Source organism: Polyodon spathula, chromosome 4 (assembly GCF_017654505.1).
Source record: "Polyodon spathula isolate WHYD16114869_AA chromosome 4, ASM1765450v1, whole genome shotgun sequence".
Taxonomy (NCBI): Eukaryota; Metazoa; Chordata; class Actinopteri; order Acipenseriformes; family Polyodontidae; genus Polyodon; species Polyodon spathula.
The window spans coordinates 79,753,475-79,878,188 of NC_054537.1; the positions used below are offsets into that span (position 1 = coordinate 79,753,475).

Below are 124,714 nucleotides of genomic sequence, written 5' to 3' on the forward strand. Positions count from 1 at the left end.
TCCTAATGAGATTTCAGAAAATATGTTGATTTATAAAATAATATTAATAACTTAACGAGCAGTACTTCTTGTGACTATTTTGTTTGCGTGGGAATTTAAAAGCAAATCCGTGTTGATTGTCATAATTTATCAAGAGTTAATTTGCACTTGGAAAAGGAGGGTTTTAATTAATGAAACAGTATATAACTCACCTTGGAACAGAAATGTCATCAGAAGAACCAATATACATAGATGGGCTATTGTGTTTTCTTCTTTTTAACCAAAAAAAGATTGCAAAATGCACATTAAAAGAGTTGTATATAGTAAGTTATCAAACTATCCCCCTGTGACAGGTGGTAAATCTCCCTCCTGACCTGTGAGGGCGCTAAGTAATGGGAACAGAGTACTCTGGACTAATTGGCTTGACACTTCGTTCCGAGGGTTAAAAGGAAGTCAGTCATGTAGAAAAGGGGCAGAGCTTCGGTACACTAACTCATTGACCTGGAATTATTTTATAACTCACCACTGCCTTCCTCGAGAAGATTACGAGAAAGGAAGTGACAGTTCACATGATGGCCTTTCTGTTAGCTATCACCTCCACTAAGCGGGTCAGTCTGCTACAGGCACAGTTCTTGTATGTGTGTTTGGGACGAACGGACGGACCCGAGGTCAAGCCCTCTCTAAGCAGCAACTATCCCATTGGATTGTTAACACAGTGTCGATTGCGTATACAAATATCGACCTACCCCACCTGGGAAGGTGGCCGTACGCTCAACCAGAGGTGTGGCTACACCACGGGCCCTCTTCAGAGGTGCCTCGTTGACCGATATATGTACTGTGGCTAGCTAGACTACCCCACATACGTTTACCAGGTTCTACCGACTTAATGTTGTAGATCCCTCTATGCCTTTAATAGGAACTAGGGTCCTTGAGGTTGCACGCTTACAACACCAACACTAGATGGTGGTAGAAAGATGTCTTTCAGATGCTGTCCGCTCATTTTCCCTCATGAGCTCTGATATACTTTCCCAAAAGTATTTAATTTGGCGGTCATCTTTGAATTGAAAGGGAACAATATATAATATATAATACGGCTGTAACCCCAGTTCCCTGAAAGAGAAGATGAACGCCAACCTTGTGAGGTTTTTAATTAGTAAAATTTTTTTATTTTTTATTACCTTGTTACAGTTTTAACCCCTATTTATAATCTGGACATTGCCTGAGAAATGAATGCAGCAATTACTGAACAGTCTGTGTACGAAAGAGTTTGATAACTGCGTTATTGGAGAGTCATTTGAGCTGACAGGGAGTGGATTGTCTAGTGCGGTAGTAACAGCTTGACTGCTTGATTGGTTGGTTTTGAATCTTGTTTGGAGGATCCAGCAGAGGATAGTTTTTTTAGCCAATTGTGTTTTTGCTGAACATTTGCTGTCCAATAGCTTTCATTACGGTGCCCTGTTACATTACAGACATGATTTCTCTTGTCTCCAGACCAGCATCAGTTTCAAATTCAGTATCAAAATACTTTTCAGCTTACCAATTCTTACTGACCATTTGATTTGTTGTCTTGTTCTTAATTAATTTCTTTGCAGCTCTAGGTTTTCAAGCTCATTCTCCGATACGTTTATATGCCTTTCTGTATTATTATTTGTAGCAGATTTTCAACAGCAGTAAAAAGTTAGCTGGAGTGGGTGTTGTAGGTGAGGATGGTAAATGTACCCACTCTGGTATTGACACGATAAATCAAAATGTACATAGCGTTTAGGTAGTTTGTCATGTTGTCAGTTTAGCTGTAAGCAGGAATGTAATTCAAAAAAGCCGGTATACACACGGATTGGTTTTGAATTTGATTCACAGTTGGTGGCTCCGACGTTCTGGTGGGCATCTACCTTTACTAGAGCCCGCTAGAACTTGAAGCTGATTGGATGACGGTACTGAATCGTTTTCTAATTAAGAGTTTTAAGGAGAAATGCATTCATTAACAACCTCATTGACTCAATTTCAAAACATTAACAGATTGATTTAATTAACACATTTTGTTTGAAAATAACTTGCACGAAAGCTCTCGTTACTATACCACGAGTTCAAAACGATAAAGGGGTGTTCACACCGGATGCAGTGCACATGTCGCCTCCTTGCACGTCAACGCAGACCACACCGAACGTTGCAGGGGAAAGACAGTTTTTAAGAAAAAGGTACGGCAAATATCATGTGCTGATACAAGAGTTCCGGTCTGATGATGGCACATTTTAAACCTACTTAAGGGGCGTTCACACTGGATGTGGCGCGGCAAAATTGTTTTCAATGAAGGCGGCGTGCAGGAGATAAAATATTTTCAACTTTCGTCATGCCGACGTAAACTACAAAAAAAAACAATCAGGGGAAAGTAGGACATTCCTTTGCGAGGTAAAAAAAAACAATCTTGTGGTTCTGATTTCTGATTTTCCAGTTTTGTATAGTACAACATTATGTAGGTTTGAAATCTGCCATCATCAAACTGGAACTCTTGTATCAGCACATGATATTCACCATACCTTTTTCTTTTCTTGAGAATGTCATGGACCCACAGCGATCTTACATGTTTTTCTTTCTCCGGTAGAGCAGGGCGATCGCAATTATCTTTTTTTGTTTGCTGTTCATTGTTCCAGGTATTGTGTTGTCAGGTGCACAGTACCACTGATTGTTGTTGCGTTTACAGATCCCCACCCCCCAAAAAAGTATGATATAATTGGGTGACAGTAGTTGCATTTTTTTAATCATGTGTATAATGCTCAACAATAATACCTTTAACTCGCACTGTCTTTGCCTATACTCAGCAAACCAGACAAAACTCACAAAGAAATAAAATATCTAAATTTTTCAAAGCAACATGTTTTTTTTTTTTTTTAAACAACACAATTGTTTTTGGATATTGTGAGAGTGTGTGTGTGGCCGGGGGCGGGGCGGCGGCGACGGCGCCAGGTGTACGAAGGTGTTTAGTGAGGTTAAAATTAGGTGTTATAAAAATATATATATATATTTATATTTCAAGTAAGATTTGCGTCTTCTCTATAAAAACAGTTTTCCCTTCCCGCTGGCATTTACTGTTTGTTGCTTGTACATGAAGCCGTAACTTAACAATAGCCCGGTCACAGACTTTCCCCTGCCGCGTCCGGTGTGAACCGTGGTCTGAGGCGACTGCAGAGCGACACGCAAGGAGGCGGCATGCGCGCAGGAGATAAAATATTTTCCATTTTCGCTGCGCCGTGACGTAAACTATCAGCAGCCAATCAGGGGAAAGTAGGAGGCTCCTTTGCGAGGAAGAAATAAAAATAAATAAATCAATAAAATGGGAGAAGAGCTCGTGGTTCTGATTTCAGATTTTCTCCGCCTTCATTTAAAACAATTGCTTTTGTCGAGCGCCACGTCCCGTATAAACGCCTCCTTTTTGCTCGCATGAATTTAACCAAATCTCGCCCGTTTCCATCATAGTTGTAGAGCTTTTTTATATGCACGAGTTTTAGCGCATTAAAAAAAAAAAAAAAAGTTTAATAAAACATGTCTTGTGAGTACAGTTTCCCGCGCTTCCCAAGATTGTATATTTTCTCCTGGTTGAAGCGTTTTCTGAAATTGGCACGTGATATTTAACATCACAACAACCATGTTTGTAGGGTTTGAACTTATCATGAACTTGAGGATTTCTAAATCTTAAAAAAATCCCTTTACAATCCTTATTTACCTTTTAAAAATCTTTGTTAAACTCTTGCCTCCTGAAATCTCTAAGGAACAAAAATCTCTGATCTGGCAACACTGGTGTCCATATTCAGCAGCCTGCTTCCTGAAGCAATACATTGTTAATAAAGTTGTCTGGTGTTTGAATCCTTTCCTTTCCTGTGAAGATGGCCGAGTACGACCTGACCACGAAGATAGCGCATTTCTTGGATCGGCACTTGGTATTCCCTTTGCTAGAGTTCCTGTCTGTCAAAGAGGTAAGACACGTTGTGTAAATATCAGAAGTATTGGTTTTTATTTTTTTTCTGTGAGGTTTTAGGCAGCCATAGACACAGTTTAACAAGCACGTGTCGGGTCTGCAGCTCAGTGTGAAAGCGGTCTGTATCTAGGCCTCATCCAACTGTGTATATTTAGTGATTATGGCATGTGTGGTGTAAGAAAGTTACTTACATTGATAAAACAATGTCAAACACAGTGCAACTAGAAAGTACGTAAGGCATCTCGCAGTCGGTTACTTTTGTTTCCGTATTCAGACTTGTTTGTGTTTTGCTGTTCTCATCACACAGAGGCCTATCTTGCTTGGTCTTTCTTAACAATTTTACTTAAATTACTTGGCAAGTGAAAAAAAAAAAATAAGGCTACACTTGTAACTATTATTTATATTGCAACAATAGTAATGTAGAGTCTTGTCCGAGAAGACATAATATGAACAGGCGTACGCTTTAATGTTATCCAATTTGTATGTGCATTGAACTATACAGTTTCATCAGTACCTGTAACAGCAACATTCAGAAACATGATTCGGACACGGCGTTTTTAGCAGTGTTTGATTGGTACTTCTGGTTCCACAGTTACAGTAACACAGGCTGGGGTGTAAATCGTTTTACTAAATCATGGTGCATTTGCAAACTACAAAGGGAGTGTGTTTGTATTCCTTATTCTTTGACCAAAAAATACTGCACTTGTTGAGAGAAATAGCGAGACTGCTTGTGGTGCCAATTAAGACATGAATACGCTTTGAATTGTGGCTGTGTGATGATGGAAGAAATTGTACGTAAATATTTCCTCAACCAAAAGACCGCATTGACGCATATTATTTGTATGACGCAAGCCCTGTGTTTTGTGTGTCTGAAAAGAGCAGATGGACACAAGACTAACATTAGTTTAGTTAACACAATGAGTCATCTTAATATGTGGACAGTACAGGACAATTTAACAGTGCATTGTATGTGGGGTGCACTATTTGCTCTGCAGCAGTGTAACTGTCATATTGTCTTAAAGTAGGTTTGAGTTTAACTATCTTAAGTTTGCAGACATATTGCATAACTGTAACAAAAATAAATATTCAAATGCTAATCAGTAGTAGCATGCATTGACAACAGTTGACAAATGTGATGGCAATTATGCGTACACTTACAGCAGTCATGGTTTTATCAAGTACAGATGGCATTTGGCATGAACATTCCACATTGGTATATCAGAATGAAAGATTATGGCATTTAATTTGTTGGGCTACTAAAGTCTATATATGGATATATTTCTTTTTTGCCTTACTAAAACAATGTTTTGTTGCAGATCTACAATGAAAAGGAACTCCTGCAAGGAAAGTTGGATCTTCTCAGTGACACCAACATGGTGGACTTTGCCATGGATGTGTACAAAAACTTGTACGCAGACAAGGAAATCCCTCACAGTGAGCAGTTTATGGTTATCCAATCCCAGACTATAGGACATGCATTTACATTTTAGAATACCTCGCATGTTTTGCAGTTTAAATACATTCAGAAGACCATAAAACATGTCCATAATTAATAAAACAAATGTCACACTATAAACTCTTTTGATCAAGACCAAAAAGCTATGTATACTTGAATTGGAATTTGTTTAATTTTCTGTTGTAAGATATTTTTACCAAGCATGTCATTCTTTTGTACTAATGTACAAAATATAGGGGCCTGTTTTGATGCAAAGGTATTATAGTTTAAAACTAGCCGTTTAAATTATTGTTCCGAGCTGTGGGTTTAATATGCTGTACACGTCCTCATATTTAACACTAAATTAAGAAAACAGTACTGTTAAATATAAATATTATATACATTATAATGTGGATTATTGCATTGTTCACTAAAATTAATTGGTTCATAGTGAATAGTGTATATATTCCACAGTATTCAAAATAGTAGTATTTACAATAAAAGCCTGTATTTGTTGCTCAGAATATTAAACATGTGTTTCTCTATTGTAGCATTGAGAGAAAAGAGAACTACAGTTGTGGCACAGCTGAAGCAGCTGCAGTCAGAAACAGAACCCATTGTGAAGATGTTTGAAGATCCAGAAACTACAAGACAGATGCAGTCCACCAGGTAGCCCTCACTGTCTTTCATGGGTGCATGTGGGGTCTGCCCCTTCTTTTACACGGCATATGCAGCAGGGTTGTGCAATTTTCTGAAAAAGGTACAAAATGCTTTAAAATTTTTTAAAAAAAAATCTACTTGTCCCCTTGCTGTCCCACAAAGCACAGTAGTAGGGGGCACCTATCTCACCGAGACCCGTACCGCCAAGGGTGTTTGGTAAGGGTAAAGTATTTGAAAAAAGGGATTAAAATAGTGCATTCTGCCGAATTTTTGCATGGTTTAAGCATGTGCTAGACTACAGTAGCAGTGGTCTGCTTGTAGTGGCTAACAAAGTACTCCATTAGTGCAATGAACAAGCTTTATTTCGGCACTACTCACAGCAAGACAAGATCAACAAGAAGAAAAATAGGCCTGCAACACAAGACTGGCTGAAAATGTGTGGGGAATTGGTGACCACACCTTTTAATTGTGTCCATTTGTAATATGAGAAACGGCATGCTTCAGCTCCCACGCTCAGTATTTAGTGAAGTCCTGATTTGAGAGCATGTAACACAGATGGCTTTTGTGATTACATGTTACTGTTTATTTTTCAGTAAAAACAAGTTTAAATTGCACTTTTTTTCATTTGCATGTGTAAGACCTCCACAGTTTAGAGTTTTCAGGACCTTGCGTGACTCTAGAAATCTACAGTCTTTTTTAACAACAGAACATTGTAACAAAAGAAGAAAAAAGTACTTGTCTGACGGGCAAAGTATAATGGTAAAACTTGTTGTCCTGGGCGTCAGGCGATATACATTGCAGTAAAACAGGGCTTTGTGACTTTCACAGTACCAATGACGTGTGAGGATCAGTGTCTTTTCTGCATATGTGATTTAGTAGCTATCTTCAAGTGGGTCCACTGTTTGCTTGGTATTCGATTTATTGATTGGTGCATCCCTAGATTAGCTGGGTTTGTGCTGTATGTTGTCACCAAAATAATAATTGGATTGGTAAGGCGCAAGAGGTATGTTGCTGTGTATATTGCAGCATTCACTGGTTCCCAGCTTCTTTATGATATTTAGCTACTGTACAACTCCACAGATACCGGCACACACTAATGCAGGTAGTGTCAGCTTTCTTGCAGAATATTTCATAAAATTGTTAAAATATATTTATGAAGCACTTGTCCTGCTGACTGAGTACGTTGGAACCACTTGTCTGTTTTGAACTTGACTGTCCTGGGCAAATGGACAAGCCTTAAAACCAAAGCCTGACAATGAAGTTAACTGTATAAAAATGTTTTACAGCTGTACAGTAAAGTGGGAATATACACTTACAATATTACACTTAAATAGGGTTGTCAGCTTATTAATTATTTTTCTTCGTTACAGATAGACATAAAAAAATGATTTCCATTACATGAGAGTTGAACTTCATGCTGATTTGAACTCTGTTCTCGCCAAGATAAGCACCAACTAAGACGTAGTTTTGCAGTAAACTAATGTGATCCTTGTGCATCTCCATCCATTTGCGTTGTTTTTCATCTGATCATGTAGATATCCTTCTGTGTGGTGTTGATTGCTGAAGTGTAATGCTGGCTCCAGGGATCAGCTCATTTTGCCTCCCCACCGCATTAGTGCACACAACGGCTGCGGTGCTAGCTCCGGGGATCAACCCAGTGCGGTCTCCCCAGCACATCAGCATGACAACCGTCTGGATTGAGCTAAGCAGGGTACATCTCTGGGGTCTTCAGGTGGACACCTTTCATCCTCTGTGTTTTGTTGTCTAGCCTACAACACCTCAAGAGGGCTCCGGGTTGTAGAGTATGCCACAAATCCTCGACAACCCACCTCCACTGGGTAAACTCGGACTCTCCATCCTCACTGTTCAGCTTCAGCAGCTAGTTGAGCATACCGAAGTTTCTTCCTCTCATACACCTCATCCACAGCATCTTCCCATGGCACTGTTAACTCTACCAGATGAACAAGGCGTGCTGATCTAGACCACAAGACAATGTCTGGTCGAAGGTCAGTGGTGGCAATCTCGGGTGGAAAAATAAGCCGTTGACCAACATCTGCCAGCATCTTCCAGTCTCTAGCAGCTTTCAGTTGTCCTGGGCGAGGCTTGATTTTTACACCTTTTCTTGGTGGTTGATCTCCTGGACGGAATAATATTGTCGTTTGTGTGTAATGCCTTGATGGAACTGGTGGCAACTTATTGGTCAGGTTACGCTTGTCTTCCAATGCTAAGGCCAAACATCTCAGCACCTGGTCATGACGCCAAGTAAACCGTCCTTGGCTAAGACCCACCTTACATCCTGTCAAAATGTGCCTTAATGTTGCGGGTGATGAACACAAAGGACATGAGGGATTCTCACCCACCCAGAGGTTTAGGTTCTGTGGTGATGGGAGAACATCATATGCTGATCTGATGAGGAAACTGATCCTGCTCTGTTCCGTTGTCCACAGGTCTTGCCAGCCGATCTTGCGTTGTTCCACACTCTTCCATCTCATCCATTTTCCCTGCTTGGCCTGGGAAATGGCCTTTACACACCCGATCCTCTCCTCCTGCTTTTGCACCTCATTGACTACCAGCTTCCTCCATTGAGCTGGGGTTGCTTTATGCCATGTAGGAGGAGCTGAACTGAGCCCAAAACCTCCTTTTCCATGCTGAACTTGTCCCATAATATCTCTGATTCGAAGGACAGCCTTAGCATCTTCCACAGCTTGCTTTGCCGTCCATTTCCTTCCAGTTTGCAACACAGGTGCTGCCTCCCTTACGCATTTGTCGTGTGAATCTACTAATGTAATTTCCAGTCGGACTTTGGCGCATTTAAACTCCTCGGTTAGAGCAGAGATTAGTAGCTGCAGTATTCCTTTACCATAAAGTCCCACTCTGCTGAGGCAGCGTGGAACTCCCAACCATTTCCTGACGTATGAACTGATTAAAGCTTCCAGCTTCTCAACTTCGTACACAGTCAGTGGCCACAGCAGTCTTGGCAGTAGACCAAACTGAAAGCACCAGTGTCTGTTTGCCTGGTAAAGCGCTGCTGTCTATGCTTTTCAACCCTTCCACTGCTTGTTGTCTAACTTCTCCCACAAAAAACTGTGTCCTTTAGATCACTGTCGTACCATCTCCCTATACTTTTCACTGGCTTCTCGGACACTGTTGGTATTCCCTCACCATTAATGTAGAACCTTTTATCTACTACTTTACCTTTAATTATAGAGATGCTCCTTGATTTAGTGGGCTTGAATTGCATTTATGCCCATTCAATGTTATTGGTCAATTTGCCCAATAACCGATTAGTGTAGGATACGGTTGTAGTCATTGTTGTCATGTCCATGTATGCTCAAATTGGTGGTGGTCACATTCCAGAAGCCAAGCGCTCTGCTCCCACTACCTGTTTTGATGCCCTAATAATTACTTCCATTGCAACGGTAAAAGCCATTGGAGAAATGGTACATCCTGACAATATTCCAACTTCTAGACATTGCCATGTAGTACTGAATTCTGAAGTTTAAAAACTAAATTGCACATCTCCAAAGCAGGCTTTCACTAAATTTGTTATTGTCATCGATACGCTGAAAAAATCAAATGCTGCCCAAAGAAGTTCATGTGGCACTGAACCATATGCATTAGCCAAATCCAGGAATGTCACATGGAACTCATTCCTCTCCTGGTATACATACACACACAGACTTCATTATTTCAGTGTAGAAATGTCTTCAATATTGCTTACGATGCAATCAAAATCATACAGATTTTTAGACCTAAATTCAGTCAGTGTTAATGTGTGTTGCTGACAGAGTAAACTATATCCAATATAGCTTCACGGTTGATGGTGTTCTGTAAAGAACATTATTAAAAAGACAGAAAGTATCACATTATTAAAAATATAAAGTATTATTTCTATTCAGGTGTATGCTATTGCAGTATTGAGTTAGAGTTTGGTACATTTTAATTTGGATACTTGCAAGTGAGTCTGGTTTTACTTAGGGAACTCTTTGAACTACTATATCTACATTCTTAATATTAACAATTTTGTGACTTGGTTACTAAGGCACATGTACTGTTTAGGAAAAATGTACACTTGCAACAGGTGAAGGACAAAAAAACAACTTGGCATTTTCTCATCTTCTTGAGAGATCACTTTTTAAACAAAACTGAAATATTCCTGTTGGATTATTCAATTAACTGATGTTCCTTTTTATAAGATCGCAATTGGTAAATTTGTTGTCCTGTCTCCTCCACCGCGCCCCCCACCCGTGGTGTAAGTGAAATAAGAATGTTGTTTATTTAATTATTAAAAAAAGATCTTTGAGTCTGCAGAATATTGCACCTTGATCCCTCTCTAGTTTGACGCAGGCAGTTAGGAGGCAATATAAAAGTGAAACAGCAGTTTATTTTAAAATGTTTTTTTGTTTTTTTTTATTTATAAATGGGGGGGATTGATATAGCTGGAAATAGAAACTTCTGTCAGAATGTAGTAAATGATATGTAGTAAATCAGGTTTATAAAAATACTTTGAACATACCACAAGTAAACTAAACTTATTTCCTCCTACTGAATTTTGCTAGTAGAGAATTCTTCCTTTTCATTAGGAGCCAGCCACATTTGAAAGAAATCGCCATGTGGCGAGCATGGTTACTAACCAAAATATATTCATCAATTGTAACTCGAGAGGCAGCACTACTGTCACATGTTGAACAGTTGGTACTTATTTCCAATTTCATGTCTGGAAGATTTTATAAATCAATGTGCAAAGACAAACTGCCTTTTAGACACATTTCAAGTACTGGTAATAAGTGTTTCTTTAAGTTCATAGCATCTTGTCCACATGAATGCTGGTCAAACAATCAATATGCTTTGCGATACAAATCTTAATTGCATTTTTTTAATATCTCGAAACACTTGCTTTCCTCCTGCTCTTAACAGTACAAGACATTTAGTCGCAAATGTTTTTCTAATGAAATGTGTTAATTAAATCAATCCGTTAATGCTTTGAAATTGAGTCAATGAGGTCGACAGTGAACTAGTTTCTTGTTAAAAAGCTTAATTGTCGCAAGTCAGCTACATCACTTCCTGTCCCAATGACTAGATAAGGGAAACTCCTTAAACAAAATGCATGGAAGCATAATTCGCTGTTATGGAAACTAGTAGTAGTAGTACTAGCGTACAGGGAGGTGGCCCTCCCACCAGCGAGCAGCAGCCACATGGAATTAAAAAATAATGGGAATATCTATGTTGTGTATAATTTGTAAACATAATTTAAAATTGTGGATAATTTGTCATGCAGAATGTACATTTATTTAGAACACCACAAAAATCTGATGGCACGGATTTAAAAAAAAAAAAAAAAAACTAGTTATTTATCCTCTTTTGGGGGGATGTTTTGCCACAGCATACTATATACAAATCTTTTCACGTGCATTTTGCAGTGTTTTTTTGGTTAAAGAAGAAAAAAAAATACCGTAAGCCATCTTTGTGTATTTGGAATTTATTTTCTTATGATTACATCTACCTTAGTATATATGATTGTAAGCTATATATAAAGTGTTTGTAGTTATTATACATTGTACCATGTATGAAACACTTCATTAAATATTTAAATTTAAATTGATAGAACTCCCTAACCGAATACAATTTTGCTTATAATTATTTGTTCTGTGAATTGCTCTGATCATGCCTTTTCTCATTACTCTGCTCCCCTCCATGATAAATAAATTCAAAATGATTAGAAGTAGCCACCAAACACTTGTAGTAGTATAAAAACATTTTATATGTATACGAAAGAGTGAAGGTTATGAAAGTGTACATTGTACATGGCGTGGGGGGAGACTTACAACATTATGAAATATGTTTAGGTTACAAATGGTTAAAATAAGTGAATAAATCTAATTCATAACCATATAGAAAAGGCAAAAATATTTTGAGGTAGTCAGTACTTTTTCCAAGTGCAGATTGTCACTAGTGACCCTAAAACCCGTCTTCCCTTGTGCAAAGTGCAAGCACCTTTTTTGAGTGAAAGGTGTATGTGGCAGAGGTGGATGGCTCTTTGATAGAAACAGCTTAATTTATTTGAAGTTTTCCCACCGACGATGGGAATGAGAATGTAGAGATTTCAGTTTTTGCAGGTATCAGGCTTTTAACCCTTTGTAGTCCATTTATTCAGTGTGCGTCAGGTCCAATTTGTTTTACATGCGCTGTTTAAAAAAATTATTTTTTCAGAGTAAAACATGTTCAAAAGGCATTGAATCGCAAAAAAACACTCATTACTCTATCTACACCCAAGCCCCACTCTTGTTTGTTGTATTTTTCACATACCTCTTTATAGACGTGCATACTGATCCTCTCCTGATCACTCATGTTATCACCAAACTCCTCAATAATGCGATCCAAGTCATTATTTTATTACTATAACATCTCAAAAAGCTCTGCAAATGTCTGATGTTCTTTGAGCTCTGGATGCAGAAGCAGCTACCTCCTTTGTTATCTCTGTAATGCATGGGGCTATGAGATACAACCTTTTTTTTCGGTTTTGTTCAGCCACTGAAAGGCTTTCTTTGGCTCCCCCCCCCCCCCCCCCCCCCCGCCCCCCCGAGAAAAAGTGACTAGAGACCTGTGCTTTACGTCTTTTTGATGATGTTGGACAGGGCCCGACATTGGACTGGAAAGGGAAAATTGTAATGTCAGGAGAAATATTAAACGAATTGTTAAAACACATTATTCAGAAAGTGTTATAATGTACTCTGTCTTAGTCTGTGAGAATATTGTAGGATTCTAGATTCGTGTTTATTCTAGTATAGAAAAATATTACTAGTGAATGTATAAGGTCAGGCTGACCTGCTGAAAGTTCCAAACCTCCCATATCAGGCAAAATCTTTTTTTTTTTTTTTTTTTTTTTAATTACTCAGAACCTCAAAGATTCCAATCCAGCGAGAACAGAATGGCAAACTCTATGAATAACAACTGAACTAAAATAGGTTTGTGGTTCTACTATAGTAAGAAAAAAAGTATTTAAATAAATAAAAAAACGAGATCTTAAAATAAGAAACTTAACCCTTTGAGTAGTGCGAAAGTACCGGTATGTTTGCTGCTCTATGGTCACCAGAGAGTACAAACGTACTGATACGTTCTGCAACTTTAACCCTTAACGGTCCATTTATTCAGCGCTTGTCAGATGCGTCCGGTCCAATTTATTTCCACATATGCTGTTTAAATTTTTGCACCTTCTGTGAGAGATTGATTGAATGTGTTTGTAAACTGGCGAAAATCGCTCAGTGAGAAAAGTATTAGTAATAATACTGAATTCAGATTCCGGTTTAAATTCAAATACATACAATAAATTGGATGTCGATGAGTGTGTCAGTGAAGACATAAGCGAAGAATATTTACCATCAACATCAAGTGACAGTGAAGAAGCGGCACCAAGCTCTGTGCTTTGCTCCATGCTTCAAGGAGTATCTCATATGCTGAAGCATTAGACACTCTCACTCCTTCCGCCACTACAACCTGTTTACCTAGATATGATTTATTCATATCTCTCCACCCTTTTTTTTTTTTTTTTTTTTGTTAAGGACGTTGTTGTGGTTGTTCCACCCCGTTGTTAGTTTATTGCCTACATGTTATTTTTTAGTAAAAACCTTTCCCTATGACTAAATAACATTTATTTGTTTTATTTATGGTCAAAATGATTTGTCTGTATTTCGTCAGTATTCATTACATACATACAAACATATAGCTTTCAGCTTGTTTGTACGCTGTACTCATAATAATCAAGTGCATGCATAAAAAAAAAAAAAAAACAAAAAACTCACTACCGTAGGACCGGCAGTGCATTTTAGAACTCATTACTTAAAGGGTTAATATAATAATCAATGGATAAGATATTAGTTTTATATCAAAGTATAGCAGTCCTAAGTTTTAATATTCGAGGTTGCATTTGTTGCCAAGCAGGTGCCTAATTAAAATTAATTTCTTGTCTTCTGTGTATACTACTAACTTACAATGTAAAAATATTGTAATAACTAGGGGTGCAACAATTAATCTATGCATCGAGTCGCCAAAATGTAATCAATGCATCGAATTAGTACCCAGTTTTAAGTCGCGTATTGCCAGTTTGCATTAAAGACTTGTGTGAATGCGCTGCTTCTAGTGATAGTATTTTTTATTACAATGTTAATCTGATGTGGACGCATGCATATTCTTCACTTAAACATAAGTCCTTTGTATTTATTTATTTTTTATATTTGGAAGTGTTCTAATTTGAATGAAAGTCGTGCCTTTTTGTTTAATTATTATGCACAACTGTGTTTTTAAGTTTTGATGATCTGTTTAAAAAAAAAAAAAAAAAAAATTGTTTTGAAAAATAAAACAAATGCATCGATTTATTGATGATAAATGTCTACAATAATCAAATACGAAATTAGGGTGCCTATTGCACCTCTAGTAATAACTGTACTGTGTTTTACAGAATATACAACTAGTAGAAATACTATTGTAGCAAACTGAGCAGAATAACAATTTGAACTCAGAAAACTGAACAAGTGTTAATGTTAGAAACAAAGCTTATCTGTGTGCCTTTGTTATTAGAGTGCATGTAAACTCTTGGAAGCTAGTCAGACTTAATTGGTCTTCCCCTATCTTTTAAATTAATGAAGACTACTGCGCATGGAAGCCTGTGTTAACCTTGGCAGAAGCAGGCATCTGGTTTAGTTAGCTTGAAAATTAAGTTGTGGTTTTTAGGGAACTAAATACAGAGGCTAGGTATTGCAAATTAACAGAAAAAGTAACCCTTTCTAGACAGAGCAATGTTTAAAACTAAAAAAAGCTATGTTATACTGTGACCGGGTCTTATTCGGGTCATGTGTGTGGGTAGCCGCTGTTCAAGCATACAGAGACAGACATGGTGTTGATGTTGAAAACACCGGCACAGGCGCGCAGGTTTTATTCACAAACAAAAAGAAAACGAAAGTAAAATATAGGTGGTAATGTGATGTTACCAGCGATGGTAAGGCACAGAGGACTAGTACTTCACGCTGTACAAAAAGTGCAAAGTAAAACATAGTACAACAAACTATAAATCAAAAGGTGCTGTGAAAACGGCAGGCCTTACAGCAGCCCTGATCACACCGATCGCCATGCTTTTATACTGACGCTCCGCTGAGACACTCGCACCCCCCTGCTGGAACAGCTGATTGCTTTCAGCTGCTGCTCCACGCAGACGGGTAATCGTCCCCGGCGGAGCGCCACAGCAACTAAACAATTTTAAATATTATCAATTAACACAAAAACATGCAATAAACTACATATTTCCATGTGCAAGGCTTACACTTTGCCACATACCTATTTGATTTTATTGCAACTAAGCACTTAGGTTTTAAATTATTTTGATCTAAAAAACAACAGAGTGAAAAACTCTGAAGAGAAATAATGTTTTGAAGTAAATGGAAACTTTAGTATAATAAAAATAGTAATAACAGAAGTCTTAATGCTGCTATATTTTTCATTGTTAACAAGCCTATAGTTTAATGAATTGAGTCAAGTTTCTTATTTAGAAAAGAAGTAAGCTTGATCGGAAAGTATTCTGTAAACTAAACACAGGTATTCTAGAGTGTCGATTCAATAACTATAGTATACAGCAGTCTTACTAGAGAAATATAATTAAATTGGTGACCTCGCCTTTACCTGCTTGTAGCAGAGCGGTGCAGGGCATAGAAAGTGCTTTTTGGCAGTCAAAGCAAGACTGGCTGGTCATCAGCATTTTTTAATCCAATGCCTTTCTATAAAATTAACTAACAAAGTAACATTTGGTAACAGAATAAGGGAGTATACAGTGTAATGTCCGATCTCTTCATTATATTATAGAAATTAATGAAGTCTTGGCAGCCGAAGCGAGCATTTCATTTAAATTAGGAAAGTTGTCTACAGTATCAGTTCTTATCAGGAAGGTAGCGACTTTAATTGGGATGATGTTTGTGAGCCAAAAATATGGAGGCTACATATATATATGCATACATACATACTTGTACAAGCTGGTGTTATGTATTAAACAAACATATCTCTCATATATACACATCTGTACTTGATAGAGAAAGGAGGGGTGGAAGATAGTAAACCATGAGCTCACGTTCAATTAATTCTTAAAAAGGAAGTTGCCGAAATATAATATTCACACAAAGATTAGAGCTTTCAAAACAGAGCACATAATTTAACTGGGTCTTCAGATGTGTTAAATGTAGAAAAAACTTTAAAAGCCGAGGTAAAACCCCAGTCAAGTATCACTCGACTTGCTAAATACAAGTTGTGAAAAAGCTGGTTGCTGTTTGGTCGTATTCAGAAGTCTGCCTAAAGACAGCTCTTGTTTTTATGTTGTATTCTACAACTACATTTCCATATAGTGGAAGGTAAGAACACTTTTGAATTTATCTCTTTTATATTGATGCATTGCTGTAAGGTATAGGAATTAGGTTTTAGCTTTGGAGGGTGATATATTGGATGTTTTAGGATTTAGCGGTGGCCAGTTTAGCGGTTTGCATGTGCAGCCTGGGTAAGTGATGACCATACTTGTATTACTGTGTTGAAGTGTTAATTATGTTAAACCTGTAAAGGCACTGGAATCACCCAGACTGCCTGTTGCTTGTGATTTGCTGTGGCCTACAACCACCCAATCCATTTTTGAGCATTTAATAAACATTTAATAAACGGCTCTGATTCATTAAAACTTAAAATTAAATTAGTCTGTGTGATTTTCTTGATTTATTAAAAGTTATCTGGATACGCTGCAACCCCAGTGCACGAACAAAACCACTTACAGGAGTTTAAAACATCTCTGTCCTTCGTAAACGTCTCCCCTGAGTTTAAGAGTGTGTTCAGAGCAATAAAAGAAGTGTGCAAATCTGACAGTTTAAACTTCTGATAAATGATGACAATTACCACGGATTTGCTTTTAAATTCCCACGCAAACAAAGGATATTGTCGCAAGAAGCACTGATTGTTAAAATATTAACATCATTTTGGAAATCGCATTAGGACAGTTTATTTAATAACGAAATAGGCACAGTGACCGCTTGAAAATGCCAAAGTCAATGCTACATACAGATTTCTTGATTAACACTGAGTTAATTGAGTTATCGTTTACGACTTTTTGAAAATCCTGCCCATTGTAATTTAGTTACTAGTGTCGAGTGTATCCTTTGTATTATCCTGATAATTTAGTGTAATTATTCTGTCAAATAGTGTTGCAGTTTCCTGATCATATGAGGCCTATTTAGCGGTAATCTATAATGTTGCTTAATTCAAGCTTGTAAGTCTCAATAGATAGCATTTCCTTTTATTTACAGATATTTATGCCTGCAAGAAAAAAATAATCATATTTTTTTTTGTTTTTTTTTTTAAAGGGATGGACGAATGCTGTTTGACTACTTGGCTGAGAAGCATGCTGTAAGTACACCTGTATAAACAACGTTGAGAGATTTCATTATAGTAATTTACAGTATGAATTGGATTTCGTCTAGTATATATACTGTAAATCTATGAAAAATGCAAACCTATTTGGCATGACTATCAAATTCTAGTAACAATATATACTTTGTGTATTGCATCAGGTCTCCTACATTGTGGATATATATTTGTGCTGTGAAAATATTTGCCCCTGTCTGATTTTCTGCTTTTTTTGCATATTTTTGACACTGAATGTTATCAGGTCTTCAACCAAAATCTAATATTGGATAAAAGGGATCCTGAGTGAACAAATAACACAAAATTGATACTTACTTCATCCATTTATTTATTAAAGAAAGTTATGCAACACCCAATGCCCCCGTGTGAAAAGTAATTGCCCACTTAGACTCAGTAACTGGTTACGTCACCTTTAGCAGCAATAACTGCAACCAAACGCTTCCTGTAGTTATTGATCAGTCTCTCACAGCGCCTTGGAGGAATTTTGGCCCACTCCTTCATGCAGAACTGCTTAAACTTAGTGACATTGGTTTCAAGCAGAAACTGCGCATTTCAGGTCCTGCCACAACATCTCAATGGGGTTTTGGTCTGGACTTTGACTAGGCCATTCCAGAACTTTACATTTCTTGTTCTTCGATCATTCTGATGTAGACTTGCTTGTGTGTTTTGGATCATTGTCTGCATGACCCTACTGCACTTAAGCTTCAGCTTACGGACGAATGGCCTGACATTCTCCTGTAGAATTCACTGATACAGAGCACAATTCATAGTTCCTTCAATGATGGCAAGTTGTCCAGGTCCTGATGCAGTAGAGCATCCCCAAATCATGACACTACCACCACCATTCTTGACCATATGAGGGTTTTACTGTGGAATGCAGTGTTTGGTTTTTGCCAGACATAATGGCGCTCATGTTTGCCAAAAAGTTCCACTTTTGACTCATCTGTCCATAGAACATTGTTCCAGAAACCTTGAGGATCATCCAGGTGTTTTTTGGCAAACTTGAGACGAGCATTAATGTTGTTCTTAGTGAGCAGTGGTTTCCACCTTGCTACTCTGCCATGAATCCCATTTTTGCCCAGTGTCTTTCTGATGGTGGAGTCATGAACACTGACCTTGCTAAGGTGAGAGAGGCTCACAGATCCCTGGATGTTGTTCTAGGGTTCTTTGTGACTTCCTGGACGATTTTACGCCTTGCTCTTGGAGAGATTTTGGCAGAATAGCCACTTCTGGGAAGATTCACTACTGTCCCAAACTTTCTCCGTTTGGACAGTATGGCTCTGACTGTGGTTTGGTGGAGCCCCAAAGCCTTAGAAATAGCTTTGTAACTCTTTCCAGACCAATAGGCATCAACAACTGGTTTTTCCAGAGGTTTTCAGGAATTTCTTTTGATTGTGGCATGATGTGCCTCTAGAACCAGTGTGCTGACAACTTCACGCTGATGGTAAGGGGCAAATTTAGTCAGATTTATATTGGGCAGGGCTGGCCCAAATCAGGCCTGATTGTTAACCAAAGTATTCAAACAGCTGAGTCTAACTATCCCTTTAATTGATTTGAGTTAACTAGGAGGGCAATAACTTTTTCACACCTGAAGATTGCATGTTTGAGTACGTTGTACACCAAACAAATGAAAGAAGCACCACACTTTGGTGTCATTTTTTTCTTCGACTCCCACAAAAAGATCTGACCAAATTCAATGTGAAAAATGTGCAAAAATTGAGAAAATCAGACGGGGGGGAATACTTTTTCACAGCACTAATAAATATATATATATATACACACACACACACATACATATACATACATTATGTACTGTTCAATCCTACGTTGCACCATTTGAAGGCAGTTTATGAAATACCGTCCTGCAGGCTGGAGAACAACCTTGAAGCAGTATAATACTTGGGATGATGAGTTTATCATAGCATTTTATTAAATCAGCAAATCGGTGCATGACTTTTATAGTTAAAGTAATTGTACCTTACAAAATAGTTCCATAAAATTGCATTGTCATGCAAATCTAGGCCTTGATTCATTTTGTAGGTCTCCAACATGCAGGTTTGAAAGAAACATGGTACACCTAACATGTATTTTCATTTCTAAACCCGATATATGGTGTAACACCATGTTAAAGAAAACTGTTCACAAGTCATGCTACTAAACTGTCTTTCACCTGGAGGAAAATTGTCCCTGTTGCTCTTTTTTATTATTATTATTTTTTTTTTGTTCTTGTCAATGGCCAATCAGCTGCTTCCTCTATTAACTGACATGTTTTCAGCCAATAACATGCTAAGACACATAATACACTTCTGAGGTGAAGTGATCCAGGAAGTGCAAGTGCAAACCAAGAATAAGGCACAGAAACCGATAGCTTCCTGTAACCAAAAGTATTACCAGAAACCATGATTTAAAGTTAAAATACATCAGAGATACATATGAGACTTATGTAGCCACTGGAAGTGCAAAATAGCTTGAGATTTATGACATTATTTTGTTGGGTACAATGACTTTAATACCTTGCATTCTTTATTTAGTATTAAAACATGCATCCCATTGTTACCTGGTATTCCCTTTTTATTCCTTTTTAAAATGCAATGGTGATCTTTTATATTACAGTATTTTTGTATTTATTCAGAAAGAAAATGGTTAATTGAGTCCATAAGAAATTTAAACATTTGCTTAAGCTAACCACTATAACGAACCCATGTTTAACGATACCTGGTCTTCCCTTTGTCATACATCATACTGTTTTCTGTGTTTATCTTGTGCTTACCATCATTTTCCATGTGAAGTGCTATTCTAAATACTATGCACTTTAAATTAATCATGTCAAACTGCTTTCCTTTCTAGTTCCGACAAGAATATTTGGATACTCTGTACAGATATGCCAAGTTCCAGTATGAGTGCGGCAACTACTCAGGAGCTGCTGAATACCTTTATTTCTTCCGCGTTTTGGTGAGTTTTATATAGTAGGGATGTGCTTTTGGTACATTTGTATGAGCGTTTAAATGCTGTGCAGGTGCCAGTGTTAAAACCATACGTACACACACACTCTTTATATTACATTCTGATGTATACTGACAGCCCTGGATAGTATTTTAGAACCCCTAAATAAGACAACAATGAAGCAAGAACTTAAGTACAAAGTAAATTTATGGGCATTAGGCCTAGTTGATTAACCAGTAGATTCATCCGTTCATTTTTAATAAAGGTAATGATCTTAAGCGGCTGTCCTACATGTAATTAGTAAAAAATCTATAGAATCTAAAAAAATTAATTAAAAATAATCCCAATGGGAATTTGGTCCTTTTTAAAAACATTTTTATTTTTATCTTTAAATGTCTCTTTGTATTTGTACTGCGCTATTTTGAGATGAAGCTGTGACAACTCTGTGGGCACAAAGTGAATAAACTTTTTTTTTTTGTACATTATACTATATTCAAGGAACAAAAAACAAAACACTATTCTTCAAGGATTGGTGCAACAAATGGGGAAATAGTCATTTTTAAATTATTATTATTTTTTTTAATAAATATCCCCCTCTGTTGATAAATTACATGCAAGTGCAGTCATTATGAATTCCCTAGAGAGCGTGATTCTGTGCATTTTACTGTACGTTGTAGGCCTGTTCTAGACAGATTCACAGTTGTGCCATATTCTCTCCATTTCTTAATAATGGACTTTACTGTGCTCCGGGGGATAGTCACTGCCTTGGAAATGTTCTTATATCCTACCCCTGATTGATGCTTTTGAGGAACCTTATTCTGGATTTGCTTTGAATGATCCTTTGTCTTCATGATGTAGTTTTTGTTAGGAAATGTACTAACCAACTGTGGGACCTCCCAGAGACAGGTGTATTTAACCTGAAATCATGTGAAACACCTTAATTGCGCACAGGTGGACTCCATTCAACTAATTATGTGACTTCTAAAGACAATTGGTTGCACTAGAGCTTATTTAGGTGTGTCATAGCAAAGGGGGTGAATACGTATGCAATCAGTTATTTTCTGTTTTATGTTTGTAATTAATTTAGAACAATTTGTAGATTTTATTTTTCACTTTGACATTATCGACTTTTTTTGTGTTGATCAGCGGCAAAACCTCTTAATTAAATTCATTCTTATTCCATGTTGTAACACAATAAAATGTGGAAAAGTCCAAGGGGGTGAATACTTTTGAGAGCCACTGTACACAAAAAGCCTATTCCTTTTGTTGAGATTTCGTAACAATATGTACCCAGGTGTTTGTGAGAGATACTGGGGGTTCACTTATAGAGGCTGTACACCTTTAAGACATAATACTTAAGTGGAGAGGTGCTGGATATTACACTGCGGTTTCATGCAACAGTTATGGTGACCAAATGTGTGTGAGTGCTGTTGTGTTAAAAAAAACAGTTAAAATGAACAGTTGCATTAAAAAAAAATGTAGAATGGTGAAAAACAAAAAGATGTGCATTAACAAAATGCTCTTAACATAAAGAAAACAATTTAAATGAAGCAATAAACTCAATAATTAATCTAAGAAGAGAGTGAAAAGATTACCATTTTTTGTGTGAACTCCAATAATCCTGCGTTATCTTTCCCCAGTGAAATCGTAGCATGCCTAAATAAGCGTGGTAATTTACCTTAATAAAAAAGTCATGCAAAAGAAAATGTAGAACATAAAAAAGAGCAACCAGATGCAGTCAACGAAAAACAACACATTATTTAAATTATTTGTCGTATTATATATTTAATGTAAGGTAAGTTTATTTTTCAGTTAGGTTCTCCCAGCTAATGTTCTGCCGCTCGGCTGTATGGAATTTTTGGGGAGAACCCTGTATGTGTTATTTATAATTGGATCTCAGATTTATTTAAAGTAATTTTAAATCAGCTATTTGCAGCTGACAGCTTGATAAAATGCCTGGTCATTTTCAGTAGTTTCCAGTAAAATACAGTAAATAAAAACATTTGATGTTAAATAGTTAATAATGCGTAATCACATTTTGTTCAAGTACAGTAAACTATATGTTTTTAAAATACATACTACTTATTTACTTTGTTGCTTTACTTTCTTTTCTTATTTCTTTTTTACTTTTTCTGATGGTTAAGCCCTAACAGCATGTGTACTTTATATTAAAGGAAGCTTACTGAATGGGAGCTGACACCTCCCAGCCATGTGGAAAAACTGTTTTTTGTTCCTGCATTAGATTTAAGCTTACTGTCGTCTTATCCTTCTGTGAGAGAACTTGTAGAAAATTGTTTTTGTTTAAATAAAATTTTGAAGGAGGTTAAAAAACAGTGAAAGTAATTTTGAAGTTTATCTGTTTTACATATAATTTTGGCAGAAGCCAGATTAAAATGTATACAACTATTTGTAATCTAATGCTTCAGTTTACTCTTACAATGTTAAATTACTTTCATGTAAATGTAAAGTTAGTATGTTGTAAATCCCATACTGAATACCTGACCCCATCTGTATCTAGGACGTCTATCTACAAACTTTAGCACATTATAAGGGAATCGTGATACTGCAAGTCATTTACTTTGAAATAAACAGTTTAAAACAGGACTGTAAAACCAGAACTAAGATACCATTACAACTGTTTGAGAAGAGTTGGTTATTCATATCATTTGTTAATGCTGGGAGTAAAGGTTGAGAATAAAGATTTAGTGTCCTGTTAGATTTCCAGCACAGTAAATTTATTGTTGCTGGCCAGTCAGTGAGTGTGCCATTTTGCTAACAAATGGAAACTTAAGGGAACTGCTGGAAAATCTAGATATTGAAACTATTCTAGCATAGCACCACTGAGAGCAAGTCGGTATGCTGAGCCAACCATAATGACATGGCGTTATCCAATGAGAAAAATAAACACATTTTAAAATGTAATGGTGATCTATATATTACAGTATTTTTGTATTTATTCACAAAGAAAATTGTTAATTGAGTTAGAAGTCATTTTACACGTGTGCTTAAGCTAACTTCACTATGACAAACTCGCTGTTGGGATCATTAAAACAGAAGAACCTTTTTTTTTTCTTTTTTCCATGGAAATAACCCTATTAGAACGATCACTTACCAGGATCGACCCGGATTCAACGATCCCAGTACGGACTGACACTGAACTTCTCCAGTGTGAATGGGTTATTCTCTGTCAAAACAAAGACCATTATTGGCTAATTCAAAGATAAACTATTGTAGTGCGAATCATGCATGGCGTATGCAATCGTTACACAAACTGTAACCAGGCAACGGTGGTGCGGCAGTACGTCAGGCAACAGCAAACCATTGGTTGTATGACCGAAGGAACGTTCGTTTGCTTGGTTCTTTGTTTCCCGCGGCGGGAGTTGTAGGACTGCCGTCTTTTGAAGCTCAGCTGAGCTGCGGCGGTTGAGGAGGCAACATGTTCTGTACGAAGTGATGGAATTGCTTACCTTGGCCCGGATTATGTATAAAGGCGTATTTTTTATTGTGTTGTAGTTGCATGCCTCACTGTGATCGTTACATATGCTGTCTGCATTCGGAGCTGTATGGTTTGCCGGTTTTTTTTTTTTTTTTTTTTTTTCATTAGTTTAATGTCATTCGCAAATTTTAGGCTTATTTTTATTTATTTATTTTTAATTACAGTACTTACTACAGTATGGAATGAGTATTAAAGGCCACACACAATGTTTGTTATTATGTGTCTCCACCCCCCCTTTTGAATAGTCTCTCATTAATGGTGTGTACATGCTCTTAGTGATTTGCTGTTAATGGTACCTGGAAAAGGTAAAACTACTTCTGTCTTTAAATGCTGTGCACTTAGTTTTATTTATTACTGTTTTTGTTTTTACAGGTTCCGTCTACAGACAGAAATGCTTTGAGTTCTTTGTGGGGTAAGCTGGCGTCTGAAATACTGATGCAGAACTGGGAAGCTGCTATGGAAGATCTCACCAGATTGAAGGAGACGATTGATAACAATGTAAATGTGATTTTTATGGCTTAATGAGTGGTACAGTCTTCAAAAACATCTTGATATTACACAGAATGTTATGCATTGAAATAGCACAATTCGGATTCACGTAGTAATGTGCCCTTTATGCACAATACATTATATGAAAAAAACAAAACACACACAATAGGTGCTGAATACAATCTTGGTCATTTTTGTCGAATACATTTTAATAATTGCTTGCACATTTGAATATTCTTGTCACTAGTAATGGTTTCATTTACTGTTCGTTGGTATGTTTTAAAATTAACATATCTCAGAACTAATGTAAAGATTGAAGGATATTCTTACACATGATTACATTTAATGGCTTACCTTTGTTTTGATACCAAGAATGTCCTTGTCTGACTTGGAAAATAGGAGTAATTCTTCCTTAATTCCTTATTTACTTCCTTAATCACACTGTTACTTGCAGAATAGTGCAGAGAGTTACAGGGGAGCTGGGATAGATCTACAAAAGATTGGTAATCTTATTTTTAGAGAGACTGAGTATCTTTCTTTTTTTGGTATGTACGCAAATTCTCTTTTTTTTTGCTACACTGAAGCTGTTTTTTTTATTTTTTACATATGAAGTATGGTTATGCACCAAGGTTGCAAGAACAGTGTAATATTTTTTATAGTTTGTGCCATTTTTAAAGGCATTTACTATTAGCACAATTTTATTATCAATAAAATATTTATATTCATTTAAATAGTTTATTAAATACAATCTATTTTAAATAATATAAACCAGTTTTGTTGTCCTTTTGCTTTAAATTATGTTAAGTTAACTGCGTTGCTTAAAATTCTTTTGTTGCAGTCTGTCAGCTCTCCACTCCAGTCTCTTCAGCAAAGGACCTGGCTGATCCATTGGTCACTTTTTGTTTTCTTCAACCATCCCAAGGGCAGAGACAACATCATTGAACTCTTCCTTTACCAGCCACAGTAAGTGACTTCATTTTCAGAGATGCATAATTCATATATTTTGTATCGTTTGTGCAAATCAAACAATACCAGCATAATACTGGTATGCAGATAGAAAAGTAAAACACATGCTTTTGTTTTAAATGCAAAAAAAAAAAATCCAAACGTTATTCGTATTCAAGTTTTTTTTCTTTCTCTCACTGGATTCCTTGCAAAGAAGAAAATTGGGATGCAGCAAGTGGTTCTATTGACATGCCAATAAGCGAAAAGAAATTGTCCAATGTCTGCTTTTTGCAATGTACCACCTTCTGCTGTAAATCCATCTCAAATGTTGCGTGCAGCTTCGTAGTCAGTTTCAAAGCCACGATTCTGCCAGTGTCAGTGTGTTCTAAAAGCTGCATGAAGTATGCTCAGAAATCATGCAAGTGCACTCTGTAGCACTGGCAACTAGTAATAAAGTTGACAATAAGTGTGCAGTTGTTAATTCCATTAACATTAAAGTATATGGGCCGGGATTGGTTCCTGGAAAAATGCTGTTCATAACCGGAAGTTGTCTTTATCAGGGTTTCTAATAACGTGAGTGATGGAGTCTCGATCACATTTTCAGATCTTGGTCTTGCTCTCGGTCTCGGCACGTCTGGTCTTGAGCTCGGTCTCGGCACGTCGATCTTCACGAAACGCTTGATTTTCTGATAACCTAATTTTCATCCAAAATCACACACACTCATAGACATAAACAGTTATTGGTGACAAAAGATATGGTTACTTACAAAAAATGTAAAATAAACTCTAGTAGAATTTAACGTCCTCTCAACATAGACCAAACACTTACCATGACTAAAAACAATTGTAATGATCCACTGATTGGCTAGAGAAATGAAAGAGATGTGCCGATCCCGTACTAGCAAAAGAGAATGTGAGCAGGACATTTCCCTTTTTGTTTGTTTCAGTTATATTTTGCTACAAAATTAACAATTTGACTCACTGCAGTCGCATTAAATATTGCAGCAAACGTCAGCCCAATATGAAATTATTATTACTTTTTTAAATGTCACTAAAGCTATGTTTGCTGTGAAGTTTTTAACCCTTAGCGGTCCGTTTATTCCACACTCATCAGACACATGAGGTTTATTTTATTTTCACACGTGCTGTTTATTTTACATGCGCTGTTTTAATTTTTTTTTTTTTTTAGTAAGTTTCAAAAGGCATTAAATTGCAAAAAAGCACTCAGTACTGTATCTACAGCCACTCCACACCCCTTGTTCGCTGTATTTTTCACATACCTCTTTATAGACTTGCATACTAATTTAAATCCTCTCCTGATCACTCGTTTTATCGCCAAACTCCTCAATAATGCAATCCAAGTCATTATTTTATTACTGTATCATCTCAAACTCTGCAAATGTCCATGATCATCTTTGAGTGCTGGATGCAGAAGCCGCTACCTCCTTTGTTATGTCCGTGTTATCTCTGTAATGTAATGTAACGTAACACAGTTTTTCTTTTTTTTTTTTTTTTTTTCAGTTTCATTTGGCTCCTATCGGTATCACTTGGTCATTGAAAGGTTTTCTGTGATTTTTGTGGAGAAAAAACAACTAGAGACCTGAGCTTTACGTCTTTTTGATTATATCTGACTCGAAAGAGAAAATTGTAATGTCGAACCTGGCTAGAACCACCTGGAGCCTGGGTGGAAAAATATTTACCGTATGACGTTGAATTAACGTGGCAGCGTTTTTCAGATTGCTAAAAACCCCTGCAGCACCTGCTCAAGGACAGCGGTAATTAGAAGTACTTTGGTTTTCTATAGGCAGTGTTACACGGATATGGTGTGTTTCTTTCTCTTCAAACAGCAAGACAAGTAAACAGCAAGGCATTGATGAGGAAGATAAGTTGATCCCATGGCTATCCCCTAAACAGCAACACCACAGCGAGAGCTACACTAGCTTCTGCTCCCCATTGACACTCGGTCCAAAACGCTGCACCCCCACTCTCTTAACTTCCTGTCTGGATCAGGATTTTTCAGTGTTTCATTAGCAAAAATATTGTGCATATCCCATACAGCACCTGCATTACAACTAAACTGTATTACTTTTCTTGCTAATTTCTAAATATATATAAAATTTATTTTAGTGCTGCTGTATTTACTCCTACACCAATATTGGTACATAGTGCTGTGTACCTGTGGTATTCTTTTTTTGTTTGTGTTCCATAACCTTTACTTTAACGTAGTGCTTAATTAGTACAGAGAGGTGCCGGGGTACAAGCAGTGACATAATACAGTTTTTAAAAACTGCACATTCAAAATAATGTTTATTTATTTGAAAGGGAACTGTACTAGTGATAAAAAGCAATCACAGGACAAAAGAGAAATAATACAGTAATTTCACAGACCTCATTTTTTATTTTTTCTCTGGATATATTCTCCAGATACAGACCTTGCCTCTGTTGAGAGATGTGTCTTTTGTTATTACAGCCTGCAGTACAAGCAGCCACAGAGCAACACACCACCACTTCCACATCAATCAGCTGCCTAGTACTAAAAACGGTACATGAACGTCCCTGGCAGCAGACTGTCTATCTTTAGTGCACACAGTAATTTGTTGGTGAATTATATTATGCCTGACTGAAAATGCTAAATTCTTAGATAGCATACACGTGCCCAGAGGTAACGGGGCTGTGTCCTGTCAAGCCCCAGGACAAATGAAGCACTGAAATACCGGTATGCTCCAGCGTGTAATTGTATTATTTTTAAATACATTTTATTCAAGTTTTATTCAATTAATTTTGTTTGTTTGTTGTGTTTTGCCATGCTGTGTTTTGTGTGAGTTTCTTTACTAAGTGCTGCATTAATTTGAGCTGGGGCAGGGACAAAAAAAATTTACATGTTTTGATTACTGAGAGCAGCGTTTATTACAAATCTGTTATCTGGAGTGTGGCAAATATTCAAAGTAGTACGCTACTTTTAAGTGCATCCTCCCTAGACGAGGTTTATAGTGTTACTGATATTTGACAGAAGAACAACATAGTTAGAAGCCTTGTGGTTGTCGCAGTAATTGGGGGCATTGAAATCTACTTTTTTTAACCTTGTTTTTTATATCGATAAAGGTATTTTATGTATAATTTCTGTTTGATGGGGGGGTGGGAATAGAAATGCAAAAAAAAAATCTAAAATGTGTAAACTGAGATTAGGCAAGCACTTCTATGCATTCAGTTTAGAAAAGGGTTAAAACTGCAATTATTTTATTATTATTTATTAATTTGCAAAACAAGATCATCACAAGTGTCTCTTATTGGATTCATCTCAAGACTGTAGTGTATCAAATGCTTGTCCTTGAATATAGAACATGGCAGTGATATTCCCATACTAAAAAAAGTGAATTACATCATATGTTATGACATCAGCTTCACCTGATTTTATACTCTACCAGAGATTGTTTATGAACTGAAACAAAAAAAGGTTTAAAAGAAAAGCAATACCAAAGATTAGATATCAGCTAGTGAGCTCTAACCAGGTTCAAGGGCAATTGGAGAAAGATATTGCCATCAGATGACCTATGATGTAGGTGCTGATAGGAAACTTAATACTTTTGTAATATTATACAGGTGCTAGAAGAGTGGATAGATACATAGTTCCACTTGTTTTGCTACTCATATTTTTAGATGCGTCATGAAATTGGAACTGTGCACTTTGCTGTAGTATTACAAATGTTTTGGAGAAAAAATAAATCCTTCGAAGTTGCTAGACCTTTGTTGCTGCATTCTTCCAACTTTTAGTCAAACTTTTGATTACATCTCAGTGGTCCTCTCACACACTACACTTTTATGTGCATGAATCAGAGTTGAACTGTTGTGATTCATCCAAAATCACACTAATTTCAGGACAGGTTTTGGCATAAGTTGGTGAGTTAATTTAAAGCAAAAGAAACATGAGACATCATGTAGCAATTAGGTCTGCAGTGTAAATATTCAGTAGATCTCTACAAAGTAAATGTAGACTTGTGATGATGCACTGTTCTATTTTAGACAAATGCATTCACTTTGGTGATTTTCTGTTACTCAAGTCCAAGCTTCTAAATTGAAATCCATTAAAGAAGCACTCGTATAAAATATCAGTTATCAGTCTTAACTAATGTATTGTTCTTGTTTAGGTTTACTTTGTACTGTAATGTATGTTTTAGTCGTCCCTTTTGGTGAGTTTTTAAAACTTTGTTTAAAGAAGCCCTGTGGTCTTAGTAGAGCTCTCAAACATCCCCACCCAACAGTCTGCACCAAGTTTATGTAAGAAATTGATTGGTATGAAATACTACTTGGAACACACATTGTATATCTTGCATCCACTGGAGCTGGATGTGATGACAGAAATGCACAATTATACATAGTGGTTCTTTACAACATAAGGAACACTAGTTGAAACAATGTCATACCTGTACTAAGTTAAAGTTGAACTTAGTTTGCTGTATTTGAACACTTATCCAAACATTGAAAATAAGAAAATCTTCTTCATAACCTGACGGACCCATTTGGGTTATCGTGTGATGCAGCGTTTTATATTTTCACCCAAATCCTTTCACTGTGACTGGGTCCTACAGTAATTGTAACACTGATCTTGGGTGTGTTATTTTCTTCACAGGCCTCCTACATCTTGCCTTACTGTGTTCAGTTATGGACTTTTCCATTTACCCACCACACATTCTGCTGACAAACCGGCTTGGCTATCCTATGAAGTGAATTGACTCCTTCCACAGCTTGGCCAGTTTTGCAGACACTGGCAGTGTTTTGCTGTCATAACGTGCACACTAAGCTATCTGTTTTTCACTTTTTATTATATTGTGTCTTAAATGATCCAGGAAACATTGAGACCAAGTATATACAGCTTAACATTGTATTATACCAACTAGAACTGTCTGTTGGCCTATAGAAGAGACACATATAATTTACTATTTGTTTGTTGCGATTTAAGAACTGATGGTATTGCTAAGGCATTTTTATTCTCCAATCAAAGTTGAAGCACTTGCAGCAAACCTAGCAGATCAATGTACTGTCACATTCAAGGTAAAGCATCAAACTTAGTTAATTGTTAGAAAAACAAACATTTCTAAACGTTGCTTTGTGTGCAATTTTATAGGTACCTAAATGCCATCCAGACAATGTGCCCTCACATCCTTCGGTACTTGACAACAGCTGTCATCACGAACAAGGATGTACGAAAACGCAGACAAGTCCTGAAAGATTTGGTTAAAGTTATTCAGCAGGTAAGACAATTACTATTGAGGTTTTGATGTATTAACGTCTAAACGGGAGTGTGATATGACTATTAGCATATCACTTTAATTCCTAATCCTATCCCTGTCTCTTTTTTTCCATCCCTGTGCTAAAGCTCATATTGAACATATAGCCAGCAGATTTGTGTGGCTTGTGTTCTGTAATTGACTGATACTTTAGAACATTTTATTTGATTTATATTTAAATTTAACAAAGTCATTTTTCAGTATGCCAATAAAACTAGCCATTTGGGGGTTTCAGGTCTAAAATGTGGTTTATTTTTGTTTTGTCTTTACCAGCAACAGTAGCTTATATAGGCAAAAAAAAAAGATGGATTTATGACCATGGTGTAAATCACTTATATATGTTCTTATCCATGGGGTCTTCTAGGGACATATGCCTTGAATAGTTAGTTTTCTAATATACAAATTGCTTACATTTGGGTAGCCGTTCTTCACATTTTGTTCTAACCAGAAGTAATGTGGTATTTTGGCCATTGGTGGAGGTTGGGTTGATTTGGAACCATGCTGCTACATTTAGACAGTGAACTGTGCAGAATATTGACTTTACTATCTGTCTGTGCTTTAAAGTTCAGATATGCTAAAAGAAAATTAGTTATTTTGAAATTTTATTTTAAGCAAAATATTGAATGTTTTTAAATACAATGGGGAATATTTTAAAATACAAGATGGAAATAAAGTTGTGGGAAGACATGATTTTATGTTAGAACTGTGTTGAATGTGTAGAGCATTTCGGAAACATTTTTTTTTTTTTATTTCATTAAAAGGAGTCCTATACTTACAAGGATCCCATTACTGAGTTTGTGGAATGCCTCTATGTGAACTTTGACTTTGACAGTGCCCAGAAGAAACTCAGGGAGTGCGAATCGGTAAGTTACTTTCTTGAAGCTTGGCTGTTTTCTTTTCATAACCTTTAAATGGAATAGTGTACATTTTGAAGTTGGTAACTAACCCATATATAGATTTCACAGACTAAATGTTTTGAAGACATTGCAATCCACAAAGCTTATATTTGTGTTGCTAAATATAAACCATCTTATTACATTGACTGCCATTATAGTCAATGTTTGGGACTTCATGGTAACACAATCCGTAAATGTTTTTGGATTTGATGGACATTCTCAGATTTGAGCTGGGAGGCTTGTTAAATCCATTAAATGTGACTAAGTATTTTGAAAAATAGATTTTTAAATCAGTGTTTTGTTTTGTGTATTAATTTTATTTAGTAGTTACTTTATTATTTTATGTATTTTCTCCCAGTTTAAAATATACAATTATTTTTAGGCTCGACTCACCGCTACCACCCCCTCCCCCCAAGTATAATTGTGCATTTCAGTATGCCATTGACATTTTAGCTTGATGGTTTTCTGACCACAAACCATTGAAAAACAATCTATGCCCCACCTTTGTCACACAGAATTCTGTATATTTTCCTTTTGGTTCTTTCTCCCTCGATTTAAGAGGCTCAACATTAGTGGCCTGTTGACCAGTCATTGTTTAAATAATATGTAATTCGTCACCATGTGAATTAGTTTGGACATCGTGCCCTTTTACTCTTTGAGTCATTACATGTTTTGCTTGTTCTTATCTGATATTTTAAATTAGGATTGGGGAGATGTGAGTTATGAATCATAATTGATCGTGAGTGTATCCTCTTTACTTTTCATGACTCATTACCAGTTTATATTGCCACAAATTGCCCATCTGGTTGATGTGTAAGAGTACTGTCTGCCTTATTTTCACAAAAATATTAAAATGTCCATGTTTCAAGTCATCCACCATTAAATTGTAATAGTCTTGCACAGTGTTACGTTAAATACCCAGTCCTTTTAATGTAATTTTAGGAAAATATACCAGTTGCAGTTAAATAAAAAGTTAAATCTGCATCCTCCAGGTGCTCAACTCTCAACACTGAAGGTCTAATACCCCTTTCACACACACATGGTGCTACTGAGCAGTCTCGAAGATGTTTCAATTTGTTTTTTAAATACCCATTCACACAGCACGGAATTGCACAATCTATGCCTGTATAATGCCATCATAACCTTTTCACACAGCCAAAGGCATCATGCGAGTACAAGTTCCAAATCTGTCAGTCAACAGATTGTTTTCATGGCAACAGAAACCAAACAAAACAAAAGCATTACATTTGGCTGCATTTTGTTTGCTTTTAATTTTCAGTTATGTTATGCAATGTACAACCTGTTGAGTGTCAGGATGTAGGCTCCTCAGGCACAATGTAGGTTGCTTATTTTATTACAAAGAAGGTGATACAATCAGGGTTCAACATTAACCATGGCCCGACAGCCCTGGCCTGGTAGAGATCGCGGTTTGGCCGGTAGTGATGAAGCACCACAGGCCCAGCTGGGCAGGTAACATTTTTTAACTGTATAATGTATGTAGTTTAGTGCACATTGCTTCTGTTTCATGAACACAGGAAAATGGGTCTGTGCCAAAAAGCTGAAAAAAAAAACAAATTTTACAAATCCAATTTTAAAAACATCCTCACCCCCCTCCCCGGATAACGGCGTAATTTGAACTCATCCGGACTTTCCTGCCACACCTCGTTTTTGTTGTACAGTCAGCATCTGAGACTACATACTGAAGTGCTGTTGGAATACTCTAACTCGACATGGCAATTTTTTTTATACAACTAAGCAACCAACTGCACCATAAGCCAAAAGTAAAATGTTTAAGTCAATAATGATAAAGAAAAAAAAAATTGCAAAAATAAAGTGTATTGGAAGAAAGACAATCTGACTTCATGATGACTGTGAAAACAAATGGCAGTTACTCAGACTTTACTCGGCGAAAAAAGATGCACCGATGGATACCCAGGTATGCCACATGGAAGCTGGACAACGGGATCAAATTATCCAATGTTTAGATTTGGGATACAATGTGTTGAGGTCAGAAATGCCATTCACAATCTTTACTGGACTCTTTCGTATCAGCGGTAGGATTGGTGCTGACTTGAGAGAGACTACAAGCAACAACGATCTGAGAACCATTATTTTTATTATGATTATTGTTTGAATAGTGTTTATTGGGATTGGTATAAGTCCATTAACCTTTTAGCGAATCTGTTACAATATGGTAATAGCATGGTTGCGGGTTTGCTTGTAAAAAAGTCATTTGTACACATACATTTTCAAATCTTGAATAAGGTTTTTCATTTTCTGACAAGCATGCCAATGTATGCATGCATGTTAAATCGCTGAAATAATACTATTGCATATATCTGAAGGCTTTGCTTAACCGCTTTTTTATTTGAGATGTGGGCTCTGTTTGCATACCATACAAATTACACATTTTATTCCCCTTTCATTTTTTTTTCAAGGCTGAGTTTTTGTATTCAGTGTAGTTTGTAAGTGCACTCTGCTCGTTTATATGTTGTGTGAAACTGAAGTACAATATCCTGCAAGACATATTGAAAGATGACAGCTATTGATGTATTGCTCCGATTTTTAATATCATGTTTTCGATTCTTACATATTGCTGTGGTATAAAGCTCTGGGGAGCACTTCACTAATTTAATGATTATATTTTTTGAATGCCTACAGTAGGAGAGTGCAGTTTACACAGTTATGCACGGTTCTCCTAATGTCGGCATTAAATAAAGTAACTTGAGAAGAGATTGAATATATTTTACTATTTTGTGAGTTTTGTCGAGTTCTGCAAGATTTTGGCGTCTGACCAAAATTTCTACCAGAACCTCAGTTTCTCGCACTGCCCATGTAGTTTAGGATTACCAGATTTCCACGGTGAAAAACAGGGAGTTTTTTTTTTCTTTAATTTAATGACGCTGTAGCAACTCTGAGGCCAAAAATAACAGTATATTTATTAAATTAATTGGGTGAATATATTGCAGATATATTGTCATCTAGTGAAAACATATTAAATGCACAAAAAGCCAGATTTAAAAATAAATAAATGAAAAATAGATCCACTATTACCATTTAAACATATGGTATACACATAATCAGAATGGTTAAACAAATAATCCATAAGATTCTTTATTTTATTTTTGAATGGTACTAACAAGTTGTATCTGGGCCAGTTAAAATTGTATCTGGGCCAGTAAAAACACTACCTCAGTGGCCCAAGGGGCCAGTAGTAAAAAATGTAAATGTAGAGTCCTGACACAATACAATAATCCCTCGCCAACCGCGGGCTAACGTTCTTGAAAACCACCGTGGTTGGTAAAACCGCGGTTGGTAAATACTAGAGCTTATGGGAAAATAGGAGGTTAGGTTCTCCATGGCCGCGGTTACACTTATCAAAGCCTATCAAAGTTGCAAAAGACATAAATAAATGAGTTAGGGAGAGAACACATTTATACCAGCGCTGTGTGTGTGATACAGATCAGGGTGTCTATATATATATATATATATATATATATATATATATATATATATATAATATATATATATATATATATATATATATATGAATGTTTTCCTGTAACTCGCTGAAGAGGCCCATCTGTTTGTTATAATACATGGATACCCTTGTGATACTAATGTTAAAGAAGACGAAGTTCAACAGTACAGTTCGGTTTTTGTCTATGTTGTTATCCGTTTCTCTGAGATACGAATGTACCAACTTTGCACCACCTTCATTTTTCTTTTTGTTTTTTTTTGTCGTTGCTTTTTGTTCATTTAATATTTCTGTATTGTGGGTGTTATGGAGTGATGGAAAACAAGGCATTTTGTGTTTTGAGTTGAAAGTGATGGTTTCGGAGTCGACTGTGTCAAAGTTGAATTATATTTTCCTCTAGAGGAATTATCACTTTGTGTGGTATTATGCCTGTTTTTTTTAGAATGGCTCAGGGTGGAAATGTAGCCTTCATTTTATAATATATATACAGTACTGTGCAAAAGTTTTAGGCAGGTGTGAAAAAATGCTGTAAAGTAAGAATGCTTTCAATAATAGACATGTTAATAGTTTATATTTATCAATTAACAAAATGCAAAGTGAGTGAACAGAAGAAAAATCTACATCAAATCAGTATTTGGTGTGACCACCCTTTGCCTTCAAAACAGCATCAGTTCTTCTAGGTACACTTGCACACAGTTTTTGAAGGAACTCTGCAGGTAGGTTGGCCCAGACGTCTTGGAGAACTAACCACAGCTCTTCTGTGGATTTAGGCAGCCTCAGTTGCTTCTCTCTCTTCATGTAATCCCAGACAGACTCGATGATTTTGAGATCAGGGCTCTGTGGGGGCCATACCTTCACTTCCAGGACTCCTTGTTCTTTACGCTGTATGTTTGGGGTCGTTGTCATGCTGCAGAATAAATTTGGGGCCAATCAGATGCTTCCCTGATGGTCTTGCATGATGGATAAGTATCTGCCTGTACTTCTCAGCATTGAGGAGACCATTAATTCTGACCAAATCCTCAACTCCATTTGCAGAAATGCAGCCCCAAACTTGCAAGGAACCTCCACCATGCTTCACTGTTGCCTGCAGACTCTCATTCATGTACCGCTCTCCAGCCCTTCGGTGAACAAACTGCCTTCTGCTACAGCCAAATATTTCAGAACACCTGCTGCCATTTTTCTGCAGCCCAGTTTCTGTGTTTTCGCGCATAGTTAAATCGCTTGGCCTTGTTTCCACTTAGGAGGTATGGCTTTTTGGCCGCAAGTCTTCCATGAAGGCCACTTCAGACCAGACTTCTCCGGACAGTAGATGGGTGTACCAGGGTCCCACTGTTTTCTGTCAATTCTGAGCTGATGGCATTGCTGGACATCTTCTGAACTATTTATATATATATATATATATATATATATATATATATATATATATATATTGATATATATATATATATAGAATGATACATATAAATTTTTCCTTATTTGTTAATAAAAGATTAATTGCACATTACATGGGAATAGATTTGTCATACCCGTACGACAAGAGAAATCGTATTAGGAAAAAAAAAATAAAAGTAAAATAGTTATTAAATAATAAAATCTCTGTTAAGGTCGAAACATTTCAATACTTGCCTTCAAACGAAACAACAAAAACAAACCTTTGACCCCCCGTCATCGGATCTGGATGGTGGCATAGTAGCCTAGAACGTGTACTTTTTAATGAACTTGTTGAAATTATATACTGATAATTGAGGGTGGACCAGAGAACAGTATAGGGAGGGTGTCGCACTGGAGGGTGGGGGCTTGTTCTGCTGATGATTTTTAATTCCACCGAATGCTAAGTACGGAAGGGTATGTTTGAAGTTACTGTTTTCTTTGTTGTGCTTTTGCCACATTCGTACATCCTATGGTACTGTATTTCCCTGCTATATGTATTTTTTGTAGTGAAAGCACACACTAGGGCTGTCAGTTAAGCCTCTAAGTAGCAATCGATTAATTGGGTGCACAAAATATAATCGTTTTAGTAAATATCGATGATTCTACCATACATTTTCAGTGCATTCCTCTTCCTGTGACGTTATCATTTTAATGCCATTGCAGTTCAGTAAAAGCATGTGAACAACAATGAACACGTGGGGTAATTACGCCTGGGTAGCGTCAAGAGAAAAAGAAAAAGAAAACTCAACATTCGCAACATCCTAGCAAGTTTAACATACTACAGGAGTGTTACTAAAATATGTATTCCAAACAGATTACAGTACTTTGGAATGTAGGCTATATAAACTAGACACGAGTTTACAAAAAGCTTAGCTTTTTTTTTTTTAATTCAGTGACAGCTGCAGCATCACGCATTGCACTTTGTTAATACTGTACCACCTAACCTTCACTATCTGTGAAACACAATGCAGAAATCCCTGCCTAAAACAATAATAATAATCATAATAATAAAAAAAATACACTATAATGCTCATTTCAGTCTTCTCATGGATGCGGCACTTATAATCCAGGACTTGCAATTACGATGAGATTCTTAATAAAATTGTATACAAGATTATATATTCCCTCGCTAAGTAAACCCCACTGCCGCCCTTGCTTCCCCCCCTTCCTCGCGTCATCATCCTGAATCGTTCCTTTCAAGTAAAATGCTTATACCCCGCTCAATAACATGTCAAATTTATTTATCTAACGTTATTGAATATTGTTAAACATTCATTATATAACAATTCATTTTCAAACTCCAAAGCAGCGCAAGCTATATGCAATAAGTTTTTTTTCAATATGAACAATTTATTTACAGTGTGTTTCTCAGGAATACAAGCCTGTCGTCCTGCTCTGGATACAAAGTGTTGCATTTTTTGGGGTTTTTTTTTTTTGCTCATTGAATACACAGAGGGGCGTAAGTGCAAAGAATTTTCAAAACTGATTCGCTGGTAGGATGGGACCAGCAAATCAGATGCTAGTTGACACGAGCTAAAATCGATTGAAAAATAGATTTTTAATTTAATCGTAGCAGCCCAAGTACACGCCAATTTTACTCTTATTTGGAGAGAAATTTGTCTGTTCTGCTTCCAACCACGTTTAGTGAGTGTGTGAATATCGTTTTCTTCGACTATCAAATAATTAAATGTTAACGATAAGTTTATCACAATATATCGTACTATCGAAAAATTGTTCCATCCCTATAAAGGACACTACTGTTGTTTTAAACTAAGTTCATTCATTCCATTTATCAGTAATAAGGAAAAAAATGTAGTTCATGAAATAGTATCTGCTTATATCTACTCGTTTCTTGATATTTATAAATGTTGTGGAAACATATTAAAACACATTAGACAGAATAATGTTCAAATATGTCAAATGCATCAGATTTACAGTGTTCGCGTTTTTGTCTTCGCTGTAAACAAGTTCTTGTCATATTTTGTTTCTCTGCTGTTGAAAATGTCTCCACCCATTAAAAATGGAATAATCACCTCCGTGATGTTTGCAAAAAAAAAAAAGAAAAAAAAAGCAGGCAGTGAAATTCTATTCCTCCCCTGTCCAGTGACACGGTACTACAAATTATGGTGGCCCAGTAAATTGCTGTGACTCGGAACAGTGAAGTGTGGATCAGCTGAGACAATGCGCACACTTACACCAAGGGTATTCTTTATTACCAAAATTCTCAACTCAGTCTTTACTTCCATCCTGCTTGTTTAATTTTTGTGTGTGTGTATATATATCTACACACACACACAGATATATATTAAAAACTGTATATCTATATATATATATATATAACCGTATATATATTTATTTAAACATATATATATACATTATAGAATTATCTATATATCTATCTTCTAATCTATGTGGATAGTCATTCATTATGTATTTTTGACGATGGATCTTTTTTTATTTAGTTATGGTTATTGCTACTGACCAGGTTAAAAAATATTTACTCTATGAGAGAAACCATGATAGATATTACACACATTACAGTAGTAATACATAAAAACTGACACCTAATACCAATAAGTCCAAGTTTTATAATTGCAGCCATCTACTCTAGTGTTTTTCTGTTTACTGCGCATGCGCCATTGCTGGTACTATGTTCAGAAAAGGGCCTTTTTTTATTACAGTATGTCATCATTACCTTGGGTTATGATTTTTGTCAAGACACCCTGGGCAGGCAATAGTAAAATAGACCAAGTTTTTTGTATTTACGCCGATTAAAATAAGCTCCACTGATTGTAAATAGAAAATCTACTCCTGAACTCTGTATCCCCCAACCCTCTGTGTGCAGCATGACAGAGGTCCCCATAGAGAGTCCGTGGAGTTGAGTATCTTGGTGTAATACAGAATATCTTTGTAAGTGTATAGTGCAACAGTTTTGGTCTTGTACTGGTGTGAAAAGTGAGTTAGGACCAAAAGTGTTCTTGTGTCATTCTAAAACTAAACTAATTTTACCAGTATAGTTCAAGTGTGAACAGGGCTTAAGTAGCCATACAGTGTAGTGTTCTGTAATACCTCATTTAGGGAGCCTTGAAACGATACTATGCACAGTATTGTGATATACCTTATGTCCATTACAGGTCAAATGGCTGTCAAATTCCTTTTTTTACAAGTACAAAGTGCATAAGAGGCTAATACACAGTTAATATTGCTACATCTTGGTGGAATGAGTGCTGTGTTTATATATAATTCTGCTGAAAACAAGTTCTAGTGTATTTAAAGGTCATTGCCACCGACTATAAAATTAAAATAAAACTGGTAAGAAAGCACAACACGTAGTGTAGACTACACCATTTTCTTTATTTCTTGCATATAAAAAGAGAACTGGTGTTTCGGAAGCTTCAAATACTCCAATTACAAGGACTCTCAATTCTTATATATAACAAAATAGCACATGAGGTTCTTGCTTAGATCAATAAACAGCCAAATGGGCAAGATGGGCCAAATGGACCTCTTCTTGCTTGTAACATTTCTTATGTTCCTCAAAAGTCACATACAACATAATGCCTCCATGACCTATAATGTTCAAATCTTTTAGAAAGTAAAACAAGTAAACAGAGAAATGCTAAACTTGACTAGACTGCTGTATTCTTGTACACAGTAAAACCTGTGTTACATTAGGGAATACCCACAAACCTTGTGTTACTTCATTTTAAATACCATGCATTCATTTTACAATTTTATATTGTTAGATATTTTGAAAATCACCACTTTCAAATAATTCAATAAAATTAAAACAGTGGATAAAACAGTAAATATTTCTGGCAAAACTGCTTCTGGTGGTATAATACTAAAAAAACTGCTAACATACACAATTCAAGTGAGCAATTCAAAGTTTAACCCTTTGCGGTCCATTTATTCAGCGCCTGTCAGGCATGTCGGGTCCAATTTATTTTCACACGCACTGTTTATTTTACACACGCTGTTTAAAATATATATCCCCCCCCCCCTCCCCAAGTAAAACCGGTTTAAAGAGCATTGCAATGCTAAGCGACATCAGTACTGCATTTCCAGCCAAGCCCCACCCTGTGTTCGCTGTATTTTTCACATACCTCTTTATAGACATGCATACTGATAAATCCTCTCCTGATCACTTGTTTTATCACCAAACTCCTCAATAATGCGATCCAAGTCATTATTTTATTACTATAGATCTGTTTTGGAGACATACCGCGATCGAACGCCCCTTAACAAGTGCGGGTGGGGGGGTAAATACTTGTATGGGGGAAAAAAGTCATGGCGCAGCTGCGAGGGTAATTGTTCATACGCCCCTTTTTTTTCAGTTTCATTGGACAATTGAATGGTTTTCTCTGCTTTTTCCGGAGGAAAAACGACTAGAGACCTGTGCTTTACATCTTTTCAATGATGTCGGACAGGGTCCGATATTGGACTGCAAAGGATTAAACATTATAATGAATGCTATGTTTCCTAAACAAATGCGCTACTAATGTAGATGCCTTCCTTTTACATGCTATTAGAACAGAATTCTGTTTAAGCGTATTCAGGTCAAATGTCACCGTCAAAAAAACGCTAGTGCACCTTAAATAAGAACATAAGAAATGTTTTCTAGCGAGAGGCCCATCATGCTCGTTTTGGTTGTTAAAAATCTTGTAAAGAAACTAAGTTGGACAAAAGACAACCACTCTGGCTACTATAAGCGCTTTTTTATTGCTTTCACGCCTGCAGTCGTCTGCATTGGCGGACTTTTGCAGTGTGACTTGGAAGCATCTAAAGGTCTTGTGCTTTCTTCTGCAGGTGAAGCGTCACATTGGTCCTGTTATCTGTAGGGAAGCTTATATGCTAGCAATGAAGTCTGTATTCATCCTGGTCTTTCCACTGCTTATGCATACCATTCAAAACACAGGAGTTTCACAGCTATCACATCATACACATAAAATACAGATTACCACACAATCCAAAGAATATAAAAACATTGCTAACATTTGACATGGAATAGTTTTAATGACGTCCACAAATTTATATATTTTCAGCTTACAGTGAATGCACTGTAATGACGAAATAAACAAGCATCAGTGAAATCCATTTTGATTAGTTTCTAGTGCATTCCTGTTTTATTTCTTTGCTGTGCCTTTTTTTTTTTTTTTATAAGTAATACAGTAAAAGAAAAAAGTAAACTTTGGCAAAGAGATAGGGGTGGTAATCTGAAAGTTCTTTCAATAGATTGGTGGTGTTTCCTCCTTTTTGTTTTTTACTTTATTTTGGCTGTCCGCCTTCATCCGGATTACATGTTGTCATCTGGCTGAAATCCAAAATAGTTCCACACCAAGCTTCTTTCACCGGCATTTGCCATTACTGCTGCCGTAATTCCATTTTGCCAGAATGTGCAGGGTAGTTGGTCACTACTGCTGAGTGGAAATGAGTAAGCTTAGTTCATATTGTTTTAAAACAAAACTCTGTAATTGTGTGCTTTTTGAAAAGCTATTTTTCTTAAAAAAAAAAAAAAACTATCAAATTGTGATACTTCAATATTTTTTATTTTACCTTGATACTTAATATAGATACTTAACATAGATTTTGGTATCATGATATACCATAGGTATATTGATACACCGCGGAACACCAATACAGTGTCCATGGACTATTTTGAGTTGTCGTGCTCTTCATAAAACAAAACCACTTTATTACAAAACAAATGTTCAAAGAATAGACTTTTCCATTAAAGTTTGTTTTGTTCTTTTCAGAAGCCCAGGATCTGGTGGTTTGCCTACTATAATATGACTAGACTGTTGCTTTTGCATGTTTGTTTTTCTAAGCAGAATAGCTGTCAGATGTTGGGCTGCTGTTCCAGCAGAAGCATGTCCATTGCTGAGGTGATCTAAAAGCTCACTCTGTCTTTTAGAAATTGCCCATGTCCCTTTTTAAAATCACAGCTGACAGTAATTATTGTACTTAACTCTTCGGTTTTTATCAGTTGCATATAGACTTTGTTGTACTTGAAACAACGCTCTTGATAGATCTGGCTAATTTGGAATCATTCATCCAGGACCAGAGAGATAACCTGAAGCAAGTGGTGAATGTTCTGGTGATGAGTGAAAATGATTCTGTAAATTTATTTAAAAGATAAAAAACAATAAAAGCTGGGCAAACTATGTGAATTGTTTTCCAATGTCTCATGCAATTTTTTAAAATGGAAATCTGAATCGAGTAAATACTCCCTTTTTTGATGATCTGTTATACTCCCACCTCCCTGTGTTCTGTTATGTTGAGCCCTCACCTACCGAAGTAGAATGCTGGTAAGTTTTACCACTGTGGTGAATCTGATGGTTTTGTTCATGTTAAGGCATGAATTCGTATAGCATTACATTTTAAAACCTTACATTTTAAAGCATTTTTTCCCTGCTTTATGTGATTAAGTACAATTTATAGGGAAATAGCATGGTTCTTTAACCATAACCATGTTCCAGGTGATGAGTGGCCAAAGGTCAGAGTTTGTGTATCTTGTATGTTTTTCCTAATTTTCTAACCACTTGATGCTTCCTTTTAACATTTAAGCTTTTTGCTAGCTTCGAGGCTGGTTCACACTGAGCATAAGATTTAGATGGATGCTACAAACGGACGCAGGCTGTAGTTCACACTGAGCGATCTTCCCCCTGCGTTCGTTCATTCTGATTGGTTTAAAAAAGACAGCACTCTTCTGGAGGTTCGGGGAGTCATGCACACAGCCACATTTAACTTATACACGTATAACCACAGCACCTCTTTTTTATAAAAAGCTGATACAGAAATTATTGTGTGTTTGACAGCAAATGTCACCATTCAGTTTCATGGTAAAATCACTGACATTCACGCAGACTTTGTTGAGCTGACCTGCTCAATTTAACCACCCCGCTTTCAGTAAACGCTGTACGTAGGCTGCTGAGAGATGCACATCAAACATGCTTTAAATTTCTCAGTTGCTTGTTTTCATTCTGATTATTTCTCTTTCTTTATGGTACCGTACATACTTAATTAGTTCTTTAGACAGTATCTGCTACATCTATACACGTATAATTTGTTTCAAATAATAAACTGTAAATTGTATTTTACTTGTAAAATTCTAAATGAAAGAGAAAGGCTTGTGATTGGTTGAACGTGAATGACGTCACCAATTTAATGCTGAGAAGAATCTACCAACCCGTCCGTAGCGTCTGATTTGAACGCAAAGTGGTGCGTTTGTAGAGTTGGTCTGAATGGTATGCCCAGTGTTTCTTATAAAATTTCAGATGCTTTCAACATGCACTTCTGAGGCAAAAACCTTTTTAAATGTATATTTTAAAACTGAGGAACTGAACATTTGAAAGATATGGGGAGGAAAAGAAATACAAGTATATTCTGTGTAATCATGTATATAACATAGCTATACCAATAATTTCTGTTAGGGTATCATATTGATTTTATTCAATCTTAAGCTGTACCCAAGCTTACAGTTTACATGTACAAATAGGGTCCCTGTTATGTAAAAAGCCGTAGAAATAACACTGAAGGTTTTATTTGCTTGAATGTTTTTTTTTTTTTTTTTTCCCCCCCACAGGTCCTTGTAAATGACTTCTTCTTGGTGGCTTGTCTTGAAGACTTCATTGAAAATGCTCGACTCTTTATTTTTGAGACTTTTTGCCGTATCCACCAGTGTATCAGCATCAGGTAGGTAAAATTTAAAAATGCTGTTTAGCCCTTTGCTGTCCTATGTCTGATCTGGTCCGATATTACAATAGTCCCTTTCCAGTCCGATGTTGGACATCAAAAAGACGTAAAGCACAGGTCTATAGTCATTTTTTCTCCGCAAAAAGCAGAGAAAACCTTTCAATGGCCGAATGAGACCAATAGGAGCCCAATAAAGCCGTAAAAAAAAAAAAAAAAAAGGGGGGGGGGGGGGGGGGGGGTATCTGAGCAATAGAGATTGCCTTGCACCACAGAGATAACACGGACACATAGCAAAGGAGAGAGCTGCTTCCACATCCAGCACTCAAAGAATATCACAGACATTTGCAGAACTTTCTGAGATGTTTTAGTAATAAAGTAATGACTTGGATCACAATGTTGAGGAGTTTGGTGATAAAACGAGTGACCAGGAGAGGATTTATCAGTATGCACGTCTTTAAAGAGGTACGGGAAAAATACAGCGAACAAAGGGTGGGGCTTGGCTGGAGATGCAGTACTTATGTCCTTTTGCTATGCAGTGCCTTTTAAACCTGTTTTACTTGGGGGGGGGGGGGGGGGGTGGGGGGGGGGGTGCGTGGGAAAATAAATTTGGCCTGACAAGCGCTAAATAAGTGGACTGCAAAGGATTCATTATATGCATATAAAGTTAAAAAAAAAAAAAAAGATTCTCAAAAAAAAAAAAATTATTTAAATACCTGTCATCCTCGCTGCCCTGGGGCAGTTTTGAAATTTGAAGGCTTAACCACAATCCCTCCTTGTAAAAGCTAAAGCTGAGTGGCCTTTTCAACAGAAGCATCTAGATACCTGTGTTTATTCCAGTCTGTCAAACTGCCTTATGTATTTCTCATAAAACTGCTCTTTCACCAGTCTAGACTGTGTTTGTCATATTATGATTGCCTTTGGTTTTCTGTTGTGCATCCAGACTCTAAACTGTAAGACTTAGAAGGAAACCGCAAGCCAAGAGCTGTGCCTTTGCAAACAGTCCGGAGTGTATGAATCAAACCTAAGTGATAGGAATCACTGACTGGCTGTGGTTTTGTCAAAATCGAAGCTGGTTTAAGAACTGTGAACTTAAAATTGTCAATTGTTATTTCACAATTTAAAGCTAAACAGCTAAAAGGGGGTGACGTGTGTTCCCAGCTTCTTGGTGTGTGGTGGTATGATAACAAACATGATTAAAGGGTGTAATGCAAGATATATATTTGTATTTGGACTAGTTCAGGTTGTAATCATATAATGCCTTATTTGAATTCAAAGTCATGTAGGACCTGCCAGTATTAAAATAATCAGACTGGACAATGCTTCCAGTGAAATAAAGGAACTAAATGAAGGAAAAATTAAAGGTGCGACAACTAATCTAAAGTAATACAGAAAAGAATTATTAACTAAACAGTACAGAAAAGAAAATAAATGACACCCCACTCCCGGTAGTTGATTAGTAATCTAATGCAATCTATGGAAGAGTTTCTTAAAGCTTACAACCGCATTCCTGACAGTTATTTAAGACGAATGTTAGTCTTAACAGGGGTATTGTTAGTAATACAAATATTTACTTTGGTTAATATTTGATAACAAACCATTGTTAAATCAGTCTCCATTTAGTTTAGCACACATATATCAGTCTGTATTATATATATATATATATATATATATATATATATATATATATATATATATATTAAAAAAAAGTTTCCTTATAATAATTTTGGTTCAGAAGGAAATTCTCACGCTTTCGAGAAAAGACGCTGTTTGTGCCTACACAACCGAACGAGAATTATCTGTTATCCAGACAGCTAAATTTGGATTCTGCAGAATCGTAATTGCCTTGTAAAACTCACATTTGTATAAATCACATACAACAAACCATTACTGTAGTGTTCATTAACTCAACGCATGAATTGAAAACAGTAATACTTATCTTGCATTCTACCTCAAACAAAACCGTTAATTTTACTTCAACCCTTAGCGGTCCATTTATTCAGCACCTGTCAGGCGTGTCAGGTTCAATTTCTTTTCACACACGCTGTTTAAAAGTATTTTTTTCACAGTAAAACAGGTTTAAAAGGCGCTGCATATTTACAGGGCACTCAGTACTGCATCTCAAGCCCCGCCCCACCCCTTGTTTGCTGTATTTATCACATACCTCTTCATAGTTGTGCATACTGATAAATAATCTCCTGATCACTCGTTTTATCACCAAACTCCTCAGTAATGCGATCTAAGTCATTATTTTATTACTATAACATCTCAAAAAGCTCTACAAATGTCTGTGATATTCTTTGAGCGCTTGATGCGGAAGCATCTTTCTTGTTTGTTTATGTCCGTGTTATCTCTGTGGTGCAGGGGCTATGTGTATTGCTCAGATCGCCCCTTTTTTTTTTTTTTTTTTTCTTTTTTTGGCTCCTATTGGTCTCACTTTGCCAATGAAAGGCTTTCTTGGCTTTTTCTAGAGAAAAAACAACTAGAGGCCTGTGTTGACGTCTTTTTGATGTCGGACTAGAAAATGAGAATTATAATAGCAGACCTGGTCCGACATAGGACCGCAAAGGATTAATGTCTGCTTATTCTCGGGTTCTTAAGGATAAAACACTACGTGTTAAATATTTAACTGACTTTTGCTCCCCCTCCAACTGATGTGTGTCTTCAACAAAACAGGTGCTCAAAGGCTTTCCTGTTGGCAGAGAAAGTCCAGGTTCCAGGGTCTGTCGTCTTTGCTTTTGTGTCTCCTTACCAGGGGACTAAACAAATGTCTTTGCAAAAACAAGGGTCATTAACTATTTCGGTATTCCACTGAAACAGCAAATCCTCCACAAAATGTGCACTCTTCATCCGGGTATATCTGGGATATTCCACCACAGATTCCGGCACTGTAAGCTAATATAATTTCAATCTCTGTTGACTTCAAATGTTCATCCAACTCTTTCTCCGTTGATACACCGGGGTTAAGTTAGAGATTACAAATACTTCTAGGATTTTAGACGTCTTACACTGCGGACTCCCACACCAAGGCAAACACTAGAGTAGTTATTTCATATTAGTGTTTCTGAAAACGGTATCTGTTCAAGCCAGTCGCAAGCTGGGTCTTCAGATTGTCAAAGTTCAGACTTGTTTGTGTCAAGAGCCTTGGGTTTTGTGTCGTGAGCCCTGTTTGAATGTCGCGCTTGTCCTTTTCTACTCCTCACTTCACCCCTATGATTGGATAGATTGTTTGTTTATTTTGGGCTGTGCCTGAGTCCACCTGGGGTGTTTTCCTATTGGCTGTCCTCATTCTGAGACTGTCCAGTGTTCTCTATTGGTCCACCCCCCCCACCCCCCAGTCAGCTGTGTTTGAGGGGTAATATTCTCTCTCAGGGGTGTCCCAGCATTAAAAACCACCTGGTTTTATCTTTTAAAAGACACCACCGGCACCACAGGATGTATTTAACGATAAACCATTTGTCCAGTATTTGTTTACGACTCTTTTAAAAGAAATCTTTTGTCAGTGGGGGAGTTTGTGACAAGAAACCAAGTAGAAAATGGCTTAGGACCCCCCCCCCCCCCCCCCCCCCCCCCCCCCCCCCCACTCCCTCTGTAATATTCCATTTCGGTTCATTTCATACACAGAATGATGCTATGACCCAGTCATTAACAAATTGGTGGCATGTGTTCAGTACACACTTTGTTTATTTTTTGATACATTTTATTTGGATAGATGTGTAGACAGTGGTATGAAGTTTGCAAGGAAATGGAAGGCTCCTCTTAAGGTATAAACCATAGAAATGTAAGAAATTGTTACACAGAGAAGTGCTTGCAGCAAATTTGCATCTCTGTAGAATGTCTGTATTCAAGGTTGAAGTCTGGAATATGATAGTGCTGTGTACGATTCTCAAGTTGCACATAGTCTGGAATTGATTCGAAGTCATGGTTTATTTTGGCAGCCTCCCTGCAATTGGATCGATATACTTGTTAAGGAGCACAAAGGTTAGTGGCAACGCTGAACTAGTAAGTTGAGTTGCGTGGTGTTTATTTATTTATTTTGTTCAGTGTACCTAATTTTTACACTAGAATACAACTCCAATCCTATTATGCATTTTACTTTAGTCACAGCCAGTACCACAAAAAAAGACTGACAAACTAGGAGTAGGGATTAAACTGTACTTCACATTTAGTAGTAAGCTGCACATAACACTCTTCCAATAATAAATATTTAAAAAGAAACAAACGACTCTGCGACTCAAATAATTTATTTGATGCTGATAGCATCTGTGATTTTAAAGAGCATCCAGAAAAGCAAATGGCTAGTTTGAATGCAAGCAAATACTATCTGCCACTTTTACTTTCACCATTACCTCCACACTACAGAATGATTTTCATCTGACATTCTATTATTGAATACAAGCAATATAACAATAGAAATTAATGTCAGTCCATATTTAGGAAATAAACTACTTTAAGTTTACAGAAATAGATTTATTTAATGGTTAGAGTAGTAATGAAAGTAATTACTGTACATTTGATTGGAAAATGAGAAACAAAAAGTGTTGCATAGAGAACAGAATATGTAGATTTCTTGTCTTGCAACATATTGTAATGTGTTAGATGAGAAATCTGCATACATGTGTTGAATGTAACATCCCCCACATTCAACTATTACTTTACCTGACTTTAATAAAAGTGTGAAGTTTGTCCGACTTGCTGGAGTCATTATTGCTGACCCCTGTCAAGAAATCACTTTCAGCTCGGTACCCAAGAGCTGATGCGAGTGTAATTTAGATCTGTGTAACTAATAAGAAGACATCAGAAGTTATGCAGAGCAATGCAAATGTATAATACTACTGGGTATAGCCCGCTCTACCTGAACGCTGATGTCAGATATTCAGGGTCAGGTTGCAGTACGTTGGAACTGGTAGGTTTTTGCTCCTGCAAGTTCATATTAAATCGTGGACAAAAACACAGGATCAGTCTGCATAGATAATGCAAGCTTTTCATAAAAGGAGGAAGTTGATACATGATAACATTAGAAATACTGTGAAGTGTTGCCATGTTTCACAATTTTAAAACGTGTTAAGACTGCAGATTTGTGTATTTTGTCTTTTTTTCGTTTTGTATTTGTTACCCTGCCTTACAATTTTAAAAAATAAATAAATACCCTTAATTCTGAAATGGCTTTATTTTATTGGTAGCTGATTTTCCATAAAGAGTTGTATTTGCTAATAGTGACAGTATTACAGGGGATCATATGCTAATGTGTTATATAACCTTGAGTATTTGTTTTGGTGCCAACAACAAAATGCTCAGTTTCAGAGTGTTAATTACTCAATTGAGTCACAAATTCAGCAGGAGTCAGGTTCACAATGGTGCAGCCTGAAGTGAGTTACTGTTGAGTTAATAGCTTTTTTCTTTAACAACATGACAGCTTGTGTGGCTGTAGACAAGAAATGTGTCCTGGTTTTATTTAGCAAGTTACTCACAGTAACTTGCTTTTTGAAAAATGGTGACGAAAGTGGTGAGTTAATGAGGAACAAACTGGGTCTTTCAGCTTTTATGCCGTTTGTTAGCAGGTAAGCTATTGCAGGTATAGTAAAGTGCCAGACTTTATGCTAGTCTTTGTCAATAACAGACTTCGATTTAATAGGTCTTTGAAATTAGATGAAGTCCAGCAGGAAATTCAAGGAGTTTATTGGAAAGCCACAGGAAGCCCAGCTGCAGCAGTGATGCTTGGGAAAAGAATGTCAATCTGTTTAACCAAAATTAGACATCTCTGTCTGTTTTTAAAAGGACTAAAGTTGGCTTTGATTTTGAGATGGTAGCAGTAGATTTGGCTGGTAGATTAACTTCGGTTGTCACGACATTTGAGAATGCAAAGTTACGTAAAAAGTGATGTCATGGGGTACGTAAAAGAAAATGACCAGCTGTGAAGTGATTCATTGCTAATTGAGTTGGCCTAAACACTTTATAGTCTGCCACTGTTCAACTGAAAAGGAGTGTTGATTGCTTGGGTTGATGTTGCTTCTCCAGCCAAAATGAATATTTATCATGATTGCCTTGTCAGACCAGCAATAATTTTGTTTTGTATGTGTGCATTTTTAAATTAGTCTTTAACTGTGAACTGGTAAGTTGTGGTATATTTATGGTTTTGAGTTAACTGAAAATAAATACAATCCCATCTGTACTTGTCTACCAGTGGGGAATGAAATTCCCAGCAATGTGGATATAGTGGTACTTTAAAGTTGACTCTTGATTGGTTGATCTAATGATGTTTTGTAAACCACATGTCTGAATTTGATTAAACTTGGCATACCATACAAGAAAGTATTCCACATACCATGAGTGTAGGTCATTATTATATGGATAACTTGTTGTTTATCTGCAAATGATGCTAACTAGCTCAGGTGCTATGTAAAATGAGATTAGTGGCTGTTGTTGGCACTCTGCTTGAGAGGCTAGGAACTGAATGCTAGGGGTACTCAAGTCAGAACTGATGTATACTTCCAGAGCTGCGAGTTGCAAAGCTTGAATTGCAGAATAATTGGTAATGGCTAAACATTAAATAAATATTTAATAACAACTCTTTAACATTTAATGTTTAAACTGGACTCCCCTAGTCTTTTAAAGTGGGTAGACATGTATACAAATCTTCCATTTACATTACGTCCGGATCTGGTTTTTGCTAAGAGAAGCGTTGTGCCTAATTTAATCATCGCCTTTTTACCTTTTAGCATGCTGGCAGACAAATTGAACATGACACCTGAAGAGGCTGAGAGATGGATAGTTAACCTAATTCGCAACGCTAGGCTAGATGCAAAAATAGATTCAAAACTGGTAAGGTTTCAAGTATTAAGAACATTTGTGTTTTTTTTTTTCAAATTGAGCATTTCAAACAGTGATTATGAATGTTTCTTTTTCCATTTTGCCAGGGTCATGTTGTTATGGGCAACAATGCTGTATCACCCTACCAGCAAGTGATTGAAAAGACAAAGAGCCTTTCTTTCCGCAGTCAGATGTTGGCAATGAACATTGAGAAAAAAATTAACCATAACAACCGGAATGAGGTGAGAACACTGTTTTAAATTTTAAAATTGAAAGATAGTCATTTCAGAAATTAAATGCAGAATTAATTTAATACGAATGTGAAATACTTTTTGTAGCCAGTTATTTTGTTAGTCTTTACTCCTAACTGATTTTATATAGTAGATGTTTGTAGTACTGAACATCTGCTTTTAAAGTTTTGACATCTCAACATAAAATGAACCAGTTTTAATTGGTAAGTCAGCTATGGAGAATGTACACTAAAAGCATAGCCTATTTTTTTTACTTCAATGCTCAATATAAGAAGCTGTAGCAATTTATGCATTATTGCAGTAGGTATCTTTTGAAATTTTAAATCACCTTCTAAATTGTTTGTTATTGTTGTAAAAGCAGTACACTTAATTTAATATTATAAAAGCACTCTTAAGAAATCCAGCAATTGGAGAAACTAGTTGCTAACAAATTACACATTATTTTTAGATCTTTTAGTCCACAGGCTGTTAAGCAATTATATATGAAGCTTTTACTTTGCAGTCTAGCATGTTGACATGGTTCTTCAAGTAGTTAAAATTGCCTTTAAGTTTTGATTTGCCAAATTGTTGTTGTTTTATTTGTTGTTTTAAATCTTTTTTTTTTTTTTAAATGTGAATATAATACCAAGTTTTCTTGTTTGTTTTACAGACGCCCAACTGGGCTGCTCAAGATTCAGGATTTTAATAAAAAAAATCTGAAATGTTTAAAAAGTGGTACATTAGCCACAAGGTAATCTTAGTGTTCTTTTTTTTTTCTTCCAAATTTCAGTTCTTATACTGCATCTGTTTTTAGAAAGGACCATGTCTTGCATTCAACAAATTACTGTCAATAAAAAGAGTCAACAGAATTGTTTATGTTCATGCATTGTGTGTTTTGTTTTTACATAATATAAACTGTACTTTTTGAACAACTTTTCGAATGTTTTAACCACTCCGGGTACTTCAAAACACAGAGCACGGTAACATGCTGTACCTGCGTACGTCAAGGTTTGCCATCTATTCTATGGGGTTTCTTTCAGCCTGATCTTTAGCAGTGTGCTGTAAAGGCTGTGTTGGTGCTATGGAATGCTGCTTTTCTTTTATTGCAGTTGTGGGTGGGGGGCTTGTCTGCTGACATTTTTATCCAATCACATTTTGTCCAAAAATCCCTTTCATCTGAGTGCATTGAGAAGAATGGTGGAAGATACAGAAGCAAACCATCTGTGATCTAAGGAGATGTATACTTTAATTTTGATACAGTTTATTTGCAGTATTACTTGTTTACTTTTATTTTATGTTGGTATAACTTGCTTGCTATTACGGCAAACTACATACGTCAACATACAAGATCGAAAACCAAAGGAGGCTGTGTGGTCCAGTGGTTAAAGAAACAGGCTTGTAACTAGCAGGTCCCTGGTTCAAATCCCAGCTCAGCCACTGACTCATTGTTTGACCCTGAGCAAGTCACTTAACCTCCTTGTGCTCCGTCTTTCGGGTGAGATGTTGTTGTAAGTGACTGCAGCTGATGCATGGTTCACACACCCTAGTCTTGTATCTTTCAAAGCTCTTTGTGATGGTGGTCTACTATGAAAGGCACTATATATAAATAAAATAATGAAAACATTTTTTAAAAGGTTTTATTTTGTGTACACACACAGTGGAATTCAGTTTATCCGCGCGCTTGGGGAGACAGGTCCACAAATGTGTGAAATCTGCAGATAAATGAGGTGCCATTGCGTGTGATTAGAATGCATGAATAAAATACAGAAACTAGTAATGTAACCAAATTAGTGTTTACTGGAGATGTATACAATACAAAATACAGAAGAATGTTTTAAATTAGTTACTTTTGACACTGTTACTCTTAGCGAAATTAAAGTGTGATACACCTCCAACCCTGTTTTCCTAGCTTTTTCTGCTACCAAAAAAATAAATAGTTCAAAGCTATAAGACATTATATGACGGGAATAAGCTGTTCAGCCCTTCAGAGCTCACAATTTAATAATTCACAACTGTAAGTCTTTTTTTTTTTTTTTTTTTTTTTTTTAACCTTGAGAAAGTCCATCGTAGTCTTTTGTTTCAGTGAGGCAAAATATTTGCTGGGATTCAAAAAGTAACTGCCTCGAACTAATTTTACCTTCTGCAGTTCATACAAAGAAATGAATCCTCCCATCTGTAGCGCTGCTATCTTTGTGTCAACTCCAGGTTTTAGACTGGCGCATGCATGGGAGTGTGTGCACTGTGCCGGTACCCGCCATTCAGTAAGATATATATATATATATATATATATATTATATATATATCATATATAGATAATATATATATATTATTATATATATATCTAACGTGTGTGTGTGTGTATATATATATATATATATATATATATATATATATATATATATATATATATATATATATACACACACACACACACATACAGTGCCTATAGAAAGTCTACAACCCCTTGAACTTTCTTCACATTTTGTTGTGCGAGTGCCTCAGAGTTTCAAGCATTTAAATAAGGATTTTTTTCCAGTTATCTGCACACCATACTCCACACTGTTAAGGGGAAAAGTTATATATTAAAAACACAAACATGAAAGATCATAATTTGATAAGTCTCCACCCCTCTGAGTTAACACTTGGTGGAAGCACCTTTGGCAGCAATTACAGCTGTGAGTCTGTTGTGATGGGTCTCTACTAACTTTGCACACCTAGATTTGGCAATATTTGACCATTCTTTACAAGTGTTCAAGCTCTGTCAAGTTCCTTGGACAGCAAACTTCAAGTCATGCCACACATTTTCAGTTGGATTTAGGTCGGGTCTCTGACTGGGCCAGTCGAGGACATTTTTACCTTTTTGTTCCTTAGCCACTCCAGTGTAGCTTTGGCTATGTGCTTTGGGTTGTTGTCATGCTGAAAGGTGAACTTCCGTCCCAGTTTCAGCTTTCTTGCAGAGGGCAACAGGTTTCCCTCAAGGACGACTTTGTACTTTGCTCCATTCATTTTCCCTTCTATCCTGACAAGAGCCCCAGTCCCTGCCGATGAGAAACATCCCCATAACAAGATGCTGCCACTACCATGCTTCACAGTAGGGATGGTGTTCTTTGGGTGATGTGTTGGGTTTGTGCCCAAAATAAAGCTTTGCATTTAGGCCAAAATTCCATTTTAGTTTTGTCAGACCACAAAACTTTTTGCCATGTGGCTACAGAATTTTTTGCTTACTTCAAATGGGATAAAAGGTGAGCTTTCTTGAGCAATGGCTTCCTTCTTGCCACTCTACCATACAGGCCAAATTTGTGGAGTGCTTTGGATGCACACTTTGACCAGTTTTGGCCATAAAAGCATGTAGCTCTTGCAAAATTACCACTTGGTAGCCTCTGATCAGTCTCCTCCTTGCTCGGTTATCCAGTTTGGAGGGACGGCCTGATCTACAAAGGGTGTTGGTGGTGCCATACACCATCCACTTCTTAATAATCGTGTTGACTGCTCCAAGAGATATTCAAGGCCTTATATATATATATACATATATATATATACACATACACCCATCCCGATCTGTGCCTTTCAACAACTTTGTCCTGGAGGTCTTTTGAAAGTGCCTTGGTGCTCATTGTTGAGTCTTTGCTTTGAAATGCACTACCCAGCAGAGGGAACCTACAGGAACTGCTGAATTTATCCTGAAATCATGTGAATCGCTACAATTTAACACAGGTGGAGGCCACTTGGTGTGTAATTTTGAAGGTGATTGGTTACACCTGAGCAAATTTAAGATTGCTATTACAAGGGTGGTGGACACTTATCCAACCAAACTATTTCAGTTTTTATTTTTAATTAAATTTCTACAAATTTCTAGAATTTTTTTTTTTTCTTTCATTTGGAAGTTGTGGGGTTGATAAATGAAAAAACTAAACTATTTTAATTCCAGGCTATAAGACAACAAAAGGTGAATTTTGAAAGGGGTGTAGATTTTCTAGAGGCACTGCGTGTGTGTGTCTAGATAGATAGAGAGAGATCATTGATTTGATTTTCTTTTTATAGTTATTTTAAGTCATTTCAAAATCTGGTACCTGCCATGCACCTTTTTACATCAAGAGTTGAAGGGGTTCAAGTAATTATTGACTTAAGGAGATGCTGTTTCTTGATGAATTTAATTGGTGTTACTGAATTCTAGTACCACTACAACATTACTGTGTTTGGCTTGACCCTCTGTCCCTGTCTTCACTTACATCACCAGGCAATGTAGGTATCACACATCTAACTGCATTTCGACATACTACTCAAGTATCTTACCTACTGTGCTAAGAGAAGATTTTCCACACACAGGTAAAAGTTCATGCCACTGACTGTCTAAAGGCTACCATTACATCACTGCACTTTTGTCAACACAGGTACTGTTCCTCTGATATTTGTGAAGCTAACCTGACTTCTTTTCCTTCTAATGTATTTAACCATTGTGGTTCTTTTTGAGAGCTTGGTCTTTCACCATCTATCTAAATATCAGCAAGTGTCCTTCTGAAGAAATGTAATGACTGAAAATTGCCACCGTTTCACAACACAGACATGTGAGACTAGAGTGGCAGTCAAATGACATGACCCAAGGAAGTTAATTAAAAGATTTTTAATCATGTAACCTTTTTTGTCATGTAACCTGGGGGGGGGGGGGGATTTAAATGAAATTGTTTGTGCTAATCTGTTACCCTTATGTTTTGTTTAACCCAACAACACACTTCTATTGAGAAAAATATTTAATTAATTAGCATTGTGTATGCTGAAGAAAAATAATAAGACATCATTGCAAGATCCTGCAAATGAAGCTCCAGGACTGCACACAGCCCTTTTCATTTACAAACATTCTCTCTGCTTAAGATCCCAGCATTTTATTTGTATGCACAAGTTCAAGCACCTATGCTTTCTTATGTATGGATGTGATAGTTTGACAACATATTGTCTAATTGTGAACAAACGTGTTAAGGGGTTTCTTTGGCACAAGTTATTGAGTATCATAATCTGGTTATGTGGAGACTATATGTTGCACTTGCATGTTTTCATATGTACAAAATTGCTTGGATGCAGTGGTGATGAAACTTACAAAGGGCATTATTTAACAGATTATTGATGATGGTATCAGAATCTGGGATTAGAAGCCATCTGTATGTCAAACTAAAATGTTTCCATTTTTCTATATATGACTTTGTGTTTATTCTATGAATGGATATACAGCACGCTTCTTGGCAAAAGTAACTTCACAACTTTTTTAAAGAAACAAATTAAATTTTTTTTTTTTTTTTTAATACGCCATTTTACAATTCAAAATAAAGCTACATAACTGTATGATTTTAGAGAGAGAAATTCTATGGGATGCTGCTGTAGTATCAAGATAATAATGTATACTGTGTGGCCCTTGGAACTACTCTGCATGCCCCAGAGGCTTGTATATTCCCAGATTTAGATTGTTAACAGCAGACAGATATTGGTCTGGTCATTGGACATTTAATTTCAACTCCAAAGTAAACCATCCTGCTCCTAATGTACCTTGTCTCTTAATGTTTGCTGACTGTTTGTTTTTGTGTGAGATTTTAGTTGCTTTTCTATGTCACATTGAAAGTTCTTTATCACGAGAGCTGCCGCTGTGTGTATTGAAAGACGAAGTGCCACACCTAGTGGTCAAAGAAGGAACACAGTTTCAACAAATTGTATTTCTTTACAGGTGCACCCCTTCAGGATTTTCCAATGCCCACTTTAAAATGTTTCTACTTTGCAGCTGTATAAAACAAGATTCGCAAGTAACTTTTTTTTTCTTTTTTCCTGTTTCATAGCGGCTAAAATATAATAATATTATTCAAACAGCAAGTTTAAGACATCGTAAAGTATGGAATGCTGAGGAAAAAATGTTCTGCTTCAACTAGACGTTTTCTCTTTAACATTTTTACCTCCAAATTTAGTTGGACTACTATAAAATTGTAATTGTTGTCATTGATTTGTATCAGCTGCTCGTGTCTGAATGGTTCCGGTTCTCAAATGTTGGAAGCCAGTAATGTTAAGTAATAATCGCTTATAACTATTGTAACTTTGTATGTTCTTGTACTAGTTATCTTTGGGCAGGATACAATTTTAAGCAAACCCTCGTGAATCTATATACGCCACTCTGTGTGTGGGGGTGTGGGGGTGCGGGGGTGGGTGGGGGGGGAGAACGGGGAGAACTACTAGCCTTAAACGCGATGTCTCTGGCAAATCTTATTTTTAAAAAAAGTTTTCCCTTTCAAAAGAACAAATTGAACACCATGTTTTTGTCCATGCGCAACTTAAGTCCTTGCCACCTCATATCGATGTACACATAACTCCTAAACTTAACTCCAAACCAAACTCGCTAAACTAACATTGTTATTTCAACCGTTTGTTTGCGGCCTACTGGCTATTAAACCCGACGTTCTCTGCCTGAACTGAAAGGTAATACGCATTTATATTTTGCTCAGTATTTCATGAATTCACAAATTCTGTTTTTTCCTCACTTTTTTTTTTTAAATTACATATTAAAGGTTAACGACGAAAACAATGTGGTAGCATTTTCTATTTTTGAGTGCGTGTGAGTTAAGCATACAGTAGCCCGTCCAGGTGCTACAGATACTCAATGCAGTCTCGACTCCTTTGTAGTCCCGTTGTGGATTTGTGTTCAGGGCACGCCCCAGGTGCACCAGCCACCAATCCCAAGCAGACACGGCTTCCCGCTCTCGATCCCTTAAAGTTACAGCATCTCGTCCCTTGAATCTGCCAACCAAACAGTGTTGCCACTTGGGGGGGGTGGGGGTTCTCCAATCTCCGACGTCCACGAACACCTGCCTCATTGAACTGTTGACCTTGGGTGACAGAACCTTCCAGAGCACAGCTACAGCAAGCTCAAAGTTATTACAATATAATTACAGTTTTGTGCTTTATCGACACTTGTCATTTTGTATGCTGTGTGTAAAACGTGGCTATTTATAAAGTTGGTCTTCATTAAAAAACGAAATCTCAGAAACACATGTTACGCTTACTGGAAGTTTACCCTTAAGCATGTGTTGATATAATTAACACAGCAATCACTTGGTTAATGCCAGAATAACAATTGACAAGCATGACTATTTAATGAAGTTACCAGACTTGGAGTTCATGGCATCATAGCAGTTTCTTTTTAAGATTATTCTTTGTGTGTAATATTTCAGCGTCACCCTTATCTGTTGCAATGATTAGTACAAAAAATATCTAAAGCGATCCAAAAAAGAATAAACGACAGTAGACTACATTATGGATACGTGGTAATTTTGAACGTGTACATTCAAAATAGCACATATTTTCTATTAAGTTCAATTGACACCGCATGTGCTGCTTATGCATTGGTGCAAATGTATGATTCCTCAAGGGTTCGAGGGTTGGGCAAAGTTAGACTGTTGTGAATCAGTATTTAGAAAGTAGACGCACAAAATAAAAACAAAACAAAAAAAAAAAAAAACATTTTATAGCGGCATGTAAGGTAGTTATGCTGTACTTCACACTTATATATATATATATATATATATATATATATATATATATATATATATATATATATATATATATATATATATATATCTCTATATAATCTTATAGAAAACGTGTATAAGTTTTTATTGTGTCAGTATACAGTTTATATATTATAAAAAAGTGCACATTTTTAAAAAATAACTTGACTATCCAGCTATATTTTTGAAAACTTAGCGGGCGCTAGGACCTATAGGGGTCCTTTTTAGTGAGTGTACTACAGATGTGGTACCAGAAACAGCATGTGTCATCTTCAAAATCTTGAAGGGGGAAAAAAAAAAAAAAAAAAAAAAATCGTGACTCTTCTGCTGGCCAGAAGGGGCTCGAAATGAGAAATCCCACAGATCTTAAAGCATCACGTCACAGGACTGGTTATATAGAAAAAGTAGACCCAGAGCATCAGGACCAGCAGTGGTACTTAGCCTTAGCAGAACGCAGATGTAACAACTACAATCAGTGAAGCCTTCGTGTTTCTTCAAAATACTCAGTGGAGAGCAACTGTAACCGCAATTTATGACAAGAACATCGCGTCTTGAAAAAGCATCGGTTTCTCAACAGCTATCGTGCAAGATAAACAGATTTTTTATTTTATTTATTTTTTAAACATAATAGGTTTACCGGTCCCTCTGCCCTAACTTCATACGAGGGATGCTGTATGACCCAGCCACTCATTGGATTTCTGAAAGGGGTTATATACTTAAAAGTGGACATATCCAAAATATATGCAGGTATTATTTTTTTTAAGTATTTAGTTTTATTTAAATGGTTATGATTATATTGACTGCGCTTTTCGTTATATATTTCTCGAAACAATACTGGTACAATGGATCTGTTTGTGGTCATCACTGCGAGTAAATATTCAAGGTATCCACTGATGGCACTACAATGGTAATATAAATATAATGCTCCTAAATTTGCTACGTTTGATTCTGCGCGTGTAAACGTTGTATTTAAATATAGATGTTGTAACTTTATCTACGTAACAATGCACGTAAATAACCGTAATTGACCGAATACCTTGTTGAACTTGTGATCAAACCCATTTTTCACACCAAGTAGTTTCAGGTTCTAATTTGATTACTTTTATTCCTTGTGATCTCAAATGACGTCTGTCCTGTTACTTTCTCTTTTTTCAGCATAAGAAGTGATGCTTTAAAATTCGGCAAAGCGTTTTCCCACATCATAAAATGGTCTTTGCAAGAGGTGTGAAGATATGTTCACTCCCCCCATCTAATGCGTGACACCTTGGAATCGAGACTTCTATCTGAACTTCTGCCTGCTTTCTGGATAAGGCTATATTACAACAGAAAATTTGGAGAAAGCACGCTCTCTCTATAAAGAAGAGGCATACACATTTTCAATTTCTAAGTAGAGGAAATACAGCCGCCCAAATGCAGTTTCGACTTTTCTCCTTTGCTCTTATTGTCCTCAACTGCGTGGAGTATAGTCACTGTCAGTCGAATCGCTGGAAAAGGAGCAAGAGAGGTTAGTACACTTTTGCACTTCTGTTAACTCGTAGTGTTGTCACTTGCATATCATACCGTTTCTGTATCATATTCTGTGGGGTCTGGATCGTGTCTATTAAACAGCAAAACATACCTATTAACAGATTGTCAGAACATTACAGGAGTGAGCACTATCATTTACTGTCTTTTGTTTAAACATTTTTTTACTAAGATTAGTTGAGAGCAAATCGTTTAATACCTCTACTATATATATGTACAAATTATACATTAGGGAAACAGTGGCATGCAAGTTATGATCTATTCTTTCATGATTGGCATTTACTTTTGTATGAGTTCTAAGTAGGCAGACAACCTGTACGTTTACATTAGGACCACGCTGACTACCTGCTAAAAGTACTGATAACCCTAAAGAGGTACACTTACAGTAAAATACTTGCCCGTTCATATAGCCTAGTGTGCTGTGATTCAAGCAACATTTGGTTTTGCAGTTTAATAACATTGTTAAAATAATAAACCATGCAGTATTCATTTTAATGTGCTTCAACTTTAAGAGGAATATACCCGAGGCACGGTACACACATTACATCTAGAAATGACTTCAGTACAGGATATACCTGGTACTATACCTGCATTCATGGGCATTATTCTGTCCAGGTATGGCTATCATAACGGGGAATTAGAAGAGCTAATCAAATTTAAAGACAACGAAGATCTTACCAGATATGACGCTACTGCAAGCAGAATTTGCCCAGTAATGTCTACAAAACACTATATAAGCAGAACGATCTGTTGTTAACCCTGCTGCATTGAAAGCACGCCCATGTGTTGATGTAGGTAGCCTGATGCAAACTGTCTGTTTCCGTGTCATTAACTATAGTCCGACCGTAACTTATTCTTTAAACACTGATTTACGTCAATGTGCCAGATATGGCTTAATTTGCGTTCTTCCCGTGGCGTTTGAAGTCCACATAGTGTTAAAGCAGAGACAAGGAAAGAAAACCCAACTGTTCTAGGAAACAAGCAGCCTGTTTAAATTCAGTGCAGCCGGGCACGTCCTCGTGCTCAATACAACAGTCGGTGGTGGTTCTGGATAACATTTAGCTGGGATTATATACATATGCTCACCCTTTCTGTTAATCTGTTAAAATAATTCCATATGAAACCATACTAATATAGTAACTAAGTGAATTTAACTGTTTTCATTAGCCTGATTACTTCTAAGAAGGAGACCATCATTTGCCTAGTTTGCTATATCTAAATAACGCCTTTATTTAAAGCAGTTAAATTGGTTATTTTAGAATCTATTATTAATTATTATACACATTGTATTTAGAGTTTAGCTACTATTATACTAACGCATAAATAAGTATGCATTTAGAGAACCCATGTGGTTTGCCTGCCTCACTACAGTCAAAACTAAGATTTGTTTAAAACATGCACCATATTTTGCCATCAGTTTTATTTATATGGTATGTTTATTATAGAAATCTTGTGGATAGTATGTATGACCTCTGATCTACGGTAAAAAGAGAAAAAAAAAAGAATTATATATATATATATATATATATATATATATATATACACACACACACACACACATATACACACACTCAACTCTGTTTTGCCAAAGAAAGACCGCTGTGAGTGATGTTTGAAATATGTACCCCTTAAGATGTGCCCTTAAAGTGGTGTGTGTGTGTGGGTACATTTTTGAGTAGGCAGGAAAGTAGAATGTCATGTTGGTTTAATTTTTGAAGTACTTTACAACAGATGGTTTGCAGAGTTTTTGCATTTTCGGTGACAGGATCATAATGCACACAAGTGCCCCTATCTGTGCCAACAAAGGGGATACTATGTATTTAATTAAATGTGGAACTGCTTACTGCAGTGACTAGACAGTGCAGACTTGCTAGTGCTGCTGTGTTTGCCTCAGGACTCAGCTTAAGGATAGGGTTGTGGGAGTAACTTAATGAATGGAGGATCACTCCCGATTATATGAATTGGCCCTCTACAAAACCCTAAGCCTGTTTTAATTGATCTTATATCCAGTGATTTGTGCAGTGGGTGTGTGCATAACAACTGGCCTTCCTGAAGCTGATAGATTCAGTTCTTCAGCAAATAAAGATTAAATAAAGATTAAATTGCCCAACATCCAATAAACAAAACCTGAAGTTTGATTTCTCACTTTTTCTGTACAAATCTGAAATAGTTTGTTATCCTGCTTCTTAGCATGTTGTAATAAAATGATGAATATGCATTGCATATACTATTTAAAGGGGAACCTCTATTCCAGTTGTACATTCTTCCACTGCCCATCTGCAAATAATCTGGCAATCACTGCATGCAGTCACATTTCTTCTGGTATTCTGTTTTTGTGTTAAGATTTTGTGATCTCAGATGCTGCATAATATAATTTTCTTAACGGGATCAAATTCTTGGCAGAGGTGAAGTAGATAAGTTCATACAGAACAAATGGACCACTTCGCCTAAGTTTAAAGATGAACCAAAGATAAATAGTGAAAAGAAAAGATCTGTGTATTGTAATGTCAGGTTTGCTCAGTTTGTCCTGCTGGACATTCTTCAGAAGGGAACCATGCATAATATGGTAAGCACTGCAAACCTTGGATTGATATCAAAATCTAAAGTGTCTAGTTCTTGCACCATTTTAATATTTCTTGAAACCTGTTATCATAGTTTTACAATCAGTGCTGGGCTAAATCTGTACCATAAGTTAATATAACTGCAAGTAGTTCAGGCTGCTCAAACTGTGCAAAATGATATCTATTTGCAGAAAGCTGTTTTGGAAGCACATTTTACAAATACTGTTTACCAAATTGCTAATTATAATAAATGCTACTATGAAAGGGTCCTGGACTATTTCTTGACTATAATGATATTACTGTAGTATAATCTACTGTTGAATTGGTTTATACCTGTTTGGATACTCACTCAGCTTTCTGATTGGCTACAGTGGTCCAAAACCGCAAAACTTTACACATATGTGATTCTTTATTCAAACGGGTCCCGTTGCTGTTAAAATTCATCAACAAGTGTCAGTAGTCGTTTCAGTTTAGGGCACTCGGGAGTCTTGGGCCGTGGTACAACGAATATTTATATCTTCAAGCATATGTGCAAATGGGCATTTAAGGTTAAGTATGGTCATTGGCATTTGGTGGGAGTCTGATTCTCCAGGTCAGATAAATTGTGGGTTTCTCAAACACTCTGAATTGCTCAAGTAAAAGTGTGTACCTTTGTCCTGAGAGAGATACCTAAGGGCTCTGTACAGAGGCTAGTTTTATAGTTTAAATATTTAGCAGGTTGTGGCCAGTTTATGGTGTATTATATGGAGCCCATTTTGACATTGTTCTGTGTAAGAGGGTGGGGGTGGGGGTTTGATATATTTAACCTTCATGTGAATGTTCTACTGCTAATAAAAGCCACATTGCATCATGGTTTACCCACCAGTATCTGATCCTTACTCTTGTCTTTTACTTTGTGTGCACTACCTCATTTACACCGCAGGGGCCAGTCGTGCCACATTAGCACAAGGATTGATCCTGCAAACATTCATTCTAGAAGTTGGATATTGACTAATGCAGAAACTTATTTGGCGATGTTAAAAACAGACAACATGTCGTGTTGGCAGGAGATGTACAGTAACCACAGCACTTACCTTTATCCACACTCTGTTAGTCATATTTCAGTTGTCCTTTCAGCCTATCAGGTTTACACAGCTTAGTGGTGACCAATCAGAATATAATATGTAAATTATACGAAGACCATGGAACTCACTTTGCAATCTTCAAGCCCTGTCTACTTGAAGCTCTGGAAAGTTTAATTGAAGACTGTCAATGAATTTGTGCAAACAGGCAATGGGAAGAGTTTTCCTCAACATCTGTAGACATTTTGAGATCCACCTGAGACATAGACTCTAGTGTAGATGCTCAGACTGTATCCAAGTTACATGATTTTTACTGTGCTTTACAAAGTTAAAATGCTATTTCTCAAAATTGACATGGTAAAATGTATAGAAAAGTTGGTGAAGTGTGTGCATCGATGCCAATTTCATGGGATATAGGTAGTAAATTAAACAGACACTCACAGCTTGTTTGTGTTTTGATAGATGGAATTATTGATTCAAGAACAGAGATTTGTAATTATGGTTCTTTGTAGAAATATGCCGTCATCAAGACTGTATTGTTCAGATTCCTGTTCAGAAAATATTCCATCAGGACAACCATGTTCTGTAGCTATTATGTTTTGAAAATAAGTTAATACAGTTTACAAATCAAAGCCTCTTATCAGTTTCAGCAGCTCAGAGATTGTGTTAAGGATATGATGCATTATTTATTTATTTGGCAGACACCTTTATCCAAGGCAACTGACAGGTGTTACAGGGCAGTACAGGGTTACAATGCAACATTAATATTTAAATACAGTATAGTTTACAGTAAGTGCAAATACTGTGTAATTCTACTAAAATACAATATAAAATAGGATGCAACAAGTTACAATTACAAAAAGTTATATCTACAATGACATATTAGTAGTGCAATAGTGCAAGGATAGTGCATCAGCTGAGGGTCCAGTAACGTGGTGCGTAGGTCAGACAAGTCCAGTGCATAGTAGTATAGGAGGGGTAGATCAAGAGATCAACAAGTGCAGTCGAAACAGGTGGGTCTTGAGGAATTATAAGACTTAACTCATGATGTGGCCCAATTGGTTATTGATTCAAATGCATGGATTTGTACAAGCAAATGGCAGAATCAGTATTGAATTTCATCAGCAACAAAAAAATAAATGCAACTGACTTTTTTATGGGACTATGACTGTATGAATGTTATTTATCGTGTTTGTATTTAGTTAGCATGCCTTTTGCAAGATATCTAAATCAAAGTAACTTTTTATAAAAAAAAGTTATTGCATGCCAAATCAGAAAAATATATGTACAGAAAGTACTCTCCTTAGTGCACAATACTTGAACAACCTTTATTTGAAATAAGTGTAATATTACTAATTTAAATAAAATGTCACCTCCAATAAGCGGTGTGCATTCTGGTCAGGATCGGTTACCCTACCCTTGCAAGTTTGAATTAATTGGCTGAAACTTCTAAACATCTCTTGGTTTCAATTAAGCTGAACCATCTCCTCCTTGACTATTTCACACATTCCAGTGCACACAATGTAAAATACCCCAGGACCGTGGTTTAGAAGTGATGGGTATTTCACTGTAAATTAGTTTGCCTTTCTGGTTCAGCATGAAGCCCATTCTGTAATATAAGGCAACTGTGACATTTCATTTTTTTTATTATTATTATTTGCTGGCAAAAAAAGAAACTGACCTTGGAGAGAGGGTCACTTTGAAGAAAATCACATGATATACTGCTGAATGCATACTGTGGTCTAAATGGATCATATTATGATCAAATGCTTATTGCTGTGGATTTTACTTTTATATAAAAGATGATATTCTGGCTTTTGTGGTAAACCATGCACTTTAAAAACATTGATCTTTATCTAGAAAAACAAAGAATCATGACATTTACATTTTATTTTCAAGTGAAATTTGGTTGTTGCCATAGACCTGAATAAATTGTAACATTGGAAATGTTGTATATGAGATGCATTCTTTGTCATGTCCTGGGTCGATGAATACTTGGTGCATGCTTATACCTATTTGTATAAAAACATAGAGGGTCGATGTAAGGATAGTGCTGCCAGAAAACTTGTTTAGATGGCGTAAAGTGGGACTTTAGTGGTCACAAAAAATGCATCATATGTAAAGAATGTTTTTCACCTGCCGCTATGCACCCGCTATAAAATTAGAATTTTACCATCATTGATCAATTTAAATGATATTGAAATGTATTCAAATGAAGAAAAGAGCGTGGAATTGGGCAGGGATCTGGAATACAAAGCGGCCGCAAACATTATAATGAGATGTAAGGATTTTGCCTTGTACTTGGGCAATTGCTGACCCTCCAAAAACACTGCACCTCCTCTGAAAAGGTGCAAACCATTGTAGAAGCAAGTAACTAACAGCTGTATAAAAGTACACACCTGCAGAGATCTGTCATTGGCCTGAGGTTGGCTGCTGTGATACATTTTTTGAAGCAGCGACGCTTGGCTCTTGTTGAGGACAGACAGGATAACATTCGGAGAAGAGCAAGACTGAGAAGACCCTCCATATTCAAACCCAGGGCCACTTTGTTTGGGATGGATTGTCCTCTCTGCTTGCCTCTGCAGCTGTATCAGCTGTGATGTGAATGGCAGCCCTCCTCCTGTTCCTGCTGCATGCCTGTGCTGCGTTGCGAGTTTCGCTTTTGTTCACCGAAGGTCCTGCCACCTTTTCATCACCTGGTTGACTGTCCTCCTGGTAACAGCATTGACTTGCTCCACTATAAAGGACCATATGACCTCTTTGGTAGCATAACTGATGTTGGCTTTTCTAAATAACTCAATTTCATGCTGAGTGACCTCAGCCGTAAGGAGTCTAGCATGATTGCAGCTCATTATTTGTGCATGTTGAGTAATTTGTGTTGCTTTTAAGTTTACATAGGCCACAGTGTAAAATAATTGCATGGCTGCTAGGCAAGTTGGATTTTGCAGCCACAATTGTTTGCACTGCGTCTATCCTTACACCAGCCCCGAAATGTCTTCAAACTGCATATAATAACAGTTCAGTATCATAGTCGAATTTAAATATATATATATATATATATATATATATATATATATATATATATATAAACATAAAAATTGTCCCATAGTGTCACATTAAACTCCTCTCAGGAGATCAATTGGACGTGGTTGAATACAATCAACATCACCTGAGAAGTACTCGAGCTCACCAAGGACTGACCTGAACTAGAGCTCAGTGTTTAGAATTTGTGTTCCTACCAGATCAGCTGCTAGTAGTTTTTCCATGTGCTGTTGTTTTGTGCCCACAATTTAACAATGAAAAGGTCAACTGAGTCCTTTTGCTTCAACTGAAGTAAAAAAAATAAAATAAAATGACATTCTTTGTCCTTATTTGTTGCAGCCTATTCCTTTTAATTACAAAAGTCTTACTGTTTTTTCACGACTCTAAGCTATATAAATTTTATCCATGTGAAATTGCTGGATCTGTGTAAACTAACTTTGCAGATGTTGGTATTAAAAACGAACAGGTCTTTTTTATGTTTCATACATATCTGATAAAATATATTGGAATATTTTCATGTTCTACAAAATATATTATATATATATATATATATATATATATATATATATATATATATATATATATATATATATATATATATATATATTTTCATGTTCTTTTAAAAAAAAAGAAAACCTCAAAAATATATATTCAAACAGATATGAATACCGGCTAATAACAAATTGACCCTCTAAAACCATTATTGAGTTAATTCTGTTCTTTCCATTTTGGTTAAGTGACACAAGCGCTGTTTTGTTTAAGTTGTACAGTAGATAGATACAACATCACCAATTGCAATACTATATTTCACTAAGCAAACTTAATACCAAGAACCACACACTGGTTAAGATATTTGGAAATGTAAATAGTTTTGATAGCCAAATCATACAAATTGCTTTTTAAACCACAAATGCAGCTTTGCTTTTTCAATTGGCAAACAGGATTTTCTTTTTAAATTAGTTTTTATAAAGAGCAATGATAGCATATCCCATATGTGCTGGTAATGCTAATTCTTAACAGATGTCTTAGTTCCAGGCTACATTTTACCACACTGTAAAAGTTAATTTTCGGAAATGTGAAATAAAATTGACTTATTATATACATTTTATAATATGGTAGGAAACGCTGGAGAACCAGTCCAAAAAATAGTGTTCTGTCTTGAGGTAATAGAGACTTTTGTAATATTGACCTATGTTTGTGTTTATATTATTGTGCATCAATAGCAATTATAACGTCATGAGTTTTCTTTTTATGCTACGGAGCATGGTGAGCCAGTTTCCTTCATTTGGTCCTGCGCCCCATTTTACTGAGCAGTACACTTTTTTACTTAGGATTTCTTCTGAGATGTGTGTTTGAGAAAACGAGAAACAAGTTATTTGTAGGATTATGTTGAATGACAAAACAAGCAAGCGTTGATTGAATATTGACAGGCGAGTCTTTGCAACAAAAAACAGACTAAATGGAACCGGTACTTTTAAAGACATTAAAAATATGCATGATGCCTTATCTCACTCTCTCTGTTAAAGCATCCTTTGCCTCAGCTGACTTTTAGGACAACGAAAGGATCCACAGAAGCTGACAGTATTTGTAAACTCAGTTGCTTTTATGCAGGAGAATCCTCCCCTAACCAACACGTCATCAGCAAACACATAAAGGCTCCGTGTGCTATTCTCTCATGTCGCTTCTTTTGTTTTGGCCACTCAGTCAAGCGCTGGGAAGCCAAAACGGGAGCCAACCGCTTAGAGTCTTAAGGAAGGGCTTCCTTCAGCTGTGGATTCCCTGAGGTTTCCCCCTAAACATTTTAAAATATGTGTGTAGGATTTTTTTCCTTACCTGAGTGCTGAGTGGTTTGTATTTAGTTCTTCAGGGTGCGTGGTCGGGTTGGAGAGGCTGGGCTCTTTCCCCCAGCGAAGTCATGCTCTGCGGGACGGGCCATGTCTCAGCCGCTCATTTTCATTAATTTCTTTAATATTTAGAGGGTAGGTGGCAGTGTACCACTGTGGGGTGCTTTAATCATTCATTATTATTTTTCAATTCATGGTTTGGCGGCCTCATATTTTGGGGGGAGGTGGTTCATAGCCACTTCCTAGCTGCAGCAGTGGGATGCATGTATTTGTTCATGTTTTTCCAGCCGGCCTCACGCAGGTAGCCTTTGCGCACCCACGGACACCGCTGAGCACCCCTCACAGTAATCAGGCCCAGAGCTCCCATCACAGTTCACTAAACCATCTGCAATTACAATCAATAAATCTCATCCGTGGTGGATTCTCCATGCTGAAATTAAATGTTTTTGTCCACCCCCTCCTGCTGTGATCACTGGATGTTCCTGAGAGGCACATTTACTTGATGTTCTCTGCCATTTCTGACAAATATATATAATATATTTATATATAGATAGATATATATATATATATCTATATATATATATATATATATATATATATATATATATATATATATCATATATAAGCTCTCCCGAACCAATTCGTGTCAGACCACATATTGTTCATATTCCCTAAGTCTTGTTTATATGGAAATACAAAAGGGGAAAGAGTATACATTCATTTTGTGTATCTTAATTGGAAGCATATGCCAATCTATTAATGTATGTAACAATTTTCAAACAGAAATCTGCACTACTGAGCTCAGAGGTCTCTACTGGCACCTAGTATATGGCTTGCAGTCATTAGCTACGCTGTGCAAAGTCAGCAGACTTTTATCCCCCCCTTATAACCCCTAAAGAGGAAAAACCTTTCACCTAATAGATGAGGAAAACCACGACCAACGTTGCACTTGAGATCTGGAAACTTTCCACAGTGCTGGAGGGGAGTTGAGATCCCAGCCCAGATGTTTGTGACGGGATGAAGTGGCACAGGCTTCTTATGCAGACTTTGCAGGATTTTCATTCATTACATAGATAACGCTTTACTGCATGAAGCTTCCACAGTTGCTCGCTTCAAATCAACTCTCAAGACCCACTTGTTCTCTCTTGCTTTCCATGCTGTTTAAGCCTGATATCAGTTATTAGCTGATGTCTAAATTGCTATTTCAGATTTTTCACTTTGTTATGGTTCCCGTCCTAGCCTTGTATTTATTATACTATGCCTTGTATTTCATTGTATTTAATGTATTGCATTGTTTTCACTGTTTAATATGTTATGTATTTTTTTCTCACTTCTTGTAAAGTGCTTTGTGATGGTGGTCCACTATGAAAGGCGCTATATAAAATAAATATTGATTGATTGATAAATAGATTCATCACTCAAGTATTGCCTTGTGCATTTATTGAAGGCTATACTAAAAGGTATACTGGCCCAGTTGTTGGATACCAAGTTGAGGTGGTAGTATGTTTTAAACAATTGTATTTACAGAGAACCTTTTTAATGAGGCAACAGTGTCCTGAACACTGTTAGTTGAGTTACTAAATGACTTGAGACCGTGCAGAAGATTGCACATCTTTTTTGTTCATTCTAACTGTATTACTCGCCAAAGTAATATGAAACTGAGAAGCCTGCTGAAAACACAAAATGTGTCTCTGTCGATTGGAAATATTTACTTACTCGTGTCACACAGGCTCTGTCTTGCAGTGCAAGTCTCTAACTTTATACAGATGGACACAGTTTTTCATTTGTTTGTATGGGACCTCTAATTATGCTTACACACCACATCAAAATGGGGCTCAGAGGAAGTGTGCTGGTCAGATATAATAAAATGTCTCAGAGCACAACTTGTCTGTATTATAAGAGTACAGGGTGGATTGATTTAACAGCAGTGTTGCCATTGTTTTTCCTCCTGTGGTAACTAAAAAGTTACCAAATGGCCATTTGTCATGTTTTATTTGACCATTTCAGCTTTACATTCTATGTGAAACTAACCCTTATAACAAATAAAGATACTCTCTACAGTACATGAGTCAAATGTACTTTTAATCGATTTTAGACGATGTGAGGTTTTCCAAGATCAAGTGTTTCAGTTATTGGAGTATGAGGAGAAAAGCTGAAGATGAAATATTTAGAATTACTTAAGTTAAGCGTTATATGTGAAAAATTATAATCGTTTTCAAGCTTTGGAGAATCTTATTAGAATGTCTTCATATACCAAGGCATGTATGCTGAGCAACTGAATATATTGATCTGGAGTACTGTTAGGCTGATGGCTATAGGTAACAAGATACCATTGTAACAGATATCCCTGCAAGACCACGATCCTATGGTCTACAAGTCACTTAACGTTTTGTCTGTCTTTCTGGCTGAGCGTATCATTTTCTTTTTAAAAGTCTGCTGCTGGTGGTCTATTATGATCATTGTTCCATATGAATAACTATATTAGATGTATAATAATTTTGTAATTGTATTTGCAAGATATACATATAATAACGATTACTAAAATTGCTGTGGCAATATCAGTAAAAGGGAAATCAGCCAAAAGAAGAGTATATGGGTTTATATAACACTGTCACACTTGTTTATCCAATCTTAATCTGGTGTGAGGCAGGACACCATTCTGAGAACACCAGTCTGCGGGTCTATTAAACAGGACAATTAGTAAAATTAGAAATTTATTAAAATAAACCCAGTGTACCCAGCCTAAAGGCTGTTAAAGGAGAAGTTCATAAAGCTACCCACTTGTCTTTGTTGTACTTAGAACTTCTAATGTCTATGGTTTTATTGTGTTAGGCAATGCAGACTAAAACTGATGAGGTGGTATGGCAAAGTGGTCTATAGTGCACAAGTGTAGCAGTGATGCAGTGAGTAGAAAGAACAGTCCAACAAAAGTTGAAGTGGTGAAGACTAAGCTTTATTAATTGCTTTAAAATAATAACACTGACTATATACAACTATGTGTGAAGTCATTAATGCCACGGGGTTCAGTCCCAAAATAATAATAGTAATAATAACAAGACACACACTTTTAAACACACACACAATCACAATTCCAATAGTGAGTGCTCCTTGGTGCAAGAGGTGAATTATATATCAACAGTAAAACAGTAGTGTAGTGTAGCCCCGGATATATGCTGGCTGATTAGTGACAGCTCCTGGATTTCCGTCTTCTATTAATTATAAAGGTGACAATGATTAGACAGACAGATACAATGCAAAACACTCACAGTTTCCCTTTAACTCCTCCCGGTCGTTTCCATAGCCATAACAGAGGAACAGATCACTGGGTCACGCACCCTTTGATAACGAGTGCAATCACGTTTTCTCCAATCCATGACAGACACATCGCCTATTGCAGTAAGACGCTGACCTCTAGTTTGTGGCTTCACCCCTTTTTTGGATGGCTGACTTCCGACTGACCCTGGAATGAAATGTCAAACCATACAGTCCGGGACACACTGTTCCTGTTATACAGCGCCCTCACAGGTCCGGAGGGAGATTGTTGACTCAGATGATTACACAATTCTCAAAATCGTGAGGAGCATTTTACTAATTTGTGTAGGATTTTAACATTCAAACAGTACCTTGTGGGTCTTAAAAAGCAGTGGTAGGAAGATGTTGTAAATCTGTAAATCCATTAACATTTCTCAGATTCCTTTTCCTACCGTTATGCACTTGTATTACATTTTGGCTGACTTTTCTTCTACTTGATATTGTTTTATTTGAATAGCTGCCAGCTCCTTCGAAGCAAACTGTCTTTCATAGTATAAACAACTGTCAGTGATATAATAAATCTCGCATTTCTTTGTGATATAAAAAAAAAAAAAGGTCACATGTACCTTGTGTTTGTAAACAGCTGTATTCCACAATACTGTAGTTTATATACCTGTATGTCTTTTTTTGGGGCAAATATATACTTTAGAAGACATAGGTATCATTTCAAACTCTTAGGGCGAAAGTCCTGCAGGTTTTTATAAATCAACCTTTAAAAGTATGCTTCATTTTGTGTTTTTTTTTTTTTTTTTTTAGATACAATCCCAGTTGTTTTGGTATTTGTATTACCCAGGACCAGTTTCAGTGTGCATAGAGATTTCATCAAGGCCCTTGTAAAATGTGGGCAAACATGGCCCATAAAAAACAAAACACAAAATCAGGTGTGACTGATGTACAATCCCCCAAATCCTAAGCATTGGCTGCCGTTCAGCATTTCACATGGGCCTTGGTCGAATCTCCTCAAACGGTTTTTCAATACCGACCAATTGAACAGTCCTTGGAGAACCCATTGTGCCTTCTCAACATAACACTGGTGCAAGCATTGCTCTGTTTGCCTTGAAGCCGTGGCTTTTTATTTTAAAGAAAGGATAAGAAAACATCAGACTTTGGTTAGGGTCATGATTTATTTTTTTTGTTTTTTGTTTTTAAAAAATAATAGAAAATCCACAGAATCCTGTAATCCATAAAACAAAGCCTGCAGTACATTTTTATTAAAAAGTATAGGAAGCATTTGTCGTACCTGGCACATAAAAGTTAAACTCCAGAGAGAATTGTCACATAGTAACGTATGCAAAACAAACATTTTCAAACAATAGTAAACTTTGCATTGAGTTTTTTTAAAGCAATAAAATAAGTGCTAACAATGAGGTTGGATACTATTAATTACTTTTACTCACTTTTTTTTTTAAATGGAAATATAGTGCAGTTATCAGGTTGCAGATTGGTTTGATATGTTCTCTAGTTTCTGTGACAAAGACACCATTGTTTTTTTGCTGACTGACGATAACAAGACACAGGCATTTTTCAGGCAAGGGTACTTTTCCTGTAGATGTCAAAATTATGTTATGCAAAGGTTCACTTTAAGTGAAACAACCTAAATAAAGCAAAATAAAACATTTGTCTTAACTTTTAATATCTGTTATACACAGTTAATATGTACATTTTTATTTAGGCTTAGATTTTGTTTTTTTTTCATCATTGAATCTTGAAATGCTGTACATCAAGTTTGTCAAATGTGCTTTCCTTGGCTCTCTCTAGATGGCAGCATGAAGCCATGGTTCCCTCTAGTGGACTCAACAGAGAATTGCAATGAATGTACAAGATTGTGGCCTTTTTGGACATATTTTATTAGCAGACAGACCTCTGGAATTCAAAACCCAGAACAGAAAAAAGTTTACTGTATCTCCTTGTTTTGTTAAAAGTGGTGCTCCTATAACTCCTGCTTCATTACCCCCACCTAAATTTATTTCAAACACATTTTTTCTGTGATATCATTGAAAGTAGTTTATACAACTTTCATATGAACTCAGCTAAGAGGTAGCTGGCAACCTACCATTTGGGCTTTTAAAGAATAGAATTCCAGTCTCCAGTGGTGTTTAAAACCATGTTAAGACACAAAAAATATATATTTTGATAAGAACAGTGCATTTTTCTACAGAATTAATTATATGGAGTAAGCACATCTTTTAAGCACCTCTGTGCAAACTGTGACAGTTAAACAGGATCTGCATGCTGTTCATAAAGTTACAGGTTCTTAAAAATAGAACACAAAATAATTATTCTTCAATTAACTATAAATGGCAGCACACAATAAAACCCTATAAAAGTGTAATCTATAAATACAGCAACAAAACTTAAAGGGACTGGTCCTAATAGGTAACAGATCACAAGAAGTTTACTCTTTGTCATATGTCTACATATGTCTTCATTCTCATATGTGGAAACCAATCCATTTTATGGTTCTTGCGCCCTGTAGTGCAGTCCACTGTTGACCCTGCAGATGAGTTCAGATCTCCCACAATGTCCACAGGGGGTGTGTGAGTCTATCTTGTTAACAAGGTATAACTGTGAAATGTAGTTCACATACATGTTACTCGTAGGGGGTCAACCATGGAAGGAGGAGAAGTTTAAGAATGGGTCAGTTAACATCTTAGGCGGAGGAGTGTCAGTTGGGCCTTGGTTCTCTATTTCCGTGGCAAATTATTTGTACATTGTTACACACATACACACACGCACACACACACACACACATATATATATATATATATATATATATATATATATATATATATATATATATATATAATATACACATATATTGTAATTTGTCTTGAAGGTGCACATAATGCACAATACTGTACTGATACATCAAAATGTTTACTTTTGTTTCTAGAGGATATTTCTTTGTTAGGATCGTCTATGATGTTAATCTCGCTATCTAAAATGAAGGAAGCATACAAAACATTATTATTTTGATTATTAAATATGCATTTGCTGTGTAGCATTGCTTTTAATTTGATTAAAACTTTACAGTTGTTTATAATACAAAATATCTAAATGCATTTTTCTTCTTTGCTCCACAGCACCTGACACTGTATGGCAATTTAGACAACTAAAGCAAGGAGTATTCCTTTTGTCATTCATGCATGCTTTGTTGATGATAACCACTTGATGTGTTATCCCTCCCCAATGATGGACAATCACACTGGGTATGTGGGAGCAGCAACAGTGGGAGTTTTAATGTATTTTCAAATTATAAGTAACTTGCTTGAGTTCTGTAAAACTCTGTTGCTCACATTCATGATAACTTAATGTATAGATGTCAAAGTTGTATAGGCAGTGTATGGATGAGCAGCACTAAAATGTTGGGAAACCTGGAACCTTTAAGTTGTTTTCTTGCTGAATGATCAACCAAAAATATTGTAGCTGAGAGTTTTAAAAGATCTACTGCAGCCTGCTTGTAAAATCAGGGTTGTTAGCTAAAGCTATAATAATAATAATCTTTATACAGCACCTTTCATTGTGGAAACACCATCACAAAGTGCTTTGCAAGACATGGGTGTGTGAACTATACATCAGCCACAGAGTCACTTACAACAACATCTCACCTGAAAGACAGAGCACAAGGAGATTAAGTGACTTGCGCAGGGTCGAACAATGAGTCAGTGGCTGAGCTGGGGGTTTGAACTAGGGACCTCCTGGTTACAAGCCCATTTCCTTAACCACTGGACCACACAGCCTCCTGTGATATGACTGACTTGAAAAAAAATCACACAAAAGTAAAGCCCATTATCAGGGATATTTTGGAAAATGTTATCTATAGCAATACATACACAATCCAAACTGGTAGTGGTACAGACAACTCTCTGGGAAAGAGCACTGGGAGGCATTGCAGTATTTAAATGTACTGTAGGTTGAACTGACATTGACCATCGAGATGGTGATGGTGTTGGAAACATAAAGCGAACAATAAACTTTATAACCACTATGCATATAGAGTTTTGTATGTACTAACACAATAAAATGAATACTGGAGATAGAACAACCAGATTTTCTTAAAACAGTTACAGCTCTTTACCTTAGAGATTGGTTATTCCATTACATTTAATGATTCGGTGCGTAGCATCTAGAACGAGCTTTCAAAATACAGCCAAAACAGATTTCAAATTAAATTTTGATTGATTAAAGCTGCTGAAACTCTAAATAAGTTATCGTATGATGTCATTTAAGTCATGACCAAGTTCAAAAGGCTATATTACAGTACCACCAGATAGCAACCCGTATGGATTTATGAAACAACTACAAATTTGTACAACACAAAAAAGCCTGTTTTTAAACGATCTTGACCGTGGTTTCTGCTGTACACAGTCAAACCCGTCTTCCTGATTTGTGCCTCAAGGGTGGGCATTTCGGAGAAGCTGCACAGTTAAAGCAGTTTAGAAGTGGAAAATGGTTAAAGGAAGGAAATACAGTTTTAAAAGAAAATGGAAATTCTGACATACTAATTTACAACAGGTGTGGACCAAGTTCTCTTAACAGTTTATATGGTTGATTTCACTATTGTTTATCAATAATAATAATAATAATAAACATTTAGAAATAGGAGACTCATGGAGATCAGGAGAAACAGGAAAATAAAACAATGGCAAAGATTCAGACACATAAGCAAAGACGTTTCACAGTTCCTTTGGCTTTCGATTAGAATGTGTTATGGGTCTCAATCTTGTTTCAGAGTCTCAGGCTAGATCTGCATGCAAGAGTAAAAATGAACAATTTTGATTTACATGTTATTTTATTTTAGCAAGATAAATTCTTCTTCAAACTGCAAATCACTCAATAATATTAAAATTGGAATGTGTCTGTCAGCATTCCAATTTAGCCTTGCAGAACTATCGATAGTGTTTAACTGTATTATCTGTGTCACCTACTTCAAAACTGCAAATCTGATCAAAGTTGATCAAATTGCGTGGAGTGCAAGATGCGCCCTATAGCCTGGACGTTGCCGATCGAGTAAGGCTATTCTATAGCCAACCGTGGACGGGAGTTCCCAGGGGGCGGCGCCCGGGGGGGGGGGCTTCGGTTGGCCAGAGAGTCCTTGGCTGACCGCACACCGCTCACCGATTGATTGTGCAGTATACTGGGTGAAATGTTACAAAAGGACTACACTGGATTTTCATAAACATTTCAAATTTAATACTGATGTGTGAGCAAAAAGTTTAAATGTAAACGCTTTACTCTTTGGTTTGCAAACTGAGCGTTTAGGCTTCTCGGCTGTGTTGAATGACATAGCGCCAAACAGAGAAGCTGCAAGTGCAGCCTGCCTTGGCCAGTAATAGTAAAGTTGTCTCTAGATAGGGTGACCAGACGTCCTGGTTTTTCATCAAAAGTCCCGGTGTCCTGACAAAAATCTTTTAAAAGTCCCAGTTTTCAGCCTCTTCATGTAGTGTGACGCACTCTAAATACCTTACGTGAACGTGAACACCCGCATTTAGTTTATGGCACCTGCAGTGAAAACAAAATAAAAAAACAAGGTACTAGGATAGTCGAGAACATTATTTTATAAAGTCATTCACACAGGCATGCAGGCTTATTCCTCAGTGCGCCATGCATTTTTATATATTCAATCTGAATCTACAATTGTGTGTAATACAGTCATTTTGTAGCTGTTCAGTTCAGGCTGGATTTAGCCCAGACAGAGCAGCGAGAGGTTGCAAGCACCCGAATCCACCAGGTTAAAACACATCAACAATGTCAATAAATAGAGCCTGACGTAGTAAAAAAAAGAAAGAAAGGAAAATGCCAAAACGGAAATATATTTTTTATGTGTTATTAAAATAGCCTATATTTAAATGGTTTAATTAGTCTTGTCAATTAGTTAACAGTGTGTCCCAGTTTTGAGCTTTGAAAATCTCTAAACCTCTAGCTACTTTGTATGCTTGCTTGCTTCTTGTTGGGTCAAAGAAACTTGCCAGGGCTCACTAAGAAAGAATTGCTTGGTGCAACCTTTTTATTGCTGGGAAGTTCCGCAGTGTTTATCCACTAATGAGATGTTGAACATATGGTAGGGCTTTCTGACTTGTTGACAGGCAATCTGCACAGCGTTTAAGTGTGAAAAGGCTATTTGCGATCATTTGGCCACACACTTCATACAGCATGAGGAACAGTTTCTTTTTGTCCTGTGTCTGTTATTATTAATCTCATGTCTAATGCTTTAAGGTTGTAGGACAAAAAATATGTAACATTAAGTTGAGTACACATGGTAATTCAATTGACACGTAAACCAAAGAATAAATATGCAGTACATACATCTTTCTCTTTGTTATAGTTTTGTAATTTTAGTTACCTTGCAATTAACATGTTTGTTTTTTGGTATTTTGTGTTCACGTATGGTATTCTGTACATTTTCTGAAAGCTTTTAAAAGGAATGCAGAGAGCATGCATCTCTTTGTTGGTATTTTATATTGTGTTTTTGGCCATTTTATTGCCTTTCTGTGTTGTAGGACTCTGCCATGTACACCAGTAGGTACATTCAAGATACCTATGGACATTTACCCTACCTAAAAATTTAATAGGAACGGTCATACAATTAATATGTTTTTTAATCTGTTAATATCAGTCATAGCCTTTGACCCTTTTCCCTCGAATTTTTAACCGGTACACTGATTGCTTATTATACAAACAACTATTGTGGGGGCGAGGGGGCACGCAGGAATTTTTGCCAAGAAATGTGAATACAGCATCGAAGGGGAACAGGAGGAAAGTCAACTGGCAATAGTAGAAAATACCAAAGAAACGCAGATAAATTACTACTTTGAATTTGCTAACGAAACAGAAAATACACAACTTCATTAAAACAATGAAACTTCAGAAAACAATAACACCACTAAACAACAGAGCAAATTTACAAAAATAAAATCTACAACACATTTGCTTCATGATCTTCTCCCCACATGTTTGCCACCTCAACTATTTGACCATAGTCTGTCTCATTACTTTATTGTGGCAAGAATAAAATAAGCCAGTAACAGTGAGAAGAGCAAATCACCGCATTCTAAATATCAGTATATTCTCCCTGTCCGGTTTTACTTGAGTATGTCTTCAACATGAAAAAAAGCTGTCAGTGTTCTTGTGTTTTATGACTAACTCTATTCAATGGGCACATTCCAGAAGGAATAGTTCACATGTTCAGATCCTGTAATATGAGTTTGGGGGTAATTTTCCTTTATAACGGTTGCTGTAGTGTTTCATGAAAAGTGTAGATCGTAATAAAAGTGGGATGAGGCATAAACACAACTTTTAGGGAAGTATAAGGTCCTTCAAAGTTTTCGAGGAAGAAAAGTCCCTATTATGATGTTGATAGTTTCGTCCCCGCCTCCCCCCCCCCAAAAAAAAAAGAGAACTGTGGTATAGGCTTAAGACCAAATAGGCTAACAGCTGTTTCATCTGAGGATATATTTATTTTTAGTATGCTCTTGTATGATTGACGTAGGTTCTTTTATGTGTCCAAAGTTGCTTATTAGGTCCTTATTTCATACTCACTGAGCGTGACAAAATTACATTAGACATCCGTCAACAAGCAATTTCATTTATATGATTGATCAGCAGATGTATACCTTCTGACGTAATGTGACTTTAATTAAAGCTAATGTAGATAATTACTTTTACTAGTCTGCTGAATCACTTTTTATAATAAGGCTGAGTCATTGTTACCGTGATGGAAAGTGTGTCCTTGGATGAAGAACTTTGTTCAGTTCCGAAGCTAACAACACACACACACACACACACACAATGACTGCACCTAATTCACATGTACAAACCACTGAATCAGATCCACTTGTTTCCACAGTGCAAAGTTAGTACCACTTTCTTCTTACTGAAAGCAAACTAGCACAAAAGAGAGATTACTGAAATACAAATAAAAGGTATAGAATAGTAAATGGTACATACAACATTAAAATGAAAGTTTGGTTACATCAACCTGTTGCTTTTCCTTTTAAGGTAAAAACAAAGAAGAACATTTCAAAACATGTATCTACTTGCTTTTCCTGTAAGAAAGTAAATGGTTCACTCTTCACACTAGAGCAATGGCTCTTAAACTTTTTTGTTCGTGGACCATTTGTATTTTCTTTTTGATCTCGGCAGACAACACAATAGCAGTATAGCTGACTGAAAAATAAGCACATAAAAAATCACTATAATACTAAGAATAACCGTAGACTTACCTTTCATTGTTGTAATGCAATAGGTGGGCCTGTTTCTGTGAGCAGAGTTATTTTAAAATTGGAGTGCTAAAGAATGGTGTAATGTTAGAAAGTGGTATATCATCAGAATGTGGTATGTGTACCAAAACTTGGCCCGTATAAAATCAGAAGGTAATATGTTGTCACATTGAAAGTGGTATGCTATCAAATTTTGGTACAGGTGCAATCAATTGCGATCTGATGGGTATTTTCCTATTGTCAAACCATTTACCATTAATTATACATATTTTTTTTGCAAACTTACACTGGAAACAGACAATCAATTTCTCTAAAAAGAAAAAAAAAAATCACTAATAACAAGACAAAATGAGAAGTGAACCGCAAAGTTGCATAAGTAAAAAAGTGTACAAGACCCAATGTATTGCATATGATAAATATTTACATACTATTCCTTCTTAATGGTGGAAAAATATGGTAGGTTACATTAACGATGATGTAAAAGACTGGAAAATATGATGCATAAAAAAACAGCATAACGTACCAGACTTGAATGGGCGCTTCCCTGCTTTCTTAGCGGAAGTTTACAAGGCATGCGCAAGCAAGCACAGTGCACTGAGTACCTCTTTTTACTGCGTACCTAAAAATAACATTACAACGGTTCAATCTTACTTGTCATTAACCTGAATTTACAGAGAGGAAAAAAAAACTGACTGCTTTATTTTAAATTGATAATTACAGCAGCAATAGATTTATGTGAATTAATAATCTGTGAAGTTACATCCGTGAAGTACCAGCACAGTCAGAGCTACGAATCTCCATCTATAATCTTTATTTATAAAACGGAATGTTTGGATGCTGCATGCTGATTGGCTGTTGAGAATTTTTTACCCTGCAGTTAATAGTGTAATGCTCAGCGGAATTTATTTTTGCCGAAGCACAGCTCAATGAATAAATTATCAATACACAACATATTTAAAAGTCAGTGTCATTCCTTTTGTCACATTTGATCTTTTCAGAGTGTTGACAGTGGACAAGTGGCTAGAATTACAAGAACCAAACCTCAAAAAAAAGAGAGACACAAAGATTTAACAAGTCAGCAACTTAATGAAATTGAAGAAAACAAAAATTCTTGGGCAGCTGGTGTTTTTATTGGTTTGATGAAACATAAAGAAATGGTAATCGACTTAAAAACAGTTTGTCTTAAATGTAAACGGTGTATGATAATTCTATACCTCAGTGCGTAATTCAGCTGGTCAGGAGTTCTCAATTTTGTTATGTTAGCCTCCTTGCTGGTCTCAGTTGCTCTGTAAACCTTGCTGACATAAACCACGAGGATAGCCTGTTGGTGACCAAGCATTTAAAAATGCCAAAAATGTATTGCTAGCTTCTCCAGGTCAGCGGTAGTAATGCGTGGATAGTGAACTTTGTCTTTGCCTCCTTTTCTGTATCTTGTCATTACCAACAAAAATACATGATTGGCATTTTTAAATGCTTGGTCACTAACAAGGTTAACATGGCGGGTTATGCCAGCTGTGTTTACGGAGCGATTGAGACCAGCACGGAGGCTTCATTCATTTTAATCAATTACAGTAAATGGAAACATTGAAAACCTCCAGTTAAATGTTTACAACAAATAGAATCTCTGAGGGATTTTTTTCTCCAGAATGGAATGATATATAATCAAACTGTTTTTTTTTTGTTTTTTTTTTTTTTTAATTGTATGTTTTATAAGGGAGATAACACTCCAGGGCTTGTGCGTTGCTCTGTTGCATATGGCTTTGTTGGTTGAAGGCATGAAGGCATGAGGCTTCCAACGCAGAACAGCTGTATGGTAATGCAACACAACGCACGCCCTGTCGTGTTTTATCCCATACTTTACAAGCTGCTGTGTTGAGTGCATGCACTTTAGACACTCCAAAAGTATATATGATGGACACTTTAGACCTTTTTTAACTTGGAGATGTTCTCCATGTAATGTTTTCTTCCTGCTTCTGTAGGTCAGTTTTTAAGGTCTCAAATTTTGGGTTTGCAATGGGATCTATAAACTATGCTGCCGCTTCCTTTCTGTAATTATGTAACTTTTCCATGGACCACCTGAAGAGAGTCGACAGATTGAGAACCACTGCATAGAGCAAATGCACATAGTACCTGGCGCACTGTGTCTTTTTTATAATGAAAATATTTACTTTCTGTTACAATTTTGTAAGTCTGTGTATTGTTGTTGTTTGATTTTGTTTATATAGCATGGTTTTGTAGCACTAGCCAGGGCAGTTGTAGTGATTGTTTCAAACAGACATCTTCATCAAAACATTCAGAAACCTTAATATTAAAACAATTCCTGGCCATCTATCAGGCAAATACATTTCACGACCAATTTAATACGAGAAAAACAACTTCATTTCCTTTCAGTTTATCCTGAGTACATGTCACTACATTATATTCAGGAATGTTTGATTGTTTTTTAATGAGGTGATCTGCAAAGTCCAGTAGATGGTAGTGGTGCATATATCTGGTATGGTATATATATATATATATATATTATATATATATATATATATATATTATATATATATATATATAGAATATCATACTATATATAATAATTTCGGAAATTCTAGATTTTAGTCATATGTTCTGATGAAAAGAAATAAAAAAAAAAATGGGGATCAAAAAGCAATATCTTTATCCTTTTTTCCATCTGCAAGTAAATGGTCTTTGATATTCTGACAAAAGTAACCATTTGCCTCAACTTCTTAAAAAAAAAAGACAGGTTAAAGAATATGATATTTGTAAACTCTTGGGCTGGGTGTTTATTATAGTTTTTTTTTTTTTTTTTTTATGTGTTTTTATGTGTCATGGTAGGGCATTGTGTAAATGATGATGTCATGTGATCTACAAATGACTCTTATTCAAACCTTGGCTTTAATCAATATGTCATGTTTTAGGGTTTGAGTTCCAGCTGAGTCCCAGATAATGTAACATTACACCTTGCTAGTCTTACTCTTTTATAACTAGTTTATTTGTGTTTTGTGTGAACATGAGGCTGTTCTCAGCTTTTGTGGTTTAGATGTTTTGTTGTTAAGAGACTCAAGTGAATTATTTACAGTATAAAATCAATACTATAGTCATAAAAAACGCTCCTGATGAAAATGAGAAAAAACAGTACTTGTTTTAAGGAGACGGGAATCTGAGAGCAATGTATACACAATGGACACGTAGAAATGTTGTCAGATTTTATTGGTAATAGATTTTTGATTTATTTGTTTAGGATATGGTGGTAGAATATCAAACAGACCCAACCTAATTTATGTAAAGCAAAAACCCGTGTGAGAATTCTGCTATTTATATAAAAAAAAGGAGAGAATTTCAATCTGTTTGCCCAGTCTTTCATATTTACATAAAATACAGACATTGGATAATCAGACCAGGTTGTGGTAGGTATGTAATAAAATCAATGTTCTGTATTAATCCATTTATTTATATATCTTGGTTCAGAGTAAAAAATAAAATTGCTCAATTTAAGAAAAAGTTTACAATGCTCTACGACATAAACTGTTAGTTTCACAAACTCGGATTAGCGGTACTGATATGGCTGGTTTCACAGATCCTGAGTAGCACTAATCTTGGACTACCTTGCCTAAAGAAAGGGTAGTCCAAGATTAGTACTAATCGGGGTCTGTGAAATCAGCTGAAAGACTTCTGTACTATTTATAGGAACTACAGATCATTACTGTAAGCTTACTCATGCATTTATACTGTACAGTATTGATCAGATATATAGGAGTGAAAGAAACTACAGTTACTGTAGATCGAACTAAAGTCACAACCGGATTAAGGTACCAATGGGAAATTTATTTTTATTTTATTTTATACCCCTGTCCTGTGTGTACCTTATATTGTTCAGTTCCTCATTATGTGTGTGTATTCAAAAAAAAGTTTGAATAAACACACAATAGTTGTGGAATGAGTTTTATGAGGCTATATTACCAAATATTAAGGCCATCACAAAACAGTAAAGAGCAATGTTGTGTTTGCTTTTTGCACAAAAATAACGCAATCTGTCACCATAAAGCGATCATGAAAACGTTTTAGTTTTATTGTATATGCCTATATGTACAGTACTAACTTACATTTGCTCTTTTTGCAGCTAGTTATGGACCTTACCCCATATGTAAAGGCTGTTCGCAATGTTCCAAAGACAATGGATGCCTGAGCTGCCAGCCAAAGTTATTCTTCTTCCTTCGGAGAGAAGGCATGAGACAGTACGGTGAATGCTTGCACGCCTGCCCATCAGGATACTATGGTCTGCGAGCTCCAGAGATGAACAGATGCTCAAGTAGGTGTTAACATTATCATCAGAGTGCCTGGTGGAAACAAGCAAGGACTGTCTATTGGGAGCACGTAATCCATGAGGCGCAGCAGTCCCAAAGCACCTGTTTAAAATACAAAAGGGACATGCTGTATGCTTCTTTGAAATTAACTTATTCCATTTACAAGCACAAAGGACACATTCAATTGTGAGAGTAACACATTTTATGATAATGGACCCTATTCATATATATTGAGTCTTATTCATGAAGCAGTTCAATAGGTGGTTGTTGGGTACCTTGGTAGAAAAGCAGTTACAATACCAAAAAATAATAATTTCAAACAAACTGTTTTTTTTACTTAAATCATTGATATTCAATTCCATTTTAAAAGGTAAGTTATTTGTTATAAAACAGTCAGTAGATATGCAAGAATTATTATTCCAAAGTGATTCAACTTAATGAACAGTGTGTTAAATAGCTGTCATCTTCTCTTAGAAACTAATTGGAGCTGGAAACTATGTTTTATAATTGTCAACTATCCCCTGCAGATTAGATCCTCGGTGGAGGCATATATACAATTTGTGATGCAAATTGGTATTCATATTATTTAGCAGATTGTGGGGCTATATGGTGGTGTCTCTGTCAGTACATCCGCCCATCTGCATTTCACAACACGATAAGTTATTCCATGTACTGTAAATTAGTCATTTTAAAATACTTTACCATCACACTAACACCCACTTTGCTTACTTGTACATCTTAAACACCACTTATTCAAATGCAGTGAAACTTTTCATAGCCATTTCTTATTCTATACTATTCACTGTTTATATGTCCTGATTGGTTTTTAAAGCACATACTGTCCAGAGTTACAGGAGTTTCACATGGCTTGCTATGGAACAAACTATGAAATAATAATAATAATAATAATAATAATAATAATAATAATAATAATAATAATAATAATAATAATTTTTTACGAACGTTAAATTAGATGTTAATGAAATGATGTCAGAATGATTTTGAATCCCAATTTAAATTGGAATCTTAACCTCTGTGTGAGTAAATATAACTATTAAATATTATTATACAATAAAAAAGTTCTAGCCAAAAGAGATTTTGTATTTGGTGTGCTGGATGAATGTACTTCCATTATTTCACAGCTACTGCTGATCTGGACAGACCTATATAAATTCAACTCACAAATGACCAGTAAAAGAAAATAGATGGAAAAAGTTATCTAGTTCTCACAGCTGTTGTAATAACAGTACCCTATTTTTTCTAAGGCTCTTGTTGAATATAAACTTTACAGAAATATGGCAAAAGTTGCTCAATATTACCTTCCAAGTGAACAGAACCTGGACAGAAAAGTAGAACAAAACAGTACGTTGTCACAACGTTGTTGAATAAAATCTCCTTGTACAGTGGAACTTTGATGCATTTGTAATTTGGACATGACTTAATTATACACCCTTTCTTCGACCTGTGCCTTATTATGCAATATCATTTTCACAAAACTTCTATCTAGCATAATCAGGTATACTAACCAGTTAAAACTCACAGAAGCCAATTGTTGAGTTACTGGAAACAATATGTTCGATGTTATACCAACATGTATTGGGGGAGTATTGTTGTGTAAGATACAGTGATTAACAGTCTGTCTAATAAAACTTAACTACTGAAAATGATAATTGAACTGTTATCACAGAAAATGTGCCTTTGCCTTGCTTTAAAGTAGTCTGACTTTTTTCATCCAATAGAAATAGGATGTATTGGCCTGTACATGTGCTCCCAGTCGCCATGAAAACCAGTTATCAGGACAGGCAGAGGGTTGTCCCCCTGCAACAGTCCAAGCAGATTCCGAGAGCAACCACTACCGAAAAATGTAGGATTGGAAGATGCAAAGACCACCCTTTTTCTAATGACAACTGTTGGAAGGAGGTCATTTTTTGTAAACCAGGAGTTTTGGTCAACTAAAATTGCTCCAACTTTAATAATGATAATCAAGGTCATGGCGAATCCACTGGACTTGGTGGGTGGCCCACTAGACCTCATTCTAATCATCTACAGATACAGTGACCACACAGATTAGCGCTGGCAATACATTATCAGTAGATGGCAAGTGAATGCCATGCATGCTTTTGTATTTCCCCAGATGACCTCACACCAGCAAATTGAGGATACACAAGTCTGTACACATCTTCAGGCTTTTGTGAATTGAGGCCATATGTCTCCTATCAACTCAGTAAATACACACTAAGTCCAGTGTAGCTTTGCAAACTACTGTGGGTTTCACTGCCAAAGTCTGTAGCTAAAGCTAACCATGTATGTTTCATTGCCCAAAGAAACAATAACTTGCTGGAAACGTTTGAGATGCCAGAGCTTATTGTAATCAATACACGTTTTGTATCTGATGACTTACATCTGAATTTACTAATACTTCAACATGAAGGGCTTTATTTTATTTGTAACACAAGTCTGACATTTGCTGGTGTTCTAACATAATCTTTTAACTGCAGCTAATGGACTTCTGGCTTTGTTAAGCATAGCTGATTTAACTGGAGAAAGAAAATCAATTCAAGAGCCTTAAATGTACAAGTGTTTTTTTTTGTTTTTTTTCCTCAGTTTGTACTTTATGTTTTTAACATTAGTCTCCTTCTCCTCTAGACAAAACACAGCAGTGTTTTTGAAGGATGTTATCCCATTTTTAATATATAAATTGAAACCGGCTGATGAAGTGACCAATTTCATACATATTGTATCATTTGGAAAAATGCATTATATTGGTCATGGAAACATTCCTACACTAACTGCATTTCTGTTACAGCAATCAAGTGTACTCAATCAGTTTAATTCATCCCAATTTGTAAGTGATTCATGATTGGATTGATAGTGGAACATGTTGGCAGCGTGTTAAATCAGCAGTGTTATCCAACGAGCCAAACGTCTCCCAGCTTGACATTATTTTGGGCATCTGAAATCATTTTTTCATTGTTTTTCAGTTTGCCCTCCAAACCACAGAGGTGAAACGTGCTTGCCACAAGTGCTTAAGGATTAGATATTGCTTGGTGGACTGTGTTAGAATGCACTTGACAAAAATCTGGATTGGAAAAAAATCATGTTGCAATTCAATGAGTTTAAGAGTTTCTGGGAAGTTGTTTCATTTATATTTCTGTTTCATTCTTATTTGGATCATGTATGATCATTCAAGTTTTTGTTATATTCTGAATAATATTTAAATCTGGTTTCATAGACCCCAATTAGCAAGGAAACTAACTAAAGTTCAGGGAAACTAATGTTTTGACACAGTGTCATTTTCAGTGTCTTCAATGAGGACATTGGGCTACATTCTCAAAGCTATTTACTCTAGGTTGTCATTAGAAAAAAACAAACAAATAAAACTACCAAAAAAAAAAAAGAAAAAAAAAAAAAACAACTAAGGAATACCTATAAGCTTGTAATTTAAATGTCTGAATTGTTTATCTCTGGTTTGGTATGCTTTTTGCCTTAATACGAAAATGTGGTGATACCGATATGGGGAAAATCTACCCCTTTGAGAGGGAAAGGCATTCAGGTATATTTGTACTATATAAACAGTGGCAGATTAAACTCAGTATGAATCCTGCAAGAGTTTGCCTTTTTAAATTCACACGATTTTCTAGCTGTACCAGATGCAGGGACCTCATTAATTCTTATTAGTATCCCTAAAGACACTTAGACAGCACTTTAAAGGTGGTAAGGAGGTTAATCCTATACAGTTGCTAACCTTGTTCCAAAGTCATCCACTTTTGTGGTCACGGAGGATGTATTATAAGTTGAATTGCCATTCTCATCAGAGATTATCTATTAGCACTTTAAAGCATATAACGTGTTTGGAGAGAAGAGCAAAATTCATATCTAATTATGGGTTATTTTAAGTTCTACCAGTTGATTCCCATCAGATTTTATTTTAATGACACTTCACCTATTTCTTGTGGCTGGCAGCTGGTGAAAGGCTTGAGGCTCCTTTTCAGTAACTTGCTGGTAGTGTTTTAATGAAAAAAGGGAGAACACGTGCAGCTGCACTGCTTAGTAATGTGGGAGTTGCAAACCATATGTATGTTTATTATCAGTGGCCTAGGTGGAATGCATTTGCTTTGAGACATTAAATTAAAAACAGCACAAATGTAACATCTGTGATTGGTTACGGTGCTGAGGGGTCATTACTACTGGTTTTTGTATGCATGCTTTGGATGCTGTGTCACATTCAAAAGCACACATTTGTTGAACCCTAATTACCTTAATGTTAGGAATAGTACCTGTACCATTTTTTACCAAGAGTTGCTAACAGTTATACACAGGTTGCTCTTTAAATACAAGGTGTGTAGATCGACTGCTAATAGTAATAACACGTTTACAGTTCTAACAGGATGTATTATAAAGCATAGTACACAAAATTTGACACGATTTAAATTGAAACGAATACATTAAAATGTAATTAACTTGTCTGTAATGACCTTCAGCAGTGTGAGGCTGGTGGGGGTGATTAATGTAGGCTCTTCTGTGCCCGAAAACTATTATTTAATGTTTTTCATTCTAGAATGAACATTATGATTCACAAAATGAATCCTGATTGTTATATTAACCTTGTTGTCTGTTATAGTATTTGACAGATCCATTCTGGAGTTGATGAATAATGGTTGCACATATTACAGTATTAACAGTAAATGTGATGAAACTGATATCATTGGTGTGCATTTTGATGTAATGTCTTTGTAAGGAAATAAGCTTTAAACGTTTTACCAAACAATAACAATGTTCAAAGGCCTCATATTACCTTAAGCCTTAACTTTTAAATGTTATTATAATGTAAAAAGCTGTTTTTAGATTCACTGGAGATGTAAATGACTGAAAGACACATAACATGTTGGTGGTTAAAGTGAGCAACAGATTGTAATTGCAGTGAAGGCATGCAGGTGATGACAGGTTTGGGTTGATGGAGTAGAAAAACCTTCATGGTAACACAGCTGCTTTCAAATTATATATCTGATTTATGAGGTGCTCAAGCCTTATATTCTGTCAGAATGTGCCAAAAAGGCCTGACATACAGAATTCTGTTGCTACGCATGTATGTACTGACTGTAGTGACCAAGTATATAAGATTGCAGTGACTTAATCTCTCAGGGTGATGGGTTTGTTTAGTCTGAGAGCGATTTTGAAGTGCAGCTAGAGTCACAATCAAGTAGATGGACAAATAAAACCATATCTTCAGAGTGCAGCACAGGGAAGGTTTTTATCACTTTGGAATGTTGCCGGTAAATGCGAATGGGTGGATGTTCTGATTGGTGGGCAAGATGTTTCAAAACCATTTGGAACCCAGCAGATCAAAGATCAAGGAGTATAGCCCTAATTTTTAAATATTGTTCTCTGTCAACTGCTGACACCCTCATAGTCCTTGTATCTTCCTCGTGTTCTGAGAGAATAGAGCACTGGGTAATATTGATAACAATTAAGCAAGAATGATTCAGCCCTTATTAAAGTCTGCCACTGTATTTTTAATGCACTTTGCTAAGCTTTTACTATGGGGGAACTTTTGGTAAAGAGAAGTCTTATTCTTGATTTTCTATCATTATTATGACAGATTTTATTTAGCAGATGTAATTATTTAAATAATTGCCATTGCAATGTATTTTTTTTTTTATTGTTATTTTTGTTAAACCATTTACTCAACCCATAACAAAACACTGGTATTCCACCTGACAGAAAAACTAGTCTAATCGGTATTTAGAAAAATAGTTTTCAGTGCTGTACCACATTAAAACTGTTTTATGTTTTTGCATATTGTAACAACTAGATTATATCTAATAAACACATCCCTTGAGAAAGTATGTACTTCAAAGACTGCAGCAGTAAAATGTGAAATGCAGTATATGTAACACACTATGTACAATCATATTGAATGACAGAAACATAATCTGAAGCGTACATTCATGACTAAATTTAAAGCTGGACAACTTTAAATCAACTGAAATAAGACACACTGAAGTGGTAGTTGAAACATAACTAGTCTGTTATTATAACATTAACCATGCTGAATTGTATACAACATTTTTAAGGTTTATATGCAAGGATTGTTGATATTGTTAAAATGACACTTATAATGGGTTTGTCTCTACTTGGGGGTCATATAGATGGTGGTTGGCCAGACCAGAGTAAACTCTTTAATCCCACTGCCTCTCACTGGGAGAATGACAAACAGTCTCAGTAACATTGTTGGCTGATTCCAAATTGAGTACTACCCAATCTTACCTTAAGTAAGGAAGTCCTAGATTTATTGCTGATCGGGTCTGTCAAACCAGACATAAAAGGCTCCATGTAATGGTACAGTCTGTTCACCAACAGTTCATTTTGAAAACCTCTTCACATCTCAAAAGCCCAGCAAGACTGGCTCCAATCACTACTTAGAGGGAGAACTTCTAAGAACTGTAGTTGCTAATTTAAGAGCTTTGCTGGATGCAATAATGTCATATTGGATAAGATGCTACATTCCTGGTTCGACTATCGGCTACATTTGTTTAAGTTTTCAGCTTTTCATGGAACCATCCACGGCTTCAAAACACTTAATCAAACTGATAAGAAACTAAGTGAAGTGTTGTACAAATAGGAAGGGGTAGCTTTTCCCAGTAAGGCCTATGTGTAAACTGTACTCATATTTTGATCAGTAGTGGGGTAGTTTTCCACTAAATAAGAGCAGAATTAAAAGAAAGAAATAGAAATAGAAATGAGAGTAAAAGAAAAATCAGACGAGGTAGGGATTCATTTTGTAGGGAAAATCTGTCATAAATTGTTCTTTTCATTTGCAGTGTTCTAGTAGGGCAGAGGGCAGAAATAGATGTATGCCGTCTAAATGAGTGATCATGTTTTGAGAAAAGTAGTGCAAAAGCTGTAGGTCTGGAGGTGACGTTATCTGTATTGTATGAGTGCTGAGAAAATCTGGTGGAAATTGATTTTCCTGTTTCTCCAAATCTCAAGAGGCCTAGTTTGAAACAAGTGAAACAAAACCGAATAGTGTTTTACAGTCCAGTACAATGTGGACACCATACCCATCGTCTAACTTGGATAACGATAAAACAGTTTGTAACCCAGTTTGTTGTATCTTTCACAGGCACAAACACAGAAAAATAACAGATTTCAGTCAAAACTTTATGGCTGGGGAAAGAACTAAGTTAAATATCAAATAAACTTTTTACCACTTTTACCATCTAGCATGATTCACACAGGAGTACATTTATCTCACTGATGTGTCCCTCTTTTTTGTTTACAGGATGCAGAATAGACAACTGTGACTCTTGTTTTAGTAAAGACTTTTGCACAAAGTGTAAATCTGGCTTTTACGTACACAAAGGCCGCTGCTTTGATGAATGTCCGGATGGATTTTCACCTTCAGAAAGCATGGAATGTGTGGGTAAGGGATTCAACCAAATATATATATTGTACATTTGTTTTAATGGAAGAAGCAAAAACCTAATAGGAGTGTGAATTCGGTTTCTAAGCTCTATAAGTAAAGGTCTCCACAACTTAATTGAGTTATGTTGTATTAAACAATAGTGTGCATCAATTTACAATTACAAACCTTGATATAGAGAGTCCATTAGAAAGTGCTAATCACTTCCCTTAGACTATTTGCATGTTAAAGAGCAACTGGTGTGGGTATAAAAAGTCCATTCATTCTTCTTGCCTGTAGCCTCCATAGAGCTCCCAGAATCATGTCTACCCTCACAGTACATTATGTACACCAGAATCATTAATCTCTGCCCCTATTGGAGGCAAGTACTGTAATACAGCAGTTGCTCTTTAAGTGCTGGTTCACAGTACTATTATTTACTCTAAAAATGCTAGCACAAATAATATCAGTATGCTTTTGTTTGACAAATGTACCTAATATTTGCTTCTTATATTGTCATAATACTCTTTCAGGAGTTTTTATATATTACATTTTTCTTTAAAGTGCTCATAACCACTATAAAAAGACATGTGTGGTGGTTATAAAATCTTTTCTGCCTCATATCACCATTCTAAATATCTACTAATGCCACTGTTTAGCATAAGGCTGCGAATTTTATACTGCAAAGGAGTTAAGCTTTTTCCTCAGCATTATTCCTAGATAGTTTACATACTATGTTGTGTTTCAACAGAGGGTTGTGAGGTTGGTCCATGGAGTGAATGGGGAACCTGCAGCAGGAGAAACAAAACATGTGGCTATAAATGGGGTCTGGAGACCAGAACTCGCCACATTGTAAAAAAGCCACCCAAAGACACAATGCCTTGCCCCACTATTGCAGAGTCCAGAAGGTGCAGAATGGCCATGAGGCACTGTACAAAGGGTAAGATAATGATTCTTCTTCTTCTTCTTCTTCTTCTTCTTCTTCTTCTTCTTCTTCTTCTTCTTTTTCTGTGCCATTAATTACAGACTTAAACTAGGCATTGTGTTGACATTTTTACCGGTAAGATCTTCTGTTTTCATTATATCCTGATCTAACTATTCTGGGAGTTGCTTCTGGAGCTATCCCTAATTGTTGAGTATATGGGCTATTTCAGATGTTGGTCTTCACTGTAGTTTTACCTCTGCATGTCGCATTAAGTGGTTACAGCCTTGAGAGTCATTTCTGTCAAATGCACACAATTTAAACTGATGCTCACTCTTATGTTTACAGTTAAGGCAGTTACAGATGTTATAAAACCAGAGCCTGGCAAAGTTGGGCACTGTAACTAAATACATTTCCAGACATTATTTCATGGCAGCTTGACTGTCGAATGAGAAACTGCTGTTGCTATGATTCTAAATGGAGAACACATTATTGAATGGGTCTACTAAGTAGTGTTCACTTATAGAGTAATTTGTATTTGGGTCCACTTAACTATCCATATGTTTTTCTAAAGCTGTTTTCTATAATATTTTGTAAGAGAAGTGTAGTTGTAATACAATGAAGCAACTAAGAAGCCATTTGGCTTCTTATGGAGTTAATGGTATTGGAGTCTATGTAAGTTGAACATTAGTCTCTAGGCCATACAGTGACAGTTTCAAATATTTGGTAGTGATGTAATCTATCTATTAGAACAATGCTTCTCAAAGTGGGGAGTCAAGGCAAGGTTTCTGATGGGTCGCCAAACAATCAAAAAAATATGACATTCAGTGCACATTGTATTTACTAAACAACTTCTTATGCTTATATTCAAAATAAATATAATTTGCATACAAATCATTAACAGTAATTATGTAAACAATGTATTGCTTTATCACCAGTCTTCTGCTTTAAATATAAACCAAAAAAATAAGGCATAGGGATGACATTTTATGTGCTGTTACTTGTGATTTTGAAAACAGTTGTTAAAATGGATGCAGAACGAAAAAAAAAGTAATCCTGTTGCAGCTCAAACAAACAAACAAGTAAAACTTGCAATTACCATCTTATATTAACTTTGGGTTTCCTTACATTGGTGACGAGGATGATCTGCGTCCTCATGTGTCATGTGTTGTGAAGTACTGGCTCACAAAAGCTTTAATTCGTCGGCATCTTGAGACACAGCATCTTGAGACACAGGAAAGGACACGTTCTTCCAGAAGATAGCTGATCAATTAGCTAAACAGCAATACGTTCTTAAAAAAAATCAGTCACTGTCTCAGAGAAGGAGATGAATGTATCCTACCTGGTTGCAGTGCATACTGCAAAAAACAAAGAAACTGCACAACTGACTGTTGTCGGTATGTTTGCAATGCTTGATGTTGAACTGAAAATTAAAACTGGTATTCAATATGTTGCAACACAATTTTAAATTGATATTATAACATGGAGGTAAAGGAAGCAATCCAGCAAGTATTCGGGTCTCAAATGCACGGTTTATTTTACAAGAACGAGCAGTTCAATAAAATAAATGCAATAAACAATAACAAACAAAGAATAAATAAAAGGGTTTAATAAACAGGCAGGTAACAAACACAAAGCTAACAGTCTCTCCGTTTCTGACTCAGTAATTAAAAAAAGAAAAACAACAGGTACCCTCCCACAGCTCCAAAACTCACTCTTCACCCAGCCCCTCCCTCTGTCAGGTTTACATTTCACGCTATTGTGCGTGCTCCCCCAATCACAGGCATGCATTCCCGTCCCACCACCCATTATCTCAATGCACCCACATAGTCCATCAAACCCCATGGGGGCTCTTCTGCAAATGCCTGTCTGCAATTGGCTACAGTCTGTTGTCTGCACAAAGGGGACCCTTAACTCAAAAAACTGGGCGGGCTGTCATGTGATCCAGGAAATGTCAGAGAAGTAATGAAATAATGCATTCACACGTTTCAAATTTGGTCCAGAATCTTACTCTGGAATGTTTTACAACATACACATTTTTTGGTATTGACATATCAGGGTTATCTTAACTGATGTATTCTTGTTGTTTTATGCACTTTCTGTCATTTTCTCTTTTGTCACATCCTGGTTTCATTGTAAAACACCCTTGTTGCTTCTGTAGAGCTCTCAAAATCATATCTACACTACATTACGATAATTAAGTATTCATGCTGATACACTAATATCATTTTTACTAACAATTCATTTAGGATGCAAGTGGTGGCCATCATGTTTTGTCTTACATTTTTTAGCCATTCATAAAATTTTTATTGCTATTTATGATTGAACTGGTACAACAATACACATATACACAGTATGTAGCTAAAGCCCACGAGATGCTGATTTGTGTATGGTTTCAAAAAGTAGGAACTGTCAGATTAATTGAACTGTATTGAACTTGTCAATATTGTTTATTAAGATAAGAAAGAAAAGAAACGACTCAACTACTTTGTCGGCAGAACTCATTAAGAATCACTGGAAGCATTAGTGGCAATTCAAGTATATTAAGAATTTCTTTAATTCAGACTATATTAGAGACATTTATGTTTTTAACATAATAATAATATATTTTTCCCCATCTGTAACCAGCAGTTCCGAATCTGATGCCACCTGGTTCCAACATAAGAGTCAGCCATGTTTACTGTGTACAGAATGCAACACGTTTATGCAACACCACACAACACAGGGATGCAGTTTCATAACCATCTTTACACAGCTGACCTGAGATACTCACCAAAAACTTATTACGGGGGAAAAAATACAGTTGGAGAGGGGGGTGTTCGTCAGACCCTGGTGAATTCCCTATAGTCACGCTCCTGCATGTTTTCTGAGCTGTATTCTTAGAGGGAATTAGCGATTTCAGACTGATTTTGGAATGATGGGTCACATACTTTATACCGTATAACGGGAAATTTTGGCTGGTATTAAATTCGGCGGATTTGCTACCTTGGTAGAGTTTGGCCGGTTTTGAATTGCTGTTTTTCACTTAGCACCTAAAATGCCACAGTTTTATATTTCTACTTTTAATTTAAAAAACATTCAAATACATGTTTACGTAATGAAATCTGTCTTCTAAAACAATATCTCATTTACAGTAACTCATTATAGCATCTACAGTCCTTCATAGTCCTATAGCCCTTCATTTTAAGATACCGGTAATTAGAAAGGATTAGTAGCTGCAGTACACTTTAACAATAGGCATTTGCTAACTCTAAGTTTTAAAATGTAGCTCTGGTTCACTAACATAACACAGTGGAATGATCACAATATCATTCAGTAATTGTAGGACGGTATTGCCACGTGTAAAAACTAACAATAAAGCCAAAACAAAATTGCTTTCAATTTAAAACTAGTTAATAGACTTATTATACGGTGCAGAGCTAATTTATTTGAACATATTGTTTAGAGACACTATTACCTGCACGGTGGGTGTCTTAATCATAGTATCTACAACGAATCGACAATAACAATCCAAAGCAAATTTGCTTTTTATTACAGACAAGTCTGGAATAAACTATTTGGGCTGTTACAGTACTTAATTAACTCCTTGTAAAAAAAAAAAAAAAACAACACAAAATGCTTAATATAAAAAATAACAGTACCACAGTAGCAGGTGCAGTTTACACAGCCTCAGAGTTCTTGATCGCATCATAAATTCCAGATTTTCTAAATCAATTGATGTAAATGTCCGGTCTGCAAATTGACTTCATCACTCACTGCCATTCTCATATTCTCATATTCTCATGTTCTCATGTTCACTTTGACATCTGACACTTCTTTCCCTTGCCCAGTGTTTCTTTAACCTGTGCTGCATACCAGTCTGTCAGAGGCCGGGATCACTCACTGTATGCCACACTGTGATTGGTGGAAGAATTATTGGCGAGCCAATAAAAACCGCCAATAAAGCCAAAATAAACTCCCGTCAAAATTTCCTCTTGTACGGTATTTGGTGTTACTACGATCACTGAAGTGGAACCACAGTTTGGCTGTAAAAATTAAATGCTATGTTGAAACCTTTGTTGCTGGGGTTTACCTAACATTAGCAAGGGAGGAACCAGATGGTGAAGCTCTGTTCCACTGTCATGGATTGCTTACACTTATAGAGGTGTCCAGTTGTCACCAAGAATATAATCATCAGATACTGTAGCATGTAGAGCTTCCTTTTTTCATTTTGGCAATGTCTAATTTATGTTGTCCCTGTAATTAGGTAGTCTGCCATGCAACAGAGACACAGAGGTTCATCTAACAGTTTTTAGGTTCTCAGGGACACCTGTGGTGCGTTGCAAATCCTGAAGTGGCTACAACAGCTGCTAAGTTCATAGATACAGATTAATTTTCTGGATCCTTGTTCAAAAGCAGATTATCGTTCACGGTATTGGCATTGCAATATCAACATAAAGTATGACAGGTGAGGAGACTATTGAAGCTTACAACAAAGCCAAACTTGATACAAAGCATAGCAAAAATTCATAATTTCTTAATTTAAAGATTGTTTAACCTACCACCTTGATAAAACATATAGGCACAGTAGGTATCTCCAATGAATCGTGTACATGGACAAATGTTTTACATCAACTAGAATTTTAGGATTGAGACATAATTAATAGAAACTATGTGAACATAATTTATATCTTTTATTTAACATCATGTAATCAAAGAGATTGCAAAATTATATTGCAAAAGTCTACCGGAATCTGTAATAGTAGTAACTGTTAGATTTCGAAATACCACATTTTTCAGTTTTTTTTGTTAAGTATATGGAAAACTACAAAGCGGTATGCAATTCAATATGTTAACATAACATTATTCAGTAGGTTTCATTAGACAATGAAGCAAAAATAGTTAATTTTATACGGTGATTCAAACCTTTTGGCTATAGTTATATCCTAATTTGTAACATTTTCTTTTTTTTTGGTAAAAGGAGTAACAGCAATTTTCCACATTGTTGCCTGAAATAAATCTGGAATGAGGTATTAGAAGTGCAGCCAACAACTTATACCTGCCAGTAGACAGGTGATTATCAGCTTTTCAGGCCAGAGTAGAAAGATAGGTCACAGGGATTGAATCACTCTATCAACTTGGTTATACATGTGTTTTGTATAATATACTATAGACTTTAAGGACCAGTTTCCTTAAGTCTGAATATCCTTCAATATTACAATTACATTCTTTAAATCAGTTATAGATGTACATTTTTAACTAAACAGTGTGGTTGTCTGTTTTGTGGAAAACACAAATCAGTTTAATTCAAAACCAATGCTACATTATTCCTTGGTGCAAGATCTGTTTATTATCAAAAGGGGTTGAAAGACAAACTGACCCCCCCCCCCCCCCCCCCCCCATGATGACCTCTCTGTGTTTTAAACATTGTTGATAAATGTAAAGGCTGTTAGCTTACAAAAACTTAAAGAAGTTTGGCCTAAAGAAAAAACACTTTTCAGCTCATCGTTTCCTGTTATTAATTACTCAGGAGACTGTACTACATCTCTGTCACCAAAATTAGTAAAAAACTGCCATATTGCTCAGTTAACAGTTTGACTTTGTTTCAGACTGTAACTGCAAATAATCAATTCTAAATTCTGAGGTATAACTAGAAGTTAAATATAAAAGACTACATTAGCATACATTGTTTATTTATTTATTTGTTTTTTATCATGGATTTTATAGTTGAATATGATAAGAGTTAATAAAGAGGTTAATGTATGCAAGTCGATAGTTTTAATATGTCCTATAGTAAGGAAAATGACAGACATTATTAATCTATAACAGGAAATAAAGGTACTCTGTTTGATAAAATTGGAGAAGGAAACAAAAACTGTTATAGATGTTTCTGGCCCTCTGGCCTAAATATTGGCACTAGACTTCAAAAAGTAATGAAAAGCTCCCTAGAGCTACTTGCGACATACTATACACCAAGCATTGGAATTCAGTTTGTACTGTGTACGATTTCAACATAGGTATTTGGGTATTTTCATGTTGGGTTTAGACATAATGTACACACACACTCACACACACCTGCATTTCTGTTTTTACACAGTGAAACGTCCTTGGTATTTATGATATCATCAGTACCAATAATGCTTGCCAGACTAGGACTCCGAAACCACCCGAGCTTAGTATTGAATGTATTGCTGCAAACCTGAGCTACTCCTGCTTGCGATGGTTCAGACCTACGACCATAGCAAACCAAAGGAAATCAGCATCAAGCCTGACCTAGAGTGACTTTCTTTTAAATGAGAAGCAATGATGCCCAACCGGCTTTCTTTTAAAGCAGAGCCAACCTGCCCGCTGCTGATAAATACGCCTCAGCGGTTCTGTCTGGAAACTATTAGAAACTGATCCAGTTTGAACAGTTTTCATAAACACAAGACCCAGACCATGCTGAAAAAGTGAAAATGTCTAATAACTATAGCTCTAAGGAAATATTAATATTGTTGATTGATAAGATACTTCCTGAAAATTGTCTATTTAAAAAGAAAAAAAAAAAAAAAAAATATATATATATATATATATATATATATATATATATATATATATATATATATATATATATATATATATATATATATTGCTTATATTATTATATAATCCATTGTTTTTTTTTTTTTTACAAAAAGAAAAAACAATTGTTGTTAACATTGTTTTACATTTGGCAGCGTATAGTCTATTCTGAAAATGTAACTTACAGCTTCAGTCTGATCACATCTAACAAGCTTGGCTCACATTTGGACTAAAAAAAGAAATGATATCCAAAACCAAATCTTTATTTCTCTCTGCTAGAATTTGCATGGAAGAGCCAATACAAAAACACAGCAACATATTTTAGCAACAAACTAATGTAGGTCTTATAATGTTCTCAAGAAAGCCCAGTGTTTCACTGCATTACTTTTCTTTTCAAACTTCTGGGCAATTTAAATGACACTTGTAATCCATACAGAAAGTGAGTATGATTAATTACAGATCATGTGAGCAATAATATTAAAGCCCTGGGTAGAACGTACAGCCAGAAACATAAAGAATATTTGCTTCTACCGATAAACCAAACTAGCTAATGCTTTGTCAGAATGATTATCCACGACCTGGATTCTGACTGTTGTGATGGTGTTGCCAATATATTAATCTTCATTTAATTAGCTAAATATATGATACACTGCAAGTTCCCACTAGTCTTTGAGTTCAAGTTATTCTTGAAATATACAGACGCTTATGTAAGTAAAACGATCAGTTGCATTGCACACCACCATTTTAGTGTGTGTGTGTGTGTGTGTGTTTTCCGATATCTAATGTAACAATACCTAAAATTATATTGTCTAATGATGTTCACATCCAAATTGTATGCACAAACAGAAATCTCCAGAGCTCTGTAAAGTTAACACACTAGATGCACGCCTTTATTATTTAAAAGTTAATTTCCTTCCAGTAGGACTCTTTGTTTATCTAATCACAAACTTGTAGATTTAAACAGTTTTATTTCTCTCCAAATGCATGTTATATATGGGTTTAATAATCTGTAGGATTCTAACAGGCTGCTCCAACAGTTCAGCTCTCATTTGTGAAACCTAAAACTGGTCATTTTTGAGAAATGAGTGTGCTGTCACACATTATGGTTTAACAGCTGGACATAGGGGTATCTAATTGCAAAGCAGTTGCAGCTGGGAATTCATCTTGGCAGACGGTTAACTGCATTTGTTGGAAGTTTAAAAAACATATAACGTAGAACCTTTAATTGAAAATATTAAAAATATTATCCAGTAAGCTTCACACGGAAGAGGTAATGAGTTGCCCCAAGGCTCTAATTTTGTCTACGTCTCAGTGGTACTTTGTATTCAGCAGCCACATTAAAAACTAAAAAAAAACAACAAAAACATTGTGCATTTTATGTTGGATAAATAACTAAGTAACTATTCATTCAGAGGCTAATAATAGGAAATTAGATTTTATCCTGTGAAACCATTATTTTATATATATATATATATATATATATATATATATATATATATATATATATATATATATATATATATATATATAAAGAAAGTCATGGGCCGTGAATTTGTTGCGGAAACCACAACTTTTAACACAGACCACAACTTTTTATAGTTGCCGCAACTTTTAATGTGACTACTAGGGATGCATATTGGACTGCAAAAACCGGTCCGATATCCAGTTCAGCCCTGTACCGCGGTACGTACTGAACAGCCATTGGCAAGTCCAAAAAATCAGATTGGACTTCAACATAGAGGTCCATACTGTTTTTTCTCTACTGAAGTGGTCAGCGAGACCGTAAATCCCGGATCAGTCTCCCAAAGCTTGAATAGTGGCGCAGGACTCTGTTTATCAGTCTAAAAAGACACTTCAGAGGTCTGTGACACTGCTGGCGTGGTGATCTGTCACGTGACTTTAGTATTTCTCTCCAAGTGAAAACCCCATTTTTATTTCAGTTCAGTTGAAATTAAAAAATGTGTCTAATTCTCTGTTCAACATTTTGGAGGTTTATTGGAATTTAGGGTCAATAATTTTTACACAGATACAAGATTTTGAAAGTCTTTAAATTAAAAAGAAGCAACAGAAAAGGTCCTGGAAACAACTTGTAGATTCACAACATTGAAAACCTACTAGGAATCCCATTCGGTTTGTAGATTTCCAATCTTCTGGCCAAATGACCAGGGAGTTCTTAAAACAAAACCAAAAAAAAAAAAAAAAGAGCTGTACAAAACAACAAAAACAGACTACACACTACTGTAGTATTTTTTGTTAAATATAACATTGTTTAAATACTTAGACAATGTAATTAGTTTTTTGCGTTTTGAATGGCTTCTGTCAAAATCTATTCACCAGTCTTTGCCTCTAAATCAAGAGAGCCATACTGTGCTCAATGAGCCTGTATATGACTCAAGATCCATTTGTTGGACATCCCTGGTTTATTGATAATGAATTATTCAAATAGGAATACATACCTGAACAGCATCTACATCTTCCAAGTGTCCTTTGTGTTGGTAGCATTTCGAGAGAGGGAGAGAATGAGACTTCCAATGTCTGATTAGCTTCCTACAATGTACTCTAATCTTTGACTAAAATAAATAATTCTGGACCCTATTTAGCAACGTTTGCAAACCCCTGAGGCAATCGCAAAACACTTCTGCAGACAGTTAGTCCTCATTTACATACAAATATAGCGATTTAGCAATTGACATATTATGCCACTGGCTTGTTCCACTGTGGGTTATACTGCAGGCACGATCCAGTCGACTGTATCATTTACAGTGCGAGATGTAACTTCAACTTTAGTAAAGCGTGCAGGAGAATTCATCCATGTCCCTGTCTCTCACTAGCTGCAACAAAATACAAAGCAGAATTTTTTTAGGAGTTATAGGTTAGATGGAGGTATCGGTCTTTTCTTTGAGCACGTTGCGGTCAACAACATGTAGTCCGAATTAAAAAAAAAAAAAAAAAGTTTTAAATTTGCGATTGCTGTCCTTTTCTTATCAGTCTCTCCTGAGGAGATCAGTAGGCGGACATGGCATGTCTTAAAATGCAGTTGATTGGCTATTGCTAGGTAGCAAATTGCTTCTCTTAACCAATAGCATTTCAGTGCCATACAAACTGGTATATTTAGAGCCGGTGATTGACACCTCCGCAGCAGTGTACTTTCTCAGTGTCCTGAAGCTAGATGAGTGCTGTGCGCTTGCAGCTAAGGCACGTTCTTGTGTAAAATCTGATGACAATTGGTAACACTACATAAACCGACCCGAACATGTTTGTATTAAAACTACACTCGACCCGACCAGAACCCAACACTTATAGTCGTGTCACTTCGGGTTAGGTTGCAGAGCTCTAGTATGGGTTTCCTGGTGTCCTGGGAGCCATTGATTGCACACATGTGCAGCTACGCACACCAACACAGAATAGCCACTATATGAATTATAAGGGGACCTATTCTGTCAACGTGCAAGTAGTGTGTGTTGCCCACTACATCACAAATGTGAATGCAAACTGTCCTGGCTTTGCTCATGACTCGTTTATCCTCGCTAATTCGCAGCTGCATTTCAGTGGGATGACAGTCTGACAGGCTGGTTGATAGGGGACAACAGGTATACACTGAAGCGATGGCTACTGACATCAACGTTCAACCCTACAACCCCTGCCAAACAAAGGTATAAGTGTACCTTTAAATGTGCTCATACTGTAATTGAGCAAACATTTGGAGTCTTCAAATTGTCTGTCACTGGGGGAACCCTACAGTACACTCCTCAGAAGGTTTCCAATATCATCCTGGCTTGTGTTTTGCATAACATCACACTGTAATGGAAGTGATGTTGAGCTTACAGAGGAAAGATGACAGAAATTGAGGGAGGCAGATACTGAACTTGAAGCCCCAGTGGTGAAGGTTGCAGATACTGCAAGTGCCAGGCAGGTTAGACAGTGCCTTATAGATTACTTTTTTAATTTTTGTTTTGTAGCCTTGCTTGAGGGGCTTGGGCATCCTCCTCACTTAGGCAGCTGCACATTTTTTATTTATTTTTGCTTTTGTCTCCTGCCTTTTTTTTTTGGTTTGAAAATGCCCTCTTCGCTATCGCAGATGCACAGGTACTCTTAAAGGGAATGTTGAATCCTTATTGGTTGTAACCTTACTCTCCCCACTGTGTTTTGATTGGCTGAGCACATGATTCGCTATTTGAGGTGCGTTAGCCCAAGCATGAGAATTGACTTCTAAATCACGTTTTCATGTGCAGAGGTTCGCTAACGTTGTCATTTTTGCCAGAGCAGAAGTGGCTGTGCAGAAATTTCCTAAATAGGGCCCTTTGAGTGTTTTGCTGTCATGTTGTCAACAGCTGCTTTCTGAGGGCGGTATTTTAAATACCCCGACTTAAGATTGCTTTTATATTCAGAATCCTAAGTAATCTTAAAACAGGCCTGGATGATACATGTGTGGAGTCCTTTGAAAGTCTGACAAGGTAATGGATAAAGGAAGGTGTTCGTACATTTCTGTTTCAAGGCAACTGTACACCGTATATAATTCAATATTTTTTATGTAAATTAAATACCAGTAATTTTATATAATATTAAGATTCTGCAAATATTTAGGAAAGCTATTCACGCTTAAATTATTTGAAGATATCTCAAATTTAAAATGTGATTTTGAGATTTCTGTAAAAAAAAAATAATAATAATAATTGCACATTTCTTTAGATCATTTAACATATGTTGAAACCACCAAACTTGAAGGCATTTTTTTTTTTTTATGTCTAAAAAGGATTTCTAGATAAACAACATTCAATATACCATACCATAAAATAAAATAAAAGTTTGTCTTGTGTCAACAGGAAGCCAGTATAAATGAGTTTGCACTTCAAAATTAGTAACGCAGTCTTACTAAAAAAACAAAAGTCAAAAAAGCCCACCCAGTAATCTTTTTTAAACCACGTATTTACCTTCACTTGAAAGCTACATACAGTTAACTAAAAAAGGTTACAGGTGAAGGTCATGAATGTATTTACCTTAGCATGCCTGGAAGTAGGCTAGCTATTTAAACTAGTATATGTGATTTGAACAGTAGCAATTTTTTGGAGAATGAAACAGCCTTATCTGTACAATTTCATGTGTGTTCTAATTTGTGATACTTTAGATAAGCTTTGAAATATTTGAAATGTGGTTAAATAGAAAATGAGATAGCCACATACATTAACACGCTGGGCACCCTATTGATGGAGCTTCTGTTCATCAGGCCAACCACATGTGGTGAACTTCAACAGAGGGACCTTGTTGAAAAGCCCAGTATGTTACTTACTATATAGAAATTACACAGAGCGTGGGGTCCCTGTATAGAAAGCATAATGGGTGGATAGAGGTTGGGGGGTGGGGGTGTGGGCGTGTGTGTGTTTCATTAGGCAGACGTTTTCTTGTAATTACAGCACTAGAATATAGAGGGAGAGAACATTCAGAGGAACAGTGCTCACAAGGCTGCCAGATATTAAATAAGACGGTCTGATAACAGAGTGCATAAACAAAACTGCAGCTGCAACTAACCCTTAGGAGAGTGCAAACCAGGCAGAACTCTGAATTCGACTGTTAAGCCCTGCTTGTCCCAGTGGACTTCCTTTGATGCTTCATGTAATATCCCTGTAAGCTGCTGTATGCCAGACATCAATCATTGCTACTATTGCTGCTGAGGCCTGGTCGTACTTTTATCTAAAGGAACCGCACATAAGGCCTGTAGCTTTTATGATTTTTTTAATTGGAAAAAAAAGTAAGTAAAAATAAAGTATATTAAGTTATTAAAGCACTTAGGGATATCACTGAGAATTACCAGGTTTATGAATTACTGTGAATAATAACCTGTTAATTAAAACTAAGAAATGGTGCTTCATATAGTGTTTGTTAGACCAAGGAAAAACAAACACCACACATTGTTATTGTTGTTTCCCCTACTCTCCCCACCCATCCCAGAAAGTGCTGTAATACTGAGAGGCTAGCTTTGCCAAATAACATGTTTCACAGTTGCAACAGCAAAGGACCACCAGAAACCATTTTAGGGGGTTGCTTTGTGAAGACCACAATTGTGGATTGATTCAGAAAGATATTTTAGGTTGCTACCAGCTGATGTCATGAGACAAGGCTAAAATGGTTACCTTAAAGAAAAGGCCTGACTTTATTTTCAAACAACGTTGAAACCATACTTTGTAATAATTTTAACTATATGTAAACGTAAAATGGACGGAAGTCAACGAGTTGAAACCGAAATTTATAACAACATTAGCACAGATGCAGTATGGTTGGTATACAAAAAGCTTCAGGGGTTTAAAAAAAAAAAAAAAAAAAAACCTCAAGTCCCAGTTTAATTTGATGAATTTGATCACTAAACGAAGTGTTAGCCAGCCATACAAGTACACATTTTCAAAAAGAATGCTCTATTAGGTGAGGCTGTCAGATAAGTAACAATCACAGGATAATCAAAGGATGTTGTGCCAAAGAAAATGTGTACCACATGTGCTGAACATTGTGTTTGTGTTTGATTAACTGCAAATGCCATTATTGACACTAGGGTCATTCACAACGACTAGCTGATGTTGCATCCTTAGCTCAACAACCACCTTTAGACATAACAAGCTGGTTTGTGGTATTCTTATGCAACACAACAGTAGTCAAGTTTTAACTGTTTAATTGCTTTGACCTGGCTTGCCTTCGCAGTTGTGGTTAAATGCCAGAACTACTGAATTCCCCAAAACTTAAGAAATACTGAGCAGAGAATCCAGTTACATGCAATTGGGAGATTAATGATCCACATCTGGAAGCATAAAGCTAGCTTTAATTTGAACAGTTAACACAGGTGGCGAGGACTTTATTATATTTTAAAATGTCCTCGTATGGAAATAAATATTCCATATATCAAAGCCAATCCAAGTACAATTTATGTTCATGCTGCAATAAAACATGCCTGTTTTATAAATAACTCAAGTTATGCAAGCCTAAAGTTAAAACAAGAACCGATCCAATGATGGAGAAAGCATAAACAAATAGGCTTTAACCACTTTAATTAAGGTGCTATTTGTAAACAGAGTGGTGCATTGGAAAAAAACTTTCTATTTTGAAACAAGTTAAAAAACAAAGGGCAGGGTCTATAAGATTTTCCAATGCTATCACAGCTCATAACTCTAAACAACGTAGTGAAGACTGAAGTTGTTTGAAGACGGTGCTCAAATTGATACAAAGTAAGAACTTGTACCTTAAGCAATCTCAAAGACAGACAGCTTCAAAGAAAATACTCTCAGAAACACTCAGAATGATTGCAAAATTTTAAAACAATTAAAAAAATAAGCTATCATATTTTTTTGCATAGAATAATAAAACAAAACAATTCTGCTGGATACAGTGCAAATCAATACCATGTGGCTACTGCAAACTACAGTAATGACTGTTTCTTATCATCACATTTTGTAACAAAATAACAAAGGATTGGGTCAGTCCAGCAAATTGGGTAAGAGCGAGGACTCTAATCCTGACAATGCTGTATTGTATATGTTTTAATCGTCAGCACTGCCTCGTTCTGATCATACGCAGAACACTCAAGAAAAATAAATATTCACATTAATCTTGTTGCGCTGGACGATTCTGTGCAGAAGTGCTCTTGTCAGCAACTTGGTAAGATAAACAACTTCATCATTTAAATTTGCGTAAAAAATTGTCATCATACTGGATACAATTCAATTTTAATTACTCTTAAATGTGGTGCAATAAAGCATTTTTTTTCAATGAAATTTGGAGTTAACCGTTTTTTCTTCTGACTAAAACGCCTCTGGGAATGGTTGGGGGGTGGGGGGGGGGGTGGATCTTAAAAGGCTCCCACAAGTAAGAGGCAAAAGTTAGGGGAGAATGGCTGCAAAATATGACCTTCACAACATTATAAATGTATGTGAGAGGTTCTTAATGGATTGTAATCCAATTGCTGCCAAATCTTGCTGGCGCCAGAAGTCTTCTTTATTCCATGGAAATAAACAGCATTCTCAGGCCTGTTTAAGAAAAAATCTCAACGGAAATTTAATATAAGCAAAAAATAAATACATGTGTTTATTTGTTTATAGAATGCTGCCGTTATTCATATTCTAGAAGGCAAATTAAATCAACTGGGTAAGAGTGTAAAAACTGTCCTAGGCCCATGGTTTGCGTAAAACATCACCCATGGTGATCAGATTATATATGAGAGTAACTTATAGAGTCTTTTTACAAATTGTGGACCATCGTATGCAAATTTGAAAAGACAAAGCCTAAACAAAACAACACCCCTAAAATCTTTTTTCCTGCACCTTGAACAGCGCACAGAAATAAATAAAGACAGTCTATATCCATTGTTTTTCTTTGGATAACAAATGCTTCAGCTGAATTCAAAGGAGAAACTGTGATAATCATGGAGACAGCGCCAAGCCCAGGGCTAAGCTAGGGTTAAAGACAGTTTTTTTCTGATAGAGTGGTCACTTTAGAATTGTCTGATAGTTGGTAGAGTGAGGTAATTTTCGGTAACTGGAATTTTCAAACAGCACAACGGTCATATAAAGTTGTGCATGTCGGCTCAACAGCGAGAGTGAGGATCCATTTAGTGGTTGTGATGCCATCTGAGGGTCAGGTGAAAGTATTATATTGGATATGGGCAGATTCTGGACTGTGTTCAAAGCAGGTCAACATTGGGCTTCTTAGCAATGTAGATACAATTAACAGAGATTAAGGTAGTCTTTTATGTAAGAAAATTGTGCAGATAAACCATGTTGTAACAAATGTGACTTATTTGTTTTTGATGAGTCCTATAGGACCAAATGAAATATAGCCAACAGTACTGCTCTGAATGTTTAAAGATCACTTGCATGGTGTTTGTGTAAAGACATTAACCCAAAACAATACATTGAATCATCACCCTGTATTGAATAAAGAACAGAATGTAGTAACACAGAACTGCATAATAGAAGTGGACTTGTAATGTGTTCTTGTTGAATGATCACCAAACAGGAAGTCAGTACTACGTATGTCAACCTGTCAACAGGATAACAGCCTTACATCTTTCCATTATACTCCTAATGAGTCATTGAACCTGCACTTCCCAGTCCTCCACCACAGTATTAGCCTGTGCCTGTGGGCTGCAAAGGCTGTGATCTAATAGGTCCAAGCATACTTTTTATGAAATAACCATTTAGAAAAAAAAGAAGAAAAAAAAAACTCTAGTCATTTGTATAAAGCTGTAAAATACATTGTGTAACTCAATCTGTAAGGCTCATACTACACAGATAAATAAGGTGTTGTTTTGTGGTTAGCACATGTTATATATTATAGTCAAATACAGAATTATAAATGAATAAATATCAATATAATTTTGGGACATGGGTCAACAGGGTTTCCAAACCACATTCCAAAAAGTGCAGAAATGAAACTAGACTAGAAGGAAGCAATTTAAGTATGGTTGCATGTTGCACATAGGCTTGGAAAAAAACAAAACCATACAACAGAGTTGATACAAACATGGATGTTTATGAGGTAGTGTCACTCACCCATGCAAGCAGCACACTGCATAGGGGGCTCCAGTTTAGGGAAACACAAAAGGGATTTGAAATGGCAAATTACTAATCCTGTTGTCATCTGTAACTGTGCAGCATCCCTTATGAAAATAATGCTTATTGAAGCTTTGAATACTGTGACTGCAGCCATACAGTTGTCTCCTAATATCACTTCTAAAGAACATTCACAAGACTTAGAAGTTGGAATGACAGGTGTACAACAACTTTAATCTCTGGGCAACTGCCTAGAGTGTTTATTGGAACCTAGTGTGTCATCTATATTTGTGATGTGAGCCACTGCTATCTAAAAAAAAGGTGTGTGTATATGTGTGGGGGAAGGCATACTTTGCCACTGGTACCTTATACCCCTGTCTCTATTCATTCAAGTTCATACATATGTCAACCTTCAAATCCAAGCGACAACAAACACACATCTTGGTGTAAATTAATCACTTCAGCTATAGGTGTTGACACACTGGTTTCTGGATTTGATTGAAAAATGAAAAAGTTGATGTTTCTGGGCAGATTTTGATATTATCTATCATTTGACCAGAGAGGATATACCCAGGGATGTTAAACTAGGCTCAAGAAAATGATAGCAAGCATAAAACTATGCTTTATTGAATTCAGTATAACAATATAAGAAAATAAAAAAGAGCAGCTGTAACAGGTTAATAAAAATGTGAAGGTCACCGTGGGCGGCACCTGTAGGGTTACATGACCTTTGCTTAATTAAAAAAAATAGTCAGGGATGCAAAAAAAAATTCTTCAGAATGACCCAAAATATTCTGGAAACATGAATTACATCTTTTAGAGCTCCTATATGGTACATGGAACTGAGACATGCATATATTGAATATTATATACATAAGGTGGTATTGTGGTAATACAAAAATATTTATATCACAAAATGCCTAAAGAAAATATATCAGGGATGACATTTGCACAAATGAATCAGTTATTTGAGGGACAGTCCATTTCTATACTACGTTTCACTGGTGTTTCCCATAATCCTTAACAGTAATCTAAATGATTCTCAACTTCAGTAATAATAATAATGATAATACTATGACAACTACTACCACTACTACGTCTACTACTAATAATAATAATAGAAAGTATTTGAAATAGTAAAGTAAACTTAATTATAAACATTGATAATTCACTTTGACTGTAAACAGGAGATTGTTTAAAGAATCCAAAGCTTGTTTCAAGTACCAGTGTATTAGGATAAAACACTACAATTGTATTCTTCACAATAAATAATACATAAAAGTTAATATATTACACTCAGTAGAATATATCTTTTCTGCTTGTGTATGTTGCCCTCTATCGGCCAGATCTTGGTACTGTAGATTTGAAACCATTTGAAAACGTTGCAACTTCAATAGCTTTCAATCATTGAATCAAAAGATAACAAGTCAACCTCAAACTATTTGAGTATACTGAAGTATTATATATTCAAACTGTAGAACATTCAAAATTATATAGACCCTTTAAAGTAATGCATGCCTGTAGACATACAGTTTGGCCACATTAACAAGGCATCTTTATTCAACAACTTATGCTGTACAATAAAAAAAATAAAACATGGTTCTGCATTAACACGTTTTCTGCACACACATTAATACACACACATTACGGAAATAATAAAACTCAGAATAGATTTAAATGTTCTATAGCACAGGATATTGTAGCACTATACATATGGAGCAGCATAGTAGTACATTGCAATAGAATAATCCACTCGGACAGCACTGACTCACACAGAGATATATATAGCACTATATATATCTATATATATATATATATATATATATACTATATATATATAGTAACCGGCCTTTCAGATGCTTATATTATCGTTTCTGGGCTCCGCAGGTTGAGTGTATACATATATATAATTAAACTATGGTTTTCTACAACTCAAAAAAACGAGATCCGAAAGATCGAAAAGAATGTATTGAGTCATTAAATGCTCTGGGACGAAAGATAGCTTATTACATATGTGACAGTGTCTTTAGACTTATATTATCCTGACCTGGAGAGGAGAGCTATAGTAGAAAATTGACCTGAGGAAAGACTGTTGTTACCGACAGGGGGCTATAATGCACAAAGCCGCAAAGGTAACAATAGTCTTCCCAAGGGGCATTTCATTTTCCACTATGAGCTGAGTCTGCACTACATATTTAATACGTGAATCAGTCAAGAAAATACATGAGGTAAAGTTGGTTAGTAACTATGACTTTATATGTTTTGTTTAAATATAACTGATACAGCATAAATACATACATAAATAAATAAATGTTTTTGAAGTTCATACCACATAGTTATCTTTTTGAGGTACAGCTCTCCGTCTGGCTTCTTGACTGCTGCATAATACTCTCTCAGTTGTGCGTTTGGATCCTGGCCTTCATATTTGTTTACATGGGAGGCTGTGTGGTCCAGTGGTTAAAAAAACGGTCCCCGGTTCAAATCCCAGCTCAGCCACTGACTCATTGTGTTACCCTGAGCAAGTCACTTAACCTGCTTGTGCTCCGTCTTTCGAGTGAGACGTTGTAAGTGACTCTGCAGCAGATGCATAGTTCACACACCCTAGTCTCGTAAAGCGCTTTGTGATGGTGGCCCACTATGAAAGGTGCTATATAAAGATTATTATTATGACATTGTCGAGTTGAATTTGTTTGAATTTCAAAAAGTCAGAAAATAGTGACAGTGACATTTAAATCACCATTTTAGTGTTTGGAGCTTCATTCTTTTGTATGTTTTGCAGTTGATTTTCTGTTACTTTAAGCCATTTTCTCTTGTTGTGAGGAGTGCATGGGAAGAGTGGTGTGCTCCTTTGAAAAGGGGTGGGACTGACAGTGATGTGAACCAATCACATGTCAGAAGGGAGACTGTTGCCCTGTGGTGTAGGGATGTTAGGGCAATAGTTCAGTCTATTTTTGTTCCTATGATGAGGTTTTAGCCAATCACAGGCTAGGATTCCCAAGCACTGACTATATATTATTTCAAAATACTGAAAGAAATTTCAAATAAAGAAAAAGTTGAAAAGGATACATTAAAATACAAAGTTTTCAGAAATATGAAACTGGGGTAAATGTTTTAATTCACAATATTGGGCAGTCACCCTTATTGTGTTAAAGTCTGCTTTATAAATAAACCATTTGTACAGGGTACCCTGGTCTAATTTGTAGTCACGTTACATTACCAGTAAACAACAAGGGAGAAAAGAGGGTTAATAAAGTTCAAGAACATATAATGGATATTTAATTTTTTGTAAAAACATATTGTGAACACTTCTTTTGTTGATTAAATCCACACATTGAAGGAATCCGAGGTTGCAGTTATACAATCATTTTTACAGTGTTTCAAATTAAGTTGTTCAGCTTGCAAGATGTGAAACTTAAGCTGTGCTAAAGAATGAATTAATTACAGGAAGGAGGTTTGATTTGAAACAGAAACCTTAAATATCCGAATAGCATAGTTCATGTGGAACTGTAACAGAACAATAGCATGTGTTTATTAAGTTTGTTCGTTTCACATCACTGCACCTTTTCTGCTAAAAACTGCTTCAGAGAGCCAATCAAGGAATTTATTGTGGGGTGCTGAGGGATGTAATTTATCTTGAGATGGAGGACCTTATAAGCCATGGCCAAGAGCCTGCAAGTTTAAAGGGGGCAATTAGTTAAGATCTTAAACTATACCCTTTAGTCTAATTTTACTATGTGTAGTGGGCTAAACAAGTGCAACACAGAGAAATTGAGCCAGTTCTTTTAAAATGTACTGTTAGGGGCAATTTTCTGCAGATTTTTTTTTTTTTTTTTTTTTTTTTTGACAAATGAAGGGTCTGCTCTTAACTTTTGCAGAATTTTCAACTTTCCAATTTGATCCTGTACAGTTTCTTAAATATTTACTTACTAGACTTAAACAAAACTTTGCATTAAGTTTAGTACCATCTCTAATCATAGTGATGAACTGGGTGTGTAAATCGCTTAGCAGTGAAGAGGTTAAGATTGTAAAGGCTAGTGAGGAGATCCAAAGGGCTTGTGGGTGGTAGTGCAAGAGCACCTCAGTCCGAAGTAGAGATTCCTGTATCCCCACACTCCCTAATCTGTCCTCTAGTCTCTTTTAAAATGAGTTGGCTTGGTAAGGTGTCAGTGTGGTAGTGGTTAAACAGTTGAGGCCACTAGATCGGATTTCAATAGGGCCCGGGTTCATTCCCCGGACTTGGGATGTGTTTGAACCACAGTCACACAGTTGAAAAAATGGCAGATCTTACAGATAGAGGATTAAACTTGCTGGGACGTTTAGCCTTCCCGTAGATAACTGAGAAAATGACGTTCTTGGAATGAAGAATGATTGCTTTTCGAAAACAATGACACATGTAAACACTCTCCCTAACTGACTTTCAAACACCATAGAACAGTAGCCTACAAAATCTTTTTATGTAGACTAAGGAGATGCTTAATATACGGTAGAGCCGAGGTTGTTATTACAGTGTTTTGGTATTTGTGTGCTCATTACTTGTTGGCAACTACAGGGACTGTAAAATTATTACAATTTGTTAGGTCTATGTCAAAATATTCAAAATGCTGAGACCACTGAATATTCTGCTTTGTTTTAGAGGGATGACTTAAACTCTTTGTCCTTGGAACATTGGAAAGGCTAAGGCTCAATATCTGGGCCAAAAGCAGTTAAGCTGGCTGATTACGATGTCATAATGGCAGACTTACCTCTGAAGGGAAACCAGATTTGACTTCAGACTGAAAGTTGTTAGGTGTTACTTTTACATTATTTTAGAAACTTCCGATAATTGTAACTGAAATGTTTTTACAACATCATGGTGTTGAGTAAAGGAAACCAGGGACATTCTAGAGCTTGTTTACTGAATTCTATTTATTAGGTATTTATACAATATAAACAGTGACAGTGATAACTGTTTTTATTCCATATGTGTATCTCCTGCAATGCATTTTACTGTATTTATTTTGAGTGCTTTCATTACTGTGTGTTAAGGTGAGAACACAGAATAATTATAAGACCCTGGTTTTATATCAAAATATAACTAATGCTTAACATTTATGGCAGTCTCAAGGAAGCTAAAGATTAGGTACAAGTGGTATCTAAATACCCTTTTCTCATCATAATGTAGTACTTTTTCAGAATCAGCACTTGAGTTTTAGTGCTGAATTAAGTATGCCGAGTTAATGGCTCCTCACTCAAGAGTCTGTACTGTGTATGGCCATAAATCTGTTGCAGTATTGGTTTTCTTGTGTTGTATTTGTACCTGCTCGTCTAATCATAGTACCCTTTACTGTATATAACTTGTGTAGCCTTGCATTCCTTTACCTATGTAGCTGAATTGGAGTATTTAGACAAAGGACAATGCATTTTATTGTGCCTGTATTCGCAATTCCAGTGTCACTCCTCCACATCTTCCAACAAGTGGTTATAAGATTCAAAATACATGACATTAATAATAATGCATAATTTATTGTTTTGTTCCACCAGGACAAAGAAAAACACCAATCAAGAAGAAGAAGAAAAGGAAGCTTCTAGATCGGGCCCAGAAGCAGCACAGTGTTGTCTTGGCTACAGAGAGGACCAGCCAGTAAAACAACAAGACTCAACCTTTTACACAAAGAAAGTTCACAAAAGCTGCTAGCTGCTCCTGCACACTAATAATGCAGTGCGGTCCTGCTGCTTTGTCAGTATTGATGGCAAATCCCTTGTGAAAACACCACAAAGCTTGTTTATTTTGTTTATACTTCATTATTTCCGGGAAGCACTGAAAGTACTTGATCAACTGAAGTTGATGTGGCTCAGTGAAAAGGGAGCTGATTGTGCATTGAAGACTTTATCCAGTGCCCTGACTGAATAAGCCAAAAAATTGTGAAATGTCTGGGGAAAAAAAAGGACTCATATATTTATGTAAACGCAGAATTTTTGTTGAAGGACAAGGACTGTTTCATGTATAGCCTTTATGTTTCTTACAATGTACATTTCAAGAGTAATGTATATGAATAATATGCAGAGTTGCAATTTATTTTATTCTCAGCACAATCTCAGTTTTTGTCAAGACACCTGTTAATGTAAAAGTGCTTTAAGCTGTAAATGTATACTACAAGTGAAAAGAATATTTCTTGTTGTTCAACTAGCATGGCAGTCCTCATGTAAATAGTGCTGAGAGTCTACATAATAATAAAACATATTACTCTATTTTTTTCAGTATCTTTTATCATTTTGACAAATTGATTACAATATTATCAGAAAATGATGTGAATTTTAACATAAGTAATTCAAGTCTTGCCAGAGGAATTTAAGGGCCCCAATTCCTTTTCCAACATAGTTATTATTTGGACATAATATAAGTTTTATGGTGAAATAAATGTGTGCACTAGTGTATAATAAGATGCACTATTACAACAAACACATAGTCAATATATATGTATTTTTACCCATTTTACTGCCAAAAGGAATTTACATTCCTTCAATAGCTTACAGAAGCTATTGAAACACTCACACGTAATTCTACATTCATGTACAGTTTTCACTCTAAGTCTACCAGCTCAGCTAAAGTATAATTCACTAGTTATTACCTAACCTCCATCCACAAAAGCAAATTCACTGTCAAAGAACACTTATGGGAATGGACCAAGCTGGGAGGGCAGGAACGATGAATACAAGGCTAGTATCTAGAGAAATCATCCATTTTGAATGCATGAATACCCGTGTCGCTTATTGTAAATTCTTAACATGAAAATCCTGTTTGTTCGAATTATTTTAATATGAAAATAGGGAAGGGTATATTTAAATGTTTCTGTCTGAGTTCCAATTTGGCATTGTGCGATGATTGATATTGTGCAGCTTTCTTAAACTGGGTTTCCACTAAGTTTTTACGTTCTGTTCAAGCACCGCAGCCTGCCTCATTTAGCACCTTGCTTTTGTGTTTTAAAATGCCTGTGATAGGAATGTGACATGCAGATTTCAAGTACAGTTTATTTATATTGTATATTTTTTAAAAGTTCACTAACAACCAAATTTTCAGTAAAATGAACAGTATTATATATACTCTATATAAGTGCTTGCTTGTATAAGGATATTCATACATTCATAATTGAGATATACAGTCGCAGACAAATGTATTTGGGCAGTTAAAAAAAAAAAATTAGAGATTCAGCTTTATAATAAAACAACACATTATTACATAACATGGATAAAAGCAAAATAACATGCAAAAACTAATTTTAGCAACAATCTCAAAATGGCAGATACAACTAAATGAAAAAGGAGAAACTACCAGAAAAATAGCAGAAAGACTTGGCTTACTGAAAAGCACTATATGGGCTGTTATTGACAAACACAGGAGAACAGGAACTACTGCAACTAGCTCCAGATGTGGAAGACCAAGAAACATTTCTGCAAAATCTGGAAGAAGAATCGTTCGAGCAGCCTGACAAAGTCCTCAGATTACTATCATAAGAATTGAGAGAAGATGGTCAAGAAATTCAAGAGCAAACAATTAAGGGATACCTTAATAGGATGAATGTCCTTGGGCAAAAACCAAGATGAGTTTTCCACTGAATACTTGAAGCCTGATGATTTCTTCGACCAAGTTGTACAGCCAGACAAATCCAAAACATCACCTATTTTCACCAAGAAAGCAACACTGTTTGGAGGAAGAGAGGAGATGAATTTAAAGAAATATTCATCATGCCCAGTGTTAAACGTGGTGGAGGTTGTGTGGTTGTATGGGCTTGTTTTTCTTCCTCAAGCACTGGCAACTTTTGTATTGTAGAAGAATCAATGAATGCTGCAAAACATCAATACATTTTGCACCCTCATTTATTACCCAATGCTAGAAGGCTTATTGGATGGAAGTTGGTATTCCAGCAGGATAATGACCCTAAGCATTTTTCGAAGTCTACAAAGGGATTTCTGAAAAAAAGGAAGATTACAGTTATGGATTGGCCAGCTCAGTCCTCAGACTTGAATCCCATTGAGATGTGAATTGACTTGAACGCTGCTGTTGCAAAAAATAAGCCAAAGTGGACTACAGAACTCAAAGCTGCATGTGTTGAAGAATAGGCAAAAATATCTCTGCAAAGATGTCAGGAACTGGTTTCAAAATACAAAAAAAGACAGCAAGCTGAAAATACTAATGTAAGGGTGCCCAAATACTTTTGACAAACTATGAAATTAGTTTTTGCATGTTATTTTTTTTTATTTTATGCATGTAATGCAATAATGTATTGTTTTATTATAAAGCTGAATCTCTATATCTTTCAATAGATTTATAGAAATCACTTTCTTTGTGCTTTTTCTCTTTTTTTTTAACTGCCCAAATACCTTTGTCTGTGGCTATGTATGTGTATGTATATATATATATATATATATATATATATATATATATATATATATATATATATATATATATATACACACAAGCAAACTCGTTTGTCATTTTAATTGATTACCATCTTTAACATTTAAAAAATTCAAATAATTACTAATTTAGAAAACATTTTAAGGAGACCACCAACGCAATCCTTGTTATTATTCATAAAATGCTTATTTGCAGGCACACATAGAGGACACCCATTGCTCTCTCCCTAACAGTTAACATGGTAAATATTTTGAACTGTTGTTATGCCATTTGTGGCACTTTATTGTTGGTTAAATGTCAGATGTTTATCCACACATCAGAAGGCGTGGATGCGGGCACAAAATCAGTTACTCATTGAAAAACCACTTCTGTAACCCAGCTTCACTAGTCGTCGTTAGGGCTCCTACTGCACAGATGAGGTTTTTTATTTTAATTAACTGAATTCAATAAAACCTTAAAAAAATAAGATTTGTATGTCCACAAAGGAGAAATACCTAACCACTACACATGTTTCTCGATATATACATCTAACTGTTTGTTTTACAGTAAGGCCTGCAATCTGATACTGAAATCCTAAGGCATAACAACATATAAGTATTTGCCATTTCTAATAGATGTATAACTTGAGTACTGCTAGCCTTCAAGGGATAAAATCTAAAATTATTTCAAATCACATTCAAATATTACTTCCTGGCACGAATACTATAGTGCAAGTGACTTTACATACCGCTACGGTACTGCAGTGAAACCCTCATTTGCTATGTAAGCTTTCCATATGTGCTCTCTGTGAGAACCAACAGATCTAGCATTTTGTGAGTGAAAAATACAAAAGCATTTATTATCTTCTAAGCTAGACAAAAACATCTTAATTGCAAGTACTTAATGGGAAATACACTCCTTTTAAAATGGAATTGGCTTCATTAGTAAAAAGTTGCTAAGTAACACATTTATTACACAGATAAATAAATCTGACTATAAATATGAATGGTCCATAAACCTATTTTAAATGTTAAAGAATGAAAAAAAGCATTGTAAGGGGACTGGATACAGTAATGGGAACTATGGCAAATGTGTCTAAGTGATAACATATGCCACTTTTCTTGGGAGTCCATACTGTAAGTATTAATTCAGTCCATTTTGATTAGATCAGTTACAAAGATGATCTTATCAGGGTATCAAAATAGTTTAAGTGGGAAAAGATTATGTGGGAAAGTAAGTGATACAGAGAATTAGTGACACATTAGTATAATGCAGTAATTCCTGATCTCAATAATCAGGTTTTAAAATGCAGTGTAGTATTTCCAGTAACAACAAAGCTAAACCTGAAAACAGTGCCAGGCATTTAGCTATGCTTTTAATACTTGGCTGCCCAATGCCTTTTCTTTAGCAACTTTGCAAAGGGTGCTCTTTGGACTTTTTAGAACTCAGTGGCTTAAAGACCCCTGTGATATATCAGTACAACCTGTCTAATCTCCAGAATGTAACCATTGCATTTATTCTCTGCAACCTGATGGACGTAAGAAATACTGCAGAGACCAACCGTGACCAACACTGGGGGAGAAGTGTTGCAGGGGACAGGTTAATAGTTAAATGCAGGTGTACTTGAAGGTTAGATGTTATTCTGAGAGATCCTTAGAGGCCACAGAGGTTTGTTAACAAGGATGTGATTACAGAAACGTAAACAATACACTAAGAGAATCTAAACAACAAGAAACATACATAAGTTAAGATAGCTGTACTAAGTTTCTTTATAACAGATACAATAAACCACTAAAGTTAAAAAAAATGTAATTTGGACCGCTCAGTTCTTTACAAAGACCAACGATATTTCAAAATGTTAAATATGAGTTGTTTTTATCCATTTTTCATCAGTGTGCACGGTTGATCACCTCAATACAAAAAAATGCACAATTGCACTCATAATACATCTCTTCAGCTTAGAAAAAAAGGGAAAGAGGGGATTTGATTGATGTCTTTAAAATCATAAATGGTGTAGATAAAATTAACCCAAAACACTACTTCAAATTTAGCACAAAGAGAAGAACAAAAGAGCAGAAGTGGAAGCCGAATAAACTTAAGTTTAGAACAGAAGGCAGGAAGATTTTTTTTTATACAGTTATAAATGCATGGAATAACCTACCAGGGTATGTAGTGGGTTATAAAACACTGGAAAAAAAATACTAGATACTAGACGTGCTTTTAAATTAGATCCCCCAAGTAGGGGAGACTGGTGCGCTAACAAGGGACACGCTTTGATGGGCTGAATGGCCTTTTCTCATTTCCAGACTTTTCTTATGTTCTTAAATACATGTTTATTTGCCTCACTGCAAGCACTTTCATTCAAATGTATGTGATACAGATGGTGCAAGAAATCCAGACCAAAAAAAAAAAAAAAGGTTGCCTCAGCCTTTGGAGGGCCAGACAAAACTGTCATTAGGGTCTGGTATAGCGTAATATTTTGCCCCATCACAGACAATCAGAAGAGAATAAAGTAAAAAAGTTGAAATGTCTCTTTATTCGAGTAGCCAACAATACAAAGGAGAACAAAACACTTTTGAATGGAGGTAAACATTCCAACAATTAAAATAGGCCTTTATTAGAATTCTGAGGGCCCACTTTTGATAAACTATTATTGGGTACAGTGTCAAAACTGTACCTGTACAATATGGAACGTAATGAACATTATTGCTGCTGTGAAAATTACAAATGTGTATGGAACTATTTTTTCCCCCGTACTTTATAAGTACTAGAAGTAATTTATTGTTAAGCGTTCTACTTGTGTAAAGGCAGCTATTATTTGAGGTCCTATTTTTGTCTGTCTGCATATTAAACCTGACACAAATATGCTCTTATAATAAAATGTATCAGTTTGGAATGAATTATTTCACATAGGTATGAAGTATGAGCTTTATATTATTAAAAAAAAAAAAAAAAAAAAAACAGTTTTTGTTTGATTAAAAGCTATCATTTGCAGTGCAGCACTTACTTTATCAAGTCAGGTCGTAAGAAAAACACCAGGTTATTTTGACAGTTTTTTGTTTTGTTTATAGAGTTATATTTTAATGTCCATTTTTCTTTAAATGTCTGCGCATATTAAACCCGAAATGAATTGGATATGTGGCAGTTTCTCAAATATTTGTACAGGACCAAGACCCTTTCAAATGGCAGCTATGTGTTTCCCCCCCAAGCATGTTAACGTTTCCAGAGCAGCATTGTTAATCAGTAAAAAGCCTTGCCAAACTAGTTTCTTATTTCTTATTAATGTTTATTTTTATTTTATGTATTTAACAATTACCAACATGATTAACTTAAGGCCAAAGTATAATAACATAAAAAATATAGTCTGGACAGTTTGTGTTGTGAACCAGGTGACAGCACATCAATACATGATAAATAAAGATTATAAACCCAAGCCTTCTGCAGTCAAATGCCAGTTACAAGATGGCCAATGCTGGTGAAAGGTATGTAAAAACTACAAACATAATCTAAACAGAGTAAAATCAGAGAAGGTATTTTTTTTCTTCTATTTAATAAACTAAAGTACTGTAGTATTCAATTAGCTAACCTGATGACAAACCACCAGGGGCCTGTGTATGTCATCATTTTATTGCTACAAGTTCGCAAGTAAAGATGCATTCATTTTCATATCTTGTTTTGAGAATACCGGCTTCACGCTTCTTTCTAGCTAAAACGCCACAATATGTTATATATGCTTATGCTTGTACACAACAATGCATCTACAAATTGAACCCTGTAGATGCAGCACTGTATGTGTTATATTGAACATGTATTGCAGTGAAATGTTATTATTATTTTACACATACAGCCTAGATTAAATCATTTAACAGAGAGGGTTTATTTGTCATACATGTAACTAAGATATTTTTAATTAGAATAAATAACACATTGTTTTAACCTATGTAACATTTTTTAGTTTTCTTTACCTACATTAGCAAACAGTGACCTGCTCAGGGTTGCACAGTGAGTGAGTTAGTGAGCCTGGATTTGAACCAGGGACAACATGGTTACAAGCCCTTTTCTTTAACCACTGGACCACACAGCCCTCACAAGTTGCTTTTTTATTGTGTGTTCAGTAACTACTCTATGATAGCATTTGCTCTTGAAAAGATCTACTTTGAGGATATTTGAATCACAAAGGCAAACCTTATCCCCATCTTCAAAGTCGCTTTAGTGAAAATGATGAAGAGGCTACTTCCCCATTTATTGGCCGACACCTGGCGGAAGTGCAGGCATCCAAACATGGTACCAAAATCACTTCACATTTGATTGCCTTCTTTCGCTCCCACCTAATGCCCCGTAATCAGACGCTTACATCCTTTGCCTTAGCATTAGGACCTTGCCCTGTGATCAAAATTGGTCCCTTAATGTTTACCTCCTTCACTACAGTTAAAAACAAATTAAGCTTAACTAGATGCACATGGTCAGTAGTTGATAAAATGATGATCCTAAAACATGTTTTGTAATTACACAAAACTAAAATATATAGAAAACAGGAGGCGGTTACAAAAAAAAAAATAACACATTTAAAAAGGTGCCAAGTCAAATGAATGTTACAGATATTTGGTGAACTTCAAAGCTGTTATTATGTACCTAAATATGATGTATTGTTCAGTCTCTGGCTTTAGAATCAAGAGACCAAATTTAATGCTCTTCTCATTAAATACAATTGACGTGAAACCTTTAGATTTTTCTTACTCTTTGGAGGGTGGGCAAAGGTTTATAGAGAGGGGAGGTTATGCAAACATTTATCAGAGTTTTTGTGGATGTCATTTTGGATCGACTGCCAACCTGCAAAACAACCATTAAATGTTCTTACATTCCATCGCATACCAACAGTTCGATCCAAAATGGCAGCCAACGAAAGAAAAAAAAAAACGAAAAAAAAAAAACATGCAGGGTAAAGTTTCTATAAACCTCACCAAGCAGACATCTTAGCAAAATATGCATTGGTTGAGTCCTACACAGTAAATGTAAGGGTACAAGCGGTTAGATTTATGCAATCATATCATTAGCTTGTGTGTATCCACTTTGAGGTAGAGAAGGTGTCCAGCTCAAAGGTATATATGCTATGATCAGTAAATATTAAGATAGTGTAATGCTAATGCATTTGTTTTTCTGTAGCTGCTGCTTTCACAGTAAGGTTTCTTCAAAATATACTTCTATCGTAAGAGCATGATTATATACTTTATACACCCGTATAAAAGTTCACTACAGTATAGTGTAGTAAAGGCAAGTATAGTTAAATAAAATATAAGAATGAGAAAAGCATGATACTTTGCAGTATACAAGAGTACTGTATGGACTAACTGGAAGGACATATACTGGAAATGAACATCTGAAAGGATCTTGGAAAATCCAGATCTCCTTTTGCACACTGACATCAAATCTCCACCACCCTCCTGTTTGAAGTCGAGACGGCCATTCTGGACACATGCCTCGACTCTTCAGTCAGCTGGAAAGGACCCCGCCACCCAATTGTACGAGATGTGGGAAAACAGTGTTGTCCCAAACAAGGGACTTACAGAAGATCCTATGAAGGAGCAAGCTGGTTTCTCCTTGCCCGGACGACAGTGGACCGCTCTCTACCACGTCTAAACAGCACATGGGAAGTGTGGGTATTTCTTCCTTAAATGGACGATTAAGGACTCACCAAGCTGCAAATGCAGTGACGTGTAACCAATTAGGCACATCACTGATGACTGACCGATACACGCATATTCTGGCAGAACAAGTGGACTCCACGCAGCTACCCCGGATACCGTGGAACGGCTTACAAAACTGAAATTACAACTGTAGCCTGGTGCTTTTCAAACACCATACGAAAGAAGATGACTGCCCCTTAATAAAATATTACAACAGCATAAAGAGCTCTAATAACATGAGTTTGTGCAAAACAGCAAAGCAAAGATAACAACCTTCAACATTTTTCTTTTTCAAGATTATTTAATATGTAAATAGCCTATTTTATATATAATGTGTTAAAAGTTTAGGACTTTTGGACAATTACTTTCTAAGGCACCACATCAACAAGGAAAAATACCATACAATCACCATAAGGAAAACCTTTGCTGACATTCAAATAATTAACCGATACATAATTATCCTATCATCGGCGAGACCCAGCAAATTCATTAAATTTCTCTGGTGGAACTCGATCCTATCCTGGCCAATTGTATACAGTGCGTCCTTGTGGCAGAGCAAAGCTCTGCCCTTTTTAAATTGGCAGGGATGGGGTTAATTTCCCCTACCTGCCTGGGTTTATTATGTTCAGGTGGCTGGGGTTGACTAGTTGATTAGGTTAATTAACGATCAATCAGCACCCAACCACCTGACATAAAAGGAGGCCTCTGCTTCTCATTTGGAGGAGGAAGCTGAGGAAGCAGGGTGGTGTTTGTGGTGTTTGTGGTGTTTGTGGTGTTTGTGGTGTTTGTGGTGTTTGTGGTGTTTGTGGTGTTTGTGGTGTTTGTGAAGGCATTGCCCAGCCTGGAAACCTTAATTTTGTAAGTTTTGTTTTGTTGTCTTTCTTTTTGTGTTTAAAGATTTTTATTTTGCCGTTGTGCACTTTATTTTTGTGTTTATTTATAATAAAATTAGGATTTTTTGAACTGCAGTCTGTCTCTGGGCCTCTATCCACTCACCAGCCTGCCACATTTGGTGTCAGCAGTGGGATAGCGCCACCTAAAGGCTCAGAGCGGTATTTTTTTTTTTTTTTTTTGAATTTTTGGGATTTTTTTTTTTTTTTTTTTTGAAAAAAAAAAATGGGAAAGAAGAGCAGACAGCGGCAAAGGCAGGACAAGCAGCAGCTGAAGAAATGTAAGCTGCTGCAGCCACCGCTGGAGGACCCGGCCAGCCTCTTCCCTTGGTGTTCCTGGTGTGGGAAAGAGGACCATCGTTGGCGGTCCTGCCCAGGTGTGCCACCGGCAAACTGGTGTGGCCGGTGTGAGGAGGACGGCCACAACTGGGCAGGATGCCCCTACAACCAGGCCCAGGAAGAGGTGCAGTATTCACCCCGGGCATCAGGGGCCACCCCACTACCTCCAGCACCACCACCTTCACCACCGTCCCAGGAGATCTGGAACTGGTTGATGCACCCTGAGGCAGACCTCGTCCACGATCTCCCCATAGTTATCAACACACTGTGGCGTCGAGATGGGGAGAGGTGGGAACAGTGGGAGGAACAACATCACCCAGCGTCCTTCCCAGAGGTTGCCCTCATGGTGGTTAATTACCTGGCGGTAGACATGGGAGATGCACCGGTCACTCCAATAAAGAGGGGTGAGCCGCCTTCCTGGGAGCCAGAGAGGGGTGA

The 124,714-nt window shown here is 36.2% G+C and overlaps 2 protein-coding genes across 3 annotated transcripts; both read left to right on the top strand.

Moving 5' to 3' along the window:
- Positions 1–3,838: 3,838 nt before the first annotated feature.
- eif3eb (eukaryotic translation initiation factor 3, subunit E, b) lies at positions 3,839–52,050 on the top strand. Its single transcript, XM_041248660.1, has 13 exons — positions 3,839–3,947; positions 5,266–5,383; positions 5,936–6,053; positions 17,426–17,468; positions 20,334–20,438; positions 24,298–24,423; positions 25,253–25,377; positions 30,482–30,608; positions 31,406–31,507; positions 44,035–44,144; positions 50,861–50,963; positions 51,059–51,193; positions 51,852–52,050. Exons 1-13 carry the CDS (start codon positions 3,858–3,860, stop codon positions 51,885–51,887), a joined length of 1,338 nt encoding a protein of 445 aa, XP_041104594.1. The 5' UTR covers positions 3,839–3,857; the 3' UTR covers positions 51,888–52,050.
- A 6,859-nt stretch (positions 52,051–58,909) lies between these two features.
- LOC121314916 (R-spondin-2-like) lies at positions 58,910–115,338 on the top strand. 2 transcript variants are annotated; one of them, XM_041248661.1, is made up of 6 exons: positions 58,910–59,466; positions 59,875–60,223; positions 84,412–84,600; positions 91,878–92,018; positions 92,749–92,937; positions 114,510–115,338. In XM_041248661.1, the coding sequence occupies exons 2-6, from the start codon at positions 60,130–60,132 to the stop codon at positions 114,611–114,613; spliced, it is 717 nt and encodes a 238-aa protein (XP_041104595.1). In that variant the 5' UTR covers positions 58,910–59,466; positions 59,875–60,129; the 3' UTR covers positions 114,614–115,338. The 2 variants fall into 2 exon arrangements, with proteins under 2 accessions (XP_041104595.1, XP_041104596.1); XM_041248662.1 differs by lacking the exon at positions 58,910–59,466 and adding an exon at positions 59,500–59,626.
- The last annotated feature ends 9,376 nt before the right edge of the window (positions 115,339–124,714 follow it).

Excerpts from the sequence above, each read along its gene's own strand:
- eif3eb (XM_041248660.1), top strand. The coding sequence starts at position 3,858 with ATGGCCGAGTACGACCTGACCACGAAGATAGCGCATTTCTTGGATCGG. Across the intron at positions 5,384-5,935 it reads AGACAAGGAAATCCCTCACA|CATTGAGAGAAAAGAGAACT; the intron begins GTGAGCAGTTTA and ends TCTCTATTGTAG. Across the intron at positions 20,439-24,297 it reads TTTATTTCTTCCGCGTTTTG|GTTCCGTCTACAGACAGAAA; the intron begins GTGAGTTTTATA and ends TTGTTTTTACAG.
- LOC121314916 (XM_041248661.1), top strand. The coding sequence starts at position 60,130 with ATGCAGTTTCGACTTTTCTCCTTTGCTCTTATTGTCCTCAACTGCGTG. Across the intron at positions 60,224-84,411 it reads CTGGAAAAGGAGCAAGAGAG|CTAGTTATGGACCTTACCCC; the intron begins GTTAGTACACTT and ends CTCTTTTTGCAG. Across the intron at positions 84,601-91,877 it reads AGAGATGAACAGATGCTCAA|GATGCAGAATAGACAACTGT; the intron begins GTAGGTGTTAAC and ends TTTTGTTTACAG.